Source organism: Mauremys mutica, chromosome 2, assembly GCF_020497125.1.
Source record: "Mauremys mutica isolate MM-2020 ecotype Southern chromosome 2, ASM2049712v1, whole genome shotgun sequence".
Classification (NCBI taxonomy): domain Eukaryota; kingdom Metazoa; phylum Chordata; order Testudines; family Geoemydidae; genus Mauremys; species Mauremys mutica.
The window spans coordinates 233613867-233740660 of record NC_059073.1 but is presented as its reverse complement, the minus strand read 5'-3'; the positions used below and the strand labels follow the sequence as shown (position 1 = coordinate 233740660).

Below are 126794 nucleotides of genomic sequence, written 5' to 3'. Positions count from 1 at the left end.
TCTCCTGCTGATAATAGCTCATCCTAATTAATTAGCCTCTTAGAGTGGGTAGGGCAACTCCCACCTTTTCATGTTCTCTGTATGTATATATATCTTCTCACTATATGTTCCATTCTATGCATCCGATGAAGTGGGCTATAGCCCACGAAAGCTTATGCTCAAATAAATTTGTTAGTCTCTAAGGTGCCACAAGTACTCCTGTTCTTTTACATTCTGAGTACCTTTCACAGACCTGAAGAAGAGCTCTTTGTAAGGCCGTGTCTATACTACAACCTTTGACTGACACAAGTTACATTGGATGTGGGCCCTGGGCTGGGGCAGAGGGTTGGGATGCAGTAGCGGGTGCAGGGCATGGGCTCTTGGAGGGAGTTAGGGTGTGGGCTCTGGGCTGGGTTGGGGACTTGGGGTGCAGGAGAGGGTGCGGGCTCTGGGCTGGGGCAGGCAGTTGGGGTGTGGGAGGGGGTGCGGGGGATGGGCTCTGGGAGGGTCTTGGGGTGTGGGCTCTGGTCTGGGGCAGGCGGTTGGAGTGCAGGAGAGGGTGAGGGGTGCAGTGCTTACCTCAGGTGGCTCCCGAAAGTGACCCGCACCCCCCTCTGGCAGCAGCTCCCAGGTGGGGGAAGGGAGGGGATTCTGCATGCCGCTGCCCGCAGGCACTGCCCCGTAGCTCCCATTGGGTGCAGTTGGCAGAGTTGGCACTGGGGGCGGGGACAGCGTGCAGAGAAACTGCCCCCCGCCCCCAGGGGCTGCAGGGATGTGTCAGCTGCTTCCAGAAACAAAGTGGGCAGGCAGGAGGCTGCCTTAGCCCCGCTGCGCTGCTGGTGGTGGCAACAGGGGCCCCAAGCCACTTTAAATCTCCTGGGGGTGGCAGGTGGGGCTGGGGGGATGCTCCAGGGGAGGTGTGCAGGGGCAGCAGGCGGGGCCAGGTGAGAGACCTGGCCCCAAACTTTGGTGGAGTCAGGTCCCTGTGCTCTCATATTGGTGGAGCACAGGCACCACAGGACCATACAATTCGGGGCACCTGGTGCGCACACAGTAATTACAAGGTTCATACCAAGGTTAAAAAAAAAAGGCTAAACACATTCTTCTTCGAGTGATTGCTCCTATCCATTCCAGTTAGGTGTGCGCGCCGCGCGTGCACGACATCTCGGAACTTTTTTACCCTAGCAACCCCGGCGGGCCGGCTGGGCGCTCCCTGGAGTGGCGCCACTATGGCGCTGAATATATACCCCAGCCGGCCCGTCCGCTCCTCAGTTCCTTCTTACCGCCCGTGACGGCCAGTTGGAACTGTGGAGTGCTCTTTGTCCTCCACGACCCTAGCCCTCGCTTGTTGTTTGTATATAGTTAGTTTAGTGATTAGTTTTACAATTAGTTAGTTAGATAGTTAGTGTTAATAGATAAGGTAAAAGGGTTTTTTTTCCCCCTTTTGCCTCACCCGGTGCGGGCTCATGCCCAAAGCACCGGGCTTTAAGCCCTGCGCTGAGTGCCAGAGGCCTATGCCCGTCGGAGACCCACACGACGCCTGCCTCCGTTGCCTGGGCGAAGGGCACAGAACAGATAAGTGTTCGCTCTGTTCTACGTTTAAACCGCGGACTCGAAAAGAACGGGATATCCGCTTGAAGCAGCTCTTGATGGAAGCGTCGCTTCAGCCACCGGCACCGTCCGCGCCGGCACCGCGAACTTCCTCGGTACAGAGCGCACCGGCGGCACCGAGCCGCTCCGGCTCCGCGGCACCGAAACCTCAGAAAGCGGCTACGAAGTCTCGGCACCGCTCACTTTCGCCTTCGAAAAAACATAGGCTGACGAAGGCACTGGTGCAGACTCGCGCTGAGGACTCGGCGAAAGCAGTTGCACTACTGGCGGGCCCCGCTGTGACTGTGCACAAGCCGTGCACTGGACCTTTGACTCCGGCGCCGCAAGGCCCGTCGAGTCTGGCGCCGCCACGCTCCCCGGTACCGTCCGTGGTTGAGCCCCGGCTGCCTTCGACGCCGGAGACGTTCTCTGAGGCGCGTGAGCTGATTCGGCTCATAGAGACACCGAGCCTCCGGCCCCCGGCGCCGCCGGTGCGGGCTGTCGTGTCGGCGGGAAAGCCGGCCAGAATGACCCGGCCGCCCTCGCTGGACAGTCGACATGGACGGCACACCCGGTCCCGATCACGTTCCCGGTCCCGTGGCAGATCTCCGTCCTGTCGCTCGCGATCTCGGCACCGCTCGCCATCGCGGTACCGATCGCCGTCGAAACGTCGGTCGCAGTCCCGGTACCGCTCGTCATCGCGGTACCGGTCGTACTCCCGGCGCCGCACGAGGTCCAGGTCGCCATCGCGTCGGCACCGCCAGAGGTCGCCGTCCCGGCACCGTTCCCGGCACCGCGACTCGCGCGGGCGCTCCCGGCACCGGAGGTCCCAATCCCGGTCGAGCTCCCGGCACCGCTCGGGCTCCCGGCACCGATCGAGCTCCCGGCACCGTGACGGACGTCACCCCCGGTCGCCGTCCCGGTACCGAGCGGACCAACATCGCTCTTCGCTGCCATCAGGAGACGGTCTACCTCACTCCGCAGCACATTCCGTCGGCGCCTCGGCACCGCCATGGCCATCCCGTCCCGCGTCGGTCGCTTCTGGGACGGAGGGCTACGGACTCCTGCCACCCACTCCGCAGGGCCATCCTCAAGGGGCACAGCCGTGGGGCTTCTGGGTACCATGGGCCCAGTATGAGGCGCAGGGGGTGCCCTTCCCCCCACGACCCTTCGCGTCCGAGCGCAGGGTTCCAGAGGCGACGATCAGCCGACCGGCCCCTTCGCCGCCGGCTGCGGATGCTATACCACCTGAACCCCAGGGGCACGCGCAGCCCGACCCACCCGCCGAGCACGCGGCGGATCCCACTGCGGAGCCGGTGATCCAGGGCTTGTCCTCCTCGTCCTCGCCTGATGAAGCGGTGGCCGGAGCGTCGACGAAGGAGCCTCCGCCCATAGACATAAAAGCACATCAAGACCTCCTTCGCCGCGTGGCGACGGCTATGGCTCTGCCGATAGCGGAGGTGCAGGAGGAAGAGGACCCCATCACCAATGTAGTTGGGGCGGAGGTGCCAGTGCGAGTTGCACTGCCTTTCGTGCGGACAGTGCAAAAGAATGCCACCACTCTCTGGCAGACGCCTGCGTCCGTGCCTCCTACAGCCCGTGGGGTTGAACGTAAATACTCTGTCCCTCCCACGGGCTATGAATACCTGTACACACACCCGATCCCGGACTCCTTGGTCGTCCAATCGGTCAATGATCGGGAGAGGCACGGCCAGCCTGCCCCTGCGCCCAAATCTAAGGACGCGAGGCGTATGGACCTGCTAGGCCGTAAGGTCTATTCCGCTGGCGGTCTGCAAATGCGGATAGCCAATCAGATGGTCCTCCTTGCCAGGTACGTCTTCGATATCATGACGTCCCTGGCGAAATTTACGGAGCTCCTGCCAACAGCCTCCCGACAGGAGTTCGCGGCGATGTTGGAGGAGGGAAGGAGGTCGTCTAGATCCTCCATCACGGCTGCCCTCGACGCTGCGGATTCAGGTGCCAGGACCTTGGCCTCCGGCGTGACGATGCGGCGCATCGCTTGGCTGCAATCCTCCACCCTGCCGCCGGAGGTCCAATACACGTTACAAGACCTACCCTTTGACACAAAGGGTCTTTTCTCTGAAAAGACGGATTCTCGAATCCAAACTTTAAAGGACGGCCGTATTGCGATACGTACTCTCGGCATGCACACGCCGGCGACGCAGCGCAGGTCCTTCCGTCAGCAGCCCGCCCGACCCGTCTATCAGTCCCGTTATCGGCCATACAATAGCCGGCGACCAGCCCAACATCGCCGTTGTCCTTCGGGCAACCGCCGTAACCAGGGCCAGGCCTCGTCCAAGGCCCCTCAGGGGGCCAAGCAGGCCTTTTGATGGGACGCTCGAGGACGGCCCATCACTCTCCCTACCGGATCCTTCCCCGTTATTTTACGACCACCTTTCCCATTTCTTTTCGGCGTGGTCCCAAGTAACATCAGACAACTGGGTGCTCCAAACGGTCCAGTCGGGATACCGCCTGCAATTTGTTTCGCCCCCACCTTCCCACCCACCCTCCCTGTCCCTCTTCAGGGACCCCTCTCACGAGCAAGTCCTCTTACAAGAGGTTCAGACTCTGTTGAGCGTGGGTGCCATAGAAGCAGTGCCTCAAGACAGGCGGGGCAGGGGATTTTATTCCCGTTATTTTCTCATCCCCAAAGCGAAAGGGGGGCTACGTCCTATCCTGGACCTTCGCGAGCTGAACAAGTATCTGCTCAAGCCCAAGTTTCGCATGGTCACCTTGGGGACCATCATTCCCTCTCTGGATCCGGGAGATTGGTTTGCCGCCCTCGACATGAAGGACGCCTACTTCCATGTCGCAATCTATCCTCCCCATCGTCGTTACCTCCGGTTTGTGGTGAACAACACCCACTACCAGTTCGCTGTGTTGCCTTTCGGTCTCTCCACCGCCCCGAGGGTATTTACCAAATGCATGGCGGTAGTGGCCGCAGCCCTCCAACGTCGCCAGATACACGTCTACCCGTATCTCGACGACTGGCTGGTTCGGGGTCAGTCCCGACAACTCGTAATGGACCAGATGGCAGAAATCATGGCTCTCTTTCAGCGACTCGGTCTTCTCATCAACGCCGAGAAGTCCACATTGATCCCGGCACAGCGCGTAGAGTTCATCGGAGCAGTCCTCGACTCCACGGTGGCCAGGGCCTGTCTCCCTCGCGCTCGACACCACACGATGGTCTCCATCATCCGGGACCTCGTCACCTTCCCGACCACGATGGTGCGCTCCTGCCTACGCCTCCTGGGCCACATGGCTTCGTGCACGTATGTCACCGCGTACGCGCGGCTCCACCTCCGCCCGTTCCAGTCTTGGCTCGCGTCGGTGTACCGGCCTCATCGAGACCCCATCGACATGGTGGTCACGGTCACCAGGACGACCCTCGAGTCCCTCCGCTGGTGGCTCGACCCGGAGGTCGTGTGTGCGGGAGTCCCGTTCCACCCTCCTCGCCCATCCGCTACTCTGACTACGGATGCGTCAGCGCTCGGTTGGGGAGCTCACCTGGACGACCTTCACACCCAAGGTCTGTGGTCGCCGCAGGAGCTCGCCCTGCACATCAATGTCCGCGAGCTGCGAGCGATACGTCTGGCCTGTCGCACCTTCTGCGCTCGCCTACAAGGCCGCTGTGTGACAGTGTTCACGGACAATACAACAGCAATGTTCTACGTGAACAAACAGGGCGGAGCCCGATCCTCCCTCCTCTGCAAGGAGGCGATGCTCCTGTGGGACTTCTGCGTCACCCACTCCATTCACCTGGAAGCGTCCTTTCTTCCGGGAGTGCAGAACACGCTGGCCGACCATCTCAGCAGGTCGTTCCTCTCCCACGAGTGGTCCCTCCGTCCAGATGTCGTCCACACAATCTTCCGGAGGTGGGGATTTCCCCAAGTAGACCTTTTCGCCTCCAGGGCGAACAGGAAGTGCCACCTGTTTTGCTCATACCAGGGTCGCTCGCCAGGCTCCCTGTCGGACGCCTTCCTTTACCCCTGGACGGATCGCCTCCTCTACGCCTTCCCTCCGTTCCCGCTCATACACCGAGTGCTCCTGAAGCTTCGGAGGGACAGGGCCACTGTCATACTCGTAGCGCCGGCCTGGCCGAGGCAGCACTGGTTCACCCTGCTGCTCGAGCTCTCCGTTCGGGAACCTATCCCCCTTCCGTTGTGGCCGGACCTCATCACTCAGGACTTCGGCAGACTCCGCCATCCGAACCTGCAATCCCTCCATCTCACAGCTTGGTACCTGAGTGGTTGACCCGCGCGGAGAGGGGCTGTTCGGCAGCAGTCCAGCAGGTCCTACTTGAGAGCCGGAAGCCTTCCACTCGCTCCACTTACCTAGCGAAATGGAAGAGATTCGCACTCTGGTGTGATGAACGAGGTCTTAATCCATTTGTAGTCCCGGTCCCTACCATCCTGGACTACCTCTGGTACCTTAAGGAGCAAGGTCTTGCGGTCTCCTCCTTGAGAGTTCACCTGGCGGCAGTGTCCACTTTTCGTCCATCCGTAGAAGGTCGGTCCATCTTCTCGAACCAGATGGTTTCCCGCTTTCTCAAAGGCCTGGACCGCTTGTACCCGCCGGTGCGGCGTCCTACCCCGACCTGGGATTTGAACCTTGTGCTGGCCAAGCTGATGGGTCCCCCCTTCGAGCCCTTGGCCACGTGCTCCTTGCTCTACCTCTCCTGGAAGACGGCCTTCCTCGTCGCCATTACATCAGCAAGACGAGTTTCTGAGCTCCGCGCCCTGACGGTTAGCCCGCCATACACCGTCTTCCATGGGGACAAGGTGCAGCTTCGCCCTCATCCGGCCTTCCTCCCGAAGGTAGTGTCAGCGTTCCATCTCAACCAGGAGATCTTCCTCCCGGTGTTCTTCCCAAAGCCGCACGCCTCGCCTCGGGAGCAGCAGCTGCATACCCTCGACGTCCGCAGGGCGCTCGCTTTCTACATCGAGCGGACTAAGTCCTTCCGGCGTTCGCCCCAGCTCTTCGTAGCGGTGGCTGACCGCATGAAAGGCGAGCCAATATCCTCTCAGCGGATTTCCTCATGGGTTACAGCATGCATTCGGACCTGCTACGAGCTTGCTCGCGTCCCCCCGTGCCGACTCACCGCCCACTCGACAAGGGCGCACGCCTCGTCGGCTGCCTTCCTGGCCCATGTTCCAATTCAGGACATCTGTCGAGCGGCCACCTGGTCTTCGGTCCATACCTTCGCTTCTCACTACGCGTTGGTGCAACAGTCTCGAGACGACGCAGCCTTCGGCTCCGCGGTATTACACTCTGCCACATCTCACTCCGACCCCACCGCCTAGGTAAGGCTTGGGAATCACCTAACTGGAATGGATAGGAGCAATCACTCGAAGAAGAAAAGACGGTTACTCACCTGTAGTAACTGTTGTTCTTTGAGATGTGTTGCTCCTATCCATTCCAGACCCGCCCTCCTTCCCCACTGTCGGAGTAGCCGGCAAGAAGGAACTGAGGAGCGGATGGGCCGGCTGGGGTATATATTCAGCGCCATAGCGGCGCCACTCCAGGGGGCGCCCAGCCGGCCCGCCGGGGTTGCTAGGGTAAAAAAGTTCCGAGATGCCGTGCACGCGCGGCGCGCACACCTAACTGGAATGGATAGGAGCAACACATCTCGAAGAACAACAGTTACTACAGGTGAGTAACCGTCTTTTACCGCAGTACATGTTACTGTGGCTGTCTGTTAAAATGTTCCTTCAAAGCCTCCCTGATCCGAATAGCTCTCCAAAGAGCCCCTCTTACAGACCTGGTATCTGACTTCTCAAAAGCAGCAGACAGCCACTCCACTGCCACGCTCCACCCCTAGGGAAACTTCTCCCCCTTTGATTCATATATATTTTGAAGGGCACAGTAGGCAGCTATAACCATGGGGATATTTTCCTCACTGAGGTCTAACTTGCTGAGGAGACAGCACCAGCACCCCTTTAAGCGGCCAAAGGCACATTCAACAGAAATTCTGCACCTGCTGAGCCTAATGTTGAAGTGCTCCTTGCTGCTGTGAAGGTGGCTGGTGTGAGGCTTCAGGGGCCATGGGAGCAAGGGATAGGCTTTGTCTCCCAGGATCACTATTGGAATTTCCACATCCCCAGTGGTAATCCTCTGGTCTGGAAAGAAAGTCCCTGCTTGCAGCTTTCTGTACAGATCTGTGTTCCTAAAGCTGCATGTGTCATGCACCTTCCCTGCATTGATGTCGGTGAAATGACCCTGATGATCCACTAGTGCTGGCAAAACCATAGAAAAGTGGACCTTTCTGTTGATGCACTCTGTTGCAACATATCCCCCGTCATTGATGGGGATATGCATGCCATCTATCTCCCCACTGTAGTTAGGGAATCCCATTGCTGCAAAAACATCCACTCTTTCACACACATTGCCCAGAGTCACAGTCCTTGATAGCAAGAGAAGATTAATGGCCCTGCACACTTGCATCATTGCAACATCAATGCTGGATTTCTTTACTCCAAACTGATTCGCAACTGATCAGTAGCAGTCTGGTGTTGCCAGCTTCCACACAGCGATTGCCACTCGCTTCTCCACTGTTAGTGCTGCTCTCATTTTGGTGTCCCAGCACCGGAGGGCTGGGGTGAGTGCCACACACGGTTCCAGGAAGGTGGCTTTCTGCATACGAAAGTTCTATAGCCACTACTCATCATCCCATACTTGCATAATGATGCGATCCCACCACTCAGTGCTTGTTTCTCAAGCCCAGTACTGAGGTCCATTGTGTGCAGCTGCTCCGTGAATGCCAACAGCAATCTTGAATTGTTTCTGTTCATGGCACACAGCAGGACATCATGGTGTTATAATTATTACAATTTCAGATCATGAAATACTGCAGGATCAGGTGTGTTGTGTTTGTAATGCTCATCACAATACTGGAGAGCAGTGCAGGATCCATGCTTTCTGACAGAGATGGCAGGTGGGCAGTTTACTGGGGCTGTTGAAAAGCGATGTGAAATGTACTAGGAAGCCCATGGAATGATGGGATGGCGAAAGCTGCATCCGGGGACACTGAGCCTGCTCCCATGAGGCATTGCAAACCCTGCCCAGAACACCCTGCAACAGATAATAGCCAGTTGCACAGTGGAATATCTACCCACCGTGCACTATTCTCTGTGTCGAAGCAAGTTATGTTACGGAGCATAGCTAATGTAATGCCAATTTTTAAAAAGGGCCCCAGAGATGATCCCAGCAATTACAGGCTGGTAAGCCTGACTTCAGTATTGGGTAAACTGGTTGAAACTATAGTAAAGAACAAAATTGTCAGACACATAGATGAATATAACTTGTTGGGAAAGAGTCAACATGATTTTTATAAAGGGAAATCATGTCTCACCAATCTAATAGAATTATTTGAGGGGGTCAACAAGCATGTGGCCAAGGGGGATCCAGTGGATATAGTGTATTTAGATTTTCAAAAAGCCTTTGACAAAGTCCCTCACCAAAGGCTCTTAAGCAGTAAGCTGTCATGGGATAGGAGGGAAGGTCCTCTCATGGATTGGTAACTGGTTAAAAGATAGGAAACAAAGGGTTGGAATAAATGGTCAGCTTTCAGAATGAAGAGAGGTAAATAGTGGTGACTGTTAGGGGTCGATACTGGGCCCAGTCCTATTTAACATATTCATAAATGATCTGAAAAAAGGGGTAAACAGTGAGCTGGCAAAATTTGCAGATAATACAAAACAACTCAAGATAGTTAAGTCCCAAGCAGACTGTGAAGAGCTATAAAAGGATCTGGGTGACTGGGCAACAAAATGGCAGATGAAATTCAATGCTGATAAATGCAAGGGAATGCATATTGGAAAACATAATCCCAACTATACATATAAAATGATGTGGTCTAAATTAGCTGTTACCACTCAAGAAAGAGATCTTGGAGTCATTGTGGATAGTTCTCTGAAAACATCCACTCAATGTGCAGGGTCAGTTAAAAAAGCGAACAGAATGTTGGGAATCATTAAGAAAGAGAGAGAAAATAAACAGAAAATATCATATTGCCTCTATATAAATCCATGGTACACCCACATCTTGATTATTGCATGGAGATGTGGTCGCCCATCTCAAAAAAGATATATTGGACTTGGAAAAGGTTCAGAAAAGGGCAACAAAAATGATTAGGGGTATGGAATGGCTTCCATATGAAGATAGATTAATAAGACTTTTCAGCTTGGAAAAGAGACGACTAAGGGGGGATATGCTAGAGGTCTATAAAAACATAACTGGTGTGGAGAAAGTAAATAAGGAAGTGTTATTTACTCCTCATAACACAAGAACTAGGGGTCACCAATTAAATTAATAGGCAGCAGGTTTAAAACAAACAAAAGGAAATATTTTTTCAGACAACGCACAATCAACCTGTGGAACTCCTTGCCAGAGGACAAAACCATAACAGGGTTCAAAAAAGAACTAAATAAATTCATGGAGGCTAGGTCTATCTATGGCTAATAGCCAGGATGGTCAGGGATGGTGTCCCTAGCCTCTGTTTGCCAGAAGCTGGTAATGGGCGACAGAGGACGGATCACTTGATGATTACCTGGTCTGTTCATTCTTTCTGGGGCACCTGGCATTGGCCACTGTTGGAAGACAGGAAACTGGGCAAGATGGACCTTTGGTCTGACCCAGTATGGCCGTTCTTATGTTCTTAAGTGCTGCTAATGTGGATGTGGTTCACTGACACAAGGAGCATAGTGTGGACATGCACCAGTGGTTTAATTATGTTGGTGGGTTCACTTCAACATAACTTAAGTTGACTTAAATTTATTGTGTACACATACCCTTAGTCTCACTGGAACTCACCCAGCGCACTGCAAAGTTGCCAGACAAGCTACATGAGTTCTTTATGCATTTTAATGTACTAATTCGTGTACTATTGTGAATTCCTCTGTTATTCAGATGGACTTCTTAAAAGTTTGTGATTAATTCAAAGGAATCTGGAATGGGAGAGGTGACTTGCTATTCTGGAGTGGTGCTATTCAATACATTTCACAGCTCTTAATCAGCCCTGAAGAATACTTTTCAAATAGTTTTATTTTTAATAAAATAAAAACTTTTGCCTTTATTATACTATAAATAGGGTAAAATCACCACTGCTTTGATGACTTTTAACCAATATATGTAACTATTCACACTCCAAAAGCTATCTCAGGGATTTTTTTTAAAATGTAGGATGAATAAGTATGCAATCTCACTTCAAGTAGAGATATCTAGTCACAACTGTTTGTTTTTTTTTAAATTTACACTGTCCATTTTTAAAGGCAAGTTGTGCATGTGTAATTGTCTGGGGAATTGGGGTCTATGTGTGTTTAGAGTTCCTGGAATGTCTCATCTGAAAAATAAGTCTGGTTGCTTGGAAAAGATTGTTTGGTAGGATAGAAATAGAGTTATAAATTCTACATCATTGCTAGAACATTGTTCAATACAAGACTGAATTCCAGTAGTTTAATTTCAAAGACTTTATAATGTATCTATATATCTAAAGCGAGGATAGGCAACCTATGGCACGTGTGCCAAAGGCGGCAGGCGAGCTGATTTTCAGTGGCATTCACACTGCCCGGGTCCTGGCCACTGGTCCGGAGGGCTTTGCATTTTAATTTAATTTTAAATGAAGCTTCCTAAACATTTTAAAAGCCTTATTTACTTTACATACAATAATAGTTTAATTATATATTATAGACTTACAGAAAGAGACCTTCTAAAAACGTTAAAATGTATTACTGGCACGCAAAACCTTAAATTAGAGTGAATAAGACTCGGCATACCACTTCTGAAAGGTTGCCGACCCCTGATCTAAAGTGTGACTAAGGGACCCATTTTTAAACAAATCAGTACAGCCATGCTAACAATGGGGTCTTTTCCACTAAAAATATCCATAGCCTGCCAAAGCACATGTGCTGGATAGCTGTATGCAGACACTTGCTGTGGAAAAGGACAACCTATTCTGGAGGCAGGTCATCTTCTAGCATATAGTCACAACTTAAAAAGAAAAAAAGCCATCTTCAGAATTCAGGAACCACAGAGCCTCCCATATTCTGCACTAACTGATTTCAGACTTACTAGTGCCTGTCCATCCTTTTTTAATGTTAATTATTTAAAAAAAATGATAGATGATAACAAAGCAGCACAATTGTAAATCAACTAAGTGTATAAAATAATCATTACACAGCTAGTACAAGAGAAATCAGAAATAGGAGCAACACACATTAATATATTATCTGGACAAGAATGTACAATAAACTTTTATTTATCTAGGAGTCTGACTGCTTCTGTTATTTTATTCATATTCCACTACTAGCAGCAGTTGTTCTTCATTTCCAGTAAAAAAAATGCTGTATTTTTCACAAAACCATCCACAACATAAACATGGCAGTTACATTTGATCTCTCATGATCATGAGTGCAAGGCAGTGTGTTTACCACAGTGCCTTTCACGTCCCACCCAGGGTGAAGTATTAGGGTTAAGTATTAGTATTTCGGCTGGAGGTTTTCCTGGAGGTCTCATCCCCATACAGTCTTTGATTCAAGATTTAATTATGCACACTTTAATTCCTGGAGACTCCAGGACAGTCTCAGAGGGTTGGCTACCCTACATTAAGCACTGATGTAACACCACATTAAAGGGAAGACTTTCAAATAGGAAGAAGCATCTTCTGTAAGGGACACGCCAGGGCTGGGCTAAGAAGAGAGACCCAGGCACCTGCCGAAGGGCGGGCGGCGCAGCAGGTGCTGGGAAGTGCTACTGCAGGAACGAGACTTGTACGGGAGGCTGCTATGCGCTGGCGAACCAGGTGGGCAGAAGCCAAGGCGATGCGGGGCAGCAGTATCGGGGGGGGGTGGAGGACTAACCACCCCCGGGTCTCTGCCCCCGCCCCTGCTAGCCCAGCCCTCGCTGAGGCCGGAGGCCCGCGGCAGAGGCTGAGGCGCCGATCCGCTGAGGGCAGCGAGCCGAACTCCCCTCCTGCCCCGCAGCCGCACGAGGCCTGGGAGCGTCTCAGGCCCGGCGCGCGCACCGCTTCACGCGCCTCGTGAGAGCGGGCACCGGTATGGCGTGGCGGGTTTCTGTGCGCATGCGCAGGGCAGGGTGCGGCGGGGTTCCGCCCTAACTCGCAGGGGTGGCGGGCGCGTGTGCTTCGCTCGGTCGTGCCGCCTCTGGAGGCTGCAGCGCGTGCGCGGGGCAGGGGCACTCGCTGCGGGTAACTGGGGTCCGAGACTTGCAGCCCCGGGCTGGCTCCTCGGTGCTGCGCTCCCGGGGTTAATCCTGGCCGCTGTCTCCGGGGATCGGGTGCAATATGTGGCGGGGCAGGGGATGGGCTAAGGCCAGGGAATGTTTCCTCCCGTTGGCCTGCGCCCGCTTGGTTTGGTGCGTCCCCTGGGGTTGGTGTGAAGGGCAGCAATGGGGACGGCTTTTTGCAGTGCCTCGTGCATGAGTATTGGGAGCCAGGCCCCCTGCAAGTAGGGTGACCAGATGTCCCGATTTTGGGGTCTTTTTGTTATATAGGCTCTTATTCCCCCCTCCCCCCCATCCCCATCCTGATTTTTCACATTTGCTGTCTGATCACCCTACCTGCAAGAGCTTAAAAACCAGGCTACAGGGGCCCTTTCCAGGAAGGGCAGCTAGAGGAACTCCATGTAAAAACCAGTTGGTTTCAGATCATGGTAAACTGCATTGCTGTAAACCATGCTAAGTAAGCTAGGAGCTTGTACTGGTAGAGCTGCCATAGTCAGATGAAGGCGCAACAGGAATAAGTTGAAATGCGGATTAATGATCAGACACTTTAATGTATTTTCTGGAAGTGGCAGTTTGAGGCAGTGGTTTAGGACTATTAAGATGAACAGACAATTTTTTACTGATGGGATCTCTTGAAGATTGTATTATACTTTTTCCATGCTACAGTTGTACCTATACTAGCCACTGTTTAGATAAAGCAGTATTGTCTTTGGGGAAGCTGCTATTTTGCCATCTAGATCAGAAGTACAGTACAAAGCTGTTGTTTCCATATGGCTGTGCTTAAAATACATATGCCCTCTTTACACACAGTTGTAGATTTGATGGTAACAGTTAGATGCTATTAGGCTATCCTAAACTGTATTCATACAGTTCTAATCAAGGAAAAATCTTCCAGGTTATTAAATACAGTTCTTCTAAAGAAGCCCTCTGCTTTCCAATATATATTGGAGGGAGGGGAGGAGAATGGCACCACTATTAGTTTTGATGTCTTTAGGAAAAATGTCCTCTCCGTCCTTTGTTGGTTTTGATCGCACTATTTAGCGGACAGATTCTAGTTCCAGATCTACAGTGTAATTAAATTGCATTTATAACTTGAAAAGAGACTGGAAAATGGCATTGTGTGGCTCCATGCATGTCTCTGAATTCCAGATTGATTTTACTAGTAAAGTGGTTATTTGTCTAAACTTGAAACTCTGCAGACTTAAACTAGAATCTGAAAACTAAGTCTGTCTCTGTGTGGTTCCTGGATCACCAGTAATATAGATCCAATACATAGGACTTAATTTTTGGCTGAGTAAGCAGATATGACTGTGAATGTACACAGGTAGTAGATCTCTTGAGCAAGAATACTACTGTTACGTTGTCATTTTTCTTGGCATAATGACACTTTTAATTGCTGGTGCGGGTGAAAAAGATTTAATAAGATTACCATCTCAGTTACAACTTTAACAAAAAAAATTGTATTAATTTGAGCTCCATTCAAAAAAATAAGAGAAACCATGCTTCTCCAGTGGAAAGTATGAGACTGTTAGGAAAGAAGTCATCACCAATTCCTGAATATACAGAGGAATCACATTCAATATAAGGAGGATAAAAGTATTTAAATCAGGGTTTTAAAAATGCATTAAAGTCACATTTCTCACATCTTTTGAAATTGATGCAAAATCTTACCATATTTGTATTGTGATAGTGGCTGGAGGCCTCCACCAAGTCAGAACTCCATTGTGCTAGATGCTGTACAGACATTTTACAGATGCTGCCCCTTCCCCAAATTCCTTACAGTCTCAAAAACAAGATATACCCAATGGAGGAGACCAAAAAAAGGGGGGAGGGGAGGATTGGTGAAGGTGGGAGAAGTGGAGTAGCAAAAATAACAGTTAATGAAACATTCAATAATAGTGCATAGTTTCAGAATTCAATGTCATCATTAAAGGTAACAAGGCTTTGCTTTTAATTTACACATACACTGAAGCAGTTTTCATAAAAGTTCTGAAATATTTTATGGGTGTCTGTGCAGATTCAAATCAAGACCACAATATGCAGAGCTCAGTACAGGACCAGGACCCAACTTAGTAAATTATTATGTTCCTTAATTTCTACTATTAGGTTTAACTCCAGATGTTTTGTAATGTTTCAGGATTTGTCGTAATGGATGAAAACACAGGATACAATAAAGGTACTGAAGGAAAATAGATTTTCCTTTGTTAACGCTGAAATTCAGAATTGATTTAAAATATTTTTTTCCCCTCCCAGTTGAAGATGTGGTTGGTTGTCATGTTGAAGATGCTGTGACATTTTGGGCACAGGTGATGTAAAAAAACCTTCTTGAATAAGATATTCTAATAAGGTGTTTGTTTAATCTAGTTTCATACAAAAATGTTAGTGATGTACTTACACAAAATTTAAAATGCCTAATGGGTATATGAATGGGACTTGGGGTAAAAAAGAAACTACCTTAGGTTCCAAAGTTGAACATCCAACAACGTGGTTAAAATATTCCATCCAACTGTTCAGTTGCTTAATACTGACATAAACAGGAGTCACATATTGCCTTCTGAATTGGATTAGAAAACTATTGACCATCAGCCAACTCAAATTTTACATGGACTTATTCTATTCAGTGTACAGTAGGTCTTACGTAAAAGCTTGAATGGTAGAACTATCAATGTTGGGTCAGGAATAGTATGGAAAGTTGACCTTGGGGCCTTTAAACTTTTAACATGACTAACTTCAACATTTATAACAAAACAAAAATAATGGAAAACTCTATTGTGGTTCTCAAGTTAGACTGGGAAACAGCACACCAGGTTGGAGGTTTCTGTAACTTTTTGTGGCTTTTAATGAGAACTTGGTCTGTGTTGCTCATCCCCAGGTACATATATAACTTTAAACAATGGACACACTATCTTTTGGGGGTATAGACGATGCCTGTGGTTCGTCAAGTGTGTGGTGTTACAAGTAACACTTAAGATAACTGAAAAATTAGGGAAAAAATTCAGATTGTCTTGTTTTTACTTTGTGCATTTGACAGGACTTTGTTCATAGTTAGTTTCACTTTCCTTTATATAGCCAATATCACTAGTTCTTCATGTGGGCACACAGTGGCAGGAAAAGCAACACTTAAAATAGAGTAAATTATTGTAAAATCCCAAATTGGTAGGGGACTCAGTGGTAGATACAGTACCTGAAACGGCTTTTAACTTTTTTTTTTAAAATTCACTAGATATCATGTTGATGGTGTCCTTTTTAATTACAGTAGTCTTAATTACTTGGAAGTCTTTTCAAGTATTGGCTTAATTGTATATGTAGTCACAGACATGATACATGAGTTTATTTAAACTACTAAGAAATTTATGCATTGACTGTTTTCTTATAAGGAGATCATTAGAGCTATCACTAGTAATAATTTCCTTCTTTAGAATTTGAATTTATGCATTCTGCAACTTAATCCTAGAATTTTTCTAGTATTCTGTACCCTACTATTCTTTTAGTAGATAAGCGAGTCATTTTTATTACACTAATTTTTTTCTCTCCCTCTCCACACTCTGGATTTTCTACACTTTGAACTTAAAATAAAATATAATAGTTGTTTCATCTTCTGTAGCTGATATAGGTTTTTACAACTTGGTAAACCAAAATATAATTAAAAGGTCTTGTTCACATCAGTCAAACCAAACAATTATTCTTACAAGTCAGAAAACAAGAGAATAAAAAATTGTTGCCTTTTCTCATAATGTTGGAGGAGGAGTGCTACATACATATTCCCAAAAATATATGAATGCTCACATTATGAGTTTTCAAATCACATTTTTTGCAACATCTCTTATCACTGTAGTTTTCACAAAATCTCTTAACTTTTTTTTTTTTTTTTAAGCTGTTAAAGTAAATATTTTTTTCAGACCAATTTTCTGCTAGAATGACATCTCACCATAGTATGTTCCCTAACCCCTGAAAGTCGCTTTCCAGTGTTGGAAAGAAATTGCAAACAAGGTTGTAGATACAGTTCAAATTTTAGAAGATGAAAGTTGTCAGGGCAGTGCAGTAGTGTCAGGATTAGTAGATGTTTTGACTTATTTATTGCTTTTGAAACAGATGTTTAAAGGCTTTCAAATGATAGCTAACACTTTTTACTCTCCCCTCCCACTTCTTAGAACATGAGTAGAAATAATGACATCTTGAAATTAAGTCATGCACTGGCTGAAGTTTGTCCTCAGGCCAACTCAGTTTTTGGCAATCCTGATTTTACTAAGGTAAAGGGGTGTGTGTGTGTGGAGAGTGATTTTTTTTTTTTTTACACATACGTAAAAATCTTTATTCTACACAGCTGATTTCTTAGATGTTTTCTTGATTCTTTTATTGTAATATGACTTTTATTCTCTCAAGTAAAAAATAAACCCGAGATATTCAGGGGGAAAAATGCAAAATAGAGGAATAGTGAAAATTTTCTAGGGTATGTTTTATGTGTATTCATGCACAAATTTATATGCTACTTAAGTTTACCTATAACTTGCTTCATAGTAGACTACCTCATCTCCTGAACTGCATATGTGTGCAGGTAAATTAGATTATTCTTATGATCACCTTTTTTGATTTCATTAAAAAAATAAAATCCAGAAATCTCTACGATATTGTGGTTGGCATTTACCTTCTTCATAGCTATTATTATTATTATTATTTTTTATTATTAGTAAAACTGTGTAGCATGGCACAGATAGCAAAAGCTCCATGAATCCAATACGTAACATGTTTTGCAGCATGATAAAACATTTCTTCAAAGTATAGTATTGTATAACTAGATGTATTGAGGATTATATATTTTGAAGCCTCCAGCATATGCTAGCGTAGGAGACAGGATACTGGGTTAGGCGGACTGCCACTCTGTTTCAATATTCTGCAGATATCCAGATTACAAACTTTTGAAATATAAGTGTTGTAATGGACTGTGGTATATAATTTTGAGGTGCACTTATGCTTACAGAATGCCACTTTCTCTTCTGATCAACAGATCTACGGTGGATGTTTTTCTGAAGATAAATGCTGGTATAGATGCAAAGTACAGCAAGTGATCAGTGATGAAAAGGTAGGAAACATATTTTAGGATGTGATTGTTCTTTACTGCTGAATCACTTTTAAAAGCAAATATGTGGAAACAAAAACTAATATACTTCTGAGGTTTATCGTTGCCTAAAAAAATCTAAATCTATGGTTACTTGCCTGGGGCATACGTTAAAGCAGGGGCGGGCCAACTACGGCCCGTGGGCTACATCCGGCCCGTCAGACCTCTTAATCCAGCCCTCGAGCTCCTGCTGGGTCGCGGGATCAGGGGCTTGTCTCACTCTGCACAGCTCCTGGAAGCAGCAGCATGTCCCACCTCCAGCTCCTATGTGTAGGGGCAGCCAGGGGCTTCCTATGCTTCCGCCACCCCAAGTGCTGGCTCTGTAGCTCCCATTGGCCATGGTTCCCAGTCAATGGGAGCAGCAGTGGCGGTGCCTGCAGATGGGGCAGCACCCTGAGCTGCCTGGCTGTGCTTCTGTGTAGGAGCTGGAGAGGGGACATGCCGCTGCTTCCAGGAGCTGCTTGAGGTAAGCACTGCCTGGAGCCTGCACCCCTGACCTCCTTCTGTGCCCCAGTCCCCTGCCCCAGCACTGAACCCTCTCCTGCCCTCTGAACTCCTCGGTCCCAGCCCAGAGCACCCTCCTGCCCCGCAAACCTCTCGACCCCAGCCCCACCTAGGGTGATCAGATGTCCTGATTTTATAGGGACAGTCCCAATTTTTGGGTCTTTTTCTTCTATAGTCTCCTATTATCCCCCACCCCCTTTGCTGATTTTTCACACTTGCTGTCTGATCACCCTAGCCCCACCCTGGAGCCCTCACCCCCCTGCCCCAGACCTGATCCCTTTCTAGCCCTCCGAATCCCGCAATCCCAGCCTGGAGCACCCTTCTGCACCCGAAATCCCTCATCCCCAGCCCCACCCCATAGCCCTCAAGCCCCTGCACCCAAACCCCCTCCCCCAGCCCGGAGCCCCCTCCTACACCCTGAATTCCTCATTTCTGGCCCTACTCCAGAGCCTGCACCCTCAGCCGATGTCCTCACCCCCTCCTGCACTCCAACCCCCTATTTCGTAAGCATTCATGGCCCGCCATACAATTTCCATACTCAGATGTGACCCTCAGGCCAAAAAGTTTGCCCACCTGTGCGTTAAAGTGATAAGTTATTTTGGAAGCTTTAAGTTGATGGGAAGATTGGTACAGTGTGTGTATACCATTGAAGTGACACAGACAGACAGACCCCCCCCCCCCCCGAGTAACAGGTGCCAGTGTTATCAAGCAGCACCATTTCACTTCAGAACTTCTGAGAAGAGAAAATGGGAGTTGGGATCTGGCTGATAACATTCACCGAAAATAATATTAGAGCTGATACTTATGGCTTTCAGGTGACTTTTAAAGCTCCCAGGCTAGGGTTGTTTGGTAATTGTGATGTCCAAACACAAGAGGTCTACAGGAACGCCTCACTTAAAGTCGTCCCGGTTAACGTTGTTTCAGTGTTAAGTTGCTGATCAATTAGGAAACATGCTCATTTAAAGTGAAATGCTCCCTTCTAACATCGTTTGGCAGCTGCCTGTTTTGTCCGCTGCTTGCAGAAGGAGCAGCCCGTTGCAGCTAGCTGGTGGGGGCTTGGAACCAGGGTGGACCAGCAGCCCCCCTATCAGCTCCCCACTCCCCTAGGTTCCCTGTGCAGCAGCTGTCCCTCCCCCCATTGCCATGTGCTGCTCCTGCCCTCTGCCTTGGAGCTGCTCCTAGAGACTCCTGCTTGCTGTATGGGAGGACGGGGCAAGAGGGGGGCTAATGCCAGGGTGTTTCCCCCTCCCCCTGCTCCTGCACTCCCTTACCACATCTTCCATAGAGCAGGGGGGACACAGGACAGAGGGAGGGAGCTTCTAGGCAGTAGCTGCAGTCTCAGGTCTCAGCAAGCTGATTTAATTAACAAAGCAGTGTACTTAAGCCTGGGGTCAGCTACTTAAAGGGGAAATGCACATTTTTTTCTCTCTCTCACAGGGTGTGTGTCTCTGTCTGCTCTCCCTCCTTTCCTGTTGCCTTGTAGAGTGTTGTGAGAGTTAACCCTCGAGGGCTCAGTCAATTGCTAGTTCATTTAGCAGTAAGGAATTCCCTGGGAAATATCCCACCCTCTGACTCCTCCACCTCAACCAAGCTTCACAGTCATCATCACTGTGTACCAGTATTAAATTGTTTGTTTAAAACTTATACTGTGTGTGTGTTTGTGTGTGTGTGTGTATCTATATATGTGTGTGTGTGTGTGTGTGTGTGTGTATATATATATATATATATATATATATATATATATATATATATATACACACACACACACACACACAGAGTATAAGTTTTAAACAAACAATTTAATACTGGTACACAGATGATATATGTATATAGTCTTTTGTCTCATTTACCTAACCCCCTCATTTACATTAATTCTTACGGGGAAATTGGATTTGCTTAACATCGTTTTGCTGAAAGTCGCGTTTTTCAGGAACATAACTACAACGTTAAGTGAGGAGTTCCTATATTACCCTCACTTGAAATGGTGATATCCACACTGGCTCATGCCATAATGATTTGGGAGCTTCCTTTAATTTCACCTCTGCCCTTGAAGACGGTCTGATTTCACAACTTTTCCTATGTCATTTCATAGCCAGATTTAAAACTGGAAAAATTATCAGTGAAAAGCTGTTTTGTTCTTAAAACTAAAGTTTAAATTTAGAGTGAGGTGCTAAATTTGGGATTTTTCCCTAACTCAGTGTTTTTCAAAGTTCAGGTCGTGGCCCAGTATTGGATCACGGCATGTAAGGCACTGGGTCACTCTGGTTAGCACTGCCGACTGTGACGTTAAAAAGTCCCGTTGGCGGTGCTGCCCAGCTAAGGCAGGCTAGTGCCTTCCTGTTCTGACACTGCCCTGCCCCCCAGCAGTGGGTCCGGCTTCTAGGCAGGGGGGCCACGGGGCTTCGCGTGCTGTCCCCGCCCCGAACTGCTTGCGTGCCTCTGCCTAGGAGCTGGACCTGCTGCTTGCCACTTTCGGGGCATAGTGCAGTCCACGGTGCCAGGACAGGTGGGAAGCCTGCCTCTGCGCCGCTGACTGGGAGCTGCCGGAGGTAACCCCGTGCCCCAACCCCGCTCCCCAATTCCCTGCCCCAGCTCTGAGCCCCCCCAAACCTGGAACCCCTTCCTGCACCCCAAACCTCTCATCCTCTGCTGCACTCCAGAGCCTGCACCCCCAGCCCAGAGCCCTGATCCCCTCCCACACCCCAACCCCCTGACCCAGCCCTGAGCCCCCCTCCCAAACCCGGAGTCCCTCCTGCATCCCAGACCCCTCATCCCCGACCCCACACCAGAGGCTTCACCCCCAGCCCAGAGCCATACCCCCAAACCTGGAGCCCCTTCTGCATCCCACACCCCAACCCCCTGCCCCACCCCAGAGTGCCCTCCCACACCCTGAACCCCTCATTCCTGGCTGCAGCCCGCACCCCTGCCCCAGCCCTGAGCCTCTCCCAAACCCCTCATCCCCAGCTCCATTGGGTCATGGGCATCAACAATTTTCTTCAACTGAGTCCCCAGAAAAAAGGTTGAAAACCACTGCCGTAACTTATCCCCTTTATTAAAAGAGAACTCCAAATGTTATATGAATATATATACAAATACATGTACATACTTCCCAAAAACTCAAGCTGCTAGCAAGCCAACACTTTAACTATTAGAGGAAAAGTAAGACTGAATGTGGTTTTTCATTTAAAAAACATTGGTACACAAACTGTTGAATTAACATAAGCAAACTGTAAAAACACCATAGAACTTGCTTAACCTTTGAAATGTCCTGCTTTTCAGACCTAATTTTAATCATCAAATATATCTCCTTCTTGGAAATACCACAAAAACTGTAGTGTGCACTGTGAGACTTGAATGGGCTGAAGGGACTAATGAAACAATGAATGGATATTTCTAACGATTGTTCTGAATTTTTTTAAAAACTGTATACTTAGTAAATATTTAGCTGTTCATGAAAGGTATTAGAACAAAACTGCTGAAGATTTCCTTTGAGAAGCCTGTTGTAATTTCAGGCACACTTACTGCCTTTTGTATCGCCATCTTACTTTTTTTTTTAATGTATATCTGATACCATTTTTTCTTCAGATATCGAAACTGTAAGATACTTATTAGTTGTTTGTCAACGTCTTTTGGCACCCATCAATTGGGAGCTTGTTGCACTGAAATTGATAGTTTTGTACTTGAGGAGAGGTGGCAGTTGCTTCCACTAAATGACATCATTGTTCCCAGCTTATGGTAAGGGGTGCTATGAACAATGATTATTCTATACAGAATAGATTTACACTGGAAGAAATGAGGATAAAAAATGTTCAGGATGTTTACATAGAAAATGGAAAAGCGTTGACTTTGAAAACGTGTTATGCTGACCATAAAAATGGCACAGTAACTTAGGACAACAAATTTTATATTTGTAAATTAAGATTTTATTTTTAATTTTCAGTTTTGATGCTGTAGTTTGAGCTGTGACTTCTTCTACCTAGTAGGTTTGCTTTTATAAGGGCGTAGCTATCTTTTTCTGTATATTGCTCTTGATCAGATGTAGAACTCCCTTTAGGACTCACACACTAGGATCACAAGTGATATATAGTCCTCTAAGTACTGTATATTTTAATACATACTACTGTAGTAGACTTGTAGCAGCTATGCTTATTTATATTTTATTATTGCCACAGTGTCAGGTATTATACATTGATTATGGAAATTCTGAGATGCTAAATCGATCAGAAATAGTTGAGATTCCAAAGAACTTGCAATTTCCCAGCATTGCTAAAAAGTATAGACTCTGGGGACTACAGATTCCTCCTGATCAAGATTTAAATCAATTTGACCAGGTAAGTTATAGACTTATAAATGCGTGCATGACGAACTGTGTAACAAATAAAGCCAAACTTTCTACAGTTTTTCATCCTTAGGAATCCATAAAAGATGAATGGTGAGAGTGTCTTTACCCATCAAGCTGAGACTCATGGGGGATATCTGTAAGAGAGTCAAATCTCTCACCATTAATGAACTTTAAAAGCCAAAATGGCCATCTTAAAAAATGAGTGGAGATGCTCTCTAGATAGCCTGTAGTAGATGGAGGATGGTCTTGGGAGCTCTAGGTTCTCTTCCTGGCTCTGTCACAAACTCTCTGACGTTGACCAAGTGACATGGCGCTCTCTCCGTTTCAGTGTCCGTCTTTAACAGGAAATAATACTTCCCTAAATCAACAGAGAAGTATTCCCTGTTGGAATGGATCACGAATCCATTGATGGTTGTGAGTTGCTCAGGGATGATGATGAGTGCCACAGAAAATAAATAAATTAAATTCAGTGGAAAGAATGCTGGGTTGATGGATGGAGCTAGAAAAATACTTGCCCTCCGGTCATCAGTGAATGTGAATTTTCTTCCTCTTTGGCACTTCGGCATTCAACTGGTGGTTTAGAGGCGAATTGGGAGATCGTTGTTAATCTTATAGTTGGAGGTAGTAAAGCCTCTAGTAAAGGCTGCCTAACAAATTCCGTTGTAACCCACTGTTTCCAGTTATTTATAACTGTGCCAAACTCTAACTGTTAGGGCTAAATTTTTCCATATTTGCTGTCTGCCTCTGGCTGAATGTCTTCTTTTTTTGGGGGGGAGGAGGGGTGGGAGGAAAGAGGGGAGGACATCAGTAAAAACAGCTTATTCAAAGAAATGGCTGAGTTAAGGGTAGTTTTTTCTCTGTTGTTTTCAGCCACTTCTTTGAAGGGCTGCATCACATCCCATTCCTCTCAGCCTTCAAACCTGCCAGTGTCTGACACTAGCAATCAAACTAGTAACTGCAGTTCTGGCATTCCTAACTTTTGAATGCTTGATTTTTCAGTCTTGACATTTCAAGGTTGATATTCACAATGTAGATTTTTATATGTAATAGTGTAATTACATTTGCATTCCATTTCAAGTGGTAGATATGTAGCTGATGACACATTTTGATATAATTTGCTCTGTAGTAGTGAGGACTTATTTAAATGGGAGATATTTAGTGCTGTAGTTGAGCTTTAGCTATTTCATTTAAGTGACTATGACCAATGTGGATAAAATGTTTGTAAAATGTTGACAGCTAAAATGGCAGGATAGAGGAATGGCACAAATCACATTATTATTTATAATACAGGCTTTTCCTGTATTACTGAAAGGTTAACCTTTGTATAATGGTGTTAAATATTTGGCCTGGGGTTTTCAAAATGGCCTAATGTAGGTTGGTGCCCAACTTCCACTGAAAGTCTTAACTCCTCTAGGCTCCAATGAAGTCTTTAACAGGTCTGTTTGCTGATGGAAAGTTAGTTGAGTTAAGCAAAGAGAAACTGTTCACTGTGAGCAGTTTTATAACTTCTGTACATTTATTTTACAGGGGAGAAAGTTCTTATGCAGTTTAATTTTTGAAAAAGAAATAAAAATGCGACACAAAGCCACATACCAGGATGGTACCATTGTTGCCCAGGCCGAGTATGGAAACGTGGATATTGGGGAAGAAGTGGCTAAGAAGGGGTTTGCTGAAAAATGCAAATCCCCTATAAATGCTAACAACTGCAATGAGAAAAAAATAGATGTCGCTCAGTACCAACCCTGGAATGCAAAAGTTTCAGCTCCAGCATGGGAGAACAGACCCAACCCTTCAGTATCCAACCGACTGAAAGGGCATTTTGGTGACCAGATAGGTACCAACATGAGGAATGAAAATCATACTGGGAACCATATGCCTTTTGTGAAGTAAGACAGGGTGGGGTCTGATAGTGAGTGTGTCACTGTTTTGATATAGACTCGTTACTGAGTTTGTATGTAGGAGAAGAAGGTGGAAAAAGCAAAAAGACAATAAATTTCAGCCCTTGCTAAGTGGATGTTTTGTCTCTTAAAAGCTTCCTTTACTGAAGAAAATATTTTGGAATTTTTTTGTGGCTGATATGTCCAATGGTTAGTTAAGGGATAACTTTTATTATATTAAAAAAAGAACAGGAGTACTTGTGGCACCTTAGAGACTAACAAATTTATTTGAGCATAAGCTTTCGTGGGCTACAGCCCACCATGAAAGCTTATGCTCAAATAAATTTGTTAGTCTCTAAGGTGCCACAAGTACTCCTGTTCTTTTTGCGGATACAGACTAACACGGCTGCTACTCTGAAACCTTTTATTATATTATATTGCACAAAACAATAAATAGCTGCAGAGACTAAGCCATTTATGTGCCTTGTTTTTGCTTAATCCCAAAAGCCATTTGTTCTGCATATACTACAAAGCAAGACATGTTACTGCCATCATACAACAAACTGTAATTGGTACAGAAATATTATTAGTTTTAAAAATGCTGCATTTGTCTCTTGGTCTTTCTAGCAACATGATGAGTTATAAAGATAGCCTATTCAAAATGATTAATGAATTGGAGTTTGCACTCAAAGGACTGGCTTTTTGAAACTGGGCTGTGTTTATGTACACATGGTGTCTCTTTCTCCCACTGTATATTACTACTGCTGTGAATTGCAAGGGAAATTTATGAATGACCTGTGCGCATGGGTACAAAACTGGCCCTCCAAAAAGGAAGCCTGGTGTGAAAATCAGGCCAAAAGTCTTTATACAATTCCCATAAGAGGTCTGTACAGAATCAGGTTGGGAGACAGAATTTTTTTGGCATCCAATAGAACGAAATATAGAAGGTGTGGTAAATTGTTCTCTTCCATCTCCTAATTCACTCCTCATTCGTGTCTTCATTTTCTTTCCTCCTTTACTTTTATGAATTAAAAAAGAGAGACTCCATCCTTCTTGAGAAAGTGCTTAGTGCACAGTGTAGGAAACTCCAGCCCCGTTCAAGTTGGTCATCCAGAATCACTGGACACTTTTAAAATCTTTGCCCGATGCTCTTAATTGTTTTTTTTCTAGCTGAAACATGTCTTTCTTATTAAAGATGGTTTCTGCTCTGAGTCATTTCATTTGAGCTTTTATTCTCTTTAGTGTTATTACTCTTGTCTTTACTCTTTTATTCATCTTCGCACTTGTGTAGCAGAGAGAGAGAGAGGGTCATGCAGTGAGAGCACAGCTAATTCTCTAGATATTAACTTTCTGAAGAAGGTTTTTCCCCTCCCCCCTGCTCTTGGAAGAACTTGGGGCCTGGCTGTTAAGAGGTGTGGGAGAGTCTAGAAACATTGATGAAAGTTGGGACAGTGGTTCCAAGGTTAAGGAGAAGATGATGTGGAAGGTTTAGTCGAGGATTGAAGTTGCAAGGCATTGGTCCCTGCAATAATTTTGCAAAAGAGACAACACAGATATGCATTATATAAGTATGCACTCGGATATGTTGTTTTCACCTTAAGATAGAGCATATTGGTTACTTGCGCTGGAGCTTACCTGATTCAGTCAGTTCATGTTAATTTATCTCAATATTAAAAAAAAAATTCACTGTCCAAAAATGCAGAGTATAAAATAATATCTTTTCTCTGTTGGGGAAGGGAGTACAAGAGCTATGCTCAGATGAAATAAAGTCAGGTCTTACAACTGGAAGTAAGTATGTGTCTGTACCACTTGTGCTTGCAGTGACAAGAGGTGGTGATGGTGGTCATAAATCTTTAAAAAGACACTCATGGTATCTAGAGTTTCCAGGGTTACAATTTGCTGAAGAAGGGGAATGTGGGTGATAAAAGATGCTGCTCAGCAACCGGAAACGTTAGGTAGCAGAATAAGTAAACATCTTCTAAAAATATATATATTTGAACTTCACTGGCTGTTCATATTTTCCTGATCTCTTCTGTCTATTTAGGAATTTTCTAGAGAGCCCATCACTGATGCATCTGAGGGCATGACTTCCCCCATGTTATGTTTTTGCAAGATCACATTCTGGATCACCAGGACGTTTGTTCACATTGATGTTTGTTGGGACCATAATTTGGAATGCAGCTCAGTTAGATTGATAGTAAATGGCTTCATCCCTGACTTGCTTTGAAGTAGCCAGGACTGTTTCCTGAATTTTAGAGAAGCTCAGGGTCTGAACAATTCAGTCTTCCTTCCTTCCTGCTGCAGCAGCATTGTCCTCCATAATGTCCAGACTGGCCTAGGGAAATGTGCACCTCCTGGCAGCAAGGAGATCCTAGCTTTCTACTTCCAGCCATTCCCATGGCTGTTTTTAATAATTCTCTGCATATCACAACCTTTATTTAATGAAGTTTTGTGTACGTATGCCGATGAAGGAAACGGAGGCACAAAGAGGTTGTATACAAAATCTGTTTGAAGACCAACGTGGGAAGGTCACACTTCTAAAGAAATGAGGCATAATTTAATATGTATAATTGCTTATACAATAGATTTCTATTCTTGATCTGTCTGACTAAGATGTTCTTGACAGTCATGATTAAAGAATTGTCGTACCATTATAAAATAAGCATCTTGATTCTGTTAATATTCATTTATTTTTAATAGGGAAAAATTGATGGCTTGTGACTTTAATATAGGGTCAAACATCAGTTTGGCAAAAATAAAACAGGATCAGAAACTGATTGAAGAGAATGAAAAGCTCAGAAACGAGAAAGAGATTCTCCAGAAGGAGAATCAAATTCTCCTCCAAAATTATAAAGAACTAGAATCGACAATTGCACAGCTGAACCATCAAGTGCAGGTACGTGAAAAAGTGAGGGAGATTCTCCTGGTGCCCTTTCGGTCATCACTATCAAGATTGCTTATGATTGGTAACTTCATAATTTTGCAGTAGTAGTTTACTTACTCACCTGTCTAATAGACTCATTTGATTAATTTCTATGGAAATCTGTCTTCCACAATAGACTGAATCTTGCTTCTGGCATATAGACTGAAACTTCTTTCATACAGAGGAAAGGTCACATTGGCTTTGAAAATGTCAGTCTATGTTGAATCATCCACAACTTGTTGAGTCACAGAACTGGATGAAATAGATGGCATCCCAAACTGTGGTGCCAAATAAAACACAAGTGTGTGTGTGATACTCCACAGTGAAAGATGTTTATTCTAATTGAGAAACATAGTACTTAGTACCAGATTTACTGATTGATTTTGAAAATGGATATGTGGAATATGGTGTGAAAGAAATGCTTGACCCAAATTATCAAAATGAGAGCGTCTCATATGTTTAAAGTATCTTGTGTTATCTTAGGTTTGAAGAGCATGAGATATGTACATTTCAGAACTGTTGAAAGAGCCGGTCACCTTTGATCTGATTCCTTGAGATTGGGCAGTTGAGGTGGGTGGGTGTCTCCGTCCCATTCTTCCAGAGATGTGCACTTGTGGAGGCCAATCTTCCACTGTGAATACAGGTTTTGAGGTGTTGGTAGAGTAACCTGCACACAGGTGCCTGTCTCCTCTCCCGTTCCTGCTGGACAGCAGGTCAAACTGAAACAGACAGGGAGGAGAACTCAGGACTGGGAGTGCAAGTGGGAGGGAGCAGGAATGTGCAGAACCAGCTTTGCTGCCCAGTAGCACTGCCATATCCTGTGGTGAATTGCCCCTCTTTAGGAGGGCAGCTGTTCTTGCCTCGTCTCTCCATGACTGATCAGTATGCAAAAGTCGTCACCAGTGCTTCTGTCCTCTGAAGATACTGTCAAATCGTTGTAATTCCAGGTAAATTGGAGTAACCTTGGGTATGTCTACATTGCAGTTAAGAACCCATGGTGCCAGCTGACCCTGGCTTGGCATAAGGGGTTTAATTGTGGTGTATATGTTTTGGCCCAAGCCCAGTGTCTACACCAAAATTAAACAGCCTCTGAGCCTGAGCCCTGGAAGCCTGAGTCAGCTAGTGTGGGCCAGCTGGGAGTGTCTAATTGCAATGTACACATACCCCTTAACAAACAAGGTGGCAGCCAGTAGCACGTAAGTGAAGTTTTTTGAATGCCTAAAGTACAGACGAGCTCTTTTAAAGGAGATAAAACCTCTGCCTTCTGAGAGTTCTATTGGTTTTCTTTTCACTTCCTAAGCTGAAAGGTTGAGTGTCTTTTTTTTTGTATTAATCATGCATAACCATGTTTAAATGAAAAGATTGTGACATAGTACTTAAAAGACAGGTCTCCCCCCCCCCTTCCCTTCCCATGGCTGCATGCTGGGTGGAGCAATTTAGATAATTTATTTTAAAAAATCCTCTTGATTTGTATCAGTTTGAGGCTTTCTAAAACTAATTGGAAAATAATTATTATTGCAACTTTAGATTAAAATTTAATATGAACTCAACTATATATGCTGTTTATTCTAAATGGCACTCCTAGTAGGGTATCTTTGAGTTTTACAAAACTGGTATAAGCAAAAAAATAAATAAATAAATACAAATAAAAAAACCCTAAATCTAAAGGACCTGATCCTGCTAATAGTTAAACAGGTATGTAATTTACTCACAAATGTTCCTGTTGACTTTAGGTTTAATGAGCATAAGTATTTGCAGTGTCCAGGGCTAAATTGCTTTTATTAAAAACTCTTACAGACAGCCTTTGACCCTTCAAAACAAAATTTCTGTTTTAACCATTGAAAGTTGTTTTGAACTCTTTAAATACACATGCACCAAAGTTTTCAAAAATAGGCTAAAATTAGGTGCCAAAACATGGATTTAGGAGCCTGAGTGGGATTTTTAAAAGCACCTAAGTGATTTATGAGCACAAGTCCAGTTGACTGCAAACTCTGATCGAGGAGTGTAGCCTGTATGAGTTTTTCATTTTTATTGATTTGTGGAAGTATATTGGAAGAGTGGTGTTGATTACAAATATAGCACAGGGTATTTGTTTATCAATTGATGTTTGCATTTGTGGTGTTCTGACAGTAAAGATGCTAATTGGGTCCTGGACTTGTTTTTTTCAGCATCGATGAGCATTTTAAGTGTAAAATTTCGTAGTGGGAGGAAAATCTCAATAAAATCTGAAACTCTGCTAACAGTTAGGAAATGGAAGAAGTACAAAGCAATCCCTCTCAACAATTTAAGACTAAAAGGGGAACTACCAGTATTTAAATACAAAAATATAATTTTTTTAAAATCATGATTTTCATCTGCCATGGTTGCATGACCATATATAGTCATTTTGTCTGTATTTCATTTCTAGTTTAAAAATCTCAATAATGCCGTGCTTTAGTAATCTAGGCTAACAATTTAACCATTGTTTGTGTCCTTTGTCACCACCTCTCTCCCGCCCGCCAAAAAAATCAAAATGCAGGAAGAAAAGGAAACATCTAAGGAAACTCTTAAACATTTGGGGAAAACTCTGCATACGTATGTAGGAACTAAAATGAGAAGTTTGGCTGCCCAGATTGAGGTACTGAAAGACATTAGGTATGTACAAGTTTTTTAACTGTACCAAATTACCACTGATGTATTTTTTTCTTTTAAAATTACTGCATGCTATTTGTTTTCTCATTCAGTTTTCATTTTTGTAGTCATTATTTTATTCTGCCTATTTTCCTTTTAACAAAACTAACATGAAAAGGCATAGAGAAGTCTTTTTGACTTCAATCCTTGACTGAAATCTGCAGCTTTCATGTCCAGCTGTCAAGGTGGTAGACTAGTTCCTGCCTTCCGATGTTGGTTGGATAGATCTGCAGAGTTTAGTTTAGATCTTTGTATTTCTTTCTAACCATTGTAGCAAACAGCTTGAAATTCCTATTTAGTGTCCTGAGGCAGGTAGTTTCTGATAAAAGTTGTTAAAAAGTATGGGCACAGTGAAATACTTTCACTGCTGATCATTGGCTAGCCATTCAAATTACACACGCCCTATCTGGGGTGGGCTTTTAGAGCGCATGCTGCTATTGTTGTTCAAGCTAGCTAGATCAGAACTAGCTCAGGTATGGCTGTGTGTGCTGCAGTCACATTTTTGATTGCCGTGTAGACGCAAGTCTTTCCTGTGGTTTCCTCTCTGTGTTGCCTTTTTGTTGTGTTGTGGGTTACAAAGTGAAACAAAATGAAGCAGTACAGGGGCAGCTATGGAAAGGGCTAAGATAGGGAGAAGTCTGGCCTGGTCTACACTATGCGTTTAAACTGGTTTAAGGAGCGTAAAACAGATTTAACGCCACACCCGTCCACACTAAGAGGCCCTTTATATCGATATAAAGGGCTCTTTAAACCAGTTTCTGTATTCCTCCCTAACGAGAGGAGTAGTGCTAGTATCGGAATTACCATATCGGATTAGGGTTAGTGTGGCCGCAGATCGACGGTATTGGCCTCCGGGTGGTATCCCACAGTGCACCACTGACCGCTCTGGACAGCCATCTGAACTCGGATGCAGTGGCCAGGTAGACAGGAATAGCCCCGCGAACTTTTGAATATTTCCTGTTTACCCAGTGTGGAGCTCCGATCAGCACGGGTGGTGATGCAGTCCGAAATCAAAATAAAAAAAGAGCTCCAGCATGGACCATGCGGATGTGATCGCAGTAAGGGCAGGCAAATCTGTTCTATCAGCGCTCTGTTACAGAAGACGAAATTCAAAATCATTTAAAAAAAATCTCCACACAGACTCCATAGCAGGGACTCAGCGCACTGCTGCGTGACAAGCGTAACGGAAAGCCAAAGAATCAAATGGACGCTCATGGAGGGGGGACTGGAGCAGGGACTGGAGGACTCAAGCAATCCCACAGTGCCTGCAGTCTCCGAAAAACATTTGCATTCTTGGCTGAGCTCCAAATGCTTCTAGGGTCAAACACAGTGTCCGCGGTGGTTCAGGGCATAGCTCGACAATTTATGCACCCCCACACCCACCCGCAGAAGTGAAAGGGAAAACAATCCTCTCTTGACTCTTTTACATGTCACCCTATCTTTACTGAATGCTGCAGATAGACGCGATGCTGCAGCAGTCAACACCAACATCCTTGCTCCCCCACCACCCGCCATGGGTGGCTGATGGTACAATATGACTGATATCTATCGTCATCATCAGCCTATTGGCACATGGGGCAGTGCAAAAGGACTGGTAACCATGCCGACTAGCATTCAGTGAAGTCTATCATGGGTGCCTGTGTAAAAAGCTCCTGATTTTTCCTGGTAGATGGTGCAGTATGGCTGGTAACCGTCTTCATCATAGCAACAGGGGGCTGAGCTCCATCAGCCCCCGCCCTTCATGTGTAAAGAACAGATTCAATTGTCCCTGGACTAGCAGCGGGATGCTGGGCTCCTCTCCTCCACACTGCTTAATGTCCTGTCTGGACTATCATAGCAGCTGGAGGCTGCCTTCCACTCATTTCTCACTAACAAGTCACTGTGTCTTCCACTCATTTCTCACTAACAAGTCACTGTGTCTTATTCCTGCATTCTTTATTACTTCATCACACAAGTGGGGGGACACTTCCTGGGGTAGCCCAGGAAGGCTGGGGGAAGAACGGAATCAACAGGTGGGGTTGTTGCAGGAGCACCCCCTGTGAATAGCATACAGCTCATAATTTCTGCTGGATCTGACACAGAGCAGCTGTGCTCTCTGGTTCTATGATACAGTGGTTCTCTAGTACACTTGCCCATATTCTAGGCAGGACTGATTTTGTTTTTAGATACCAAAAAGGAGGGATTGACTCAGGGAGTCATTCCCAATTTTGGCTTTTGCGCCCCTGGCTGAGGTCAGCCAAGGGCACTTATGACAGCAGCAAATGGTGCAGTGCAAAAGGACTGGTAACCATGATCATCTTATTACCAATTTATGGTATGGTAGATGGTACAGTATGGCTGGTAACCATCTCTGCTGTCATGCAAAAGCAAAAGCATGCTGCTGTGTAGCGCTGCTGAATCGCCTCTGTCAGCGGCATCTAGTACACATACGGTGACAGTCACAAAAGGCAAAACAGGCTCCATGATTGCCATGCTATGGCATCTGCCAGAGCAATCCAGGGAAAAAAGGCGCGAAATGCTTGTCTGCCGTTGCTTTCCCAGAGGAAGGAGTGACTGACGACATTTACCCAGAACCACCCGCGACAATGATTTTTGCCCCATCAGGCACTGGGATCTCAACCCGGAAATTCCAAGGGGCGGGGGAGGCTGCAGGAACTATGGGATAGCTACGGAATAGCTACCCACAGTGCAACGCACCAGAAGTCGACGCTAGCCTCGGACTGTGGACGCACACCACCGATTTAATGTGTTTAGTGTGGCCGCGTGCACTCGATTTTATACAATCTGTTTTGCTAAACCGGTTTATTTAAAATCGGAATAATCCCGTAGTGTAGACAAGATAGAAGTGACCATCAATTCAAGTGAGAAGGAAGTTGCTCTAGTGTGTTTAAGAGAGAAAATGGATGAGCTTTTCAAAGAGAGAGGTGCCCTGGGGTAGAGAATAAACAAATCTAAGAAAAATGAATAGACAAAATATAAAGGGAGGGAATGAGAAAGTTCAAAACGAGAGAGACTACATAAGTGTAGCCTCTTATGCTATTGAATATTCATATATACCTGTTACTTCCTGCAATATTGTGTTACTTGCTGGCTCGTCATACCATTTAATTATCTTCTTTTTTGAGATGGGAGTGGGTAAGAATACCTGCAGGGACAGCAGAAATTTCACTTGACTCACTGTTATTGGATATGAAATTAGATTAATGTGGCAGGTTTTTAAAAACAAATATGTGCACCACTATTGAGTAAGGGTATGGCTACACTTGCAGCTGTTCAGCGCTGGGAGTTAAACCTGTCTTCGTACAGCTGAGTAGGGAAAGTGCTGCAGTCTGTCCACAGTGACAGCTACCAGCGCACTGTTGTGGCCACATTTGCATCTGCAGCGGCATTGGGAGTGGTGCATTATGGGCAGCTATCCCAGCGTTCAAGTGGCTGCAATGTGCTTTTCAAAAGGGGCGGGGTGGAGTGTGACATGGAGCGTGGCGGGGGGGGGAGAGAGTGGATTTTTGGAGCCGACACTCTGTCAGCAGCTGCAAGTTCTGACCCCCTCCCTCACCCCTCTCTTGCTCACTGAAAGCACCAGATAAGCAGCCTCCTCGAAACGCCTCCCCCTCCCTCCCGCATGCCGCGCTGCTTCTCTCCTCAAGCCCCCTCTCTTCAAGCAAACACTAGCTGTGCGTGTTCCAAAGGGAGCTCATTCACAGCAAACAGGAGCTGTGTTTGTTTTTTTGATAAGCAGCTCCGGGAGCCCCGAGTTCACAACAAAACAAACAGAGGCATCACAACAAAACAAAGAGCGTAATCTTTACTTAAAAGCATTATGGGAAGCTTCCGGAGGTCAGTTACAGCGTAGTAAGATTATTCCCTGGCACCCCAGCGCTGCAGCACTAGCGCTATACTCTTTATTTCTCTCGTGGAGGTGGAGTACAACCAGCGCTGTAGCCAGGCAGATACAGCGCTGTTTTGCCTTGCCAGTGTGGACGGGGAGTGAGTTACAGCGCTGTAAAGCCACCACCAGCGCTGTAACTCTCAAGTGTAGCTAAGGCCTAATATTGTTTCAAGCTATGAAGAAAAATGTTTTCCAGCTAAATATTCTTGTTTAATTTTTTCTCTCCTCACCACTCAGGTGTTCAGATATGAATGTTCATTTTGGAGATGACCTCTTCAGAGCTGTAAAGGAGGTTACTGAAAGATGTCTCATTGCTCCGTCTTCCTTGGAAAAGTTGGAGAAGATTTGGGCAGAATATAACTTGGCTCAGGAGATGATTCAGTTGTGCAAAAATGTGGTGGGTTGTATGTTTTTTCTCAGAGCAGTAATTTATAGGCTGTTGACAGAGTACATTAGTCTTATAAAGTGAACAATGGTATTATGAATAGAGAATGGAAAAATCTACCTTGCCTTGGGTAACTGCAGTATTTTCCAGAAATGATAAATTTGGATTGTTCGCTTCATTTTAAGAAGATTAAACTTTTGACACTCCTGATTTAAATGAGGCGATTGGGCATTCAGAGCCATCAGAAAATGGCAGGTGAGGGTTATTGGTATGCTCCCTGCTCAGAAGGTGAGGACATGGGGTACGGGTTTTAACGAGACTGCAGCTTTGTTAGTCTCATTACTTCCAAGGTTCCCATAAGGGGACAGTCCAGTGCAGTCACTTGCACCCCATTGGTCTTTTGCCTGTTTTGGGGGCTCCCACTACAGAGGGAGCCAGTCATCAAACTAAGAGGTTTTGTGTGCCTCCACTCACCCTCTAGCATGCCCCCTTTGGTGGTTGAGGTGAGAGGGGACCTTGGCACCCCTCTGCCCCCCAGCCAACATTGCTGTCAAGCACATTGATGGGGCGGTCCCCCTGGGGTAATATCCCAGCTCCTGGTTTGCACTTCCCCCAGGGCGGTTAGACACATGCCCCATCTCATAAGGAGATGCCCTTGGGAGGCCCCTATGTTACCTTTTTGGATCTGGAGCCTAAATCAGCAAGTTCCTGCTCTGGGTATCTGCCAAAAGTTGCAGCAAGTAAATGTCTCTCCAATAGTTCCAAACTGTGCCCTCCGGGATGGGGAGAATCCCAGCCCTATGGTTGAAAATCAAGGGTTGAGTTTTGGGCATTGTGAGGAAGGTGAGAGAAGCTCACCAGTCTTGGCCAGTTTGTGGTATGTAGAAAGATTCCTTCCTAGCCCCAAAGTGGTGACGAGCACAGCCTGCAGCAACCTAGATAAGGGAGGGAACGTGGGTTGACTGCTGGAAACCAGCAAACAGAAGTGGCCCTGAGCACGGGGATCCTATCATGGCTGCAAATCTTGTGCCAAATCCCATGAGACCTTATGGCTCCAAATCCCATGAAACCTTAAACCCACCGTGGAAATTCTGAGATGGCTGGCAATCTTATGGGATCCACTCTGTGCTGTTTGCCCTCTTTGGTTGCACCATCAAAACACACTCCTTTCTAGGCTCAGGGCTCTTTTGTGTTGTAGTAGGAAACAAGTTTCAACTTTAATGTTGGAGATTGTCTTTCTCTGTCACACCCCACAAATGGTCTTTGAGAGAGTATGCTAAATACAGGAGAGCTCTGTGCTCCCTCCCTGTGGTAGGGAGAAAACAAAAGTGTTAACGATACAGAAATGGGTGTGGTGGTCTAGTGTAGGAGAGATCATGCCACCCAGCATAGCCATTGGCAGCCTCTTTACGTCAGTTAACTTGATTGGAGCCATCCTGAGTCAGGGAAGGTTCTAGTTCTTCTTCGAGTGATTGCTCCTATGCATTCCAGTTAGGTGTGTGCGCCGCGCGTGCACGGCTCTTCGGAAGATTTTTACCCTAGCCACACTCGGTGGGTCGGCTGGGCGCCCCCTGGAATGGCGCCGCTATGGCGCAGGATATATACCCTTGCCGACCCATCCGCCCCTCAGTTCCTTCTTTCCGCCCGTGACAGCCGTTGGAACAGTGGCGCGTGGCTTAGCTGACCTCCACTTCCCTAGCTACTCGTAGTTTCTCTCGTTTAGTATCTAGTTCAGATGTTTATAGTTGTAGTTAACTTTATTTGTTTGTAGTATAGTATTTATTTTCAGGGGTTCGGGGTTTATCCCCTTCCCCTCACCCGGTGCCGGGTCCGATGCCCGGTCCACAGGGTTTTACACTGCTCGGCCGGCCACAAGCCGATGCCGACGAGATCCTCTCCTAAGTGCCTCGAGGAATCTCAACTAACAGATAAGTGCCGCATTTGTGAGGCCTTTAATCCGAGAACAAAGGGGAGTGGGACTTTCGTCTCACGCAGCTCCTGAGGGAGGCAGCTCTTGCTCCTCCGCTCTCGGCACCGAGCGCTGGTTAGTCTTCAAGGAGCGCTCCCTCGGCACCGGATCGCCGGTACCGCCAAGGCCTTCCGGCACTGGCCCTCGCTGGCTCCGACGTCCACTCGGCATGGTTCCCTCTCCTGGAGAATGAAGAGGCACAATATACTTGCTGCGTCCGAGCCGCCTGCTCCGCAGCCGAGCGCTATGCTCAGTCGGAGCACCCGGCACCGATGTCGGCCGCGGCTCCGACAATATCCGCACCATTAACTCTGGCCAGGCAAGAGCCGTCGAGTCCGGTGCTGGAAGGCTCCCCGGTACGAACCGTGGTAGAGCTCGCTATGAAGCTGCGTCCGAGCTGCCTGCTCCGCAGCCGAGCGCTATGCTCAGTCGGATCGCCCGGCACCGATGTCTGCCGCGGCACCGACTATATCCGCACCATTAACTCCGGCCAGGCAAGAGCCGTCGAGTCCGGTGCTGGAAAGCTCCCCGGTACGGACCGTGGTCGAGCTCGCTATGAAGCTGCGTCCGAGCCGCCTGCTCCGCAGCCAAGCGCTATGCTCAGTCGGATCGCCCGGCACCGATGTCTGCCGCGGCACCGACAGTATCAGCACCGTAGACTCCGGACACGCAAAAGCCGTCGAGTCCCGCACCTGAATGCTCCCCGGTGCGAGCTGTGGTCGAGCTCACTATTCCTTCCACGCTGGAAACATTTCCACAGCGAGGGAGTTGATGGCAAGGGCAGAGCCTGCGCTGCTTTAACCCCCGACACCACCGGTGCGGGTTATATTGTCTATTGGCGAGCCTGTCTTGCTCACGTCACCCTGCGTCGGTACCGCAGAGCGGCACCGTTCCCGATCGCGGTCCCGCAGACGTTCTTGGTCCCGTCACCGATCGAGGTCCCGACGCCGCTCGCAGTCTCGGCACCGTTCTCTATTTCGGTACCTTTAGTACTCGCGGCACCGGTCAGCGTCCCGTTCGCCGGCCCGGTACACTCTGCACCGATCCCGCTTCCGGCACCGCCCCAGGCACCGAGACTCCCGTAGCCACTCCTGAACATCGAGCCTTGCGCTCTCAGTCGACCGCCTGGCACAGCTCTGGTGGCAGGTCCCGTTCTCGGTACCGGTATGTCTCCCGGTACCGATCCCCGGTGCCGCGTCGAGCGACGTCAGTTAGAGAAGGAGACTCTACCAAAGGCTCTTCAGCTCCTTCAGGGCCATCCAGCCACGCATCAGTGTTGCCACGTGCGGACACTTCATATGCGCAGTACTCTGTTTTCCGATGGGCCCTCCAGAGTCTTCCAGGAGACCTATCAGTGGTCCTTCTAGTCACCTTGGGCGTACTACCACGCCAGAGGCATATCGGTGCTCCCATCTCGCTCCGTTCCGTCGGAGCTCTGGGTGCCAGAGGCGACAATTAGCCATCCCCCTCCGACCGGTACGGAGCAAGCCCCGGTTCAGCCACCAGGTTCCCAGATCCCACCGGATCAGGAGGTTATCCAGGAGCGCGAGCCTACACAGGACCCGCTTGTCCCTGGCCTTTCTTCTGCCTCCTCCCCAGATGAGGCGGGGGCAGGAACATACTCCTCGGGCCCTCCTCTGATCGGAATGCAAGTGCATGGTATCATCCAGGGGGTACGAGTACCTATAGGTACATCTACCCCTCCCCCGCTCCCTTGTCGTCCAGTCCCTCAATGGGATGGAACGCCATGGCCAGCAGGCACCAGCCCCTAAAGCCAAGGAAGCTAGGCGAATGGTCTTACTGGGCCGTAAGATGTACTCGGCGGGGGCCCTGCCACTTCGTGTAGCAAACTAGCAAGCCCTGCTTAGCCGCTACTATGGATGGCGGTGGGCAAATTTATAGAGTCGGTTCTTCAGAACTCCTCTCAAGAGTTCGATGCCCTCCTGGAACGAAGGAAGAAGCTGGCTAGAGCTTCCCTCCAGGCCTCGTTGGATGCAGCTGACTCCGCTGCCATGACCCTGGCCTCGGGTGTTGCCACGAGACGCATTTCATGGCTCCAGTTATCGAGCCTTCCCTCGCAGCTGCTGTACACTATACAGGACTTGCCCTTCAATGGCAAAGGCCTGTTCTCTGGAAAAACGGGCCCTAGGCTACAAAGCCTGAAGGGCAGCAGGGTCACTTTGCGCTCGCTCTCGGCATGCACACGCCGGTGCTTTAGCGCCGACCTTTCCGTCCCTAGCCTCACCGCTCTTACCCTGCGCCTAGACAAAGACAGGACTTTGCCAGCAGGCGTCACTTACGCGGTCATAGGCGTCAATCAGGCCCCCAAAGGAGCCAAAATTAAGGTCCTTCTAACCACCAATGGGGCAAAAGCCTACCCATCCTCGTCCCTCTTAGGGACCCCTCTCATGAGCGATTCCGCTTGCAACAGGTACGGACGCTCCTCTTCATCGGAGCTATACAGGAGGTACCTAAGGACGAAACCTAATCCCCTGGGCGAAGGGAGGTCTCAGACCTGTCCTAGACCTGCGGGACCTCAACAAGTTCACGATGCAGATAAGTTCCGCATGGTACCCAGGGGGACAGTCATCCCATCCTTGGATCCTGGAGACTGGTATGCCGCCCTCGATATGAAGGGCGCGTATTTTCACGTCGCCATTTCTCTTCCACACAGAAGGTACCCCCGGTTGGGGGCCTACCGTCGCTTCCAGTATACGGCCCTCCCGGTTGGCCTCTATACAGCCCAAGTGTATTCAAAGTGCATGGCGGTAGTCGCCGCCTCTCTTCGCCACTGTCGGATACACGTTCTCCGTATCTAGACAATTGGCTCATTCGAGGGACCTCCTGGCCCAAGTAACCAGTCCTGTGGGCATCGACACGGACCTATTCCTATGTCTAGGCCTGATGATCAATAGTAAAATCCATTCTGGTTCCCACACAGGGAATAGAATTCATTGGGGCCATCCTGGACTCCAGTCTCACCAGAGCCTGCTTACCTCAGCCTCGGTTTCATGCGATGGTAACAATTTTACAAGGTCTACGGACCTTCCCGACAACTTTGGCTCGCACTTGCCTAGGTTTCCTGAGTCACATGGCTGTCTGCACGTTTGTTTCCAAACATGCCAGGCTTTGCCTCCGTCCACTTCAATCGTGGCTCACCTTGGTGTACCACCCGGGCAGAGATAGCATACTCCTGGTCGTCTCGTTCCCCCTGAGCATCCTAGGCTCCCTCGACCGGGAGTCGACGCCCTCCCTGGTGTATCCAGGCAGGCTGTTCCATTAACCCCTCGGGGGCCCTCATGACATACACCCCATCTCTCGGCTGGGTGCTCACCTGGGTCAGTTTCGCACTCACGGCCTTCGGTCGGCTCAAGAGCTGGCCTTACACATCAATGTCCGAGAGCTGAGAGCAGTCTGCCTTGTATACCAGGCATTTCAGCTGGTGGATCGCCTCAGCAGATCCTTCCTGTCTCACAAGTAGTCGTTCCTCCGGACATTATCCATTCCGTTTTTCGGAAGTGGGTCTTTCCCCGCATAGCCCTCTTTGCTCCCGCGAGAGCGAAAAGAGAGAGAAGTTCTCCTCATTCCAAAGCCTCTCCCCGGGCTCAGTTTTGGAGGGGTTTTCTGATGCCGTGGAAGAGCCATCGGCTGTACGATTTCCCACCGTTCCCGCTGGTTCACAGGATCCTGCTAAAACTCCGCAGGGACGGAGCGCACCTGATCATGATTGCTCCAGCGTAACCCAGGCAGCACTGGTACACCAGGTTGCTACCCCTATCGGTAGCCAACCCTATTTCGCTACCTCTTTGCCTAGACCCCATAACGCGGGATCACGGCAAGCTTCACCACGCAGACTTGTAATCCCTGCACCTCACAGCATGGCTGCTGCGTGGCTAAACCGATCCGAATTACATTGTTCTGCCTCGGTTCTACAGGATTCTCCTGGGTGGTAGGAAATCTTCCACTCGGTTAACGTATCTGGCAGGGTGGAAGCGTTTCTCCTGCTGCTACGAAACGCACAATGTTTCTCCCGCCGAGGTCCTGATCCATTCCGTCTTGGACTACCTCGGGTCTCTCAAACAGCAGCACCTGGCGCGGTCCTCATTAAGGGCACTCTTGGCAGCCATCTCTCCCTTCCACCCAGCGGAGAGTGGCCGCTCCGTATTCTTACACCTTGTGGTTTCTAGGTTCCTCAAGGGCGTTATCCCCCCCCCCCCCCGTTGGCCCCCGCCAAAACCTGGGTCTTCGACCTGGTTCTAACCAGTTTTATGATTGCCCATTCGAGCCACTGACGACATGCTCGCTGACATACCTGTCCTGGGAGACAGTTTTTCCTTGTAGCCTTTCCATCGGCCAGACGAGTCTCCAAGCTTCAGGCGCTCACGATGGACCCACGGTATACTGTCTCTCTCAAGGACAAGGGCAGTTGTGACCACGTCCGGCCTTCCTCCCTAAAGGTGGTGTCAGCCTCTCATATCATCCAGGATATCTTCCTTCCGGTCTTCTTTCCGAAGCCTCACTTATAGCAAGGAGAGCAGCAATTGCCCTCCCTAGACGTCCGTAGGGCATCCGCAATCTATATCGAGCGGACAAAGCCCTTTCGTAACGCCCCCAAATCTTCGTCGTGCTGGCGTGTCGGATGAGGGGTATGCCTGTCTCCTCCTAGAGGATTTTGTCTTCGATGACGTCGTGCATCCGCACCTCCTGTGTTTTGGCCCATGTTCCACAGAGCCACCTTACTTCACATTCCACCAGGGCTCAGGCTTCTCTGCTGCCTTCCTGGCTCACGTACCCTTTCAGGGGATGTGTCGTGCAACTACCTGGCCCTCGGTCCACACCTTTGCCTCATTGGTCCAAGAGTCCAGAGCTGATGCAGCCTTTGGCTCAGCAGTTTTGCATTCTGCAACATCTAACTCCGACCCCACCGCCTACGTAAGGCTTGGGAATCACCTAACTGGAATGCATAGGAGCAATCACTCGAAGAAGAAAAGACGGTTACTCACCGTTGTAACTGTTGTTCTTCGAGATGTGTTGCTCCTATCCATTCCAGACCCGCCCTCCTTCCCCACTGTCGGAGTAGCCGGCAAGAAGGAACTGAGGGGCGGATGGGTCGGCAGGGGTATATATCCTGCGCCATAGCGGCGCCACTCCAGGGGGCGCCCAGCCGACCCACCGAGTGTGGCTAGGGTAAAAATCTTCCGAAGAGCCGTGCACACGCGGCGCGCACACCTAACTGGAATGGATAGGAGCAACACATCTCGAAGAACAACAGTTACAACGGTGAGTAACCGTCTTTTATGTGCTTTATGGGTGATTGATGGACAGGGCAGGGTCTCAGCCTGTGGGAAAGGGGGATCCCCATCTCCATGTCCCCCATGTATGGCTCCAGCATTGGGAGAAATCAGAGAGGGGAGTGGTTGAAACCAGTGTCCTGTGGAGTCCTTGGGACCAGCAAGAGAAATCAATGGGGTGTATGTGTTTTGGGGACAAAGATGAGGGGATTATACTTCTGCTAGCAGGAAGCTGCTTCTACCTCAGGTACTTCTCCAAAGTTGCCCCGGGGAAGGAACCGTTATCCCCACAGCATCCCTCCCCCCATCAATGTGTGCACACGTGTGCTATTTTTCCCTGCTTTCGCTCCCAAGGGGTGGCTTCTGTAGGCTTCTATTACAGGCTGCCAGTGCACCACATCCCTCTTCGGAGCTGGCTTGTGCTGCTGCAGGTTCTATAATGTTTACCTACCTCATAATTCTACTGTAGAGGCTAAAATAATGTTTGCAAGGAGTCTTGAGTTTTTTATATGAAGAATGCCGTAATATAGCTTTATCCATTGATCTCAAAGGACTTTACAGAGCAAGTTAAGAGTATCAAAAGTGCAAAGTAACTTTGTTATTAATATATTTATCCCTTTCTGTGTAACCTTACTACCTGGGACTGTCACTAAGGCCAAGTTCAGTAGTTCTGCAGATAAAGTGAACCCCGAGGACTTATTGCTAGAAAATATGATTTTTTTCATATGAAATGTGAGACCAATAGACAATGTGTCATTAATTTTCTCCTAAATTTAAGAATAAGCATTTTAAGTAAGACTGTTTACTTCCCAAGCACTGCGGAATTATACTGATGCATTAGCTCATGAAATAGACTGTTAATAGAAGTGAAACAAGTCTATTTTCCTCACCATGCATGAGAAATACCGGGGTATTAACACTAAACGATAGTAAAAAAGAAACTGATATTTTTAAATTTTCAGTTTTTAATGATCCAGTAGGTTAATTGTAAACAACATAAAGAGATTTATTTTAAAAAAATATTTAACTTCACTCTGCATGAGTAACACCCACTACGAACGCATAGTTTAACAGTAAAACAAATGAGCTTGTTATAATTTGTTTATAGAGAGGTGGTCAGTAAGGAAGAGAAATAGGCCGGTTGCCAGGGCTTTGATATCCAAACTTGTTTAAGTAGCAGCAAAGAACAAAGAGAAAGAAGGAGCTTACAGGCCTAGAACAGTCTTAAGAATTCATTTTAATGACTTTTCCTTTGAAACATCCTTCATCCCAGATGAAGCAGCAGCAGTTGGAAACTTTTTGACACATGGGTTAATCAAATTTGAGCAACAGAGGACATATAAAACAAAGATCCAGGCTAAGAGTGAAATCAGCACTTGAGTGATCTGCAGAATTCATTTTAAGGTTTCCCTCTCTTACCATTCCTGATTTTGCTACAATTCATTTATGGAAAAATCACTTAGAAAAATAAGCTGAGCAAATGCTAGAAGTGGTGAAGTGACCTGATATGTGAAGAGAATCTTTCTAGTCTCAACATGTTTGTTCTCTGTGAGATAATTGGATAAGATTGGAACTATCTGCAACAAGCCTGTAGTTTTCTGTTAAGAGGTTTTGTAGTAGTCTGTTACAGCACATAGAATTGTTACATGATAAACATCATGAAGAGAAGATCTCTTCACATGGCAAATTTTTTTTAATCCTGATTTGTTCTAATTGGTATGGCATAGCATTGGGGTTCCGCTCCCTGCTTGTTGTGGATGGCTAACAATATGACAAATGCTACACACCAGTAAAAAGTTTCTTTTTACAAAACTGTACATTGGGTCATGTTTGACCTGATGTGTCTCCAATTACGTAGAATCTAGCTATCATCTTGTTTGGAATCTTGTTTGAGTGCTCTGACTGTGCATTAAGGAGAACAAGAGTTGCCGAGGCAGTATTACAAGTAGCATGAAGAGGAAAAGTCGAATAGACAGGTGGTAATGTCAGGGGACAGGCAGGCCTGAGAGGAGCAGAGGGCATACAAATGGGAAAGTGTGTTCAGGCTTGGAGCAGCCTGAAGAATTAATTTAGACACCAACTCCCCAGGTGAAGTGGCAGCGGCTAGAGGCAGAATATTTTGCTGCTCCAGTGGAATTTGTGGCAAGTACCCCTGAAGTCTTTGGGAAGTGTAGAAGAAAGAATTTGAGTTGTAGTGACTCAATACCCAAACCACCTTTCTTAAATAAAAAATATTTAACATAAGCTGTCCTGTTTTTAAAGGACATAGTGGTATTAAGACCTTTTCTAATGAATTACCTAAATTTAAAATCCACGTGTAAGTGGAATAACACACTACATAGAGTGTTGGTTAATAAGCACGTGTATTGGGTTGATGAAAATACAAGGCATGCACCTCAAAAGTTGATTAATATGCACCTAGTCATCATTACATATATCTAAATAATGTTGATCTAAATGTTGACTTTTAATCTATCTACAGTTGAACAGATCTCAAAGTTTGAGAAATATTTGTTGTCTGCAAAATTCTCTGATGGTTTTAGTTCCATATGCAGTTTGAAATGAAGTGTGTAAAAATCCAGTGAGCCCAAATAGGCAATGGACAGAAAATTTGTTGATTATGTCTACTTGCTCATGCAGTCCATTTAACTCATTAAAACAGTTTTTATTAGCTCCTTCATGCTATGCACTAGCCTTAGGAACATTATTGATATTTCCTCAATTCTTCCTTCTCTACCCTCTCTGCTATGTGGTACTTTATCTTGTCACATCTCTAATTAGTTTGTAAGATCTTTGAGGCAAGGATCTTTTATTTCTTTTTGGGGCAGGTACGTAACAGTGTAAATAACACATGAACAAGTAAACCCAATACAGCACTGGTTTGCATGAGGAATATAGTACTAGATGCAGGGCAAATGACATAATATGATCTTAACTCTCAGCATCTTTACTTCCCCCAGTTTTCTTAGACTGGTTTAACTAGATTCTTATGATTTTTATGTGTACAGCCTGCAGTGGGTGGCTTTTGAGCCTGTATAGTAAGTGTAAGGTAAAGCAGACCTGATATGGAATAATGAGACACGCATCTAGATGCAGTTTGGCAAGTTCTTGACCCTGTTTTTTATCCAGACTGGGGTTATGTACACTATGAAGGTCTGCCCTTTCCTAATGGGACTTGAGAGTTACATCTCTGCACTTAGTGCTCCATGCGGAAAGTCTCTAATTTGGTGTGTTTTGCCTCTGGCGCAAGTGAACATGCACAAGCGACCAATTACATGGTAGACATTTTGGGGATACTAACACTGTTGGTCTTGAGCCGTTTGGTTTCTCAGACTTACTCATTATCATGGGGGAGGGGATATAAAAAAAACCCTGCATCACAGTAACATTTAACTTTTAAAAATAGGAGCTACACAAGAATGAGGATGTCAGTTAAATGGAATATTAAAAAGAACAGTCACAAGGGTATCATGCCTGCAAGCAGCATGAGGACTACTTAAAAACACCATAATAGAGGCTCAGAGTAAATATACACCCCAAATCAAAAAGGACTGGCTAAACAGTAGAGTGATGGAGGTTGTTAGAGGCAAAAAAGGAATCCTTTAAAATTTGGAAGTCAGATTCCAATGAGGTAAATACGAAGGAGCACAAACTATGGCAGCTCAGAGCTCTGGGGGCCCCGCAGTGGAGCTTGAGAGCTCCAGTCTCCCTTTCACACACCCCCAGTGGCTGAGAGCTCTAGGCCCGGGGCTGAAGCAGAAAATGTCACAGCAGTCTCTAAAAGTCATGGAATCCGTGACACAATCTCATCTTTAATGCTAGGTTCTAAATTACCTCTTACCACCTAAAAAGTAGATCTTGGAGTCATCCTGGATAGTTCTCTGAAAACTTGTGCTCAGTTGGCCCCAGAGGTCAAAAAGCCTAACAGTATGTTAGGAATTATTAGGAAAGGGATAGACAATAAAACCAAATATATCAGAATCCATAGTACACCCACACTGAATATTGTGTCCGGTTCTGGTCGCCCCAACTCAAAAAATACATATTGGAACTGGCAAAGGTTTAGAGAAGGGAAGCGAATTTATGATCAAGGATATGAAAGGGGAGACTAAAAAGTTTAGGGTTGTTCAATTTAGAAAAGAGACAAGTAAAGGATGATATGGTAGTGGTCTATAAAATCATGAATAATATGGAAAAAGTGAATAGAAAAAGTGTTGTTTACCCTTGCCCACAATACAAAAACCAGGGGTGATGGGAAGAAACTAATAGGCAGCAGGTTTAGTACAAACAAGAAGAGGTACTTTTTCACACAATGCACAGCTAACCTTTGGAACTTGTTACCAGGTGATGTTGTGAAAGCCAAAAAGTATAACTGGGTTAAAAAATGAACTGGATAAGTTTATGGAGGAAAGGTCCATCAATGGCTGTGAGCCAAGTCAGGCATGCCACCCAATGCTCAGGGCGACCCTAAAGCTCTGACTAGCAGAAGCCAAGAGTGGAAGACAAGAGTGGATCACTCTGTCCGTTTCTGTACACTCCCCCTGAAGCTCTCATTTTGCCCACTGTTGGATACAGGATACTGGACAAGATGGGCCATGGTCTAACCCAATATGGCAGCTCTTGTGTTCTTAGATTGGTAGGCACTAGTCCAGAGTACCATCTGATGCTTTTCTTAACCTGGTTTTATCCTCAATTTAGTTGCATCTTTTGCTCTGCAGTCCTGATGTTTTGAGGAATTATTTTGTGTTTTCTTAGAATTGTCTGTTTTGCATTGCAAGTTCTTCAGGGCAAGGAGTGTTTATCTGTTTGTAAATTTACCTGACATTTTGCATTATTATGTAAGTGTTCTGTAAGAATGAGCTCATTTGTTTTGAGGGGCAAAACAATATAAAGCCTATACAATATTACATATCCAGTTGGATATCAGTGATGCTTGTAATGATTAGGGACAGCAGTGCTCCCTGGGGTTAAAGCTTGTAAATAGAAGGCCAGAAGAGACCATTATGATCACCTAGTCTGACCTGTATAACATGAGCCATAGAAAGACATGCTATCATGATTTAAGGACTTCAGGTGATGGAGAATGTACCCCAATCCTATGTAAGTTGTTCCCCAGTGGTAACCATTGTTAATTTTTTTGTCTGTTTTTTGTCTACCTTCAGCTTCCAGCCATTGAGCTCTTTAGTTTCTTACCGTAATATAGGTTTTCCAGATTTTGTTCTTCTTGGAGCTACTTTCTGAACTCTTTCTATTTTGTCAATAGCTTTTTTTTAAAATACAGGCTCCAGAACTTAAAGGTAATAATTGGAGATATACCAATCTCCTAGAACTGGAAGGGACGTTGAAAGGTCATTGAATCCAGCCCCCTGCCTTCACTAGCAGGACCAATTTTTGCCCCAGATCCCTAACCGGCCCCCTCAAGGATTGAACTCACAACCCTGGGTTTAGCAGGCCAATGCTCAAACCACTGAGCTATCCCTCCGCCTTAACTTAACTTGCACATTGTATTGCAGTAATGGCCTCATTAATGCTGTATGAAGTGGCAATACCACCTCTCTACTTTGAGTCTGTATTCCCCAACTTAAACATTGTCAAATACCTTATACTGAAAACTTCTATATTATGTAACAATTATTTTTATCAACCAAACTTTCAGTCTTTTCAAAAAGTGATATCAAGTTTGTTTGACAAGGCCTATTTTCCATGAAACCATGTTGATTGACATTAATTATGTTACCGTCCTTTAATTCTTAATTGATTGTGTCCCATATCTGCCTTTCCATGATTTTGCCCAGGATTGATGTCACACTATCCAACCTATAATTACGCGTAGCATACCAATTATCTTTTTAAAAATATTGGCTTCAGCACCTTTTGTACAGATAGGTAATATGTTTATACAGCAGGTTTGGAAAGCTGTAATTTGGTTTTACAGTCATATGTCTACTAGTCCAATGGAAAAGTCTTTTACACTTCTGCTGATATGGCACCTGATGGAATTATTTTAATCCTAATTCTTAATTTTTGACAAGTATGCAAGTTTATTATTTTGAGAAAATGCTACAAATGTACCATTGAGTTACACACTGAATTTCCCCATTTAATACTCATATTCTTTCTTGTCTGTGTTTCTTTGTTATCTACCCTATCTGTTTCTACAGTGAGGTTTCCCTCTTGTCTACAGTTTTTGTTGGCAGAACCAGTCCTGTCAGTTACCACGTGGAGGCTTAACTCTCTCTTCTGGAAAATTGCCCTGCATTTTGGCAAATAGCAGCAGGCAGTTTTCCAGACCACCTTCCTCCCAAACTACAGATCCTAGAAGGAAAAAACCTACTAAACTGTCAGTTTGGCTCCAGAATCTTCTTCCCTTTGTTTCTTCTTGCTAGGAAGTTTTTACCATCTCTGACTTTTGGGAGGTCCTCCTTGTTTTCTGACTCCAGTGCATTGAAGACAAAGACAATGAACACCTCTCATCACCTAGGCAACAAGAAGGAAAATGAGAAAGCAACAAAAAGCAGGCAGGCCCTTTTGTGGCTTTCTCACTGTTGCTACCCAGTCTCTCCCCCTCTCTCCTGGAGGATGAAGAAATGGTTGGGAATGGGTGTTTATCGTTCTGATAGTCCCCATTTTCCACAGAGATCTTGTTTCTCAGATCTGATGGAGCTGTCCTTGCATCCCTTGCTGCATCTATGGGCAACAGGGTTAAGGTCAATAAAGAATTTTTAAAAGTATATTAGGAACAAAAAATGCTGACAATGGTACTGGTCCATTACTAGATGTGTATGGTAGAATTATCAATAATAATGCAGAAGAGACAGATGTGTTCAATAAATATTTCTGTTCTGTATATGGGAAGAAAACAGATGATGTAGTTATATTATATAATAACATTCTCTTCATTCCACTAGTATCTCAGGAGGATATTAAACAGCAATTACTAAATTTTATACATTTTCAAATGAGGCGGTCTGAATAACTTGCATCCAAGAGTTTTTAAAGAGCTGGCTGAGGAGTTCACTGGATTGTTAATGTTGATTTTCAGTAAGTCTTGGAACACTGGGGAAGTTTCAGGAGACTGGAAGAAAGGTCGTCTTGTGCCAATATTTAAAAAGGGCAAAGGAGGTGACCCAGGTAATAATACTCCTGTCAGTCAGACATTGATCCTGAGCACGATAATGGAGCAGCTGATAAGGGTCTCTATTAACAGAGAATTAAAGAAGGGTACTACGATTAATGCCAATCAACATGGGTTTATGGAAAATAGATTCTGTCAAACTAACTTGATATCTTTTTTTGATGAGATAAGTTTGATTGATAAAAGCAATAGTGTTGCTTTAATATATTTAGACTTCTGTAAGGTATTTGACTTGGTACCATGTGATATTTTGATTTAAAAACCTAGAAGGAGATAAAATTAATATGGCACACATTAAATGGATTAAAAACTGTCTAGCTGATATGTCTCAAAATGTCATTACAAACAGGGAATCCTCATCGAATGAGTGTTTCTAGTGGGGTTTTGCAGGATTCGGTTCTTGGCCCTGTGCTATTTAACATTTTTATTAGTGCTCTAGAAGAAAACAAAATCATCACTGATGAAGTTTGCAGATGACCAAAAAACTGGGGGAGTGGTAAATAACGAAGAGGACTGGTTACTAACACACAGTGATCCGAATCACGTGATAAGAAGAGCAAAAGCAGAAAATATGCATTTTAATATAGCTAAATGAATACCTCTAGGAACAAATGGGAGACTCTATGCTGGGAAGCAGTGACTCTGGGGAAAAAAATTGGCGGGGTCCCTGTGAGTAATCAGATAAACATGATCTCCCAGTGCGATGATGTGGCCAAAAGGGCTCATGCAGTCCTTGGATGCATAAACGGGAATCTTGAGTAGGAGTCGAGATGTTATTTTACATCTGTATTTGTCAAATGTATGACTGCTGCTGGAATACTTGTCCAGTTCTGGTGTCCACAATTGAAAAACGATGTTGATACATTTGAGAGGGTTCAGCAAAGAGCCACGAGAATAACTAAAGGCTTAGAAGACATGCCTTATAGTGAGAGACTCAAGAAGCTCAATCTGTTCAGCTTACCAAAGAAAAGGTTACGGGGTGACTTGATGATAGTCTATAAGTATGTACATGGGGAGCAAATATTTAATAATGGGTTCTTCAGTCTAGTAGAGAAAGGTATTACATGGTGGATGGCTTGAAGTTGAAGCTAGACAAATTCAGACTGGAAATAAGGCATACATTTTAAAAGATGAGAGTAATTAACATTGGAACAACTTATCAAGGGTCATGGTGGATTTTCCATTATTGACCAATTTAAATTGAAGATTGGATGTTTTTCTAAAAGATATGCTCTAGGAATTACTTGGGGGAATTTCTATTGCCTGTGTTATACAGGAGGTCAGACTAGATCAGGGGTGGCCAACCTGAGCCTAAGAAGGAGCCAGAATTTACCAATGTACATTGCCAAAGAGCAACAATAATACTTCAGCAGCCCACCATCAGCTCCTCCACCCCACTCCCAGCGCCTCCCACCCACTGGCAGCCCTGCCGATCAGCACCTCCTGCTCCCTCCCCATCAGCTCTTTCATGGCGTGCAGGAGGCTCTGGGAGGGAGGGGGGAGGAGCAAGGGTACTGCAGAGGAGGAGGCGGGAAGGGATGGAGTGGAGGCAGGGCCTGTGGCAGAGCCAGAGGTTGAGCAGTGAGCACCCCCCGGCACATTGGAAAGTTTACGCCTGAAGCTCCAGCCCCGGAGTCGGTGCCTCTGCAAGATGCTGCATATTAATTTCTGAAGGGCCGCGTGTGGCTCTGGAGCCACAGGTTGGCCACCCCTGGACTAAATTATCACAGTTGTCCCTTCTGGCCTTGGAATCCGCGAATCTTTCTGTTTGTGAAGACCTAACTGGAAGGTCCTCTAAGATATCAGTGTCCAAGGAGACTATGGTTCAAAAGTATAAATATTGAACAGAAGCAATTTAAAAAGAGGGAGATTGGTACCTTGATTGCTTCAAGGGGAAATTTTTTACAAATTCTGAATATAACAAAATCTGGTCAAAGCTCAGTTCATGGTGCTGGGGAAAAATGCATCTAGCAGAGATCAGCTAAATTCTTTCTGATCTGAGAATATTTGCAGGAGGGGCTGACTCTATGCCTTATAGCAAATGTGCTCTCAAAACATTTCAACAATCTTGATTTTTCTAAGAGATAAGTAATGATTACATTAATCTCATGCACATGTCAAATGCTACTTGAGACCAGCATCTTTAATCAGGAAATTCAGAGTAACTCCTTGTGATCTAAACCATATCATGGATGCTATTACTGAGACTACCTTTTCAGCCCCTGCCTTCTGTTTCATTCTTCTTGGAGTGCTTGCTCTTGTCCATTCCATGTTAGGTGTGTGCACGCTGTGTGCCCTCTGGAGCCACACATTCATACGCCGGTATAAGGGATGTTGCTGGCCACGCAGCCTCTTGATTCCTTTTTACCGCCCATGACAGTTGGTGAAACAACCAACCCTTCTTGCTTCGGTAAGGTTTTCTTCTCAGTGGTTTTCGGACTCAAACTCATCGTTCTTAGTTATCTTAGTTTAGTGTATATCGTTTTTATAATTAGTATTAGTGTATATAGTTAGTTCTTGTTATTTGAGGGACTCCTTCGCACCAGAGGCCAGGCATATCCCAGTCTCCGGACTTCAAACCTTGTGCCTCCTGTGGCAAACCTGTGCTCATAAGTGACCCACACTCCAGCTGCTTGAAGTGCTTTGGGGAAACTCACGTGAAGGACAAGTGCGAGAACTGCCGTGACTTCAGACCCCGCACTAAAAAAGACAGACACATTAGGCTGAAGACTATCCTCAGGGAAGCTCCTCTCAGAGTTGAGCTGCTCTGATTCAGTGCCGAGCACTTTGGTGTTGGTGTGAAGTGCTCCTTGGCACTGAGCTTTTCCTGGCTCTGTTCACTTGGGTACCAAGGAAGAAGCACAAAAAGCAGCACACTGACAGAGCACTTGTCAGTGCAGAAGAAAGACAAGTAGGGGAAAGGCAGCACAGTGAGACCTGTGCTGGGCCACTCTTCCACACCTGGGCCCACGATGGCACTGTCAACTCTGCCTAGAGCGCTGAGTCCAGTGTGGGACCCTCTGCCGATACCTGTAAGCCACCGTGGCACCAGTGGTCTGATTGTTCATTGATGCTGGAGACTTTCCAAGTGGCGAGGGACCTACTTTCTCTTCCAGTCCCCCCAACTCCATTGGGACAGCCTCCAGCTCCAATGTCTGGAAGCAGGAAGGAACAAGGGGTGTTGGTTTCTTTCCTGGCACCCTCTAGAAGAAAGCTGACCCTGATCCCAGTGTCCCAACCATGTCCAGTCTGCTGTCAGTCCACGGACTCCAGCACCGCATGGTGGCAGAATTGGTACCGCTCCACCATGTTCTCAGAGAGAGGACTATTCTGAATCCGAAGGGGAACCTTATGTGCAACTTAAGACTCGGCACTGGTACCCAGCCTATGCACCACCAGACTTTGATACTTCTCCCCCTCCCCCCCCACTGGTAGTGACCTTACTGGAACCCTTGAGGGTTTCCCCTGGCACCAGATGCTCCCTCCCATCGTTCCCACTCAGCTTCTGAGAAGCGGACTACTGCTCCTTCTTGCTTGGCACCAGACCCCGACTCCAGTGCTGATGTTCAGGAGATGGCGCAGGTGGACATTGTTGAGGCTGAGGAAGAAAAAGGAGCCTCTCCTCCAGTGCAAGCCGCCTCATTTTCTCCAGATGAGGCTGTCAACAGGACCTAGTAGCCTCCTTCTGCAGGACGATTTCAGGGCCCATCAGGACCTTTTGAAGTGGGTAGCTGTGAACCTGGGTCTGGAAATTGAGGCGCTTAAAGAGATCACACAGCCTTATTGGTATCCTGGCTGCAGCAGCTCCCTCCAGGGTGGCCTTACTCATCAATGAGGCTGTGATGGGACTGGTCAAGGCTGTGTGGCAAATTCCTTCTTCTTTGGCTCCCCCAACTTCAAAGAGGGCAGAGAAGAAATATTATGTCCCAGCGAGTGGATTTGAATAATTGTACTCACATCCCCTTCCAGCATGCCTGATCGTGTTTGCAGCAAATGAAAAGGATAGGTAGGGCCAGTCAAGCACTACCACTAAACAAAAAGACACCAAGAAACTGGACTTTTTTGCAAGAAAGGTTTATTCAACAGGTAGCCTTCAGCTATGTATCTCTAACCAGCAAGCTTTTCTGGGGAGATATAATTATAATCTGTGGGACTCCCTGGCTATATTTAAAGACTCCCTGCCTCAAGATTCAAGGCAGGAGTTCGCTGCCCTCTTGGAAGGCAGTAAGAATGTGGCCAGGACCTCTCTCCAGGCAGCTCTGGATGCAGCTGACTTGTCAGCTAGGACAATGGCTTCTGCTGTCACCATAAGGCCTTGTTCGTGTCTCCAGTCCTCGGGGCCTCCTCACCAGGTCCAACAGCCCATCCAGGACCTCCCCTTCAAAGGCTCCTCTGTATTCCTGGAGCAGACGGACACAAGACTTCAGGGCCTGAGGGCCTTAAGAGCCACCCTACGATCCTTAGGCTGTATGCTCCATCAGGGTCCAGGATGCACTTAGGCCTCAGCAGCCTCTTCGTTTCTTGGCGCCTACAAAGGGAGAGGTTAAAAGCGGCGCTAAGCACACCCGTCCACCTCAACCTCCCAGCTAGTGTCTCAGAGGTACTCTGGTGGGCCCAAACATGCCTTTGGAAGATGCGCCTGAAAGCGATATACCAGTCACCACTTCAGATCCCTTCCCCATCCCTCTTCAGGGACACTTCTTACGAGCAACTCCTTGTTCAGGAGGTGCAATCCCTCCTAAAAATGGGGGCTGTGGGGGAGGTTCTGCAAGAGGAAAGAGGTTTTACTCCCAATATTTACTAATCCCAAAGGGGGCCTCTGGCCTATTCTGGACCTGTGTCGCCTCAAGAAATATCTCAAGAAACTGAGGTTCCACATGGTCTCCCTGACTTCTATCATTCCCTCCCTGGATCCAGGAGACTGGTATGCTGCCCTTGACTTACAGGATGCATGCTTTCACATTTCTCTCTTCTGTGGCCACAGAAGATTTCACAGGTTTGTTGTGGGTTGGCACCACTATCAATTCACTGCTCTTCCCTTTGGCCTATCAGTGGCCTCCCAGGACCTCACGAAGTGTAAGGCCGTGGTAGTAGCAGCTTCCCTCAGACGGCCAGGCGTCCAGGTCTGCTTGTACCTCAAGGCTTGATGACTGGCTGATAAAGGGTCGGTCACAGGCTCATGTTCAGAACAGCATCAGCATGGTCCAACCCACCTTCCAAGCTCTGGGCCTGCTGATAAACTAACAAAAGTCAACTCTTGTTCCGGCTCAGAGAATAGAATTTATTGGGTGGTGCTCGACTTGACCCAAGCCAGGACTTTCCTGCCAGAGGCCTGATTCCGGACTATGTCGGACCTGATATCCATTATAAATAGTCCATCTAATTAAGACAGCTCAATTAAGACAAGTTTGCCTCAAGCTACTGGGGGACATGGCGGCATGTACTTATGTGGTTCAGTATGGAAGACTGTGCCTCAGGCCCCTCTAGATGTTGCTAGCATTAGTATATTCCCCAAGTAGACACTACTTGGACTCCATGCTCACAGTTCCTCCCCTAGTCCTCGCCTCCCTGGAATGGTGGAAAGACACATGATTGGTAATGATGGGGGTGCCCTTTGTTACCCCTTGACTGTTGGTAGCTTTGATCTTGGACATGTCAGACCTAGGGTGGGGAGCCTACCTCTACAACCTCAGGGCCTCTGGTCGCAAGAAGAACTCTGCCTGCACATAGACATCAGGGAGCTCGGGGTGGCATGCTTAGCTTGCCAAGTGTTCCTTCCCCAGATTTCAGGTGAGGCGGTACAAGTCCTGACAGACAGTACCGTGGCCATGTTCTGTATCAACAAGCAGGGAAGGGCTTGGTCTTCAGCCCTTTGTCGAGAGGCCATCCATCTATGGGACTTCTGCATGAAGCACTCCATTCATCTCAAGGTGTCACATCTCCTGGGAGCCTGGAATGTACTGGTGGATCACCTCAGCAGATGCTTTTCCTCTCGCCATGAGTGGTACCTTCATCTGGAGGGTTCATCTTCCAAAGGTGGGGGCCTCTCTAGGTGGACCAGTTTGCTACCAGAGAGAATAGGAAATGCCATCAGTTTTGCTTGGTACATGGGGACAGCCTGGGTTTCTTTTCTGATGCTTTCCTGCTCCCATGGACAGATCTTCTATTCTACGTCTTTCCTCCGATCTCTCTGGTCCACAAGGTCCTCCTAAAAATCAAATGAGACAAGGCGAGAGTTACTCTGATAGTCCCGGTGTGGTCACGCCAGCACTGGTTCGACACGCTCTTAGAGAGGCACTGCTATTGACAGGTCCATCTCCCACGCTGTCTAGACCTAATCTCACAAGACCATGGCCGGTTGCTTCACCCGACCTTGCCTTCCTGCACCTAATTGCATGGATGCTGCATGGCAGAACACAGAAGAATAGGCTTACTCGGAACAGGTCCGCAGATGTTGGTAGATAATAGAAAGCTGTACACCAGGGCTTCCTACCTGACCAATTAGAACCGCTTCTTGACATGTGTCAGGGTTCCTTCCCCACTCTGAACTTCAGGGTACAGATGTGAGGACCTGCATGAAAGACCCCCAGCCTATTTTTACCAGTTTAGGCTAACAGTGTGCTGCCACCACCAAGCGAGTTAACCAAATATTTAGGGAGAGCCACTTGGAACTCTGCCTTTCCCCAAATAACTCCCAAGTCCCTAACCCCCCCCCCCTTTTCTGGGCAGGCCTGAGAATGATTTCCCCCCAAACCCCTACACCCCTTTTCCTGGATAGACTTGAGAATAATCCGCCCCAAGCCCCTACACCCCTTTCCCTTGGGAGGCTTGAGAATGTCCCCTCACCACTTAGTCCTGATGAACACAGATCCAAACCCTTGGATCTTAAAACAATGAAAAATCAATCAGGTTCTTAAAAGAAGAATTTTAATTAAAGAAAAAAGGTGAAAGGAGTACCTCTGTAAGATTAGAATGAAAGATAATCTCACAGACAATCAGATTCAAAACACAGAGGGTTTCCCTCTGGGCAAAACTTTAAAGTTACACAAAGAACCCAAATTTATCCTCCCTTTTATTTGCAAAAGAACTCACAAACAAGAACATAAAAGTAATCTAACCATTCCTTCTCTAAATACTCGCTACCCTATAGGAGTGGGATGGCTCCTTCTTTCTCTGTCTCCGGCAAAAGCGCGCACACAGCCCAGACAAAAGACTTTTTTCCCCCTTTCAGATTTTTAAGTATCTTGTCCCCTTATTGGTCCTTCTGGTCAGGTGTCAGCTAGGTTATGTGAGCTTCTTAACCCTTTACAGGTAAAAGAGGAATTAACCTTTAACTGTATGTTTATGACAACATGGGCTTCTCCAAAGCGCGCTCTCCATCTCGATCTTCCCTTCAGTCTGTCTTGGACTACTTGCTCCACTTAAGATGCGAGGGCCAAGTTCTGCTGCTTATCAAAGTGCACTTAGCAGCCATCTCAGCCTTGCAGCCACTGTTCTTCCAGGAGGTGACAGTACGGTTTCTCAAGGGGCAGGAGAGGCTCTAATCTCAGATCTATGAGCCGATACTCCCCCCATGGGACTTAAAACTGGTTCTGCTGGGTCTCATGGGTCCTTCCTTCTAGCTGCTAGCATTGTGTCCCCTGCTGTTTCTCCCTTTGGAAAGTCACCTTCTTGGTGGCGATCACCTCGGCCAGAAGGATCTCTGAAATCAAGGCCCTGACATCAGAACCACCTTACATAATATTCTTCAAGGACAAGGTCCAACTGCACCCCCACTTGGCCTGCCTGAGAAAGGTGGTGTCACAATTCCATAGCAACCAGACCATTTTCCTACCAGTCTTCTTCCTGAAGCCTCATAAGAACTCTGAGGAATGGCGGCTTCACTCACTGGATGTTAGGTGTGCCCTCGCCTTTTATATTGAGAGGACTAAACCCTTCCGCAAATCAACAAAACTCTTCACCGCAATAGTGAAAAGGATGAGAGAGCTCCCTGTGATCTTGTCCTGAATAGCCACATGTATTTGGGATCGCTACAAGCAGGCGGATGTCCCACCTCCATCCATCTTGAACACTCACTCCACAAGGGCCCAGGCTTCATCAGTAGCGTTCCTCGCACAGGTCTCAATCCAGGACATCTTCAGGGCCCCAAACTGGTCATCTGTGCATAACTTTGCATCTCACTATGCCATCACCCAACAGGCCCAGAATGATGCCAGTTTCGGGAGAGTGGTGTTGCTGTTAGCGTGTCCACGAACTCTGAGCCCACCTTCTGGGGTACTGTTTGAGAGTCATCTAACATGGAATGAACATGAGCAAGCACTTGAAGAAGAAAAAACAGTTACTAACCTTTTTGTAACTGATGTAAATGTGTTGCTCATGTCCATACCACAACCAACTCTCCTACTTCTTTCTCGGAGTTAACGGCAAGAAGGAACCGAGAGGGTGAGTGGTCTGCAACACCCTTTATGCTGGCGCATGAGCATGCAGCTCCAGAGGGCACTAGAGCTGGCATGACGGATACCACTGAGGGAAAACTCTCTGGCAATGGTGCATGCGTCGTGCACACACCTAACATGGTATGGACATGAACAACAACAGTTATGGAAAGATTATGGAGCAAGGCCTGACATAGTAAATGTGTGTACTACATCTAGTCAAATGGAACCCCTAATCCTTGAAAGGGATCTCTCAGTAATCCGAAAGAAAACTTGTACATGTTAGATGTTCGCAATAGTAGTCAAATCCACCAGGCATTAACTCAGTCATACGGAAATCAACCACTGTGTTTGTACTCTACTAGCTTGTATTGTAGGTATGCTTCGATGTGATGGATACGGCATTTCTAATGGTGAATATAACAGGAATATTGATCACCTGGAATAGCGTCAGAAGCCTGTAATTTCATTTGTCACTCATTCCTAATCAAATGTGATGCATTGTAACCTAACTAGTTAAACTCACCTTTTATAAATAGAAAGCAATTTTACTACATAAGGAATCTGAAGGAAAATATCTTGATACTGTGACGGGTTCGGTCACAGGGACCCCGTTGGGACTATCACCTGATGGGCTCAAAGGTAATTTCAGCACATTTTCCCTGTCAGGTTGGGATTCCAGAACCCTGCCTTGTTGAGCCAGACACACTAGCCTGCTGCAGCACTGACCCAGGGTCTGGTCCATGCCCCCAAAGCTGCAGACATAACTGAAGATAGCTCAGCAGGTTACCTGTCTTCAGCACCCAGACACCCTGTTCCCAATGGGATCCAAACCCCAAATATATCCATTACCCTGTTTAAGCTTTATACAGAGTAAAAATTCATAAATTGTCTGCCCTCTATAACACTGAGAGATATGCACAGCTGTTTGCTCCGCCAAGCATTAATCACTTACGCTGGGTTTATTAATAAACAAAAGTGATGTTAAGTATAAAAAGTAGGATTGAAGTGGTTTCAAGTAATACCAGACAGAACAAAGTAAGTCACCAAGCAAAATAAAGCAAAAACACGCAAGTCTAAGCCTAATACATTAAGAAACTGGTTACAGGTAATCCCACCCTCAGAGATGTTCCAATAAGCTTCTTTCACGGACTAGACTTCTTCCTAGTTTGGGCCCAATCCTTTCCCCTGGTACAGTCCTTGTTAGTTCCAGCAGCCATCTCAGGGAGTTTTCTCGTGACTGGTAGCGTATTTTGTTCTGCTCCACCCCCTTTTATAGCTTTGGCAGAAGGTGGGAATCTTTTGTCTCTCTGGGTCCCCATTCCTCCTTCCAAATGGAAAAGTACCAGATTTAAGATGGATTTCATTATCCGGTGACATGTCACTGTAAGACCCCAATCTCCATTCCCCATGGGCTGGCCCACAGGTACACAGGAAGGCTTTCAAGTAACTAAGGCCATTTACAACTGATTGTTTCTGGAGCACCCTTAATGGCCTCCACTTTATATGTTTACATCAGTAATACAATTTTATATCTTGCTCTCCTAACTCCAGATATAGAAATAACACATGCAAACAAATAGGATGAACACACTTAGTAGATTACAAGCTTTCTAACGACACCATACAAGGGGTATTTAGCGCAAAGCATATTCCAGTTATGTCCTATTCATAAGCATATTTCCACATTGCATATGGAGTGCAATGTCACAATATCATTTCTTGTTATGTAGTGCTTGCAAGGAGTTTAGGTATGATCTCTGACTGCTGTTCCTTCTATATAGAATGAAAGTGATATCTTGATTCTCAAGAGAAATGAAGTGCGACAGAATTTGTACTCTGCAGTGGAAGAATTCATTCTGGAAGTGGATGAGCTACCTCTCTCTGAACGTTCAACTATTTTGCAGGTTGGAAAGACGCTTCTTATTACTATTATTATTAAACACTTCTAATCTGCTCTTCAATTTTTTTGAAGGTCAGTGTGTTAGAATTGAAGGTTTCAACAGCAATAAATTGAGATTAGTGTATTACATGACTAGGCAGTATAACTTTTTCCACACCTTTCTGCTAAGTTATCTTTGTAGTTGGATTTACTCAGTAAGCACAGCAACCTGCAAATACACTTTTTAAACATCCTGGCTATTTTTGTTCAGAATATGTAATTAGTCATATACTTTTACAGTGTATACTCTGAGGTTCCCTGTAGTATGTTTTTTCCCCCACATGGAAAATTGAGAAAGTAGTGGGAAATTACTTAAAACCATATACAGACATGTTTTAAAACAGGGGTCGGCAACCTGAGGCTCACATGCCAAAGGCAGCACGGGGGCTAATTTTTTTAGTGGCACACTGCTGCCAGCCGGGGTCTCGGCCGTCAGCCCTGCTCAGCCCGCTACCAGCCTGGATTACAGAACCCCAGACCAGCAGCGGGATGAGCCGCTCAGCCTGCTGCTGGTCTGGGGTTCCAGACGCTGGCCCCTTGCCAGCCGGCGTCCTGGCCGCTGGCCCCGCTCAGCCTGCTGCCAGCCTGGATGGACGGAACCTGGGTTGGCAGCAGGCTGAATGGGGCTGGTGGCCGGGACCTTGGCTGGCAGGGGCCGGCAGATGGAACCCCAGACCAGCAGCAGGCTGAGCGGCTCATCCTGCTGCTGGTCTGCGGTTCCGTCTGCTGCCCGCACTACCAGTCTGTCAGGCGAAACCTTAAATTAATAAAGACTTGGCACACCACTTCCCAAAGGTTGCTGACCCCTGTTTTAAAATATTGAAAAACAGTTCAGCACTGAAAAATGGTATCAAGCCTGTGTTCCTGTTTGTGGAGTCCTTTCATTTGAAGGCAAAATAATGTGAAAACTAAGAATTGCCATAATCCAAAATTATTAAACGCTTTTCATCTCTGTATTAAGCCCCAGCCTGTAACAGTTTACTGTTCTGATCCTTAAACCATTAGGAAAATGACCAATTGCTGATTGATTGTAAGCAATGTGTCCCTGTAACCCCAGGAACTCTTCATTTGGTGTTGAAAAGGGGTTAGATGCTAGTTTAGGCAGAGCAAGCCAGTATTCAGCACATAACTTTCCTTCATAGCTCAGAAGCAAAGAGACAACTATTTTATGAAAGCATTCACAGAAAGCATGACTGAAACCAAGTTTTGCTGGGTCTCAGTCATGCTTTCTTTATCAATTTTGTCTGATCTCTTTTAGCAGCTCAAATGTTCTCAGCACCATTTGAAATGGGGAAGAGTGGTTAGCCGTGGGTTGTCTTTTCTGGGGCAGACAAACCCTAATGTGCGTGCTGCTTTTCACATCACGTGTGAATGAATATCAATCAATAAGGAATAAGTTGTGATAATCAAGCTCAGTTCTGCTGTAACACAAGATGGCTTAGAAATCTGGCCTGTGAAAGTGAGTGCTAATATTGTACATTATTTTATAACCAAAATTTCAATTTTTTTGAGGGATTTTTAATGGAGAATCTTTATTGTAGTGAATAACAAGAAGCAAATATACATTCTTCATTAAACTGTACCACTCAGAATCATAGTAACGAGTCATCTGAGTACATGCAAACCAATGAGAACCCGAACTTCGGCCAACCTGTTCAAGTGCGGCATGGATCTGATCAACAGTGTGTCAATAAAAATTAGCATTATTGAAAAACTTGAATTGGGAGTATTTTTAAATAGTGCATTCAGAAGTACAGTTAGATTATATCAAAAATATTTGTTTTTCTGATTCTGCTGCTATGCTGCAGAACTTGGATGTTTTTGATTCACTAGAAAAGGAATTCATATAAATAGATTATATGGGTCTGGCATCATTGGAAAGAATAAAATGTCTGGACCTAATAGTTTCAAATAGAATAAAACTGATTTTTTTCCTAGCTGCATTACAAGATTGTGCTGCTTTAGCTCCACTAGGTGGTAGTCTTTAAACATTTTTTATATGCTGCACAAGAGTAGAATTGCAGCAAGATTTTTTTTTAGATAGTTAATAGTGTCTTGAATGTTGAGTGCATTCAGACCTTCTCCTATTAGTTGTGCTCAATAAAATAATTTTTTTCTTGTTCTTTAATATAATTCTGCTGACAGACTCAACTAGTATTTGAAAATGGAGGGTAAAAGACTAAAATAATACTTCCAAATGCTAACACTGCCTTGGTTATGGACTAGTCTATGATATAGTTGCTTGGGTTTTCAGTAACTGTGTTTACTCAGTAAGAACAATTATGAAGAAATAGGATTCAATTTACAGGATTTTAACAATAAAGTTTTCCTTGATAGCCTGATTCCTCATACAGATTATTTCTTCTAACTAGTTTTTCAGTGTGACTAGTTCCAGCTGTATTTATTACAGGTTTGGGAATAATACTGCAATAAAACTATTACAGTTCAGAAGGTATGTTTTCAGGTGCTAAGCAGCACTCTGAATTTTTTTTTCTCAGATGAAATGTCTGTTTTGTTTCTGTTTATTCTCAACCCAGAGGTTACTTCTCCAATCTCTTCACCAACCCCTATGCACAAAATAAATTGTGGTAAATTCTTGTCCTGCTGTTCTTGAGAAAGTGTAAAAAAAAGAGTTTTCATCAGGCAGAAATTTTTCAGATGACTTTAGTGTATTCCGATAATTCAAATGGCTGCTATAAAGTTGTTATAGACCTACCCCTTAATTAAGAAAAGCATATTTTGCATATTTGAAGATGTCTAGTTTAGAATGAAGTAGTAGAAAAAGATCTACTATGCTTGCGTGAATCTTATTCGCTACTATTACAGTGTTCAGGTACACACTTAAATAATGGGGGGAGGGATAGCTCAGTGGTTTGAGCATTGGCCTGCTAAACCCAGGGTTGTGAGTTCAATCCTTGAGGAGGCCACTTAGGGATCTGGGGAAAAAATTGGTCCTGCTAGTGAAGGCAGGGGGCTGGACTAGATGACCTTTCAAGGTCCCTTCCAGTTCTAGGAGATTGGTATATCTCCAATTATTACCTTATTACCTAACTGAATAAATTCAGTGTCCCAAACTGTTGCAGTGTTGTGTGTTTTAATGTTGGGAAGTTCATTTATGGTCCCTCCCACAGCTAGAAATCTGCTATGCTGCACATTTACATTATAAGGGTCTAATTGTAACAATATATAATCCTATACAATGCTAGATACATGTAATGAGGCTATTCTAGTTCTTGGAATAAGTATTTTCTGTCTCTTGTATATCTAAATTCTCAGCCATTCTGTTGCATTATTTTTTTTTGTATTACAGTATTATATGGTATCGTATCTTGTTGTACATCCAACAAAGATTTACATCTGGTACATTAACCTTGTAAGTTATGTTGTAGCAATGTTAGTATATATTATTGCTTCCAAAATCATTGGGGAAATGTACATGATCAACCAATCAGAATTGTGTGATAGATCTATATCTACAAGAAGGTAAGGATCAAAAAAGGCTGTAATTCAGGGAAGGATACCCAGCTAGTCTCCTTCCTCCTCAGTCTTTTTTTCAGCTCCTGAATGTATAGGTGATGCTTCAGCCTTCTGAGCTATGAAGGAAAGTTAAGAGAGAACTATTTTATGAAAGATAGTTGGAGGGGAGAGTTTTTCTGCCTATAGCTAAATACAGGTCGGAGGCACTGGCTGAGACTCCCCTTAGGAATAATCTTCTTCCCATGCCGCTGCCTCTTCCATTCACCAGTGGCATGGAACACCTCCACTATGTTTGGGTAAGGTCTCTAATGTTGCCATGCCGTGTGTGAGAAAGCCCAGGCTTCTCCTCTGCCTGTCCTCAGTTATCACTGGTGCGACAGGAGAACTTTAGCTGTACGCTCCTCTGTTCTCTGTAGCTTCTGGTGATCTAGGGCTCCTTTCCACCCCCATCTCATGTAGCAGCTTGTCCTAAGAGGGAGGCCTGGATCAGGTACGTACATGCCTCTACCCTTGTTTCTCTCCAGCCTGCTCTGTCAGCAGTGAGGGCAGCGGTACCAAACTTTTCTTGTCACGCCCCCTCTTAGCAGTAATGGAATCTGTCCGCATCCCTCCTCCATTACTGCACAGTTGGCTCAGTTGAACTGGGGTTGGGGGAGTAGCTGGGGCTAGAGGCAGAGCTGGCATGGGTGTGGAGAGGGAATGAGGGCAGAGCTGGGCTGTTAGTGAAGTAGGGGGTGGAGTGGAGCTGTGGCTGGGGGCAGAGCTGGGGTGGAGGCAGAGCAGGGGGTGGAGTGGAGCTGTGGCTGGGGGCAGAGCTGGGGTGGAGGCAGAGCAGGGGGTGGAGTGGAGCTGTGGCTGGGGGCAGAGCTGGGGTGGAGGCAGAGCAGTGGCTGTGGGAGGTGCAGGGGCAGAGTGGAGCTGTTGCTGCGGGCGGACCTGGGCTGGAGTGGGGAAGGGAGTGGAATAGAGCTGCAGCTGGGGGCACAGTGGAGCTGTGGCTGAGGACAGCTGCAGTGGAGGCAGAGAAGGGAGTGGAATGGAGCTGCAACTGGGGGCAGAGTGGAGCTGTGGCTGGAGCTGGGCTGTTAGTGGAACAGGGGATGGAGTGGAGCGGTGGCTGGAGACAGCTGGGTTGGAGGCAGAGCAGGGGGTGGAATGGAGCTGCAGCTGGGTTCAGAGTAGGGGCAGAGTTGAGCTGTGGCAGGGGGTGGAGCTGGGCTGGAGTGGAGCAGGGGGCAACATAGAGCTCTGGCTGGGGTCGGAGCAGGGTTGGGTGCATCGACCTTGAAAGTTCCTCCATGCCCCCTAAGGGGGCATGCCACACAGTCTGGCAACCACTGAGCTAGGGGAACCTCTTAGTGACTTCTGCCACTGGAAATGTATAATGGCAGGCAACTGCCTCAGTTCTCTGCTACAGCAGGAATCCTAATACAGATTGCCCTTCCCTGTGGTTCCTGTTGTGCCATTGGGCCCTTTGTTGTGACAGCCTTGGGTTCTGCCAGGAATACCCCACCCTTTTATTGAGCAGGGGCAGAGCCAGCTTCTTCTGGCTCTGTACAGATCCATTCACTTCATCCACAATAGGTTCTTTGCTTGCTTTCTCCATTGTTTGCATCCACGGTAATGTGGTGGGAAGTTGTTCTGACTGTAGTCGGTTTACGTTGTATGGGACAGATCATCAGTGAGCAAAGGGAACCTCCTTCAGCATCCAAAAACTTTCTGAGCTCAGTCCCAGTTTTAAGACTCATATCTGTGCTCCCTCATCATTTTTCCCTTTCCCACCCTCCTGATGATCCAGTCCCTCTTGTTTCCTGATTCTTGTGGCGAGACCCTGTTGGCCAGCCTCTTTGAACCCTGGAAGAGGACCGCTTGCTGGAGCCGTGTTAGTGGGAGAGTTGGGATGGCAGTGGGAAGTACTATGCCTCTGTTCAAGCAGAAGCTCTTAGTGCTAGGATATTAGCGTCTTTGGGGGAAAACAGCAATCGCTAAGAGAGGTGTTTTCAGGAGAAAAGCCTGCACGGTTCCCCTCAGCGTTCCCCTTTTGCAAGGTTGTCACTGTTGGTTAGTGTCTTACTTCTCCCCAAGTGGCCGATAAGTGATTTCTCTGACCTTAAGTCAAAGTAGTGGGTGTCACCTACTTTGGTCACCTACTTCTCTGCCTACTTTCTCACCACACCAGTGATGGTATTCTTCCACAGAGAATCTGGGCTAGATTTGCAGTTGCTCTCCTTGCTGTCCTAGTTGCCACCATTTAGCATTGATTGCTTGAGTGCTGCAGTCTGGTCTTGGTCAGCTCTGTGACCCAGTCGCTGTCAGGGCCACAAAAGCGATGAAGTGGTCATTGGAAGACTCCAGACAAGTGACAGTTCTTGTGTGTAATGTCATTTTTGGTAGTGCCCAGTTGGCTCTCAGCTCTGTTGGTGTCTCCAAGCTTGGCTGCAGGCAAATTTAGCTCTGGGACTGGAAGGATGACCTGCCTACAAAGATGGCCTAGGCGCTTCAAATACTGCAGTTTCTGTGTGGGATTATCATCTCTTAGATTATGACCAAAAGAGCTCAGGAGAGATTTGACTAGAGACCTGTTTTGTTTAGAATGTCAGAGCTGACATTTTCTTTAGAATGTCAGAGCTGTTACGTAGTTGACACATCTCATGACCCGCTTGTTTGCTGCTGTAGGGAGCAATCTAAGGTGAGCTCCTTTTGTTCTTAGTACTATTGGTCACATCCACACCCAGTTCTTGGTCACAGGGAAGAAGAGATTTGAAAAGGGGAAAATTACTTTTTTGTAGTCTCTTCTCTCTCCTCTAACCCCCCACCTTCTGAATCCTGCTTTCTTCCTGCCTGTCTTTTGTATGCTATTAGATATGTCTGGAAGTGCTTGATTGGAAAGGCAGGAGCCTGGTTATGTAGATGCCACCACAATTCACAGACTTTTTGCCATCTTACCTCTGGCAGGTGAGAGACCTAGCATAGCCAGCTCTGAGAGGAAAGGAGGAGACTACACACTTACCAGTAAATAATACTCTAATTTGCGACTTGAATTGGATGTGGGTCCAGGTTTTCAGAAGTGAAAAGTGCTGTAGTGAGTCAGCACACACGCGTAATTCTTTCATTTGTGATCACACATTAAATGTCTTTTAACTGCCTATTTATAGGACATCCATCAAGTTCCTGTCTGTTTGCATACCAGCTATTTTTTTTTTGCTTACCCTGTACAGGAACTGTCTGGTTCTCTGGAGGCAATATATGGTCAAGTTAGTGAAGCAGATGACTCTGAGGAGACATTTCAGCAGTTTTTTGAGTGGAAGCAAATTAAACTGGAGGAATTCAGTCGTGTCAGAAGTGGTACAAATGCTTCCCTACAGATTCTTGCAACATGGTTCAGTGGCATGATAAAGGTAGAACAGACTTTACTTCTATCCTGTAATGTACGGTATGTGAAAAAGACACAGTCCTGCATGCAGACAGTAATCCTGTGCAATAGATGTTAGTGCCTGATAGCTAAATACAAGTTTACTATCTTACCTCAGTACCTAATACCTAATGGAGTCAGCTGGTACAAAATATAAATGCATGCTCTTGGATCAGAGGACATGTTTCATGGTTCAGTTAAGTATTTTCCTGGTCTGACCTAATATAAGCATATCATGGGGGGAGAAAGAACTGCTCAGTGCATTAAAATAATCTGTTTAGATTTTTCCAATGATTACCGGTAAACAAAAACATCCTCATTGTTCCTTTCATACTACTTTTGAACTAGAGACTTAAAGGTTAATTAAAGGAATCTAATCAAACACTGATGCTGAAATAGTCTGAGGAGAGAGAAAGAAAAACAAGGATTACCAAATGAATGAACAGGCTGTTTCTGATTTTAAAATGCTCTAGGTACAGATTACCTTTTCCTTGCCTTGAAATGAGGAGGAAGGAATTAATGCAAATTGGAAGGTTGTCTAGTATTATATTTTTACGTAGTATTGTCCCTAAGCTGATGTGCTGTTGTAATGCTGTCATATAGCTTACAACAGTGCTTAGTCTATATCCAGCAGTTTCCCCACAGTGCATTGGGTAGGGTTGAGTTACCTCTCCTTCCTTCTCCACTGCCCCCAAGAAATTGGAGAATCCTCTTTAGAACTTTGCCGGATCAGAATACTGACCCTTGCACCACTGATACAAGATGATGTGCTTTAAGTGCATACCAGAAATAGAGGGCTATTTTGTTTTACTGGCAGTCACTTTTATTTTCCTTGTTAAATTGTGGAAGTGGGTGCCATAGAGGTTTAGCAGATGCTCCTGAATGGTGCTTTTGCAGCATTTTCTTTTAAGCTCTATGGGAACTAGTCAATAATATTGTGGAGCAGCCTTTTGGATATGTCTACACAGCCATTAAATGCCCATGGCTGGCCCGGCTTGCAGGACTCAGGCTGCTGAGCTGTAAAATTGCTGTGTAGACATTCAGGCTCGAACTGGAGCCTGAGTTCTGGACCCCATGAGAGGGAAGGGTCCCAGAGCCTGAGCTCCAGCTCAAGTTGGAACATGTACATCACAATTATACGGCCCTGCCACCTGAGCCCTGCAAGCCTGAGTCAGCTGACTCGGGTCAGCTGTGAGTGTTTAATTGCTGCATAGACTGTGGCAAATTGCTGGCACTACTATGATGGGTCTAGTGCTTTCTCTTTTTGTGCAGGTGTTCAGAGTGCCGTTTCTTGCCTCTAATCTGGGGTATTAACTGTCCCACTAGTATCCCAGGGAAGGGGAGTGGAGAGGGAGGGACCTGGGCCCACCCTCTACTCTGGGTCCCAGCCCAAGGGCCCTAGGGATAGTGGTAAACATACTCCGTTAGTCTGGAAGTGGCTGCCTGAAGACAACTGCTTCTTAGGAGCAGTTGGACAATGTTTTGGGGCCAGGGAGAGGTAAGACTAAGACAATAAAAATGACCTGAACTTCCAGGGATGATTTAAAAGTGAAAAATGCAGTCCGCTTGGATGAGGAAGGATATTATTGTCCGGGTTAGCCATTTATTAACAGTAAATAGTTTCAGCCACTTAGGCCTACTCCACACTACAATATTTTACTATGCCTAAGTACTGCTGTGAACAGTTGGGTTACCTGACATGATGAATGGTTTTTGGTAGTCAGTATAGACTGGAGTGGGCTGCGTTCAGCATGATGTCAGTAAACATAATTATTCACAACTGTGCTGAGTTGCAGTTCAAGTGTACCAGATCTTAGAAACACAGTTACAGTTAAAGCAGTTTTAGTTACATGACTGATATTATGGATAATCCAAAATAGCAATATTACCAAGGGGTACTTTTGTGTGCTGGTATGACTGCACAAGCTGATGCATTCATTCAAATCTAAACTTTGAAAATAGTCCAGGCAGTTAGGGAAGTTCCAGATTTATGCAGATGTGGTTTTGATAGGGTGGGGATGGGGGAGGGAGCTTTCAGCCCCTAGACCTTTCATCAGCTTCAGTTGTGATTGCAATTGGCTGGACATTACAGTTCCTGTTTTTGTGAAAAAAGGGTGACCAGACTGGACAGAGAAACTATTTTAAGAAACTATTTTAAGAAAAGGGTGACCAGACTGGACAGAGAAACTATTTTAGGGTTTTTAAGTTCCTTTAAATGTTTACTACTTTCACTGCAAATCCATTCTTAACATGAATCCGTGTCTGTTTCCATGAAACTTACAGTGGAAACGGCAGTCCACAGCAGAGACGTGGCTATCATTTTCAGAGGTTGGGTGGTCATTTTCAAATGTACTACTCCAGACTTTTTGAGCCAATGTGTTCTTCAGGCCTGCATTGTTACATACCTACTATAATCTTCACTTTTTAGTTTGTGACGTTCTTAAAATTAAAGCAATAACACATTTTCAAGATCTGCAGTTATACTGAATATACACGCTTATTAGATGGTTGATTGAATGAATCTGAATAGGGCAAGTATGTAGTATAGCTCCGTATCTTTGGTGCATATGCTGTGTATTAATTACAGAGATCAGATTCCCATGTTAGTGTGGTTGCCGCTGTTAATTTAATACTCCTACACGCACAATGAAAGAGAAAGCTATTTATCTAAAACATTTGGCATTGCAATTAACATTTGGTGTAGCCACAGGCTATCTTGCTCCACTGATTTATTCTCTGCTCTGTGGCATTCTAAACTTCATGCACAGGGGAAAGTTAAATTGTTTTCTTTGCAGGAAAAGCCTGTGCTTCATGTTGGGCACATCTATGAGTTCATATAGCACAACAAACCAATCACTTGTATACTCCTTTACTGTGATCTCTGAAACAGCCTTCAGTGTAGGAAGGACAGAATTCCTCCTATTTCAGAATAACACCCTGAGAGCGCCTTTACCTCAGGGCTCACTGGAACGTTTTAATTTTGGAAGTATGCAGCTCTTTTCATTCCCCTATCCTCCAGCTGTTAAAATGCAACATGGACCCCAAAATACATTTGTGCACAATCTACTTCTTATTTTTCTTTAAAATGGTTCAGCTGCTTAGTTCACCTCACTTAAAAACTACTTGCTTACAAAATCAGACATTAAAAATATAAAAGTGTCACAGCACACTATTACTGGAATTGCTTACTTTCTCATTTTGTCTGTTTTTAAATTTTAGTTTGTACTGTCTTCGCTAGTGCTTTTCATGTTTCCTGTTGTTAAAATTAGGCAAATAGCTAAATGACTGATGTACCCCATGGACGATCTCTGTGTACCCCCACGGGCATGTTTACTCCTGATTGAGAACCACTGGTCTAATTTGTTAGCGAAAACATTTTAATCCTATGAGAATAGTACATGGAAAAAGCTGAGCTAAACACAGTTTCACCACACTGAGCTCAGTAACCAAGCAAGCTCTGATTACAGCCTTTGTTTCTATAATGAAAGGTCTGGGTAATAGGATACATCAGCTATCCATGTGTCCATTTCACTTACAATTAAGCACTATGCAAGAGCAAGGTGTGCATTCCTGGGCTATTGGTACAAATCTTGTGTTGAAGCATGAGGTAGAAACAAGCGTTTGCACCAAAGGTTCTGAAGTGCTTTTTGCTGTTGGAGTATTATTTTTTAAAAATCTTACAGCAACTTAGAGCAATTAACAGCTTCAGAAATAATTTTTTCCTCTCTCTCCCCTGCAACTATATCTCCACTATCCTTTTTTCACATGTAGCTAAAATTGCTTAATTTAGCTTTGATGTTGCTTTATCTCTTTTTTTGGATTTTTACAGAGGGAGAAGCTGTTTTAACATCACTGGATGTTGTCAAAAGGCTTCTCAATAATGAAACCTAAAAGTGCCTGTGTAGAAACACGAAGATGGAGAAGGGAATGGGTTTAACTGAAGACATCGCCTTTATTTTTCTCTGGAAAGATGATTTAAAAACACAAAATGAGAGGCTCTATCAGAGAAACTAAAGGGTTGTTTAACCCAGTGGTTTTCCAGACTACTGTACCCATTTCGGGAGACTGATTTGCCTTTTGTACCCCCAAGTTTCACCTCACTTAAAAACTACTTGCTTATGAAATCAGATATAAAAATACAAGTGTCACAGCACACTAGCACTGAATTATTGCTTACTTTCTCATTTTTACATATAATTATAAAATAAATTGTGACCCCCCCCAGGTTGAGAAAATCTGATATAGTATATAGGGCAGTATAAATAACTAGTCTGTATGAAATTTCAGTTTGTACTGACTTGCCTTGTGCTTTTCATGTAGCCTGTTGTAAAACTAGGCAAATATCTAGATCAGTGTTTCCCAAACTGTGTTCCGCACAGTGTGAATAGGTGTTCTGTGAAAGAATCATAATTAGAAAAAAGGATCTTTACATTTTTTTTAATTTTAAATTTGGCATATTTGAGTGTAGTTTACAACTCTTTTTGAATGACTATAATTTAACATAAAACTCTTTTTCCAGTTATTGATAGATCTCGTATTGAATATCATGGCGTAAAGAGAACGTGGCACGCAAGCATGTTGACGTCTACCCCTTTCGGGCTCGTTTCAGTTAGTGATGTCGTACCCCTTCCGCTCGAGGCTGCGCGAACTGCAGCGGTATGCACACCATTCTCTTTACGCCATGTTGAATATAACATATTTACTCAACATGTTCAAACCTGTGGGTCTTTACCGTGTGTGCGATAAGCACAACAAAACTAGCTTCGCTCGAAACAATATAAATATTTGTGACAAACAAAATTTGACAAAAGTCACTATTTCTAAATATTGTTACTAAACGTAATCACCATGGATTTGTGGCTAAAAGAAGAAACTTTGAAACGAAAAGCAAGTTCTTCTGGTACTCCAACTGTGACCGAAATAAATGAGCAAACTATTGTGACACTTCAAAGTGAGGATGAACAATTGCAGTCTTTTGTTGCCGAAAAATCTGTTAGTACTAGTGAGTTATCCAAGGTGAAAGAATTTCCACCAAAGTATATCAATAAACAAGAAGAAGCAGGTGTTAAAAGACTGAAACTAAAGTATGATGAAAGTTATTTGTCTTTCGGTTTTATGTATGTTGGAAATAAAGATGTTCCTGATGCGCAGTGTGTCGTGTGCAACAAAATACTAGCAAACAGTTCATTGGCCCCTGCTAAACTTCATAGGCATTTGGAAACCAAGCATGCTGAATACAGAAACAAAGATATACGTTTTTTCAAGAGGAAGTGTGCCTCACTTGGAAATTGTAAACTTTTGATGATTAAAATTGCTAAAACAGACAACAAAAGTGCAACAGAGGCATCTTATCGAGAAAGTTACCATATAGCCTTTGCCAGAGAAGCTCACGCTATTGGAGAAACGCTTATCAAGCCTTGCGCGAAAGATATTGTAACATGCATGTTGAGCGAGCAGTCTGGTAAAAAAAAATTGATGCTGTACAGTTGTCAAATAATACTGTTGCACACCATATTAAAGATCTTGCCGATGACCTAGAAAAAGAGCTAGTTTGCCGACTGAAAATTTTCCATGAGTATTCACTGCAGCTAGATGAGTCCACTGACATTTCAGGACTTGCTGTGCTACTAGTATTTGTCCGATATAGATTTAATAATATTACTGAAGAGGACCTGCTCTTATGTGAATCTCTGCAAAGCAACATAACTGGAGAAGAAATATTCAACTGCATCAACAATTTTATCAGAAAGCATGAAATTAGTTGGCGAAAATGTATTGATGTATGTACTGACGGTGCTCGGACAACGATCGGGAAGATGAAGGGAGCTGTAACGCGAATCATAAGTGTGGCATCAGAAAGCACTAAGAGCCATTGGGTTCTACACAGAGAAGCACTTGCAATTAAAAAAATACCAGCATATCTGAAAATCGTGCTCGATGAAGGAGTACAAATGATCAATTTTGTCAAATCTCGACCACTTCAATCCAGGTTATTTAAAATGTTGTGTGAGGAAATGAGTAGTCAGCACAAAGCACTTCTTTTACATACGCAAGTGAGGTGACTATCCAGAGGAAAAGTGCTTGTGAGGCTTTTTGAGCTTCGTAGTGAACTACTAGTATTCTTCACTTCAGATAATTCAGGACGAAAATTTAATGACTTCTGACAAATTCCTCATGGCTAATGAGACTTGCGTATCTTGCAGATATTTTTTCAAAATTAAATGAAATTAATCTGTCGCTGCAAGGAAAGAATATGACCATTTTTACTACAATGGATACAATTTTGTCGTTAAAAAAGAAACTGGAATTCTGGGCATCTTCTGTAGAACAGAATAACTTTGACTGGTTCCCTACAGTACATGAATTTCTGACTGAAATAAATTCTACAGTCCACGAAGAAGTTTCCAGCGTCATTTTCCAGCACGTATGTGACTTGCAGGCCTCTTTATTAGAATATTTTCCTACAACTACTGATGATAATGCTTGGGTTCAAAATCTGTTTGTAATTACAGCCAAACCAGTCGGCTTTTCTGCGCATGATTATGAAAGCCTAATTGACTTGATTTCTGACTCTGATTTGAAACAAAAGTTTAAGGATCTTCCACTGAATAATTTTTGGAGCAGCTTAATAGAAGAGTACCCTAATGTGGCTAAACGTGAAGTTCGAGTGCTCCTTCCTTTTCCTACAATTTATTTGTGTGAGATGAGATTTTCGTATTATACTGCAACAAAAACCAAATATAGGAATAGACTTGATGCTGCGCCTGACATGAGGATTCAACTTTCCAGCATTATTCCTAATATTAAGCGAATTTGTGATAGAAAAACGCAGAAACACCAATCCCATTAAATCCAAATTTGTATTTCTGTTTATAAAAATAGATTTTCCTAGTAAAAATCTAATTTGTTTGGTGTCTGTTTATATATAAAAACAGTTTTTTTAAGTAGAACACTGTTTTTAATTTTGACTCTTGCACTTGATTTTTGTACTACTTTATATGCGCTTTCCAGTTAGAAATTGTTAGTTCAGGTTATTTTAAATTTGTATTTTTGCTTTGTTTTATAAAATAAAATATATTTGAGCATAAATAACGCAATTTTTTAATTTGAAAACCAAACAACTACAAAATAATATTATAAGTGTTCTGTAATAGGTTAAAAGGTGTTCCGTGGCAAAAAAAAGTTTGGGAAACACTGATCTAGATGAATTGATGTACCCCCTGGAAGACCTCTGCTTACCTCCAGGGGTATGCATACCCCTAGTTGAGAACCACTGGATTAACCTACCAGTTTTGTCTTGGTCATTTTCTGTTTCATTGTGTGAGTGAAAAAATGTTGTTTTTCAACATTAGAGACCCAACAGGTGATGGATTTGTGATTCCTCTGCCACTTACATTAGTTTTAGTTTTAATTTAGATAAAATCAAGGTGAGGTTTGGAAAAAAGAACCAGAGGAAGGCAGGATTCAGTTTACATTTCTTTTCTAGTGATGAGGCACAGTCTATGCTGTATGTTCTCTAAGAGTTGTATCACCTGCAAGTCTCAATCAAACAATAAGAACCTGGCATTAGACTCTGATGGCCTGATTTCCAGAAGTGCTTGGCATTTGTGCCAAAGCCCTGTTTTAATAGGAAGTACTAATTTTTTGCTGGTATTGTGCATTAACTTGTAATTATAGCATTCAGTTCTCTTTCCCCTGAAGTTTTTTGACCTGACATCAGAAGTATCTCTGAAGTCAGAAGAAGTGGTTGGCAACGTGGATGAAGTTCTTGAAAAGGCTGAGTCGGATATCTGGAAAGAGCTGGAGATTTCTCTAGTTGTAAGTTCCTATGATCTCTAACTTGTTCTTACTTCTGAATGTTTTACACAACTCCGATCCCAGTTACAACTTTCAAATTATGGATGGGTTGCTATTAATCATTGCAACGTAGGCAGCGTCTTTGTCACATAAATGAGATGGAGAAAGTGTATAAAGTTTTATATAGGCTGTCCCCTGGTGATATAAGTGCCAGCATTGCACAGTGGCCTGAACATAGGACTGGGAACTAGGAATTCCCGAGTTGTAATCTCAGCTCTATCACTAGCTTGCTGCATTGCCTTGGGCAAATCAGTGCCCCATCTATATAATGGGAATAATACTTCAGAGTGCTATTGTGAAGTTTAATGTAAGTGTGCTCTGAAAATGTTAAGTGTGTAAAGTATTATAGCGGTACTAGATAATTTAGCCTGTTTCCATGCAAGTTCTTACTAGAGTATATTCTCCAGTGCTTTGTCCAGTCTTAAATGGTTTCTACAACCTCTCCTTGAAGACTTACTCCATTTTTCTCTCATTAGGAAATGTTTTCTGATGTTCAGCCTAGTTTTTTTTCTTCAGTTATTTACATAGGCGGCAGGTTTGTATAATTTTTGGTGGGGCCCAAAATGGTGGTGCCCCCCCGCTCCCGCCCTGTAAGCCGATATAAAATGAAGCTACAACGCGTCAATGCCACAAGATTACAAGGGTCAATTAAAAGTGGAAAGTCAGAAGCAGCACTTGCCTACTTCAATATACAGTATTATATTTTGTTGCACCTGTTGTGATGAAGTGGGAATGTTCTTAATATTTTCTCTGAATACTGTGTGGGTGCCTCAGTTTCCCCTGCAAGATGCCAACTGAAGGTGTTGGGGACAAAGAGATCAGGTGGCCTCCTTGTCCGGAAGAGAGACAGAGGCCAGAGGAGGGAGTGTCAGTTTGGAGCTGGCTGGGGAAATGGGGAGAGACCCAGAACTTGGTTCTGGGCTCCCCACCCCCCAAGATGGACCTGACAGAGGGGTTCTGTTTTCTGTACCAACAAGCTCTGTTTAAACTGTGTTCCCGTCATCTAATAAACCTTCTGTTTTACTGTTTGGCTGAGAGTCACATCTGACTGTGGAGTTGGGGTGCAGGGACCTCTGGTTGCCCCAGACCCACCTGGGCAGACTCGCTGTGGAAAGTGCATGATGTGGAAGGGCATGCTGAATACTCCGAGGTCAGACCCAGGAAGGTGTAAGCTTCTTTCCCTGGAGACAGTATGCTCCGAGAGAGGAGGCTCCCCCAGAGTCCTGACTGGCTTTGTATGGCGTTGTTCCAAAGCATCACAGCATCCCCTTCCACACCATGCACTTCCCAGAAGTCTGCACAGGCACTGACACTCCCTCCTCTGGCCTTTGTCTCTTTTCCAGGCATTAGGAGGCCACCCGATCTCTCTGTTCTCCAACACCTTCAGTTGGCACCTTGCAGGAGAGTGGCCCAGGCCATCAGTTACCAGGAGACAGGGTTTCAGCCATTCTCTGTGCAGACAGCTCACACTGTCCCTCTACGGCTCTACAACAATCACATCCCCTTATCCCACCATCTAGATCCTTGAGAAATGCAGAGAGGAAACTGAGGCACCCACACAGTATTCAGAGAAAACATTAAGAACATTCCCACTTTGTAACACCTGTATACGACTAGTTATATACTTTAAAGGGGTGTAAAATAGTCAAGTATCGTGCTAAACAAAATGATACTCCAAACTGACCACCAAATTTAAGTTGCACGTTTTTCCCCTCAGGTGAGGGTTCTGGGGTGGGGCTGGGGATGAGGGGTTCACAGTGCAGGAGCGTGCTCGGTGCTGGGGGTGCAGGCTTTGGGGTGGGGCAGGGCTGAGGATGAGGAACTTGGGGTGCAGACAGGCTGCCCCAGGGCTAGGGCCAGAGAGGACTCCCCATCACCACCACTGGCAGCAGCAAGCTCCAGGGGAGGGACCCCTCCTCTCCCCCCCTGCCCCCCACAGCACACTCACTCTGCACCACAGTCACTGCACATGCTCCTAGGGCCCCTCTCAGGTCCAGAAAGCTCACTCACCTCCCCTATGATGGGTACTGGGTGGGGGGGGTTGCCATCACAGGTGGCCTTCCATGTTGCTGCCCCTCACCATAACTTCACTGTGGATGGGGGATGGGCCTGCCCCTTGCCCAGCATGGGGCAGAAGTGGGGTCTGCAGGGTGGTGGCTATGGGGTGGGGGAGCAGGGTGTCATAAAATTCACCCAAGCCCCAGCTGCTCAGGTCTAGGAAGCCTCCCTCTCCCTTCCCTCCTGTGGCGGGTGGATTGGTGGGTGCTGGGGGAGAGGGCATTGCCTTCACATGTGGCTTCCTGCCTCCCCTGTGCAGCCTGCTGCCCCTCACCATAGCTTCACTGGGGGACGGTGGGAGGGGATGGCATGGGGCTGCCCCTTCCCCAGCGTTGGGCAGGAGTGGGGGCTGGGGCTGCGGCAGGAGGGGAATCATAGGGTCAAACACTCACGGAAGCCCCAACAGCTGCTAAGGTGAGTGATGTCCGTCTCCTGGCCAGAAGTCCCCTTCGCGTCTCCTCCAGGTAGGGGCAGGGGAGGGCTGCCAAGCACAGCACGGCCCCCTCCCCTCCCCCTCCCCCTCCCCCTCCTGAGGTGCTACAGCAGCAGCTAGCATTGCTCTTATGCTGTAGCCCAGGCCTGCACAACTCGTAAAGTGGCGAGGGCCACATTCCTCCAAAGAAAACAGCCGAGGGCCGAAACCTCCCGGCCCCGCAGAAACACCCCGCCCCAGGGCTGTCCAGCCCTGCAGAAACAAACCCTCCTTCCCCAGCGCCGCCCCACCAAAACAGCTGTGGGCCAAAAAGGAAGGTTGGGGGTGGGGAGGTGATACCTTATTTTAAATCAACCGGGGGCTCCCAGCTGAAGAGGTGGCTGGGAGCCCTCAGGGTCAAATTAAAGGGCTCGGGGCTCCGGCGGCTGGGGGAACCCGGCAGTGTCAGCTCTAGGTTTTTTGTTGCCCCAAGCAAAAAAAAATGTCTGCCCCCCGTCCCAGCCCTGGGCTCCCCCCTGTACCCCCTGCTGCCCCAATCCTGGGCTCTCCCCCCACTGACCCACACCCCCTTCCGCCCCAGCGCTGGGCTTCCCCCTTTCCTCCCCACCAGTGCCCCAGCCCTGGGCTCCCCCACGCCAGTGCCTCCCCCACACACACACCTCCTGCCTCCCCAGCCCTGGGTCACTGGTAACGCTCCCAGGGCAGGTCATTCAGCAGGAATTTTGTATGTGCACAAAACACAGACAGGATTGGTTCCCATATGGTTACAGAGGTGCAGTAAAGTGGAACAATTTTCAGCTTGTGTGATTGGAAGATATCTGGATGCATATTATAAGACTGTCCTCCATAAATGAGGAAAAGTTGAGGTGCCTTTATTATTCTTTCGTTCCACTCTTTCTTTCTATGGGAAATTTGCCAATGCAATATCACTGTCTTCCTTAAACAAACAAAAAGGCAATGGCTGTTGAAAATAGCAATTCCAGTGCTAATAAGCATTTCTTGCTCAATTTTATCCTGCTTTTTCTACAGCAAGTTACAGTGGATCAGTATATTTGATTTGGGAGAAATGAAGTAACAGCTGCCCAAACTGAGCTTGAGCACTCCTGAATTTTGAGGTGTTCAAATCTGGAAGGCAGGTGCTGCGGGGGGGCCTGTGGGCTCCACGGAGGAGCATGGCAGCAATGTGTCTGGAGCTGCATGGAGCCAGACACGCTGGTCTGAGTGGCACAGTAAGGGGGCTGGGGGTTGGAGAAGGGGTAGGGAGTTCCAGGGGGCAGTCAAGGGACAGGGAGCAGGGGTGGTTGGATGGGGCAGAGGTTCAGGGGGGCAGTCAGGGGACAGTCAGCAGTTGGATAGGCATGGGAGTCCCAGGGGTTATCAGGGGACAGGTAGGGGGTGGGGTCCTGGGGGAAAGCTGGGGGGGGTCTCAGGAGGGGGGAGTTGGGGACAAGGAGAAGGGAGGCTTAGATAGGGGATGGGGTCCCAAGGGGCAGTTGGAGCAGGGGTCTTGGGAGGGAACAATCGGGGGACAAGGAGCAGCAGCATTTAGATAGGGGGTGGGGTCCTGGGGGGCAGGAGTCCCAGGAGAGGGGTATCAGGGAATAAGGACCACCAGCGGTGTTAGATAGGGGGTGGGGGTCCTGGGGGGCAGTTGGGGCAGAGGTCTGGGGAGGGGGCAAACAGCGGCTGCATGCCGGGATTGAAACAGCCCTGGGCTGCCGGCAGCCGCGGGGAGCCGTGAGCCCTTTAAATCCCAGCCACGGCTCAGAATCTCTGTGGGCAGCCCAGAGCCCTCTGACTCCCGCCCGCGGCTGAGATTTAAAGGGCTCTGGGCTCCCCGCCGCTGCGGGCAACCCAGAGCCCTCTGATTCCCGGCTGCGGCTGAGATTTAAAGGGTGCTGGGCTCCCCGCGGCTGCGGGCAACCTAGAGCCTTTTAATTCCCGGCCGCAGCTGGGATTTAAAGGGCTCTGGGCTCCCCACCGCTGCGGGCAGCCCAGAGCCCTCTGATTCCCGGCTGCGGCTGAGATTTAAAGGGTGCTGGGCTCCCCGCAGCTGCGGGCAACCTAGAGCCTTTTAATTCCCGGCCGCAGCTGGGATTTAAAGGGCTCTGGGCTCCCCACCGCTGCGGGCAGCCCAGAGCCCTCTGATTCCCGGCCGCGGCTGAGGTTTAAAGGGCTCTGGGCTCCCCGCGGCTGCGGGCAACCCAGAGCCTTTTAATTCCCGGCCGCGGCTGGGATTTAAAGGGGAGAAACCTAGCTCCAAATATTGGTGGAGCAGAGCCCCTGACTGTGAATATTCCTGGGGCTTTAGCCCCAGGAGCCCATATAAGTTGGCGCCCATGGTTATTTATCTTTATGATAAAGAGGATTGCTCCATTCTCTTCATTTTGATAATTCTTCTCTGAACTCCTTGCACTGTCTCAACAATACAAGTCCCTGCTCTACCAGAGAGAAACAGCCAGGAACAGGAATTGAATCAGTCTCTTGATAATATAATGCTACTAGAACATCAGTTCAGTCAACACTTATTTTGACTGCAATCGGCAACAGAGCAGGTGACTTGCTTTTTAGAGGTGAAGATGATGCACATCTTGACATTTAGTACACATTTAAAAAAGAAACCTAAGCTGTTAAGCTTTTTTATACAGTACAAAATATAACATGATAAAAATGAAGCTTTTGTATGGAAATGCCGATCAATCTTTATTTTACTGTGACTTTTTGGTGAGCTCTTAAGACTTGTGAACTTTTCCATTTCCAGTGTCCTCAAGAAAAGAGATAAAAATCTGACATTAGAGCCATTCCATTAACATTGGTATTTTCAGTAGAATTTTATATCTTAGATGTTGACACTTACAAATTGAGAATAACTGTAAGCCTTTTATTTACTTCTTATGTGTAATTCAACCCAGGACCAAGATGAGGCAGATAAGGAAATAATCTTAAATGCTTACAATAAAGTTATACAGAAGATCCATCAGGAGCAACATCTTATCACTGTAGTACAGAGCAAGTATTTGGCCAGTGTTGAGGTCAGTTTACTCCTTCACCTGCTTGTCTATCACACTGTTCAATATTTTCTGAACTCATTTATTTTTTAGGGTGTTCTTTAACGTTTCTTTTTATACTGAAGATTGTGTGTCTGGTTCTGGTGGTTATTTGCTTTTTGTTTTAGAAATGTGAGAACTGCTGGTCTCCTGTTCTTAACTTAAAATTTAGAAATACTTTTTATAAATAAGTAACTTAAGATTTGAGTCTACAAACTCTTTTTAAAAATTCATGAAGTGTAACTTTAAAGAGACTGTTAGTAGATGACTTTTTCATAGAAAGATGATTTTAAGATTGTACTTGTAAAGAAGCCTGCTCCTATAGACAAGTAGTAATCTGACCTACAAAACCTAAATTAAATAGTAGGCTTCAGCCAGTCTTTTCGAAATGTATTAGGACATGTATGTAAATACGTTCACTAACTGTTTCCTTTTTTAAAACTTAGTTTAAAAAGCAGATTGTGGAATGGTTGAATAAAAGCCCCAACATTGACACTTTGTTATCAATTAAGAAGACTTTGAAAAATGTAAAGGCACGACTCAGATGGAAGTTGGTTGAAAAGAGCAACTTGGAAGAAGTATGGAAATGTTCCTGTTTTTTTTAAACATACTACGGAGAAATTAAATTGCTTATCCCAGCTAAGTGGTAACCAGTGGTTATAGTTGTCTAGATTTGAAGAAGTTTCCTTTAAGTTCTGACTAAACAGGCATTTATTTGAAGACCAATTTTAAGTTAAGCAGTTTTGACTAAAAAAGCCGTGCAGAAGCTTTTCAAATATATTCCATAGTCTGGGCCTGGGTAGCTCTGAAGTCAGCTCTTTTTGGGAAGGGAGAGAGTTTTGTGTAGTGACCTAGTCATATTTCATGTCATACTAATCAAGAATATCTGTCTTACTTTCCAGTGTTCATTGTGTGATCCCTTTCACCTTACTTGGTTTCTCAGACTCCATTTTTTTTCACCTCCCTGTGGGTTATACTTTGGTGTTCATCGATCACTTCACTTTTTATGTGAATATTTTGTTTCTCCGCTATTTAAATGTGAGAAGCCAAAGAAGTTAAACACACTTATATTGTCATATTTATAGTTTTGAACTTCTAACCACCTCACTGACTGTGTGTACACCTAATCACTGATGGTGCATAAGGGTCGTTGTTTGCCACAGCTTTCAGTTCTTTTTCAGCTGAATAAGTCCTAAAAAATGTAAGTATTCCCCCAGCTCCGGCAGGGATTAAGGGCAGATAAGTTTACATCTTTGCTGTACAAACTGGAGTTTTGCGAGGGAGTTTAGAGAGGGAGCATGAGAGCCAGATACACTTAATTAACATTCTCTAAACTTAGGCCAATAACCCATCCCCCAAAATCCCCCTCCCAAACAAAGAAAATAACCCCAACAAAAAAACAGAAAAATCTGCTGGAGTAAAAATAATGCAGGCAGAAGTCCAGCAGCAGAATGGGACCATCCAGTTTATTGCAGTGAATGTAGCTTGTATGAGTACCTGCCTTGTGGGCAAGTGGCATATGTGTGCACTCGGTGCAAGGAGCTCATAGCCCTCATAGACTGACTATGGGCTCTTGAGACCAGAATGGCTGAACTGGAGGAGTAAGGGAGACAGAGGAGACTTTTCAGACCCACCCCATGTCTGACAACCTCTGTGCTGTTGAGGATGAAAGTCTTGGAAAGGAGAACATCAAACTGGAGCAGAGGGAAATGATCTCAATTAGCACCCTCCTTTTAGATGATGTCATGGTATCCTCTTGCACTGAGGATGTCTCTTCAGGGGAGGGAATCCCAGTTGTTAGGAAGAGACGGGTAATAGTAACAGGGGATTTGATAATTGATTCATTGGAAATATAGCTAGCTGGGTTTGTGATTACTGGTAGAACCACACGGTGACTGACCTGCTGGGTTTGAAGGTTGCAGATCTCTCAAGACATCTAGGGATATTTATGTGTCATAGGGTGACCAGATGATAACTTCATAATATTGGGACTGCTGCAGGGGGAGCGCCTTTTCAATTGTTATACTCACTGCGTCTGGGTCTTCGGTGACGTTTCGGCGGCGGGTAATAAATCTTGCCGCCAAAGAAAGAAGTATCCACTGCTGAAATGCTGCCGAAGACCGCCAGCGACTGAAGGACCCGCTTGCTGAAGACACGGATGTGCCGGGTGAGTGTAACAATTGAAAAGGTGCTCCCCCTGCCTCTCACCGCTGCCTAAGCAGAAACCCCCCCACAAATAAATAAAAACAGGCCGCCGCACCCGAAACAAAATATCGGGACAAATGGCGCCCCAACGGTGCTTCAGTCAGGATTCAGGACAAACTGCTCAATATCGGGACCGTCTCGATTTTATCAGGACGTCTGGTCACCCTAATGTGTCGTGCTGGGGAAGAGCTGGTGGTATATGTAGGTACTAGTGACGTAGGAAAAGATAGGAGGGAGGGCCTGGAGGCCAAATTTAGGCTGCTAGGTAAGAGATTGAAGTCCAGGACCAGCATGGTAGCATTCTCTGAAATGCTTCCAGTTCTTCTTTGAGTGCTTGCTCATGTCCATTCCATGTTAGATGTGCTTGTGCTGCATGCACAGTCGCCGGAGGTTTTTTCTCACAGTGGTATCCATTGGGCTGGCTCTAGTGCCCTCTGGTGCTGCATGCTCGTGCGCCGGTATATGGGGCCTGGCTGGTTCCACACCCTCTCAGTTTCTCCTTAACATCCATGATGGTCGCTGTAACAACTACTCTTGCCTCAGCAAGGATTTCTTCTAGTGGTTCCATTATTCTCTCCTTTCTTCGCAAGTTTAGTTACCTTCAGTTTATTTCTTGTAGTAACAGTGTATATAGTTCAACCCTGCATTTATTTAGAGGGGTATCCTCTGCCCCCAGGGCTGGGCAAGCCCTGGACTCTGGGCTTCAAACCCTGTGCCTCCTGTGGTGACTGACCTGCACTCCATCTCTCTGAACTGTCTGGAGGATGCTCACGTGCGAGAGTGTTGCCAGATATGCTGCCAGTTCAAGCCTCATATGAAAAAGGACAGGGAGGCTAGGCTAAAGTCCATTCTGATGGAAGCCGCATTTAGACTGGCATCATAGCCAGGCCAGTGAGATTTGGCACTGAATACCTTGACATCGGTGTGGAGTGCTCCTCTGGGTTTCTCGGCACTGTTCCCCTTCACTGGTGCTGAGGAAAGAAGCACAAAAGCAGTGTTCTGAGAGGGGGCATTCCCTGATGGTGAGTAAGGACAAACACAGGGAGGGCAGCGAAATACGACTGCATTGGGCCACTCCTCTATCCCCACTCTGCAAGCAGCACTCTCAACTCCGCCCTGCTTGCAGGTGCAGTTGAGTGGTGCAGGACAATCCACTGACACCGGCGGGACATTGTGGTGCCAGTGAGATCGCAGTGCTGTCTACCCTAAAGGCGTTTGCAGTGGCCAGGGACCTGATGGCTCTCCTGGTACTGCCGACTCCCGTGGGGCAACTTCCAAGATCACCGGCGAGATCACCAAGCAGAAGGGAGCATGTTCCCCATAGCTGCTATCTGGCATTGGATCCTCTGGTACTGACTAAAGGAAAACTATCTCTGCTGATGTCAGCGAAGACTTTCCCACTCTGTTACCATTCCCCAGACCCTCGTCAGCAGCTGACGGAAGCGAGGGGTACTGCCCCCTATTGTCCCCCCCCCCCCACCAAGCTGACAAGTCCGAGGACTGTGCACCCAACCAAGGAGCTGTTAACCAGTATCTGGCATAGGTCCCATTGGATCCCAGTGTGGGTGCTGTCTGAAGTCCCTGGCCCGGTGGGCAGTAGCTTATGCAGGTCATTGGCCCTTTTGGAATTTGTGGGGTTTCCCCCCAGTACTGGGATTGCCTTCCAGCTGTTTGCATTCGGTGGTGTGAGAGAAAAGGGCCTCTCTCTTCCACCATCCGGCACCTGACCCAGATTCCGGTATGAAGCCTGGTACCAATACTTAGGTCTTCGGGCTGCATGATGTGGTCAGTGCAGAAGAAGAAGAGGAAGGCCTCCTACCAATACAGGCCGCCTCCTTCCCAGACAAAACTGTGTTGGGGCCAAGAGGCTTGGTATCTCAGGATGACTTCAGAGCTCACCAGGAGCTATTGAAAAGGGTAGCTTCTAACCTAGGGGTGGAAGTGGTGCTTAAAGAGTCCTCATGTTGCCTGATTGACATTTTGGCTGCAGCGGCCCTGTCAAACGTGACCCTACCCTCAATGAGGCTGTTATGGATCTGGTCAGGTCCCCTCTCTGCCTCCCACTTCAAAAGAGCAGAGAAAAAGTACTGTGTTCCCACTAAAGGGTATGAATACCTATGTTCCCGTCCCCCTCTTGGGTTCCTTGTGGTTGCAGTGGCCAACGAAAGAGACAGGCAAAGGCTGCAAGTTGCAACCCCCAAGCCAAAGGACTCAAAGAAGTCTACCTGTTTGGTAGAAAGATTTATTCTACTGGTGGGTTACAGCTCTGCATCTCCAACCAGCAGGCCTTACTAGGGAGGTATGACTATAATGTCTGGGACTCCATGTCAGAATTCAAGGACTTGCTGCCTAAGGAGTCCAGACAAGAATTCTCCACTTTGCTGGAGGAAGGGAAGACTGTAGCCAGGGCCTGTGTCCAGGCTGCCCTAGATGCATCTGACATGGCATCAGCGATGGGGATGAGAAGGTGTTCTTGGCTCCAATCCTCGGGACTGCCGCCAGAGGTTCTGCAGTCCATTCAGTACCTTCCATTTGAGGGAACTTCCCTCTTCGAACAGACATATGCAAAACTCCATGGCCTGAAAGATTCCAGGGCAACCCTCAGCCTCACTACTGGGCTCACACAGATATCCAGGAGGCCCCAAGCACAACTTCTGAAGGAGCATCTGAGGGCGTTCTATCAATTTCCATACCGGATCTTGCCCCCTCTTTGTTTTCAGACCGACTCTCCTACTTCAGCCGAGCATGGTCCATCATCAGATCAGACTGTTGGATGCTGTGTACGATGGAGGGAGGTTACACTCTTCAGTTTTCTTCCACCCCTCTCTTCCATCCCCGTTCCTCTTCAGGAACCTTTCTTATGAGCAACTTCTAGTCCAGGAGGTGCAAGCCCTCCTTCGGGTAAAGGTGGTGGTGGAGGTGCCTCAGAACTTGAGAGGGAAAGGTTTTAGTCCACTATTTCCTAATGCCGCAGGCCAAAGGGGGTCTTCTACCCATCCTAGACCTGTGTCGCATCACAATTTGTCTCAAGAAACTGAGGTTCCGCATGGTCTCCCTGGCCTCTACTATTTCCTTCCTGGATCCAGGGGACTGGTATGCCACCCTCAACTTGAAAGAAGCTTATTTCCACATCTCCATTTTCCGGGACCACAGAGGGTTCCTCAGATTCATCATACACCAGACCCACTACCAATTCATTGTCCTCCCCTTTGGTCTGTCGGCAGCCCCTTGGGTTTTCACAAAATGCATAGCAGTGGTGGCAGCCTTCCTCAGAAGGAGTGGTGTTCGAGTTTACCCTTACCTCATAACTGGCTGATCAAGAGCTGGTTCGAGGGCCACGTGAGAGCCAGCATCACTCTGGCCCAGGCTATCTTCAGAGCCCTGGGCCTATTGATAAATGAGCAAAAGTCAACTCTCATCCCCACCCAGATGATAGTTTATTGATGCATTGCTCAGTTCTACCTGGTCCAGAGCCTTCCTCCCAGTGCTCGCTCCCAGACAATGTCAGCTCTGATATCAGAGATCAAGACCCAGCCCGTCACAACAGCCCATTTCTGCCTCAAACTTTTGGGTCACATGGCTGTGTGCACTTAAGTGGTACAGCATGCAAGACTAGGCCTCAGACCCCTTCAGGCTTGGCTGGCCTTGGTGTACTTGCCAAGCCATCAGCACTTGGTCTCAGTGCTTACAGTTACTGCTCTGGTCCTCACCTCCCTCCACTTGGGGAGAGATCCCCAATCGGTGGGCGCGGGCATTCCCTTTTCAATCCCCTGCCATCAGTATCCCTAATCGTGGATGTGTCCTGTCTAGGTTGGGGGGCTCATCTCAAGCACCTCAGGGCCTGTGGTCCCAGGAGGAGCTCTCCTTGCATATAAATGTCAGAGTGGTTTGCCTAGCGTGCCAGGTGTTTTTATGGCAGACCTTGGGCAAAATCGTGAGAGTGCTTGTGGACAACACTGCAGCTATGTTTTACACCAACAAGGAGGGAGTAGTGCACTCATCCACCCTGTGTCAAGAGGCCATTCGCCTGTGGGACTTCTGCACAAAGCACTCCATCCACGTCAAAGCTTCTCACTTTCAGGAAGCCCGGAACACCTTGTCAGATCACCTCAGCAGGTCTTTCTCTTCTCACCATGAGTGGTCCCTTCACCCCGATCTAGGCAGATCCATCTTCCAGAGGTGGGGGTTTCCTGTTTTAGATCTGTTTGCAACCAAGCGGAACAGGAAATGTTAGCAGTTTTGCACGCTGTGTGGTTACAGCCTGGGCTCGCTCACAGATGTATTTCTACTCGTATGGATAAAACTCCTGTTCTACACATTTCCCCTCATTCCTCTGGTACATAAAGTCCTTCTGAAAATCAAGGAAGACAAAACAAAGGTGGTTGTTATAGTCACTGCGTGGCTGCACCAACACTGGTGGCATGCTACTGGATCTGTCAGTATCAACCCTGTTGCCACTCCCTCCTGCCTTGATCTCGCAAGATCACGGCTGTTTGCTACAACTGAATCTCAAGGCCTTCCACCTGACCACATGGAAGATCCATGGTTGAATCTGGCAGAGCTGGACTGTTCAGAACAAGTTGACCTGGTCTTGCTAGGTAGTAAGAAACTGTCTGGTAGAGCGACTTACCTCACCAAGCGGAAGCATTTCTCAGTGTGGTCATCCCAATGAGGCCTCTCACCAACTCGGTTACCTCTCCAGTCCATGCTGGAATATCTGCTCCATCTGAAACAACAAGGCCTAGCCATTTCATCGATCAGGGTGCATCTAGGGGCAATCTCAGCCTTCTATCCTCTGCTGGACGGTAGATTGGTGTTCTCACACAAAATGTCCATTCACTTCCTCAAGGGATTAGAGAGACTTTACCCTCAAATTTGCAAACCCATTCCCCCGTGGGACCTAAACCTGGTCATGTCAAGACTCCCTTGGAGCCACTGGCATCGTGCCTTCTGTCATATCATTCCTGGAAGGTCACCTTCCTGGTAGCAATTATCTTGACCAGGAAGGTTTTCAGAAATCAGGGCCCTTATGTCAGAATCCTCATATATACTTCGCTGTCTGCTTTGGACTTAAGTATCTTGAGTAATTTTGTATTGTCTGCAAATTTTGCCACCTCACTGTTTCCAGATCATTTATGAATATGTTGAACAGCACCAGTACAGATCCCTGGGTGACACCACTATTTACCTTTCTCCATTCTGAAAACTGACCATTTATTCCTACCCTTTGTCTTCTATCTTCCAATTTTTAAAGGATGTGTTTTGCCTCTAACCACTTATTTTACTTTTAGTGCAAAGAGTCTAGAGATGGGGAATTAAAAGGAAAAGAATTTCTCTCACTCATGCCCAACTGTGTTAAGGGATCTCACAAAACTGGCTGACTTGGCAACAAAATGGCAGATGAAATTTAGTGTTGATAAATGCAAAGGAATGCACATTGGAAAACATAATCCCAATTATACATGCAAAATGATGGGGTCTAAATTAGCTGTTACCACTCAAGAAAGAGATCTTAAAATCATTTTGTGTCGTTCTCTGAAAACATCCGCTCAATGTGCAGCGGCAGTTAAAAAAAAAAAAAAAAGCTAATAGAATGTTAAGAACCATTAGGAAATAGGTAGATAAGACAGAAAATAACACTATGCCACTATATAAATCCATGGTATGCCCACACATTGAATACTACATGTAGTTCTGGTTGCCCCATCTCAAAAAAAGGTATATTAGAATTGGAAAAGGGACAGAGAATAGCAACAGAAAAGATGTGCTATGGAACAGCTTCCTTATGAGGAGAGATTAAAAAGACTATTCATGTTGGAAAAGAGACAATTAAGGGGGCATGTGATAGAGGTCAGATGAAGGTTACAGTAATGCCATCGTGCATATGTTCAGTTTATGCATATGCACATTTTATTGTTTTTTTTAAAAACCACACACACTTCAGTGATTGTGAGCACTGTAGAGTGGATGAGCTTTGAAGAGAGATTTAAAATGAGAGAGGCTAATGGACCAGAGAAGGAAGATGATTCCATACATAGGGAATGACATAAACCCCACCCCCCAGCAATGCTTATGCTGATGGGAAAAACAGGTGAATGGGCTACTGTGAAGACTAGGGTCATTGGCGGAGAAAGGTGGAGCAATTACACTTCAAGAGACAGAAGGTTTGGCAATTGGAAGGGAAGTGTTATATAGGGCCTTGAAAAGGAGGACAAAAGTTATTTAGAACTCCAGTCCTGCAGATACCTGGGGCAGTTCAGACTTGTCCACAAAACTCTAAGGTTTTGTCTACATTCCTTCCACTGTCTCACCAGATTCTCTGCCTTTCGACTGGGCAGACAGAGCAGCAATTCAGCATTCCCATCTCATCTATCACAGCCCAGGATTTAAAGATGATTTTGAGATCACTGTCTTCTCTTCTTTATTGAGTCAAAATTTCAGGGCCTTATTTCTCCAAGTAGCATCACCTGCCATGCACCTTTCTTCTGTTAATTCTCCCTTCTTCCAGCATGGCAGAGCTGGCCAAAGGAATCGAGCTGAAGGGCAACCTGCTCCTGTGTCTGCAAGAAAATATTCTGTGGAGCCACAGAAGAGAAGTTCTGAGGTGATTGCTTCCAGGCCAGAGCCCTCCCTGAGTCAGGGGGAAAAGGCTCTTTATGGACCTTCTGTATCTCACAACACCAGCCAAAACTTCCCCAGAAACACCTCCATTGCTTTGTCCTACTCAGCTCTTGGGAGTCTGGGAGCAAGCACCTCAGTGTAAGGCACTAAGTTTAAGGGTAAGGCACAAAGTCGCCCCAGTCCAGTCTCCCTCAAAAGGAGAAAAAAATCTCGTTGTGCATCTCAGGTTTTTAATGGGTTGAGTCCATTAGTCAAGGGATCCATCGTCCTTTCAGACAGTTGCTCTTCCCAAGAGGAGGATTTGGGATCTCTTGGGGCAGTCCCCGCCACTTCCTCCCCAGTTCTGTATTACATGATGAGGCACAACAGGGCTCAAAACAAATTGTCTTTGCCCAGGCTAAGACTTCAAAGAGAACACTGGACTAGGAGAGACTGATCCTCTGGGGATTCTGCAAAATACATTAGAAATCCAAAAAAGGCTTAAAATAACCCAGGAAAAAAAGCACAGCAGGTCTCCAGCTCCTTGGGGGATACTGAAGTAGGGGAACTATTAGTTTTGAATCATGACAACACTGAGGAACAGATGTGCTTGAAAATTGGCTTGAAGGTTGGGCACCACTGACATCTAGCCAGAGAGAGAGGGCATGAAAAGGGGAATATTTCTTCAATTCAAAACTAACAATTTGCTATCTCCTTATTTTTCCTTCAAGAAAATCACAAGGAAGGGCTGGGAAATGGCCAACAAAGGGAAGAGGCTGAGTCTGATAGCTTTCCAGGTTCTAGAATTCCAAGATTCTCTTCATCCTTCCTCAGCTGTGGTGTCCCTGTAAAGGGCATGTTAATTTCTGCCAAGGGGAGACGTCTTCAATACCTTCAGGCAGGAAGATGGAAGCTGCCCTTAGAAGAGAATTAGAAATGTTAGCATAGCTCTTTCCATCTCACTGGTCATCACGTGCTTTGTGCAGTCTCAGTATCCTGATGGGATTCCTTTAAAGAGCTTTGACCTCCTTCCCCCCCCAGAACCATATCAATACTAGATAAAATATCCCTGATGATGTGTTCATGGAGGATGGAGCCATCAGTTCTGTGAGGCTGGCAGCAAGAGTTATGAGAACAAACTAAGTGGTCAGGTGCCAACTCCTACCAGTCCAAAAAGAGAGTATGTCTGCATCTGAGCGCCCACCCCCATCTAGCATGCAGGCTGTCAGGCAGGATCATCCGACTTCTTAGACTCCTGGTTCAAGCAGTAGCACAGAAAACTACAACCAAACTTGAGTGCTCTTGTGACCGTGTGTGCCAGGTTGCAATATCACTCTCAGATATGGTCTGGCTGCCCCTCCATTATGCCAGCAGGGAAGGGGCTCCTCTGTTACACCACCCAGTTCTGGCCAGAGGGGCCTCCTCTTGTTGTGTGCCTCTGCCTAGTTCTGATTCTCAAAAGGTGAGGGCTTGGCTCCCTGTTTAAAAAGTGTGGAGGGGATTGCCCCCCTCTGGTCTCCAGCACACAGGGGTTCAAGTTGTCCCATGCTGGACGGTATAAGAGAAGTATCTGTGTTACATTCTGGAGCTTCAGGCTCCTGCACATCCTTTCTTTTCCCCTGTTTCCAGCCTCAATAGATAGTGACAAGCACCCGCAAGGAAATTTCACACCTTCTAGAATTATTTGCGACAGAGGCTGTTCCTCAGAGCAAAAAAGTCAAGGACTCTAATCTCTTTTCTTCACAGAAAGAAAAAGAAGTGACGGAATCCAGGCAGAGTTAGACTTTAAGAGGCTGAGTGGGTTGGAGAAGACTGAATAGAGGATGCAGACTTTCACTTCCCTTTTGCTGCACTCTCCCTAGGAGAGCTGATAATGGACCTGGCAGGAGCTTATATGAATAGTCGTGGAAGGACCTGATACCCACAGTTCCTTCAGGATGCTTATGAGAATAGCCAATGTCAGTACAAAGTGTTACCATGCAGTCTATCCTCCACATACACAATGTTCACAAAGCTACTGATATAGTGTCCTGTTCGAAGAGTCTAGGGACTCAGATGCATCTTTTCTTAAACTAAATACTCACCTTATACAATCTTGGAAGAAGCAACCTAAACAGACCTGCATGCTGTAGGCACATTTGTCTGTGTCAAACTTGAAGAGCTCTCTGATTCCCTTTCAGAGAACCATCTGCCAAGCTTGATGCAGAGCCAGCATGCTCACAGCACAGGAAAGGGTTGACAAGATTCAGGCACTGATCTCCTGGGCGTCGAGGAATACCATGTTTTATTCATCAATACCAGCTCCTAGGATTTCCAATCTCTTTGAGGTAGGGGTTATTCCATGGGTAAAGCTGCGCTAGGAAGGATAAAGGATAGATCTTAAGGGCCTGTAACAGTTTCCAACAGGAGATGGAAAGGAATGTGAGGATACCATGTAGTGATCAGGTCCCTAAGTTGGTGGAAACAGCAAATCCATGTGATGGTAGCATTCTTCCTGCACAATCCAGAATCTAAAATTGTGACCATGGATATTAATGTTGCGGGGTACTTGACACACCCCAGGGCACAGGGAAAGTCATCAAGGTCAGAAAGGCTCCCGAGAAACTAGTTCCTAGAGATCAGTGAGGTGCTGATTCTTTGAGACTTCCAGGACTGTCTGAAGGAGGACCATATGCTAGCTCAGTTAGACAACTCAATGACTATGACATACCTAAAATGGCAAGGGAGCACAAGGAGGTCAAGTCTAAACACTGAAGAAACACACAGACTTCTCTGAGCAGAATGTCTTCATTAGAGAGATTCATATAAAAGTGATGCTGAACACACTAGCAGACAACCTCTGCAGTCAACAGATGAACCACTCAAATGGTCACTGAACCAAGAAGTTTTCCAGCTGATACTCGAGTAGTTGGGGTACCTTCCCACTGTTTACCTATTTATATCCAATCGAAGCACAAGAGTGAGCGTCATCAGTGGGGAAGGAGGTACAAGAGCACCAGGGACAGATGCTTTGCCTAATCTCATTTCTCTTTCCTTCTAATTTTTCCTTACAGTGTGCTACATTCCACATGTCTTGGAGGGGAGGGTAAGATCCAGAATGGACAGTTGTTAAATGTATTACCTTTCTCTTACTGCCCTCTCCCCTCAAATTTGTCCCACTCAAGATAAGGCCTTCAAGTATCCTTTGTGATGGCCTGTTCCACGTATGTCAGTAATATAATGGAACAAGTGTTTACCATTAAGCTTATACTTAATCTGTTCATAAGAATTTAGTGTTTCCACTCAACGCTGGGAAATAGTCATCTGGGGAGAGTATGCAGTTTTGCTCATCCCAGGATATGAGAGAGACAAGGTGGGTGAGGTAATAACTTGTATTGAACCAGTGTCTGTTGGTGAGACTGATAGATTTTTGAGGTACAAAAAACTCTTCCTCAGGTCTCAGAGGAAGTGCTCTTTGTAGCTCAAAAACTTCTCTCTCTCACCACAGATATTGGTCCAGTAAAAGATATTATCTCACCCACATCATCTGGAGAGATGGCAGAAGCGGTTTAGCCAAGTACTCGCACCTCAAGGATAAGTCTTACTCTCTAGGCTCGGTTATTTGCAGGAAGAGAAGTGCGGCTCATATATTTTTGAATATGAGATCAATACAAGAAAGGAAATAATCTGCTAACAAATTTTCCATTTGCCTTACTGTAGAAGCTAATGGAAAAATTTAAAGGGTGATGTAGTTTAATTGGGCTAGGAAGATACTTTTAGCTGTTCTGTTTTGGGTGGACTGGATGGTGATGTGTACGGAGTGGAGATCAGAGAGGAAGAGGTAGAGGTAACAGTTGAGATGAGAGATGGTTAGGGTATAGATGAGTGTTTTCACTGTCAGGATATCAAGGACAGGTCAGATCTTCTAAATGTGTAGAAGTACTAGCAAGTTTTTGGAGAATGAGAGAGGAAACCAAACAGATTTAAAATTAGTTGGTCAGAAAATGCAGTTTAGTCAAAACCAAAAGGTTTCTTGAGAGTGTGTAGATTTCACTGAAATTTTTTTGATGGAATTTTTCTCTTTTTTTTTTTTTCCTACAGTGTCAAAACATCCTGTTTCTGCACTTTCTGAACTAAACATTTTGATTAGGGCTGTCGATTAATCGCAGTTAACTTAAAAAATTAACTGTGATTAAAAAAATAAATCGTGATTAATCACACTGTTAAACAATAGAATACCAATTGAAATGTATTAAATATTTTTGGATGTTTTTCTACATTTTCAAATATATTGATTTTTGTTACAACACAGAATACAGATGTACAGTGCTCACTTAATATAAATATTTGTACTGTAAAAATGATAAATAGTATTTTTCAATTTACGCTATACAAGTACTGTAGTGCAATCTCTTTATCATGAAAGTGTAACTTACAATTGTAGATTTTTTTGTTACATAACTGCACTCAAAAACAAAACAATGTAAAACTTCAGAGCTTATAAGTCCACTCAGTCCTACTTCTTGTTCAGCCAATTGCTAAGACAAACAAGTTTGTTTACATTTACGGTAGATACTGATGACTTCTTCTTATTTACGTCACCTGAAAGTGAGAACAGGTGTTTGCATGGCACTTCTGTAGCCGGTGTTGCAAGGTATTTACTTGCCAGATATGCTAAACATTCATATGTCCCTTCATGCTTCGGCCACCATTCAGAGGACATGCTTCCATGCTGATGATGCTCTTTTAAAAAAAAAAAAAAAAAAAAAAAGTGCGTTAATTAATTTTTTGACTGAAATCCTTGGGAGAGAATTGTATGTCTCCTGTTCTGTTTTACCCAGTTTTGGCCATATATATCATGTTCTAGCAGTCTCGGATGATGACCCAGCACATGTTTGTTTTAAGAACACTTTCACAGCAGATTTGATAAAATAAAAAGAAGGTACTAATGTGAGGTTTCTAAGGATAGATACAGCACTCGACCCAAGATTTCAGAATCTGAAGTGCCTTCCAAAATCTGAGAGTGATGAGGTGTGGAGAATGCTTTCAGATGTCTTAAAAGAGCAACACTCTGATGTGGAAACTACAGAACCCGAACCACCAAAAAAGAAAATCAGCCTTCTGCTGGTGGCATCTGGCTCAGGTGATGAAAATGAACATGCGTTGGTCCGCTCTGCTTTGAATTGTTATCGAGCAGAACCCGTCATCAGCATGGATGCATGTCTTCTGGAATGGTAGTTGAAGCATGAAGGGACATATGAATCGTTAGCACATCTGGCACATAAATATCTTGCGATGCTGGCTACAACAGTGCCATGCGAATGCCTGTTCTCACTTTCAGGTGACATTGTAAACAAGACGTGGGCAGCATTATCTCCTGCAAATTGTAACCAAACTTGTTTGTCTGAGTGATTGTCTGAAGTAGGACTGAGTGGACTTGTAGGTTAAGTTTTATTTTTGAATGCAGTTATTTTTTGTACATAATTCTACATTTGTAAGTTCAACTTTCATGATAGAGATTGCCGTACAGTACTTGTATGAGGTGAATTGAAAAATACGATTTCTTTTGTTTTTTACAATACAAATATTTGTAATAAAAAATAAATGTAAAGTGAGCACTGTATACTTTGTATTTTGTGTTGTAATTGAAATTAATTAAAAATGTAGAAAACACCCAAAATATTTAAATAAGTGGTATTCTATGACTGTTTAAAAGTGTGATTAATCGCAATTAATTTTTTTAATCGCTTGGCAGCCCAATTTTGATTTGTCAGTTTGAAATGACTTTTTGTTTCTATTTTTTGTTTTATATTCTGCATTATAATATAACATTTTAAAATGTCAAAATGAATATGTAACGAATTTTCTTTCACAAAGTATTTTGAAATGTTCAGGTTTTGTTCCGAATTGGAATGCAAACAGATTTTGAAATCCCAAACTCCTCTGTGAAATGGAATTTGCATTCCTTTCCCCAGCTCTATTTAAAACATTTCCTATTCCAGTACATTTCACAGGGCCTAATCTCCAGTTGCCAGGTAGGCAAGTGTTTGCATTCCTACTGAGCAAGTACCACCTAGCTTGATAAGTGCACGCTTAGCTATGTAAATACACAAATGTTGATTTGCGTATTTGTAGCCGTATGTGTGGTTTTCCATATACAGAAAAGTTTCAATGTGTTTGTGTCCCTCACATGTCTTTCTAGGCCAGTGTGCCTGGTCTGGGTCTGAAAATCGGACCCAAAAGTTCCAATAATGTATCTGATAGAGAATGGTTTAAAAAAAATTATAGGAATCATATGAAAAAAAAATTCCTCCTCAGCGAGAAAGACGGATCTCTAATGTGTACTACTGAAGTGAACACACCCTCCAATCTGATTTTTCATCTCTCTTCCTGTCCAGGTTCTGTAAAATTTATTTCTAAAATGAAGCCAATGGCCAGGAACCTTCAGATAAGATCTAAATCTGGTGTAGCATCTTGTCCAGTCATTCAAACCCCAAATTTTATTGTGACAACAATTTAGGCCACCCCCCTGGGTGAACTGCTGAATGCCCTTTCTAACCATTAGATTTTATTGGTGTCCAGAGGATTTCCAAAAAAGAGAATGAAGAAAATTACAGCAAATAGGTAGTTTAGAAAAGCAAAAAAAGGTCTGATGATATTAGTATCTTTCCTTCATCCTAGAATACTTTTGAGAATAAACTGCGTTCTCAAATTATAATGTAATATGGAAGCTGCTTTTTAGCTCTTACGTACTAGGTTACATTATATAGTATGATTTCTTGAGAGGCATCCACGATGGTAATTTTATTGTTTCTGCATGCAGTCTGATGATTACAGTGAGTATGAAATAACAAAAGTAAAAGAAGAAATCACTGGACTGAGAAACAATCTTATTCAGGAAATATACAATGAACAAGAAGAATATGTAAGTATCAATTTATGTAAGCAACTTAAACTGTGTAGTTGTATGAACCACATTTACATTTCACTTGCTTTATTATATACATTCATTCTCAGTAAAATCTAAAGGATGAATGTTACAGTACTGAAAGGAAGGACTAAAGGCACGCTCATATTCAAGTATCAGAGGGGTAGCTGTGTTCGTCTGGATCTGTAAAAAGTGACAGAGTCCTGTGGCACCTTATAGATTAACAGAAGTATTGGAGCATAACCTTTCGTGGGTGAATACCCACTTCGTCAGACGCTCATATTCAGTAAAGCCTCTGAAATGAAATAGTACTCTCCAAGGTGGAGGGAGATAATCATCAGTTTTCCTCTTTTCCACTTGATACACCTTTTTTCAAAATGCATGGTAGAGGAAAATCTGGAAGTGTGAGCCCTAGTCCCCTCACCAGAGCAGTAGGAAGATGATTAGCACAGTGGCTGAAGAAAGCCTTTATCTGTGTGATATGGGGGATAGGATCAGGGCAGTGAAGAGGGAGGTCCTTCCTCCAAGTTAAAGGCAAGACTGACACCAGTGATCTCCCACTTCCTAAATACTCTGCATGGAGGGAGGATTCCAGAATCCATAGCCACTTCTCTTTAGAAGTAGGAATGGGGAGAGCAGGAACAGGACCTCTGGTAGTGCAGTGCTGGGCATGAGTAACAGTAATGCCTAAATGTTACAGGTTTGTGGGGTGGCTGGAGGTGGCAAGAGCTGTGGCCTGTTTTACCAACTCTAAGGTTTGGCCGCCTTGCTTCTGATTTCCCCTGATTGCTCCTGCTGAGGTTGGGCTGCCTCTGGTGGTGGTACTGGGGTTCCCCTCTCTTTGTCCTTTGACCCACTTTCAGGTTGGGGAAGGAGAGGAGAGTAAGTAGGAACTTCTCTTCAGCAGCTGGTCTCTCTCCAGCTGCCTTCCTCTGGCTACTTTGACGAGGAAGGGGGTGGATCATATTTTTCTAAGGGATGGGGGTATCCAGTAGTCCCTAAAATTACCACACAAACCCTGTTTTTAAAAATACATCCAAATGGGCTGTTATAGTACTGTTGCTGTGAAAAAGTGAAAGCCAGTTGCATTCTGAGTGACGTAACTGGAAGAGGGTAGGTTCTGCTCGTCATATTTTCAGAAATCGACGTTTTGTGGACATACAGCCCACACTTCAGTTAATGTATTTTCTGGTATATACTTGTACGTATTGCATGCGGAGGCGGTCGCATTGATGAATGTATCCCTAATTCAGGAGACGCTTACTTACCTGGTGCAGAAATGGTTCCCTGAGCTGCCACTCCTTCACCCAGAAGCAGGAATTCTGAAGTATATGGTAAGAAGCCCCTGCTGTGTTTCTAAGGGCAGGGAACTGAGAGTATGTATTTGAGAGTAGGGGAAGTAGCTTCATTAAATATGCCATAAAGCAAGAGATACCAGAGATTCTAGTAAGTGATGAAGTCTTTAAGGGCAGTAGTCCGATTACAAGTTTAACAACTGAAAATATAGTCATGGGTCAAATGAAAACTTTAAACAAGTGAGAGATTTCATTATTCACATCCCAGAGAGACTTCTCTCTCACACACACTTGCAGTGTCACTCATTCATGCCAGTAACTAGAAAATAAATTCCAATATGGTATCCAGACTTCAGTAGAATTACACATTCAGCTTTACTGGTCATGTTACGGTTTAATTCACCAACAGTAACACCTAAATGCTGGCCCAGCATGAAATGCTAAGACTGGCTGTGTCTGGGGCAGGGTGAAGAGAGGAGAAAACAAAAACCATGTATTATACGTGTCAGGAGCTCAGGTTTTTAACGTCTATGAAGTATATGGGCAGTCAGTGGCTCGTATATGACATTGACATATTAAATCCAAATTATGTGTATTGAAGGAATGAAGGTCAAGTTAATGTGTTTAACACTGGGAGGGGGGGCAGAGAATTACCAAATGGAAACTTTCTCTTTATTTTAAAAAAGATACTTAATTTAAGCCTAAATTTGACCTTCCTTACATTATGGTAAAAGTCCTGCATTATCAGTAGTGGTTGATAAATATTAAGCATTCAGCAATATGCAGTGTCTGGATTATTAAACTAGTTAGTGGCATTTCAGTTGTGTTTGCATGTGTGCGTTCCAGAACTCTGGTGGACTTCTGGCAGTCAGCTTAGAACGGGATCTTCTTGATGCTGAACCTCTTAAGGAATTGAGCACGAAGCACCCATTAGTGTGTTCAGAAGTTCAAGAACAGAAGGTTCTTTTGAAGGTAATTTTCTGTCACTGACTTTCAATTCTTAGCTGTATGTGGCGCTCTCTTGGTAACTTACTGAGTATATTGATCTGCTTGAACTCAATGACTGCTTCTTTACTACTTTCAATAGGACCCTTGTAAATGCTAATAATTCGGCTAGGCTCTTGGATCACTACCAAAGCAATGTTATTTTTTTGCTGTTTGTCTCCATCTCTCTTCTCCTCTTTCACTTCTCTGGGGGCAGCTGCAAGCGTGTCCCTTCCTTTTGCTGACTGCCATTCCTGTGCGTCAGTGGGCCCTACTTACTGGCTATCACTCCCTGTTCCTGGTGCATTCAGTCTCCATCCTACTCACACTGACATCTTCCCTAATGATTCCCGGGTGTCTCCTCTGCTTTCCACTGCCACACTTCCCCTCCTACCCACCAGCGTTCAGGAGATCAAGAAGTATGAAGTTAATGGTGGAACAATGTAAACGCTGCGGTTTGCCGTTCCCGGCCAATGGAAGTTGAGGGAAGCGGCGCGGGCTGCAAGGACGTGCTGGCTGCTGCTTCCCACAGCTCCCATTGTCCTGGAATGGCGAACCGTGGCCACTGGGAGCTGCGGGCAGCCGTGCCTGTGGACAGTCAGTGTAAACAAACTGTCTCGAGGCCCGCCAGTGGATTACCCTGATGGGCCTCAGGTTGCCCACCACTGGTGTAAACACTGCTTGTTAACTTGGCTATGATACTGTTCGGGCAATGGGAACACTGGACCTGTATTGCTAGTCCAACACTTTAAACGTTCACAAAGAAAATTTGGGACTGATCTCCCAGATCCTAGGTTGAGTATTATAATTCAGTATAACAGAAGGTCACTCAATAGAATTTATCATGTAATTGTTCATAAAAATAAAATATAGTAATTCCACATAAACAACGTTAATTTAGGAATCAGCTGAAAATTCTTTGTTTTCAGGGCTATGCGGTAGATGTGAGCACAGAGGCAAAAGTGATAGAAAGAACAGCCAGATATCACAGAGCTTGGAGTGAATTTAAGGAGAAATCTGGATTATTACAGTTGATGTTCCTTTTTTTGTGCAAGGTAAGTTCTAGATTGACATCCTTTTTTCATTGCTATTTATCATCTAGAAGATTCATAATTTGTTAAAGCTTTTTGTTTTTTAACCAAAGCTTTGGATAGAAAAACTTCCATGCAGATCTTATGTAAAAAATCAAATGAAATTGATTTGGTTTAATGAGGACTTAATATGCGCTAAATATGTAATAAAGTTAACTTCGCAGTAAATAGATATTTTAACTGCAATCCCCTTCTTTATCCGTCTATTATCTGTGGGTTTTTTTGTTTTTTAAGTCTGATCCTTTGGTATATCTGATGGTCCCATATTACCCAGGAGCAAGTCTAGGAGCACTGCAAGCTGGTACACCTTTAACTTCAGAAGTAAGTAATAGGGTAATTTATTCAAAATTTCAGCAAAGTTTTTTTAACAAATATTTAAACCAACTTGATCCTCTCTTCTTATTTCACCTTTTTGTTTGCTGCCCAGTAATGTGGCAATATAACTTGCATTCATGGTTGATGCGTGATAAAATCCTGCAAAGGAAAATGACAGTTTTTGTGTTTTTATGAATACCTCAATTTAGTGTCCAGTCACTGGGGCTGGGATTTTCAAACAACCCTGGAGGTGGGGATCTCACTCACTTAGGCTCCTTTGAACATTCCAGCCTTTGTTGTTGTTGCTATCCTTTAAAAAATATTGGCAAGCAAATTTTAAAATACTGTGATCATGATTACTCTTGTCTGAGTTTTCATCCTATCGTTTTCTTTCCTACTTGTCCTTCCCCCAAATGGCTTGTTTACAGTTGAAAGGCATTTGGCTGCATAGCCTTCTTTTTAAATAAATGGTCATAAGTTTTGTGAATGGCTTTTTCTCTTGCATTGCTTGTCAGGACAGAACCAGTTATGAATCCACATATCCAAACGGGTATTTACATTTGTGTTTTCAAAATGATTAATCCAGGTGTGACTGGGTTCTTTTTTGACTGGCTCTGCAACTCTTTAGAATCTTACTAAGTGTCATGTAGTTTCCCATTCAGAATACTTGCAATGGTTCTGCACTGGAAGCATGCTGAGTTTTTTCTCTTGGCTCCTTCAGTTTTTAAAATTGTTTATTTTCATCAGGAAATATTGAAAGTGATGGAAGGAGTGGCACGTGGCCTGCATACGCTGCACAAAGCTAATATAGTTCATGGATCTCTGCATACAAATAATGTGTTTGCTGTGAATCGAAAACAAGGAATAGTTGGAGACTTTGACTTCACCAAATCAGTGGTAAAATTTTTTTTCAAATATATTCAAGGATTTCCTTAATCTCACTCAGAATTCTGCATTATGAGTTGTATCGTGAATGCCTTTGCTATTTTTTTGGTACCTCTTATTGTGAAAATATAACGGTAGATTTTATTGACAAATTCTTCATTTGCCAGTGTATTTTGAATACTACTTCAAATGTGAAAGCATGCCAGAGGTGGGCAAACTATGGGCCGCGGGCCACATCCGGCCCGCAGGACCCTCCTACCCGGCCCCTAAGCTCCTCGCCTGGGAGGCTAGCCCCCAGCCCCTCCCCTGCAGGTCTCCCTCCCCTGCAGCCTCAGCTCACTGTGCTGCCAGCGCAATGCTCTAGGCGGCAGGGGTTTGCGCTCTTGCCGGGCAGCACAGCTGCCGAGCTGCAGCCTGACCCGGTGCTCTGTGCTGCATGGTGGCGTGGCTGGCTCCAGTTGGGCGGCATGGCTGCCTGTCCTGGTGCTCTGGGCGGTGCGGCTGTAGCGCCGCCAACCACGAGTGCTCCAGACAGTGCAGTGAGGAGGGGGCAGGGAGCAGCAGGGATTGCATAAAGGGCTGGGGAGTTCGGGGTTGTGGTAAGGGGGCGGGGGTGTGGATAGGGGTCAGGGCGGTCAGAGGGCAGGGAACGGGGGGTGGGGTTTGAATGGGGGCAGGTGTCCCGGGGGGGGCAGTCAGGAAGGAGAGGAGGGGTTGGATGGGGCGGTGGGGGGCAGTCAGGGGCGGAGGGTCTGGAGGCGGTCGGGACAGGGAGGGGTGGATGGGGCAGGAGTCCTGGGGGGGCCGTCAGGGGGCGAGAAGCGGAGGGGGGTCACACGGGGGCAGAGGCCAGGCCACGCCTGCTGGTTGGAGAGGCACAGCCTCCCCTAACTGGTCCTCCATACAATTTCAGAAACCCAATGTGTCCCTCAGGCCAAAAAGTTTGCCCGCCCCTAGTGTATGCAATGATTCTGAATAATTCCAAGATAGTGTTATAAGTACTGGTGGAATACGATCTTTACTGAGTATGGCCCTGGTTCAGCAAAGCAGTTAACAAAAGAACATGGACATTGTTGTATTGGGTCAGCCTTGTCCAGCTCTAGGTTTGTCTAGTCCAGTCTCCAGTCTCCAACAGTGGCAGCTAAATTCTCTGAAGATTGTATCTGCACTGAGCATGTTCCATCCATGGGCTGCAGGGGCTGGTCAGGACTTTCCCTGCAGTTGCTCCTCCTGGCAGTCATGGAGTGCTGTTGTGCTGGGCACAAGAACTGAGAGCAGGAAGTGTCTCTGATGTGCTCTAGGTAATCCTGGAGTCCAGGCAGCCGGGAGGAGGAGGAGAGATGCAGCTGACTCAGATGTGGACCTGACAGAATTGAGACTAGAACCTAGTTCTTCTGAGTCCCAGTCCAGTGCTTTACTGCAAGCCCCACCTTCCTTCTCTGGGCTGAGAAGGAATGCTGCCCCTCTAGAGTTATGTACAATAAGGCAGCCAGCTGGATATCTTTACATACCTCTTCAAATTTCTGCAGATTACGTTTTTGATAAGTGGGTCCTGTGTGCTGTAGTCTGTTAATATGCTTTGTGGTTACCTACCCTTTGTTCTGGAGTTGTATGCTGCTATCAAAGTTCTGTCTGTATCTAGAATGGCTTAGAGAAACATTGGAGAACAGTAACTTCTCAAATGTCCTTTATTTCAACCATAACATCGCAGTCTGTGTTTCTCCTGGTACTGGAGTATCTGTTCATGTGTAGATTTTGGTATTAGAATTGTTATTTTTCATGACATGTGAGCAAGAACTAGCTAGTCCTGTGTTTTAAGAGTGATGCTTCATTGCCTTTATTCCACCTCTGCTCCATTTTTGGTGGTAGGAGGCCTTTACAATCCCCTGTTTGGGCCATCATTGAAGGAAAAAAAAAATTAAGGCAAAGGTGTTCATGTGAGATCATGGGGAATGGGAAGGAAAGTTCATTTTACTGTACTGCCAGTTTGGCTTAAAATTGCTGATTGTAATATTGTCCCTTCTAGGATCAACGTGCCTCTGCAAACTCTATGGTAGTGGGTAACTTGAACTTAATTTCACCTGAATTAAGAATGGGACACCTGGCATCTCCATCCTCTGACATGTATGCCTATGGCTGCCTTCTATTCTGGGTATGTTATTGCATATGGAAATGACGTTTTGTTAATATCATGAAAATATAGTAGGCATTATAAATAGCAATAAATGTTATGTCCCTCTTCTGTTTAAACCTGTCCTATTGTAATGAATGCTCATATTTTAAATTGAGTGCTGTGAGCAGAGGGAATGGGAATTAGGTCTGTGAGCAGAAGAATGCATTTTTCAATACAATTTACAGTGTGCCTTGTCTCCCTAAACAGCAGCACTTAATAAAATGAGGCTTTTGTTCTGTACACTGCAGCTTGTCAATACTATTATATTTCTTATCCTTTCTGTGTAAGCTGCTTTCTCTAGCTTCATCTGCAGGTCAGTAGATAGTTGCCTTCATTTTTCATCCCTCCTGTGATCAGAATCAAGAATGGGATTGTCAGGTGCTCTTTTTCCTGCAGTAGCACCTGGATGGCCATTCCACCTGTGGTATCAAGTCAAGGAAGAGAAAATGGCCCCATTTTCAGTTAGTTACTGGGTTATGTTAGGTAATATGCTCTGCCGTAACTCATGCTGCCTGGACCCATCCTGGTTTTCTGTTGCTTTACTTCTGTGCCCCTTTGCTTAGGGTTCTGAGGATTCTAAGAACATAAATATGGCACTTGTAGAGTGTAGCAAGCCGCCAACTCACTGGCACGGCGCCTCCTGCTGGTCAATCTGGGAATTAGCTCATCCAGCTCAGGAGCGCCCTCTTCTGGCTGGTTTCTCCCCTGCCCTTACCTGCTCCTCTGCAGTCCCTTTATCTCCTCCAGTTCAGGCCCTGCGTCCCTCCCGGACCACGGTGCCCCTTACCTTGGGGTACTGCCCCCCCAGCAGTGTCCCCAAACTCTGGGTCTCCCCTCCTCAGGGGAACCCCAACCCCCTATACCCACCTTGCCTCAGTGGCTACTGCCAGTCATCATCTAGGCCCTTCTCTTAGGGGCAAACTGCAGTCTGTAATGGCCACTCATCACTGGCAAGGGGGTTGGACCTACTGCCTTTCTAGCCTCAGCTGCCTCCTTGAAGCCCTAGTACCTCCCCTGGCCTTTAGCAAGGCTTCAGCCTGGGGACTCAGCAGGCCAAAGCTCCTCAGCTTTGCCTGCCTTTCCCCAGCCCTCTCTGCCTCAGGTACCCTGATTGCTCTCCCAGGAAGCCTGGTCCTCTCTGCTCCCCAGCTGGAGCAAGAGTCTATACCAGGCAGCTAGGTCCTTCTTGCTCCACTGCTGGAGCAAGACTCTCACGGCTCCTTACTCGCAGCCCTCTTATCAGGCCAGCTGTGCCCTGATTGAGCTGGCCACACCTGTGGCCAGCTCCTCAGCCAGCCTCCCTCAGCTGCTCTCACTCCTTTTATCCCAGGAGCGTGGTAACCACCCTGTCACACAGAGATAAGTGTGTGCAGAATTCTAATTTAGAGAGGCTCTGTCATAAGGGTCAGTACTATGAATATGGGAATTTGGAGAAATGCCCAGGAAGCAGGGCTGGAGAACACAGTGTAGCTGTGCCCAGCAGTCCACCACAGAAGCTCGCTGGAATTTTTAATAAAATTTTTATTCCTGTCTCTTTCACTGATTTGCTCTTTAATGAGAACCCCAAGATCATTACATGGTGTCAGAAGTGCCGTATGAAAAGGAGACTGTAGTAATTATGAGGTTTACTCTTGTGTTTGAAACAGAAAGGGGAACAGAGAAGAACAAAGGCTACTGTATGTATTTTATGAGCACAAAAGTAGCTTGACTAGCTTAAGAAGGGAAGAATGCCCAAAATGGATGTGTTGCAACCTCCATCCAGTCTGCAGTTGATGGGAAAATGCTTCAGAGAACTGAAAAAAATTCCGACAGAGATTTGAATTGTGCTTAAGCAGCCATAGAGGCAGAGGAGAAAAATTATAAAGTGAAATCATCAGTCTTTTTAATGATGTTGGTGAAGATGCTTTGGATATTTGTAACAACTTTACGTTTGAAGATGATGAAAGCATGAGATTAAATAATATTTTGACTAAATTTGAGGAACATTGCATGCCAAAAAGGAATGACATCTTTGAGAGAGACAAATTTTTTACATGCATGCAAAAAACTGGTGGTAATATACAGCAGTATGTGACAGAATTAAGGAGACTCAGTAAGACCTGTGACTTTGGTGAGCTGACAGAGTTTCTGGTCAGAGATCAAATAATTTGTGGCATTCAAGACAATGTGTTAAGAGAGGGAAAGCTCCATGAAGGAGATATAACTTTAGGAAAAGGTCTCCAGATGTGCAGAGTAGCAGAAACTATGAAAATGCAAATCAAAGAACTGAATTCACATTTGCACTCTGTGATAAACTCAGTGCTGAGCTCACAAGGATGGAAGCAATGCAAGTAATACGAAAAATTGAGGAGCCAGTGGAATGGGTAAGCTCCCTAGTTATGGTGGAGAAAAATAATGGCAAGCTGCACATATGCTTAAGTCCAAGAGACCTCAATAGAGCTATAAAAAGAGAACATTTCAAACAGGGCCATCCCTAGAGATTGTGATGCCCTACGCAGGCCCTCTGCATGGGGGCCGGCCCCGGAGCAGCCAGTGCAGGAAGGCAGCAGGGGTTGGGCCAGCACCTGCAATCACGGGGCAGCCGGAAGTCGAGTGGCCCAGCCCCAGCCTGCTCCATTCTGCTCCCCCGGCTCCCAGGTTTGGGGGAAGAGCGGGAACCCCGCCCCCCAGCACTCACCAGTGGCGCTGCTGGGAGCCAGCGGAGCAGGCTGGGGCCAGGTTGCTCTGCTTCCCACCACCCGGTGAGTGCAGGGCAGGCCCGACCCCTGCTGCAGTCCCCCAGGATGCATAGCTCAGGGGGCAGGGTTTGGGGGGGTAAGGGACGGAGTGGGGGCTGGACAGGAGCAGGGGCGGGGGCTGAGGGGAAGGGGTGGGGCAGGGGCAGAGGCAGCTTTCCTGGGCTCTGCTGTTCGCAGCCCACGAGGGGCCGGCTCAGCTATCCGGGGGATCAGGCTGGCCGCTGGAGCTGGCCACAGCACGCAGCTGCATAGGACACCAGGAAATTTGGGGCAATTTGGTGCCCCAAATTTCCTGCTGCCCTACACAGCTGCGTAGTTTGTGTATGGGTAGCGATGACCCTGATTTCAAACTACCAACCAGATAAGAGGTTATGCTTCAGTTTGCAAGTGCATGATATTTCAATAAATTGGATGCATCCTCAGAATTTTGGCAGCTAAAATTAACTGAAGAAAACTCAAAGCTATGCACATTTAATACCCGATTTGGAAGATACAGATTCTTACACTTACTCTTCAGCATAGCTTCAGTGCCAGAAGTGTACCAAAAAAAATACATATGATCTGTGAATGTATTAATGATGTTGACACCTCAATATATGGCGCCATCATCTGGGACTCAAAGAGGATCATGATTGTAGACTTCAGGAAGTCTTGGTTGTAACTAGAGCAGCTAAATTGAAACTAAAGAGGGAGAAATGTGTTTTAGGGGTTTAGGAGTTACAGAACTGACTTTTGTTGTAGATATTTTTTCCAATGAAGGTGTAAAACCTGGTGATAAGATTTCAGCCATTGAAAGGATGCCTCATCCCCAGTCAAAGAAAGATGTCCAACAGTTCCTGGGAATGATTAATTATCTTGTAAAATTCATACCTAATCTGTCTACAAAAGCAGCAGCTTTGAGGAAACGCCTAGAAAAGCAAGAATGGTACTGGGGTGCAGAACAGGAGGAATCTGGGAAGGCTTGAAACAACAGCTGATGCACGAGCCAGTGATGAAGTTCTATGCACCAGGCAGGCTTATTAAAATTTCAGCAGATGCTTCACAGTCTGGGTTAGATGCAGTGATTTTACAGAAACAAGAGGACTGTTTGCAATCAGTAGCATAGACTTCCAAATCATTGACTGATTCAAAAACAAGATATGTACAGATTGCGGAGGAGCTTTTAGGAATAGTGTTTACCTGTGAAAGAGTCAATCAGTATATTTGTGGCTAGATAGTGGTGATTGAAATGGACTCACCCCTATTAGTATTATTTGACAAACGACTAAATGGCTGTACCTTAAGGCTTTAAAGAATGATGATAAAGCCAAAAAGTATGATTTGGTTGTAGCCTAGATGCCTGGTAAATTCATGTTCACTGCAGATGCACTTTCCAGAGCAGTAACTTCCACTACTAAACCAGAGAGGACCTTGGAGATAGAGATGCAATCCTATGTAGATTCGGTTTGTAAAGTCAATTCCCTTAGGTAACAAGAAACTGCAACAGATAAGAGGGGAAACAGAGAAAGATGAATCACTGGGGATCCTTTAAAAAGTCATAATTATAGGATGGCTTGAAGCAGGGTGGATTTGATTTAAGTCACTAGTCAGAAAGACTCTATTTAATCATGAATTTCTACATAAAAGTACATTATTGTTGGTTGTTATAACCTTAATACATATTCTTCACAACTCAGAGATAGATGTAGGTTTCGTTTTTAGAAGGTACACGCTATACATTTTTAAAGTGATTTATTTTGAAAACTTTTCAGATTAGTTTTACAGCTATAGCAGAAAATGAATGATTGGTTATTTCATTTACCAAAGGTAATTTAAGCAGATATTTATGAAGCCACTGGGAGGTGAACTATCTCCAATTCAACAGGTTAATCATTAATATTTGGAGGATTTTCTTGCCATGCTGTATTAGGAGGAGAACATCACCAGAGAGATAGTTAAATTGTTTTAGTTAACTAAAACAATAATGTTGCGTATTCTGGATTTTTTTCTTCAACAGCAAACATATAATATTTTAACAAAACAAGCATATGAATTTTTGAGTTTAGTTAAACATCCAAGTTTTTTAAAATCAGGTCTGTTTTTGTTAAAATTGTTTTTAACTAAAATAGTTAAATGAAATTTTTAAACAAAAGAAAAATTAAATCAACTATGTCAGCCTGGGCAACATGAGAAACGTAAAATATTGGCTTCTGCAGCTAATTCAGTCATCTTCACCTTCACCTTCATTTTCCTGTTTGTGCATAATCTGGAAAAGAAAAACAAGCTTTCCTGCTTTTTCAGGTCCCAAACGATTTCTCAATTTGGAATGAATTAGTCCAAAGGAAGAAAATACTCTTTCCACACCGTCAGAAGAAGCTACTACTGTTAAAAGTGAGATTATCGCAGTGTCTGAATCAGAGTGGTTAAATTACTTCCACCAGTTCACTGGTGTGACTTTCCTTAAAACATCATCAGCAAACGTATATTTCTTGAATGGTTCACCCACAGCTCTAAAGTTTATTATAGTTGGCATTATGGAGGGATGATTGCTGGATGTCCATGTCCATACCAACTCCTCTTCTTCAGCAGTTAAAGTTTGACCCTGGTATCAAGTATTGAGAATATTTGCAAGAAAATGAGCTGGAGACAGTGCTTGTCCCATTGGTTTTTTTTTAATGCTTGTAATTTAACTCCATCGTTGCATATTTCTTTTTTTTAAGATCTCACTCAGTTCCTTCCAAATTTGAACATTGTCAGTAATAAAACAGTTATTAATGCAATAGGGCTCGTGTGTTTTCAGTAGTTTAAAGCCACACTAAAGGTGGTTGAAAAAGAGTTTTCATAGTATACGAGGGCCGGGCGCGCTTGGCATAATAAATAGGTTAAAGTATATGTATTCCTGTGTATAGGTAGTAATGTGAATTTTTCATACAAAACTCACCATTCTTAGAATAAAAAGAATGCAACACGAGCTTTAGGCCAAAATAAATTCAATCCTAAATTCAGTGCTGATGTAAGCAGGTGTTGCCCCTATTTCTCAGTATTCTAGAAAGAGGTTCATTGATGGAGTTAAGAATGGAGTGGTAACGTCTACTGTTTCCTTTATCCAGCATTGACTGCTAAGCAGTGCCAGTGGCCACTGAAATGCTGCTAAAGAACACTTAGGTACTGGAGATGTTTCTTCCTGGCGAACTATAAATTCTGTGTCCTTGCCCTGTATAGCCACTGGGATTGTGTATGGGGGAGGGAAATCACCTGGTACTTTTCACAAGGAAAGAAACCCTTCTATTCCCTAACCACTTTAAAATGTTGTTCATAGCTGAAGAAAAATGAGCTAGGGAGTTCCTAGTGGGTGCAGGAGTTAGTGGTGGCTGGCAGGGTGAAGCAAAAAGGTGTGTGTGGGAGGGAAGCAGGGGGCTGAGGAGTGGCACACATTGGAACATGGTTAACAGCTGCAGCTGTACCAGTGGTCCTAGAAAGAGGCAGGAAAAAGTGACCAATATGGGAGGAGGAGGAAAAGTGAATAAAGAGGTGCAGAATTGGCAGGTGAAGGCTGGCTCTACCTAAAGAAAGGTTTGTAATATGTGACAGTAGCAGCCCTCTGAAATCTCATCAGTTCCGTAGATACATGTCTGTTTCCGGCCCAAATTCCAGATTGATTAATACACATGTAATCATATAATTGCACCCTTGTAATTCAAATTGATATGGTAGCGTCACCGTATCTCACTAGGTCACAGCTGAGAATGTCAAATTCAGGACAGATTGCTGAGAAATAGGGCAGACTCATTCCAAACTGGTAGTTATTCTATCATTAGATTATACCAAGCCAATAACAATATCACCACAATAGGTCAAAAATGCAATCTCCTTACGCATTCCAGCCCTTAGCTCAGCACCCAGACGCTGGACTTTATGACCAGTGGTTACTGAAAACCAGTTTTATCAGATATAGAGTCCTTCCAATCCCAAGGGATCAGCCACATAGCCAGGTCAATATATAACTGAGATCTTACTCTATAATCACATTGATACCAATCCTTTAGTAGCTAAAACTAAAGGTTTAATAATATAAAAAAGAGGGAAAAGAAGAGAGTTATTGAATGGTTAAAGGATTATAGACATGCAAGTGATTTTCAGTGTTCATAGATCAGGATCACAGCAGTAATGAAATAAACTGCCGGCTTGCAAAAGTCTCTCTGGAATGATTGGGGGTCATCGGTCCTTGGTTAAAGCTTCTTTGTTAGAAATCCAGTGCTGAGAAATAAAGCAGGAAATGGAGACAAAATGAAGATGTTTCAGGGGTCTTTTATATCTTCTGCCATTTGCATGGAATTTTTACTGTCCCAAACAAAGCCCATAGCCCCTTTTGTGGAAAGTTACTGGCTCAAGATGGATTCCAGGGTAACATGAGCATGTCACATGTTTTGCTGAGTCACAGAGGTTGGCCATTGGCCCCTTGGTGTCTGAGGAATCTTCAGGGAGAGCTGTCTGGGCGGGATGAGTTTCTTCTACAGCCCGTTGTGAGAACTGAGTGTCCTTGATGGGCCATCAACACATAGGTGTCTAGCCTTGATGTAAATCTATTTGAGAGGAGTCATCCAGGAACAAACACCTTTGAGATACAAATAATAGCCAATATTCAGAACTTTAGATATAAAGATGATATATGGATTTAACCAGGATAATCATATTTGGTAGCTTGTAACTTTTCCATTTTCATCTTACATGACACACTTTGTACAAGTTTTGTTACAGTTGTGGTTATATCGATTATATAAATGGTCATATTCAATCATACAGCATCACAGGTTGTATTTATTGTTTGGCACAAACTCTTATGCATTGATACTGTGCAGCATTAAACAGCTGCCATGGTTTTGTCCCAGACTCTGCAGAAAAGATGTAATATCCCTCATTGATCAGTACTGTAGATTGCTATTTGCCATCAGATGCGAGGTAAGTCTCTGTTTAGTCAGTATTGTGCACTTTACTGCAAACTTTAAAAGAAATTGTCAGATTGTCAATATTTCTAAGGCTTTGGCTACACTTGCACTTCAAAGCGCTGCCGCGGCAGCGCTTTGAAGCGCTAAGTGTAGTCAAAGCGCCCGCGCTGGGAGAGAGCTCTCCCAGCGCTGTCCGTACTCCACCTCCCTGTGGGGAATAACATACAGCGCTGGGAGCCGCGCTCCCAGCGCTGGGGCTTTGACCACACTGGCGCTTTGCAGCGCCGCAATTTGCAGCGCTGGAGAGGGTGTGTTTTCACACCCTGCTGCAGCGCTGCAAATTTGCAAGTGTAGCCAAGGCCTCAGGCTCTTGCGACGTGGACCAGCCAATGACTGAGAATTGAGACGTTGCCATTCTCAGTTTGGTCCATGAGGTTTTAGAGTTGTGGGCTTGTGATAAACAGATGTAAAAGAGGCATTAACCCTTAACTCTGTAAAGGGTTAAGAAGTTCACCTAGCCTAGCTGACACCTGACCAGAGGAACCAATGGGGGAACAAGATGTTTCAAAAGAAAGGAGCGAAGTTTTCCTTTGTTTAGAGTTTCAGTTTCAGCCAGAGTGAAAAAGATCAAGGAACCAGCCTCTTATCAGAGTAGTAAGTTTTAGAAAGGAATAAATAGGTTTGTTTATTTTCTTTGTAACTTGTCTTGATACCGTTAAGGGAATTATCAAATTTGGGTATTTTTTGTGTAACTAAATTTGTGCCCAGGGGAACATCCTCTGTGTTTTAAATCTGTTGTCTGTGAGAGTAGCTGGTATGCTAATCTCTCCCAGAGGGTTTTCTTTTACCTTTCTTTTCTTTAATTAAAAGCCTTTTTCTTAATACCTGATTGATTTTTCCTTGTTTTTAGATCCAAGGGGGTTGGATCTGGATCCACCAGGAGTTGGTGGGAGAAAGGAGGGGGGATGGTTAATTTCTCCTTGTTTTAAGATCCAAGGGGTTTGGATCTGTGTTCACCAGGAAATTGGTTAAGTCTCTCAAGACTACCCAAGGAAAAAAAGGTAGTACTTGGGGGATGGTGGCAGCGATACCAGATCTAAGCTGGTAATTAAGCTTAGAAGTGTCCATGCAGGTCCCCACATCTGTATCCTAAAGTTCAGAGTGGGGAAAGAATCTTGACAGGGCTCAAGCACTGTTCCATACAGTAAAGGCTCATAGGCCTGGTATACATATGTTTCCATCTTGGTCTGAAGATGTTTCTCCTACAAGCCTCCTTTGGTCATAGTTTAGAATTTTTTACAAGGCAGTCATGACAAGAACCTTATTGCTCTTCTGGGTAGGATACAGGTGTGACTGAGGGGTGGCAGACAGGGCTGATCATCTTACAATATACTAGTAGGGTTTCTTCTAGTAGTACATCTACAACCAGATCCTTGACTCTGGAGTTTGAATCTCATTTTTAAAAGGCTCTGCTCACTTCCCTTGAAGCCTCTGATGGCTTTATCTACTTTGGATACTAAAAATAAAATTTTTAGTGGTTATTAGATCTGTATGAATAATGTAGGTGGCCTGGAAGCCCTCTTTTGGGTTTTCCAATACTGTGAGTCTGTACTTAAGATTTTTGGAGACTTTTCTTCCAAAGCCAATATTCCCATTTCATTTGGAAAAAGAGATCTCCTTGCCCAGTTTTTACCCCTCTGTAAAACTAGAGGTGAGATATTAGCATGCTTTAGAGATGAGACTCTCATTTCTTTTCTCTGAACCATATACAGTCATATTTGAAGTTATGCAGGGATTGTATTTTTAACTTGCAGCTATTTGCTGGAGACCAAGAATTTAAAATTAAGGAAAATGGAACCCCTGAAGTGGATGAACTTAATATGGTATGTGAACTTCCTTATCTGGCAGCTAAGTGAGAGAGACAGAATACAGGCCAGTGCTGTTTAGTTGGTTTTATTAAATGTTTGATTAAAATGCCATGTTTATAAAATGTTAAATTGACCTTTGGGCTGTAAGAATTCTCAATAGCATACACAAATGGAATCATTATTGAAAAGGTGGAAGAGGCTGAAGTTCTCTTCATATTTGACCCTGTTCTCCACAAGAAATAAACCACTTGCCTCTAATGTGTTAATCTAGTAAAGCTAGTTTACATGCATACAATTTTACAAGCTTAAGGCAAAACTTTCAAATGTGGATGCCTTAAATTATGCACCTAAATAAGGATCTGATTTTTTCAGAGGTGCTGAACACCTACATTTGAAAATTTTGGCCTTAGGGCTTCCTGACTGCTTTAAGAAGTATGTTCTTATGTTAATGCTGAAAGATTACCCCGTAATTCTATTGGAAATTGCCTAATCTTTTAAAAATGTTCATTGCTATTACAAACACTTATTCTGTGCCCTTCACATGTAATTTAGGTGTCACTATCAAACACACACTAATTTATGTGAATATTAAATTAGTATTTCATTAATATTAGCCATAAACAGGAACTCAACAGTTTTATTGGTAATGTCAATTTTAACAAACCATTACTATCTATTTGAAAAACTGCAAACTAGAATTGAAGAGGTGGTCTATGAACTAACCTGGCCCTGTTCCATTTAAGGTTTTATGGATCTCCTTCCTTCTGTCCCTCTGTTTTCACTCTTTCCTATGCATTTGTTTCCCCAAATACTTGTTTTTACCAAAGTCTTCAACAACCTCCCAGCAAAGTCCTGTGCCTAATTCACAATAGCCTGTTTGCCATTGTCACATCTTTAGAAAAAGTGTAAAAAAAAAAAAAAAAAAAAGTTCACATTATATTTATACAATGATTACATGTACAAAAGTGACAGTCATCTAGCAATACAACGTTTATTACAAATGTGAAACATTAACTGTGGAATAATGACAAAACCCTCACTTTGGCTGAGAAGCCATCCTTTAAACCAGGGGTCGGCAACCGGTGGCTCGCGGCTCGCCAGGGTAAGCACCCTGGCGGGTCGGCCCGATTTGTTTATCTGCCGCGTCGGCAAGTTTGGCCGATCGCGGCTCCCACTGGCTGCGGTTCGCGGTCCCAGGCCAATGCGGGAGGCAGGAAGCCGCGGCCAGAACATCCCTCGGCTCGCGCCGCTTCCTGCCTCCCGCATTGGCCTGGGACCGCGAACCGCGGCCAGTGGGAGCCGCGATCGGCCGAACTTGCCGACGCGGCAGATAAACAAACCGGGCCGGCCCGCCAGGGTGCTTACCCTGGTGAGCCGCGAGCCACCGGTTGCCGACCCCTGCTTTAAACTAACAAGTTTAGCATATCGTGTGAAAGCTGTGCAGATTTATTAAAAGTTAAACGATTAGACTGTTGTGAAAACAATATTGTAAGACAAAAACAAAACTGAATACTTCACATGAAAGTATCAGTTCTGACTGCCCTAGGAGTTAAAAAGCAAAACAAACCCCAAAGTTTACCCAGAACCATTTGCCCAATGTATATTTCAGCTCATTGTTATGTTAGAGGAGACAATCTCTTTGAAATGGGAGTTTGCTGAAATACCTAACACCCAATGTCAGGAAGGCTAACATAGCAGGATAAAGAAATCTGTCTGCAGTCCAACACATAGCAGGCATGATTATCCACTATCATGCACCTTGCATAATCACTTGCATTTGTGCAAAACATTGCCACAGGTATGAGTGGAGAATTCTGATTCTGTATCATGTTGCAGTCACTTTGCACAGATATAAATGACTATCCAGAGTGCAAGGCAGTGGAGAATCATTCCAGCCTCTCTTTAAACCGGTGACATTGTTTAATTCTTAAAATACCGAAAAAAATTAACTTCCCCCTTGCTACTTAAGGCATACAGAAAAACCTAATTTTTCAGGAAAACAGAATTAACAAAATCCTCAGGAGATCAACATCATCATCTGGGTCAACAGTAGCTGTCATATAATTTCCGCTGTACTAAAATACTAATTTTATCAAATGTACTCCGAATTAACGTGGATCCAAACTCAAATGACTGATTCCAGCTTGCCAAACTTTTTCTTCTCTGATCCAGTAGTTTAAATACATTTGGAGATGTGAAGAAATGCTTTTTCTACCCAAAAACAATGAAGAATCCTTGTTGGGACTAGTAATGTATAATTTCCTTTTATAGTTTTTAACTGTTAGAGAGCAAGATTTCCTTTCATCAGTGAATAAATTAGAATGCACCAGGCTATATTGTTCCAATCAGTATATTATCATTGGTAGTTTGAGATTTGTTCTTTCCGTGTTTTGTACATGAAGCATCTGAGTCCAGGGGGCAATCTATGCTGCTCTTGGATTCCAAGAATTTCAGTAAGAAAACTTGGAGTGCTTGCTCATGTCCATTCCAATGAAGGTGTGCACCGCATGCACCGCTGCCGGCAAGTTTTTCCCTCAGTGGTATCCATTGGGTCAGCTTTGGTGCCCCTTGGAGTTGCACCCTCATCGTGCCGGTATATAGCATCCTGTCGAGCTGCTGCCCCCTGAGTTTCTTCTTATTGCCCATGATGGTCTCTGGAACTTCTGCTTGTCCTTGCATTCACGCAAGTACTCTCCTCGGAGGATTTTGCCTCCCCCCCCACGTATATAGTTAATTATAGTAGCTAGGATTTACAATTTAGTGTTACTTAGTAGTTATTAGATTAGAACCCTGGTAAATATGGTTACCCCGGTCCCCGGGGTTTAAGCCATGTGCGTCTTACCATAAGCCCATGTCCATTAGTGATCCCCAATTTAGTTCCCCTAAGTGCTTGGGGAAGGCCCACCCATGGGGAGCGCTGTAGGATTTGTAAAGGGTTCAAACCCCGTACCTTAAAGGACAAAGACCAGAGACTTAAATTCCTCATTATGGAGGTGGTTTTCCACCCCTCAGAGCTGAGCTAAGCCGTCTTGGCATTGAGCACCTCTACCTCTGAGAGACGGGTAGTGCAGCTTGGCCTCACCGGCACCGAGGAAGAACTCTTCATCCATATTCCGGGACTTGTGGCACCGCCAGGGTTCTCCAGCACAGAAGAGGCTTACGCCTCCAGGGGACATCCGGCACAACTCCCAGTCACCGGTGCCGAAGAAAAAGCAAAGGAAAACGGACAAAGGGGCGTTCCCCAACTCTGGGGTCTGCCAGTCTCAGGGAAATTGGCAGAGTGCAACTTGTGCCGGGCCATTTGCACTCAACAGCTGCCAGTTCGGTACCGTTGATTCCAGCCCAGGGAAGAGACCCATCAAGTCCGGTACCGTTGGACTCCCCACCGAGGGAGAGCCATCAGAGTACAGCCCCGGTACGTCCATCCATGCCAGAGGTGTTCGAGGCAGCAAGGGATACCGCTTTCCCCCACCAATTGTGATAGGTACCGGAGGTGAGAACCTCCACAGTGCCGAGGCCCCAGCTACTGTCGAAGGGGAAACTGGTAATAACACAGCACTGATCACCTCCCTCCCATCACCAGTTAATACCACTGCACTGTGGTTGCCAAGAAGCAGCTGCTCGCAGTCGAACTCTGAGGCGGAATCTTACACTTTCCGTGTGATCTGACACTGGTCCGACGTGAGCCCAAGGTTCCCACCAGTGGCCTGGGCAGCACAGGAACAGATGCCTGTGCAATGGCCTTTCTGGAATCCCTGGGTGTTCCAACCAGTCCAGAGGTCACAGATGAGGAGATCATACTCCATTGTGTCAGAGTGTACAGCCCCTCTGCCATTGGTACAGGAACCAAGGCCTGGTAGCGAGCCCGGCATCAATCTTCAAGACACGTCTCTCTTTTTTCAGAACAGACTGGCTCTAAACTTCATAACTTGGAAGGATTTGAGGGCCACGCTGAAGTCCCTAGAGCTACACACCCTGGCCCTATCGAGGAAACACTTCAAGCCCCAACCATTGCCCTATTTCTACCAGCCCCAACTGAGGCAGGGTTTCCATAAGAGGTGGGGTAGGAGCTATAAGAAGAGGCCTCCTCCTACTCAGTCCTTGTTGGACCAGGGGCCTGATCCTGCCAGACTATTGTTGGGGTCTAAGCAGGCTTTGGGTGACCAGACATCCCATTTTTAAAGGGACAGTCCCATATTTAAGCCCTCCTGCGGGTGTCCCAATATTTTCATAAAAAATGGGCAAATTGTCCCGTATTTTTCTGTCTACCCTCCATCAGTTCTGGCGAGTCCTGCTGCTGGCTGGATCCCTGCTTGCCAACCGCCCACCCACCAGTGGCGAGTGGGGGGGTCCAGTGGCTGACGATGGGGGTGGGTGTGCAAGGCTGGTGGCGGGGCGAAGATGCAGTGTGCGGGGCTGGCCGTTCCTCCTGCCAGTCCATCGGTGCAGCCGCTGCTGCGTGCCAGCTCTCAGCGAACAGGGCCCTGTCCCGTTTCTGGCTAGTGCTGGCTGCTGTGCACTGTGAGCTGTGGTGGCTGGTTAGTGCGGGCAGGCACCAGCTGGCAGCCAGTTCCGTGTCACCTCTGCTGCCCACTGATCGGCCCTTTACATGCTCCCCCTTTCGCTGTCCTCTCCCTGCTTTGCCCCTTCGCCCGTCCCGCTCCCAGCACTGTGTGGAGAACTAGCCCCTGGTCAGAGCGCTCAGCTCACCAGCAGCCTGGCCAGCAGGCTCCTTCCTTTCCCCACTGCCTCTGGCTGGGTCGGTGCCCCAGGAAAGCCCAAACCCTCCGGCCTGGGGCACTGGCCAGGAGGACCCTAGCCCCACACGTGCCAAAGCCCCACATAGTGCTGGTACAGTGAATCCTCTCTGCCCCCTCAGCTAAGGCGAGGAGGGGAAGAGCAGTTTCCACCGTGTTCATGCTCTGAGTCTGCAGGCTCCACAGCAGCCCCCAGGGCAGGGGCTTAGCACCCTGTTGACCTGCTTCACAGGTTGGGCCCTCTCATGGATGCGTTTCTCCTCCCTTGGAGAGACCATCTCTACTATGTATTCCTCCCCTTTCCTCTCATATACAAGGTCCTACTGATGGTCTGAGAGGAAGACATGAATCTGATCCTGATTGCCCTGGCCTAGCCTCACCAGCACTGGTTTACCACCCTTCTGGACCTTTCAGTGGAAGCACCAGTCAGCCTACTTCTTTCCAGATGTCATCTCCTGGGATTACGGATGTTTACATCATCTGAACCTTGAGTTCCTCCATCTTGTGGCCTGGAAGCTCCATGGCTGAACCCCATGGACGTAGTATGCTCAGGTCCAGTTCAAGAGGTTTTTCTAGGGAGCAGAAAACCATCCCCTTGGGTCACATATCTGGTGAAATGGAAAAGGTTCTCAATCTGGTCAGCGCAGAAAGAGGTCTCGCCCATGCATTCATTGGTACTGTGTATTTTGGACTATTTGCTACACCTGAAGCAGCAAGGGCTATCAGTATCTTCAATTAGAGTCCACCTGGCAGTGATCTCAGCTTTTCACCCATGGGTGAACAGCAGGTCCATCTTTGCAAACTCACTCTGGTAGTTGCTTTCTCAAGGGGCTGGATAGGTTGTACCCATAGGTGAGACGGCTGATCCTGCCCTGGGACCTTAACCTGATGTTGTTAAGATTCAGTGATCCCCCATTGGAGCCCTTGGTAGCCATCACCTAGACCAGAAGGGTCTCAGAGATCAGGGCTCTTACTTCAGATCCTCCATACATGGTCGTCTTCAAGGATAAGGTCCAAATGCACCCTCACCAAGCCCTTCTCCTAAAGGTGGTGTTGCAATTCCACAACAATCAGGACATTTTTTTTCTGGTCTTCTACCGATAGCCACATGCCAACAGCCAAGAACAGAGGCTCCATTCATTGGATGTCAGGTAGCACTTGCCTTTTACATAGAAAGGACTAAATCATTTAGGAAACTACTCAGTTTTTCATGGCGGAGGCAGACAGGATGAAAGGCCTCTGTCTCAACTCAGATAATTTAATCATGGATCACTTCTTGTATCTGCGTGTGCTGCAACGTGCTGAAAGTCCATGCTCTGGTCCTGACGGCACATTCCACAAAGGCCCAAGCATCTTCAGCTGCATTCATGGCACAGGTTCCCATCCAAGATATCTGTAGAGCAACAATATGGTCTTTGGTCTGCACCTTTGCAGCTTACTATGCCATCACTCAGCAAGCCAGAGATGATGCTGGATTTGGCAGAGCAGTGCTACAGTCTGCTTGTTGTTGAACTCTGAACCGTCCTCCTACATCTGCTTGGGAGTCACCTACATTGGAATGGACATGAGAAGCACTCAAAGAAAAAAAAAACACCCTCCTACTCCTCTGTCAGAGTTGGCCGACAAGAAAGAACTGAGGGGGAAGCAGGACTCTATATATTGGTGCTATGAGGGCACGACTGCAGACGGCACCATTGCCAATTCGACGGATACCACTGAGGGAAAAACTTTCTAGTAGCAGTGGAGATGACGCACACATTAGAATAGACATGAGCAGCACATCTTGAAGAACAACAGTTATGGAAGGTTAGTATCGGTTTTTAAACAAATTTCTCGTATGTCGGTTGATTCTTTCTGGGAGCCTCTCTCAGTCCTCTGGAAAATCCATTTTGGTTTTAAGGGCTTATCTATAATCAGTTTATTCAGAATAGTCTCATATACCCATCCACAGACTCATGAAGGATTCATACTTTCCTTACCATCACAGTCTCACCCCAAAGGAGCGAAATCACTTCTTATCTTACCATAAAAAAAATTGTCATTGATGAATGTTATTAGCTGGCCACAAGAAGGAAGCGGAAGCTAGAGATGGGATACTATATAGATACTTATTTGACAAAACTTGACCTCAACTGATATCCTTACGCTGGCAGAATATCCACCACTGGGTCCTCCACCTCTACCACTTTCTACGCTTGCAAGTTCATATTGCGGGCCAACCTGCGCAGGAGGTCCTGGTTGGCACGGAGGTCTATGGGAGGGGGACCCGAGACTGCAGTGCCTGCCACCGCCTCATCGGGTGATGAGGAAGAGGCCACGGGGGGAGAGGGTTATCTAGGGCCTCTTGCTGAACTGGGCCCAGCTGTCCTGTGCCAGCGACCTCAGGGCCTGGAGCAGGAACTGGTGTTGGAGGAGGTTGTGTAGTGGAACCACCACAATCTCCATGCCTCCTGGGGTAGGCCAAGTGGCGGAAGTCTTTGGCACTCGTGGCTCAGAGGGGGCTGAGCAAGAAACCCCAGACGGAGCACCCTGGGCTTGGTGGTACACCGAGGGCGTCCAGAACGGCCATTGGGTGGGCCCTTGAGCAGGACCCTGCTCCTGTGCATGGCCATGGTCCACACAGCGGCAGTCTGAGAAGCGCAACCCTGCCTCCGATCACGAAGAATGGGAAATGGAACGGGAAAGCCATGGAGGTGCCGAGTGGGTCTGCACTGGGTCACGGCGATGGTGAACGGTGCTGCGACGCTGGGGAGTGGTGCCGGGACCTGGAACGGTGCCTGGATCTGGAACTGGGTCTAGACAATGAGTGGCGTTGGGTCCGGGATCTGCTCTTCGATGGTGACCGGTGGGCAGAGTGGTGCTGGGACTGGTGCAGCGAGTACAACCAATGCTGCGAAGGAGAGCGATGCCGGGACTGGGAGCGGGAGCGGTACCAAGAACGAGATTGGTGCCGTGGCTCGACTGACGGTGCCGACGGGTAGATCAGGGCCGGCTTGCCTCGGGATGGAGCCGCACGTGCAGGTACCGCACGAGGCTGAGGGGATGCCGATGCTATCATGGAAATAAGGTTCCTCGCAACCGCAAAGGTATCCGGAGTGGATGGCACCTGGACCTCGACTGCGCTGCGTACTGGGGAGTCCAGGGGCACCGGACTCAATGGCTCTCCTCCCGGGGCCGGAGTCAATGGTGCTGAGGTTGTAGACTGTGCCCCTAGGCGCTCCCCTGTGGGACGTACCTCCAGGGGTGGTTCCAAGGAGGCTTGCCTCTGTGGAGGTGGGTCAGCCTTTTCTGGCTTCCGGTGTCACTTCTGGGCAGGAGAGTGGGAGCAGTGCTGGGTCGATGGTGCTGGCTGCCGTGCCAGGGAGCGTCGATGCCGCAAGTCTCAGTCAGAGTCCAACCGCAGTGCCGGAGTGCTGCGCACCGAGGTGCTTGGTGCCGGATCTTGGCGCGCCACAGGAGGTTGAGGGCTAAGAGCCGCCTCCATAAGGAGCTGTTTGAGATGAAAGTCCTGCTCCTTCTTGGTCCAGGGACGAAAACCCTTGCAGATCCTGCACTTGTCTGCTTGATGAGACTTCTCCAGACACTTTAGGCAAGAGTTGTGAGGGTCGCCCGTTGGCATGGGCTTTGAACAGGAACCTCAGGGCTTGAATCCCGGAGCTTTGGGCATGAGCCCAATAGAAAATTGGGAAGGAGGAGAAAACCCCCCAACCCACTAATACTAACTAACTGTAACTATCAACTATGAACTATTATAAACTCAAAACTGTAAATGCTAGGGAGAGTGGAGACCAGTGAAGCAGATCTTCACAGTTCCAATGACTGTCACTGGTGGTAAGAAGGAACTGAGGAGGCGCTGGGTTGGCTGGGGTATATATTGAGAGCCATGAAGGCACTACTCCAGGGGGCTCCACAGCCAACCCACCGGGTGTTGCTACGGTAAAAATTCTCCGACGGCCGTGCACGTAATGCTCGCACACCAAATTGGAATGGATCTGAGCAACACATCTCGAAGAAGAACAACAGTTACAAAGGTGAGTAACTGTTTTATATAGTTCAGCTTCCAGTTTTATAAGCACTAAAAACTTTTAATAAAATATAGGCAAACAAGTTAGAAAAAATATTAAAACTGTAAACAAAATGCTTAGTGCGTCTGAAGAGTGTCTAAAGCAATATCTGTTTGGGATTAATGTTTAGTTCCCTTGGTACCAGGAGTGTCAGTATATTCTTCTTCAGCTGGCCCTACATATTCTCATTTATGGGTAGTGTGCCACCTTATTGTAGAACCCTCTTATAGCAGTGTCAGCGTCCCGATGTACTGAGGGCAAGGCTGTAAAGGGGGACGAGGTTTAGGGTTAGCTGATAAAGAAGATATGTCAGGAGAAAGCAAAGATAATACTCCTTGCCCTGGCTTGGCTATGTCAGTGGTGGTTGACTGGTCTTCTTCAGTTGTCCATTGGAGGCTTCATATTCCTCCCTCTATCTCCAGACCTCCTGTTCCAGGAGTGGGCAGGGTTTTTCACCGAGACCCACGTCCCTTCACTTCATCGTGTGGGCAATTGGACTTTGACTCTGCTCTTGAGCAGTCATGTTCCCCATCTGTACAGAACATACTAGTTAATGCTGGAAAATGATCCACTGGAAACTGTTATTGCCTAAAGTGGCCCAGGTTTCAGATATTGATGTAGAAGAAGTCTGATTATTCTATATTGGCTTCCATTCCTTGTGTCCTGGAATACTCACTATACTAAGAAAATCAAGGGTTGTTTAACTCCTCATTAAAAGGTCTATTGGCAGCCATGTCCCCATATCATACTTTAGTTGATGATAGATCATTGTTTGTTCATGCTTCAGTTAAAAAGTTTATGAAAGGTTTATCAAATGTGTATCCTCTTGTTAGAGAGAGACCCTGTCCTTTCTTGGAACCTCAGTTTGGTTTTGATCACATTGGTAAAATCTCCATTTGAACCATTGGCTAAGTGTTCATTTTATCATTTATATATCAAAATGGCCTTTGTTATAGCCATTATGTCAGCTGATCCATGTTTTACTACTTTTCCTGAGGATAAAGTAGTCCTTAGACTTGATCCTCAGTTCTTACGGAAGGTGGGGTCTGATTTTTATATTAATCCGCCCCCTTCAGAGCCTCATCCTCAGTGTGTTGGAAGGGGCGGGGTACAAGAGTGCTCTAGCTCAGTGTTTTTCAACGATTGGTCCATGGCAGCCTCCTTGCTGGTCCCTGAGATTTCCCTGACACAGCTTAGGAAGGCAGCAAGCTGGTCCCTGGTATCAAAAAGGTTGAGAAACACTGCTCTAGCTGCTAGAAAAGGGGTCTACTGCAAGACACCACAAGGTGGCAAGTACCCATGAGTGTGAATATGCAGCGCCATCTCGAAGAACTCTGGTTACAGGTAAGTAACCTTCATTTCCAATTAAAAATGATCATGTGTTCCTTCATTGGCACTTAGTGTTGTGAATTTCAAATATCCAAACATAATTCATAGAATCATAGATTATTAGGGTTGGAAGGGACCTCAGGAGATCATCTAGTCCAACCCCCTGCTCAAAGCAGGACCAATCCCCAAATGGCCCCCTCAAAGATTGAACTCACAACCCTGGGTTTAGCAGGCCAATGCTCAAACCACTGAGCTATCCCTCCCCCAAGCTATTAAATAGTTAATCGTCAAATCACCCTTTTAATATTATTTTTTTCATTCTACAAAAACAGTTTCATAGTCATGTAGCACGATGAAAAACAAATGTATAAATACAGTTACACTTTTCACTTCTGTAGAGACTTTCATGCAAGGATTTCAAGTGCTTTGTAAACATTATTTAACCTCATGCACCTTTGAGGTCAGCAACATGCCCATTTGACAAGTAAGACAGAGAGGTTAATTCTCCCATCTCATCCTGCTAGTCAGTGGAAGAGATGGGAATCGAATCCAGGATCCTTGGTTTAGTCCCCTTGTCTGACCACTGGCGTGCGCTCCTATCTGTCACAGCAGCTGTGAAGCAGATCCAACAGAAAAAGAAGTCCTCTGTACTAGGTGGGGGGAAATGAGAGAGACAAGTGTTTCAGTATTCTCTCCTTTATTAAAGCTAGCTAAAGATGGTGCTAACTTGGGGAGAATGCCAAACACTAGCCTTTATAGAAGTGGTTCTCTTTTACAGTGTGTCTGAGCATTTTCAGAATCTAGTTCTCAAATCAATTCACAGGGATCTGTGTTTTTTAGGCCTCTTGCTCAAACCGAGAACTCTATTCTATTCCTCAGCAACTTATTGTGTTTTTCATTTTCCAGCACTTTTAATGCATTAAGCTTTCGGACTGTAGAGTCCAATATTTTAAGGTATAAACGAAGGGCTGATGATAAATTTAGCCTCTGTTGGTTTACTTTCCATTTTTTCTTTATCTGTCAGAGTTGGGACTAACAAGTGGAAAAGTAAATCTTGAGCCTGACAAAAATTACAGTAACTAAAATGAGTGTAGTGCAGGGCACAAGACAGTTTTAATTGACCTTTTAATTGTCCTACTGGTGTTCAGGATTTCCCCAATGATGGCAAATAAAAACAGTTGAAATCATCCATTTATAATGGCTGAGGGAACTGGCACTGTGGACCATGACATGTTACTGAAGCCATTGCCTGAGTGTGCGTTAAAAGATTAACAGTGCTTGTTGTTGTTAACAAGTACCACCTCCGTTCAATGTGCTCAGTATTGGAATTCTATTAGGTCATCACTTCTTTTTTGCATGTGTAATATTTCTGGGCTCCAAGTACTTGGAAGAAGCATTGAGGAAATATTTGACTTGTTAATGGGCCTTTATGGAGTTGGAGGCCTGCGTGTTTCTCCTGCTAAGTAAAACTCTTTTCACTCGCTTTCCCCTCCCTCTTCCCTTTTGTTTTCTCTTAGGATGATAAGGTTAAATCTCTACTCTTGAATCTGATCTGCAGTAACAGAATGACAGCTGAGCAAGTGCTGAATGATGACTGTTTCTTGTTGCCTGATGTGATCCCAGCTCCACCACAGAATGAACCTGGTGAAGAACTTGAATGTGAAAAGGCAGAGGAAAAAGGCGAGGTCATAATCAGTTCTGACAACAAGACAGATGATGAGGAGGAGATGGACCCTTCTCAGTAGGCCAGAGGACTCGCCAGCCATTTGCTTCAGTTATTTTTATTTTGTTTGAGTTCTAAAAAAAAAAAGAAAAGAAAATGTTACAAGTGATCTGAAAGTAGTTGTCCTACGCTCAAATATTTAAAATATAAAAGGGTTTGGTAAGCCTAACCATTTTTGTGTAATTACAGGTGTGGTCCCTTCGTTGGGATTTCTTTTAAAAAAGTATGTTTCTGAATAACTGTTTGAAGTTAAGAGCATGATGATGCTAATTGAGGCAGTAGCAAGGAGAAATGCACTTAAGTTTATCAAGGCTTTGCTTTTTCATTTTGACCATTCTGAGGATCTTTCGAGGAGATGTTATCTACTGGTGGTAGAGCTGTTAGCCAGATACCAGGAGATCAGATATGTGGCATCATGACTCCTTTTCATGCCCGCTATCCTCTTCCTCTTACCCCATCTCTTGCTCTGTTCCCTTCCAAGATGTTTCTGTTAAAATAGATGACTGCTGCTCTTACTGAGTGGCCAGTGATGTGTTTTGTCAGATAGCCAGGCACGTATTCCAACAGCAGCTGCCTCTAAGACAAAAAACACCCGTGGTGCCTTGAGAACTGGTCAGCAGAATGTACTAAGTGAAGAGAGCTAACAAGCCTATTTTCCCTCCCCAGAGTCCAAGCAAGGTATGTTTGAGCCCTTCTGACTCAGTTGGCAAAAGGCCAAGGATATTGTGTTTGTCTCATCTTTGCAGTGCTGCCACTATGCCACCTGTCTGATAAATAAAATACCAGGCCTTGTTATCGCAAGAAAATCTTGCTTGTCTGTTTATAAAAGTGTGTGTGTCGGGGGGTGTTTTTTATAGGAAATCATTTAGTATCTTTCAGGTTTTGATCCCTGACAAACATAAATAAGATTTCTGAATGTTTGTCTAAATATATTCTGCAGATTTTCACCCTGGGGAGAGGGTAGGGTTGTTTGAAGGAACAAAAGAATAAAAACTCCAAAAGTATTATGCAAAATTTGAAACAAGTCTATTTATAACTACTGGGGTGCAAGAAGTCACTCCTGACTTACATGTTAATTGAGGCCACTGCTGAGTCACTCTTTCATTCAGTAGCATATTTGGAGACCGAAATGGGAAGGAGGGAGCAGCAGTGGAAAAGAAAAGGGACCAGAGACATAATTCCTGTAAGAATATATCTGGCCACAGGGTGTTGCTCTTGACTGGTGATGTTGCTCTTGGACAGCGTTTTAGCCGGAGACTAGTGTGTGTAGGGGAACTTTTAACAGAATTGCTGTAATAGGCCATTACCATTTGAAGAATGTACAGTGTTGTGTTTTTTGTTTTGGGGAAAGACTCGGAAGTTTCATACAGTGATACAGTCAATGCTGGACTTAAGATGCAGTCTTGGAATTGCTTCTGTAACGTTAATGTTTTGCTGGAGGTGGTATTTCAGCTTTAAATGACATTTGATTTGTTTTTTGGACTTTGTTTTGTTATAGAATATTTTATTAAAATGTCTTATTTTTCTGATTAGAGGACTCTGATTTTCAGATATTTGTATCTATAATAAAAATTAGTGATAGCAAAATCTTTGTAAAGTGGTTTTGGTTTTAAAATTGTTTAAGGTTGACAAATTAATTTTGATTACAAAAAAGTCACAGATGCATAGTATATTAAAATGTGCATTATCATTAGAGTAAAAAACAATAAAATATACAACATTTTAAAATCAGTACTTTCATATTGTTCAGTAAAGCTTTAATTATTTCAGGGCTATGTTTTAAATAAATGCAACAGTAAGCATCATCTAGAGAGCTAACCTAATATTTGGGTTTTACTGCGTTGAAGGTTCAGGTTGGGGAGGTATAGTATACACAACTCCCCCCAGCATGCTTTCTTGTGCCCTAGAATCTAAACTGTAATCTTGTTGTTGCTTATACTATGGTTCACCTAGGAGCCCCAATCATGAAGAAGGACCCTGTTGGGCGAGGTGCTGTACAAACATGAACCAAAAGATGGTCTGTTCCTCAAAGAACTTACAATCTAAAGCTCGCATCTTGAATAAAAAAATTACTAGCCCTGTGGTTGTGAAGAAAACCTTTAAAATATGAACCAAATGTAACCAATGTAGTGATGCTGGAGTTTGCAGAGAGCCTGAAACAATAGCTCTGAAAAAAGGGAATCTGTTCCTGTTTGTTTTAATGAAAGTTAGCACCAATGCCTAATGATAATTTAAATGTCATTAACTAGTTCACTAATGAACAAAGCATGTAAGAGAGTAGAGGAAGGATGGTGTTATCAATCTACTGTGCATAACATCTCATTCTGGCACCATGAGGAGTGGTACTTGTAAGAATACCACTACTTATTGTGAAAGCTGTTGTTGGGTCTGCATCCCACTGATGTGGAGTCTGAGTATATTCTAAATGTGACTTGTTCTATTTAAACACATACACCAATCCTGGGACAGGATGCTGTAATCTTTTCTTCCAGAAATCTCAATCTGTCACGAGTGCCCTGGTCTCAGAAAGCAGTTCTGCCTCAAGAATTGACTTCCGTCAGACCTAGGCAGAGAGCAAAGACTTCTGCTGCTTCCTCAGTCCCTCTGCAAAGAACCTTGCATAATAAAAAGTAATACATAGCATGTCTTCCCAAGACTGAACATTTGCTTGCACATTAAGAAGAACTTGGAAGACTGTGTAACAGCACCACCTGATGACACCTGCCTTAACATTTTTACCCAATCAAGAAAAAGCTATGCCTAATAAGCTCACCGGTGTGCATAATCATATTAGAACTTTTTCACAATCTAGTGAGAGTGGCATCTCGTTTTTGTCATCTTGGCTAAGTGGAACTTAGTTTATGGGAGAATATTATTGTTCTTGTTTTGTCTTTTTGTTTTCTCTCTCCTTTTTTATTTATTCCCCCCCCCCACCCCCCAGTTTAATCTCTGACTTTATTTTCTACATGAAATCACAGATTCTGGAGCTCAAGATAGGAATCTCCAGAATAAAGTACCTGTCTGCTAATCCCCAGTGAGCAGACCAATCTGACCACTCAGCAATAGAATCAGATCTGAAATAGAACCAAAACAAAATATGGGAAGGTTGGCATTACTTGTGTGTGAGAATTTTTTTGTTAGCAATTCATTACAAAAAGAAATTCAGATGCAATCTCAGATATCAGCTCCACGGTAGGTCATTCCTACCAAAGTTGTCACCCTTATTAACTTAGTGGTCGAACCAGAAAAGGTCATAGTGGGAGTTCCTATCACCCCTCGCACCGTCAGGGCCATAATTGTGACTTGAAGAAGAAGAAGTGGAGGGTACTTACTGTAATTGGAGGT

The 126794-nt window shown here is 45.3% G+C and overlaps 1 protein-coding gene and 1 long non-coding RNA gene across 7 annotated transcripts; one reads left to right on the top strand and one right to left on the bottom strand.

The window, feature by feature from the left end:
• The first annotated feature begins 12323 nt into the window (after positions 1-12323).
• STK31 (serine/threonine kinase 31) lies at positions 12324-125088 on the top strand. 6 transcript variants are annotated; one of them, XM_045008126.1, is made up of 25 exons: positions 12324-12388; positions 14966-15004; positions 15082-15134; positions 16980-17078; positions 17834-17908; positions 22621-22779; positions 24318-24676; positions 27368-27563; positions 30109-30224; positions 34387-34546; positions 59149-59271; positions 66002-66181; positions 73897-74013; positions 79456-79575; positions 80037-80168; positions 95198-95299; positions 96556-96636; positions 97444-97569; positions 98511-98636; positions 98907-98993; positions 99735-99884; positions 101899-102024; positions 107064-107153; positions 111523-111591; positions 123244-125088. In XM_045008126.1, the coding sequence occupies exons 2-25, from the start codon at positions 14977-14979 to the stop codon at positions 123469-123471; spliced, it is 3102 nt and encodes a 1033-aa protein (XP_044864061.1). In that variant the 5' UTR covers positions 12324-12388; positions 14966-14976; the 3' UTR covers positions 123472-125088. The 6 variants fall into 6 exon arrangements, with proteins under 6 accessions (XP_044864061.1, XP_044864060.1, XP_044864065.1 ...); XM_045008125.1 differs by lacking the exon at positions 12324-12388 and adding an exon at positions 12709-12793; XM_045008128.1 differs by lacking the exon at positions 12324-12388 and adding an exon at positions 12784-12802.
• LOC123365353 lies at positions 108866-115294 on the bottom strand. The gene is made up of 3 exons (XR_006577537.1): positions 114527-115294; positions 112300-112468; positions 108866-109377 (listed from the first exon to the last, which is right to left on the bottom strand). It is a non-coding gene; the product is annotated as an uncharacterized LOC123365353 (long non-coding RNA).
• Positions 125089-126794: the final 1706 nt, after the last annotated feature.

Coding starts and splice junctions, on each gene's coding strand:
- STK31 (XM_045008126.1), top strand. CDS start 14,977: ATGGATGAAAACACAGGATACAATAAAG. Junction 59,272..66,001: donor AACGTTCAACTATTTTGCAG/GTTGGAAAGACG, acceptor TACCCTGTACAG/GAACTGTCTGGTTCTCTGGA. Junction 74,014..79,455: donor AGCTGGAGATTTCTCTAGTT/GTAAGTTCCTAT, acceptor AATTCAACCCAG/GACCAAGATGAGGCAGATAA.